We start from the raw sequence: 128,110 nt of genomic DNA, 5'->3' as shown, positions 1-128,110 counted from the left end.
CTAGCTACCTGTGGCTTCCCCACACTGACCCTCCTTTGCAAGCTGATTGGCTGTTTCTTCTGAAAGGCGGGACTTTCTCCTTGAACCGGCTGCACGATTGGTTAAGAGACACAGAGCAGTCAGCTCCCTGTCTCCTCAATAATATATATTTTTTTATTTTAATATAATACGGGAAATTTACGGGAAAATACTAATACGGGAGGACAGCGGGAAAGAGGAGTAAAATACGGTAGTTTCCCGGCCAAAACGGGAGACTTGACAGGTATGAAAGAACTGGGCAGTGTTGATCTGTTAAAGCCCAGTTGGTGTCCCGCCCTGAGAGAAAGGCTCTGCTCTGTATTCCTCAGTTCAGTTCAGACACTCGGGTGGAGGAACAGCAGCTGTGCTTTGGTGAGTTTCACACTTCAGCTAATTATTAACACAACCACAGCGAGGTGTAGTGAGACATTAATTCAACACGAACTGGATTATGTTTTCTTTTAGTTTCAGCTGTAAAAAAATAAACTAGCTCAGAGGAGAGGGCAGTTGGAGACTATCTAACGCAAGGCTAGGCCAGCATGCTAGCTAATTAGTTAGCTAACGCTAGCTAAGCTAAACAAAATAAGACATATTTAGCGACAAGCGGTTTTAGACAGTGCGTTTAAGGCTGTTTTGTTAAACTGAAACACTCAGGAGGTTAATGTCGATGTTTTAATTCCATCGCGAAACTTGTAGGTACCATAGCTTGGGCTGTTAGACTGGCTGAGGGTGTTTTAGCTTAGCTAGCTAAGCTATCTCAGCAACACTGTTTAGTTACAAGGTGTATAACTAGTTAAATAGGTTATCTATCTAAAGGACCAGTTTAGCGAATTGCGATATTACTTCGCTTCTTTTATATAACTAATATAGCTAACTAGGGTAAGTCTTAATAAGCAGCCCTGTTCAGCTTCTTTTTCTCTCTGGTCTGAATGTTCTGTTCTGTAACTTGTCATTTGAATTATGTTGACATTTCAGCTTGGCTCTGGTTTTAGAATAAACTGCTAAAAACCAGACAAACATTTGGGCCATCTTGAGAAGTAGGCGCTGGTGAAAAAGAGAAGCTTAAGGAAAAGCTAAAGGATGTCAGTTAGCTAGGTTAGTATTATAAGCGTGTTTCACTGGCTGGTGAATAACAGTGAGGGTGTGTGTTTTCATGCTGGGAGTGGTTTGAGTGTGTGTGTGTGTGGGTTGTAAGTATGTGTAGTTAGGCGTGTCCTGTAAACCCATACCCAGAGCTGGGGCGGCAGACTGGAAAAGCCTGCTGTTAAAAAGAATGAAATTCCTCAGTGCATGATTCACTCTGTGTATGGTTCATCATACTCAGCACTGCTAACTTATACTTTCCTACATTCCTTATTTAAGAGTTTAGTCACTCACATGAAGCCTGGCCTTTTTTAACCCTTTCAGACCTTAGTTATATTCCTGTGATGGAAAAATATAAAACTGTTATTTTCTGCCTGTAATGCACACAAAATAAGAATCTAATACTCTACTATAAAGTCAACCTAAACCAAGTAACTAAATGTAATCGTTTTTTTTTTCATATCCATTGTATTGGTAACCTGTAGTTAACATTTTCAGGAAATTCACTTGTCCATAAGTTCCGTCTTTGTGTAGTGAACTCCAGTGTTTTCAGTGATGAGAATAAAACTTGTTTTTTTCAGTGGAAAGAATACCCCGAAACAAAAATAAGGCACTGTTTACATTGGCAAAACTGCACACACATTACTCTGCTACAATATGACCTCGATATTGTTCATTCCTTTTTCTAAGTTTTATTTAGTAAGAATATTTGAAAAAGTTTACATTCCAAATCCAGTTTCTAAATCTTAATAATTAATAATGAATGTACTGCACTTTTTAAAGGGTGTAGGGTGTAACAGTATTTATGCCATCTTATCATTATTACAGTGGAATAAAATGACAGTCCTAAAAAAAAAAAAAAAAAAAACATGAAAACATATATATTTTATTTTATGTTTTATTCTTTCATACTGCTCTTCAATATAAAATATATGTTTTCTATTAACACTCATTTCCTGTTCCTTTTGACATAACATAAAATGTTTGTACAAGGAAACATGGAGGCGACAACACGTCTGGGTGTTGTCGTCATGCTTGGTGTTGTTCCTTGGTGTTGTGTTTCTATTGTATTTTTGTTCTGGCAGATGTTAGAAAAGGTATATTGGATATATACAAAATCCACAGATCAAAAATTAAAGTAAAGACAGACAAAAAGTAAAAAAAAAAAAAAAAAATGAAAATACTAATACACTGCTCAGTAAAGTTACTCAGAGTGGTAAAACTTGCAAGGCTGGCTGATGAGCAGATTGCAGACAGGTGTGAGGGAGAGGGAGGAGTCAGCTCTCTGAAGTCTGTAGAAGCTGATTTCTGAGTGGGTATGACTAAAATAATAATAAAATTATAATTAAATTATTTCCTTCTTTTCTTCCTAACATTTAATTTTTTTATTTTAAATAATAAAATATTTTATGTATATTTTTGACTGAAGTGTAGTCCCATTTGCTATACTTTAAAGTTTACTTCCATGATTTTCAAACACCAAAATACCACCATTATTTAGATTAATCATCAATAGGTCCGTTTAGATACTACATTTATCTTAACTAATATTATCTTAATTATGGCTTTATAAATACTTAGCTTGAAACATAAGTATTCATATTTCTGTTTGTAACTGCTCCGTTCTGTGTGTATCTTTCTGGAATAAGTAGATTGATGGCTCCATCCATATCTGTATCTGTTGTTAGCATTAAGAAGAAATGGCCCTTTAATCTTTTAGTTAAATTTAGTGTGTGTTTCTCGGCTAATTTGTTCTCAAATGAAAGTGCACTGCTGATCAGTGACCCTGAATCCGGCAGCCGTGGTGCAGCGTTCTCATAGTCAAGTCACTTACAGAACCATCTTTTGATTTTTGGGTGGATTAAGAACACGTCTGGGTGTTGTCGCCATGCTTGGTGTTGTTCCTGGTTGCTGGCATGCAGCTTGAGTAGGAGAGGTTTTAATAAGCGAGGACACCAGAATTCATGTTAAGAAAACAGCCCTCGTGTAGATTTACACAGCGTCAGTTTGTAAACTTTTAACTTTTTGGAAACTTTTACCTAATCTTTAATATTTCCCTCTACAGACTGTATTGATCCACTGGTGCCAAAGATGTTTCTGGCTAAGAAACTGATTGGAGGGCTTATTGATGTTGTCAGGTAAGTGTCTGCTCGTTAATTAAATGTATTACTATGCATAATGTACTTCTTTGGACTGTGTATTGGCAAGAACTTGACCATATGATGCGTATCACAATACAGGGGTTACAATTTAATATATCAAAGTATTTTGCATTACTGTACGGAAGGCAATATATTGCAATTGTTTGAAGCAAATGTATAGTATAAAAACACTGATTTATAGAATATGAATAAAAACCTTTTAATGTAAAATGATAAATAAAATTTATGCTGTTTTTTAAAATCTATGCAGTATTGCAAAACAAAATATTGCAATATTTCTTGTCTTAAATTTTGTCTTTGCTTTCCTAAGCAACATTTCCCAGTACAATAAATAGCATAACAGGTTTCTTGTGGGTCCGGTCCTAAAAAGTCTTAAAATGTCTTAAATTAAAATCTGGGTTATTAAGGTCTTAAATTGTCTTAAATGTACTGTAATTTTGCTGTAGGTATTAAATTTTTAGATGTTGCATTTTATGCCGGTGGGAAAAAACATACTAACATTAGCAGCACGTTTTCGGGGAGAGAACTATGGTTAGCGTAGAGCTAGCTAACATTAGCAGCGAGCTAGCTAATGTTACTAAGGAGATAACTAAGTTAAAATAGAGCTAGCTAACATTAGCGGCGACCTAGCTTACGTTACTGGGGAGAGAACTAAGGTTAGCGTAGAGCTAGCTAACATTAGCGGCGAGCTCGCTAACTTACTAATGTTCGGGGCAAGTTAGCTACATTATCAGGGAGTAAACTAGGGTTAGGGGAGAGCTAGCAAACATTAGCGTTGAGCTAGCTAACATGCTAACACATTCTGCATTAAAATGTAACAAAATGTAAAAAAAAGAAATAAGGAACGTTAAGTTATGATTACCAATACAATCAATTATTTTCTACTATTTTCTATTTATTGAGGTCTTAAAAAGGTCTTAAAAGCATGTGATGCCTTCAAACATCACATGGATTTGTTCAGTTCCATTAGTAGACCTGATTTAACCTAAAAGAAAGATTGATTAGATAAACCAGGTGTTCAGTGATAAGTGCAATAATCGCAGATCCTAGCTGATCCTGGTGATTATTAAAATCTTTTGGGAGAGGCATAACAAATGACCAAATTTTGACCACAGGTTCACAGATTTTATTTATACAACTGCACACACAATCAGCAATTTAATGTTATTGGTAATTATATTGTTTGTCTTAATGTACAAAAATCCTTATTTTACAGATTTTGTTTATTGAATTTGGTTTGATATGCGACATGTTAAGTAACAGTTTGCACATACCAAGAATACCACTTTGCGTCTCTTATCTTAAGGGAATGCTGCAAACCTGTTAAAACTTGCTTTTAACAACAAACTAAATAACTTAACTGTGAATAGTACTTACTGAAAATACCCCACCCAATTGGAAACCAGTTATTCCTGTATCAGATTCCATTTGCATGTCTGAGTGTCTGAGGGCTTGGAAAGTAAAACTATTGTGCAGGTGGCTTTTGGCTATTGTTAATTTTTTTTTTTCTTTTTGTGTACAGCAACATCGACCCTGGCCAATTTGTTCCCTCAAACCCTGTAAGTGACTGCCCAGCTTTTTATGGTTGACCTAGTGAAAGATCTAGTGACCAACAATGCTTTTTTTGTGAATACAGAACAAGTTCCTGATTACACAATAATTAAATCACATTATCATTCATTAATTCACTGTTTTCATATCATATATACATATTATTACATCACTTAAACCTGTTTTTACATAAAAAAGGAGACTTTTCAGTTGTAAAAGTCAAAAGCTTAACATGTATGTAATTTGTGTGTTTGCATGCTATAGCCTCCACCTAGCAGGCCTTATGTATATGCTGAAGCAAATGAGACTGATGAGGAGAGACAGTTCCGGAAAGTGTTTCAGCAGCTCGCTGGTGATGTGAGTGTTTTTCCCCATACACACATGCACAGCATAAAGACATGAAAATATACCAGCACAGAACCTAAATGCCTGTGTCGGTTTGTGTGTTCTAGGACATGGAAGTAAGCCCTGCTGAACTGATGAACATCCTCAACAAAATCATCTCTAAACGTAAGGATGGGCTGCACAGTGTTCTTTTGTTTTTATTTTTTTCTCATACTAAACATTTTCCAATTATCGAACAAATTTTAATATCGGACAAAGATAATCTGAGTAGATAAAAAAGGACATTTTAATTTTTTTTTTTCTTTTAATAAATGAAATTATTCAAACCAATCTAGCCCTGTGTGAAAAAAAGTATTTGACCCCTAAACCAAATAACTTGCTTATTTGTCTTTCACATCTCTATGGAGGAATTTTGTCCCACTTCTTTACGGAATTGTTTTAATTCAGCCACATTGGAGGGTTTTTGAGCATTAACTGCCTGTTTAAGATCAAGCCACAACATCTTAAGCAGACTTTGACTAGGCCACTCCAAAAACGTAATTTTTATTAAGCCATTCAGAGATGGACTTGTTTGTGTGCTTTGGATCATTGTCCTGCTGCAGAACCCAAGAACACCTACTACTACACAAATTAGGCAATTAAACATACAACCCAAAGTTAAAATGTGTTTATTGTTCTCTTTCTGCAGATGGTGACCTGAAGACAGATGGCTTCACTATTGAGTCCTGCAGGAGTATGGTGGCGGTCATGGATGTATCCTACTTTACTCAAGACAAATACACAAACACACTAATTTGGTACATTGGCTGTGTATGTCAGTGTTTCTAGCACTGGTGATTCAAACGTACAATCAAGGTTTGCAAAACATTTAAGAGACTACCCTATTTAGTATCACCTGCCATTTCTGGACAGCTGGTGTCCAACTTTGCCATTCTCTGTGAAATGTGAATGCATTCTTAAATATACAGGTATCTATAATGATCTTTGTAATAATTGACTTTATTGCCCATTTAAACAACCCTTTATTCACACTGGCAGGCGACAAGTAGTCTGTGTTGCCGCATATTTGTCTCTTGTGGGGGTGTCCAAGGCTGTTTACACTGTCGCAAGTGAGCGTGTATTGGCATGGCCGTAAGCATGCTAGCAAGCTACCTTTCGAGCTATCCAATATTTACTTTTAAGCTTTATTTTTTTATTACATTGGTGCAAAAATGCATCATAACAAACAGAAAGTCCATCTTCAGAACCACACTGCTGAGGATACAAAACGAAGTACAGTGGGAATCAAAAGTTCACGGAGCAGAAGCTGTAGCCCCATGTCTCTGGGATTGGAAAAGTTTATTTAGCCAATCAGTGTAGAATGTCGCTTCACTGAATCATACATTTTAGAGAGTTGAGAAAATCTCAACTCTGTATGTCGTTTGTTGCGTGTCGTGCTGTCGCTTTGTCACTTGTTGCCATATCGCAGCCGCACATCATGTCCTTCCACATGAAAATGAATGATTGATTGTTGCCAGTGTAAATGCAGGGTGAGGTTTCTGTGTTTTGAGTTAAAATAAAAACTAAGTAATGCATTACTTTGTAGAAATCTTGCACTACCTGCAAGAACCTAAGTATTAAACATACTGTGTTTTTAATTTTGCAAAACTACAAAGGAAATTCTAGCTGGTTAATTTGTTTAGAATTTGTAATAAAAGCCCATTTGTAAAAAAAAAAAAAAAAAAAAGATAATTTCTACAAAAACACTAAGAAAAATATATTTCCATGGGACAGTCTTAATCAAATGAGATGCCTTTTTACACCCCCTCCAGTGTACACACAATCCCTTTTTATTTACTGAATTCAACATATTGGTGGAAAAAAACCTTTTTTAATTTAATGCTCCATAGTGTTTCACACATTGCACAAGTTTCTATATTTTGTGCAGGGCGTAAGGTGTAAACTCTACATACAACCATATTTTTTTCATTAACAATAAGTCAGCTAAGGTTTTGTTTCTCTTGAATTTTAAACATGCATTTGTTTGGTCAGAATATTTCAAGACATCATTTTGAAATCACTCTAGAAGCTGCTTTTTGTTGTTGCTGTTCCTTAATGCTGTGTGTAGAGTGACAGTACAGGGAAACTGGGCTTCCATGAGTTCAAACACCTGTGGAACAATATCAAGAAATGGCAGGTGAGTTTCACTCTGTTGCACTGTTATTCTGTGTGATCTTCCTGGTTAATGTGAATTACTGTGTAACTGTGCATTTGTGCTGTTACAGGGCATCTATAAGCAGTTCGATGCAGATTGCTCTGGTGTGATTGGAGCTGACGAACTGCCCAATTCATTTAAAGCTGCAGGTAAGACACCACTCTAACAACCACACCACTGACCACACTTCACTTCAGCTCTTGAGTTTTGTCTGATGGAGTCACTATTCTTCCTGGACCTGATACGTTATGTAGCTCAATGACCTGATGTGCAGTATATGAAAATGCTGAATGAATTCATGCAGTTACTTTTTTTATAGCAAAAGTGAGAGGTGACTGGTGTATTTTATCTGTAATCTTGGACAACAAATACTTTTTGCATTTCCCTTTTGTACCCCTACCCCATGTTTTCGAGTGCAACATTGTTACATGCGAAATGGTTGAAATCCACCCCCTAAGAATTGGAACAATCCTTTAAGCACCTGATACAGATATATAGCAGTGGAGCACTGAAGTTTAGCAACCAAGCTGCAGGTTAACTAGTCTTCAGAAAAAGTGCAGGTGGTGCAGCAATTATTATTATGCACGTTATTATTGTCCATTCCTTAATTCTTCTTTGATAGGGAGCTGAAATTAGCTTTTTGTAAGCTTTCATTTATTTTTTCATTCCACATTAAATGATACTGCATCTGCTGTGTGTTGCACCACATGGTGGAGCAGCAAAGTTAGCTACTATACATTTTTTATGCTTGTTATGATGAAAATGGCCATAAAACACTAAAATTACACATTAAATGACAAATATGTTTATGTAGTGGTTATTGTAATTTTTAACAAGGAAAATGGTCGCATGTGTCCTGATGTTGCAAATGATTCTCATAACCTTCCGTTTTGAGTGTGCCTCTGAAAATTCTCCATTTAAATGGCCATGTAGCCCTAACACTTTCCCTTAACCCCTCAAGCCTAACAAGAATCGGGACACCCGACCCCCTAGATGAGCATGTGCAAATATGAGACGCGTAGGGCTTTAGGGTGGTGAAATTGAATCGGGCCCATATTACCCACTTCTTCATGTTAAATTTACAAGCTTTATTTTAGGTAAAATTGTTATCATTTTTTTTAATTGATCTAGGTGATACTTTATGTCCATTATGTGCATGAAATTTAAAAACTGCTTAGGCATATTTTATTAGAGACACTCAGGTGTGTCTGTTTGTGTGTGTTCGCAGGCTTCCCCCTGAATGATCAGCTCTTCCAGCTGATTATCCGCAGATACAGCGACGAGAAGGGAAATATGGACTTTGATAATTACATTGGCTGCCTGGTGCGCCTGGACGCCATGTGCCGTGAGTGCAGCTTCTCCATTACTGTCACTGAGACCTGAAGAGAGTATTATTATAATACACTATGCAACTGCAGGATGACCCATTTTGCTGCTCATTGTGTGCTGTTGCCTAAGCTGGATGCTGGAATCATATTTCAGATTTTATGGCCAAATATATGCAGGCTTCCATACATTTAAGCAGTCATCCACACAACATTGTACAACAGATATGCAATATAACTGATATATTTAACATATGACAATCCATCATTTAATAATGTGTTGGACTTTAGCCACACACGATATTTCCGTGCTGTGCTGGATTGCATACCCCATCTGACAGCTGTACATTTACACTGGATGGGCTCTGCCAAAATGGCCTCTGTTCTGTGCTATCACTGAAGCATCAGTGCTAGCTCTGTGTTGTGTGATCTCATAGCTCCCTCTAGTGGCTGGGAGTTAGCCTGTGTTGTTCATGTCTGCTCGTATCAGTTCAATAATATGTATGTGAGATGTGAGCCACAATTTGGTTTTATACATTGCTATGTATTATCAGAGCCTTTATATCCTAGTCAGTTATTGTTCTTAAACCACAATATAAGAAGTAGCTTTCTAGCTGTGCGGTAAAATCTGACAATACTCTACGATCTACACAGAGATACCGACAAACTATTACAACAATGCGCACTATTTGTATGCATAATACAATGTTCAATTCTAAGTTGAATATGTAATTATTTTTTATATTTTATATCAAAAATTCAATCCTGCAAAGTTTTAATTATCTACTGTACAGAATTGGGCTCCCATAAGCACCTTAAGAACGGATTAGTGCAGATTAGCTTGAAATAATTGACCTTGTATTCAAAACAACTGATAACAAAGTTATCAGCCTAATGGTGTGTTTGTATGATTTAATAACTGTTTAAATTGTTCTATTTTCTCAGGTGCCTTTAAGACACTGGATAAAGACAACAATGGCTCCATCAAAGTGAACATCCAGGAGGTGGGAAATCATTAGGGTTACTGTTACCAACTGCTAGATTTACATTTGTCTCAAAAACTAGAAAAAGCACAATATAGCACTTTTAGACAGTTAGATGTAGCAACTTTAAATTGATATGGTCGTATAACATTTGGAAAGTTAGAAGTAATGGATTGGCCAGTGGCTGCAGATTGTAGCTGATTATTTTAATACTGCATAGCAAAGATGGACCAAAGTGAGTAGCAAAATTAAATTCTATTGCAGATACACGTCTAAACTGATGCTAATGTGACACCCCTACTATACAACTTAACACATTTCATATCATTTGAAGGGGGTGGGGGTGGTGATTTTTATTTCAGAATCATTGCCACCAATTTAGTTCTGGTTAATAGATTAATATCCAATAATGCCTGGAAGTTAATAAACAATAATGACAAAACTCTGTATTAAAAATTACCAAGTGGCAGGTGCATTAACATGACAAGTTGATATAAATATAAAGGTAATTATAATTTAATTACTCATTGTTTCAGAATAGGGCTGAAACTATTTGTAAAAAAGAAATCTCAATAGTCTTCAAACATATTAGCGATTCTCGATTACAATTTAGATTTTAAGTTCTTACATAACTTCAGTTTTTATTTGTAAGTTATTGCGTAAGTTATTGTTTTCTTTTATTTCAATATTTTAATGAACAGTAAGCAGCCCCCTTCAACCTTACAAGCAAGTTATATATTAGCTTGTATTTCAGCTGTGTAAAATATAAAAAAAATCACTGCCACAGACTTTGTTACCCTTTACAAGAGTTCTTGACAAAAGCAAATGTCTCTCTACAAAGATCCCCTCTATCAGCTTCTATATGTAAAGATGTACAATCCTTATTAGCCCGTTTTGAAAATTGCATTAAAACAGTAATTTGATTATTCAAATTAATTTGATTAACCCTTCAGCCCTATTTTAGAATATATTTTAGTCTACATTTTGAACACAAGTATTTAATAAGATAAAATATTAATGACGAGTAGTACATATGATATGTAGTTCTATTTCAATACTGAGTAACATTGACCGTGCAAATATTTCTCTCTTCCTTCACAGTGGCTGCAGCTGACCATGTACTCCTGAGCATCTCGCCATGCCAGCAACCGATGTCCACTTCATCAGACTCCTCTATGCCTACCCCTGATAGCCTGTTTTAATAACTTCACACAGCACCTTCACACACACACACACACACACACTCTGTTTTAACACTAGTTTAATTTCGCTCAATCACGAGCTAGTGCTTATTTACGTTTTTAACTATATTATTCAGCGTTACTGATATAACACAGGGCACGTGTTATTAGTGTATTAGTCCAGTAGGGGGTGCCAATGCGAAACTGAAGGAAGGGACTGAACAGTGCCCAGTAACCTATTTTATATTAAATAAAGAATTTAAAAAAATTAAAAGTGTCATTTTTTTTTTTTTACTATTATTTTTCTTTGTGTTTTTATGTGTTTGACTAAAAATGACTGCAACCACACTGTATACCTAGCTAAGTGTCTACCTACCTAGCAGGTAGTTTAACCATGTTAAACCAAGTATTTAATTAAGGTGGACACCTATATCTTTCTGTTGCATATATTTAGGCAAACAAAACACCACAGAAAAGTATTTTTAGTATCGTATTTATGGTTATTTAACCCTTTATCAGCTGTTTAGCTCTAGCTAAGCTGCTCTGTTACTGATGGTTAGGTGCTCAACAGCGCCATTTTTGATCCAATGTGGCCAGAATGAGTAACTTCAGGCTGTCCGCGGAGGTGGGGGCGGCCGCACTGAGTCTGCGCAGCGCTGCTCCTCCGCTTTTCTACGAACTTTCTGGATCTCTGGGCGCAAATCTTACTCGCAGACAGGATTTAGAGGTAAATCTGGACGGCAGGCTTCACTATAGGAGCTCGGGGGGTGTGTGGAGTTTGTGAAGTGGTGTAAAAGTATCTAATTGAGCGCCTACATAGAGAAAGAGAGAGCGATAAGCTGCATACACACACAGGGAGGGTTTGTAGCTACGGTGCATGTGTAGCTATAGCTAACCTAACGTTACCTATTGTCGCAATTACAGCGCGATCGGTAAACCGGCTTCGCCCGGGACAGAATGGCTTTAGTGGGTGATGTGCAGAGAGTTTATCGGTCCTGTGGGTCAGAGCGGCGAGACTCAGCCGCTCTGTGGCTCTCTGAGGGGCTTAGCTCATCTTTCTCTAGCTAGGTTAGCATGATGGCGCTACACCGAGGGGGTGCTGTTGGTGTTCACGTAGGGAGGAAGGTAGCTAGGTTAGCTAGCTAGCTAAATAACTAACTAGCTCAGCTAGCTAAAAACAACACAGCGCGATCTGGTTCATTTAAAGTCCATTTATTTAACCACTAGCTAGCGTTATATCAGTGTGGCTGCAGTTTCTTACCGGTATCCTGTCTGTCTGTTTTGTGAATAATTGAGCCGCTGTTATTGTTTCCTCTAAATGCCGTTAAAAAGCCTCTCTTTAATCGAGAATCTCAGTGTTAATGTGTCTGAATGCTCGGATACAAATCTCCAGTTTGTTTTTCCTGTACTGAGCGTATCTCCTCTTCAGGTCTGAACTCAGAGACTGAAGTCTTGAGTCTCTCTCCTGGTGGAGTGTGTCCGGCACTGATGGTGAACTGCTGCTGCTGCTCCACATCTGAGGTGAACTTTGTGCGCCAACATTAACTAACGTTACTGATTTAAAGGGCCCATAGCATGAAACATGAAGCATGCCACAAACCTATTTTTATTTTAAAAATAAAGAGTAAAAGTTAGGTATAAAGAGTTTAATTAATACTAACAAGGGACAAGGTGTAAAAAAAGTTGTGAGCACCACTTACTAGGTGGTAAGCACCACATATTAAGTATGTGCTTAACATGTATGTGCTTAATATGTACTTAGTGTGTGGTGGTAGACACGTAGCATGTGGTGCTCACCACTTAGTATATAGAGCTAAGATCGGGCCCCTGCACTAGGGCTGCACGAGATTGAATTTTTATAGAGAGCTGAGATCGGGCCCCTGCACTAGGGCTGCACGAGATTGAATTTTTATATAGAGCTGAGATCGGGCCCCTGCACTAGGGCTGCACGAGATTGAATTTTTATATAGAGCTGAGATCGGGCCCCTGCACTAGGGCTGCACGAGATTGATTTTTTTTTTCGACAATATATTTTGTAATATTATACAATGCACCTGCACTTAAAACCCGAGGACAACATCAAAACAACAGTAAACGGCCCTTTAATCTGGCCTTTAAATGGCTTTTTAAAAGGTAAATAAGAGCGTTTTTTCTGGGATCTAAAGTGTGAATTTAGCTGTGACTGGAAATATCTGAGCAAAACTGTGCTGGACTGAGATGCACAGCTTTCGACATGTGTTTACAAGCACGTGCCCAGCCATGTGGATGGAGGCCATGCGTTTACCCCCATACTCTCCTCGTGCTTCTCAGGCAGCAGGAGCCTGTCACTTACCCAGACACAGAGACAGCACTGTGTATCTACTTCTTGTGTCAAGAATCATGACGCGATGACGGTGCTTAAACAATATATTGTGCAGTCCCACCGTGCACGTTTTGCCTGAGTCAGACCCGCCCCATAAACTGTTTTTGTAAGGCCAAGCCCGATTTAAACAAGACATTTTTATTTAGTAAGTAAAGCTTAAAAACTAAGCTTTTAAAACATTTTTGGGCTGTTTAAATAAGCGAAATCTGTTTCGAATGATGAAAATGTTTTTTAAGAACTGACCTTCCTGTCTACTCATATAGCCTTAGTACACAACGCATAAAACAGCAACAAGGCTAAGTGGAGGAGCTCACGTGCACAGTGCTCACTGCTCGGTTCCAGAGCTGCATGATTATAACATCCTAATTTTTTTTTTGAATCTTTAATTTAAAGTAACATTTATATTTATGCTCTATTAGTATGTGGTGCACACCACTTAGTATCTGGTGCTTACCACTTTTTTTTTCTTCATAAAAAAAAAATGTACCATGTCATTTCAGGGGCTCCGTAACTATTAGATCATATTCAGAAACTAACCAGCAGTTTGAGTGCATTGTTTCTTTTTGTTGTAATTATGTCAAAAGCATATGAACCTTATATTTACTGCCCTTTAGGTTGCCATGCCCCCTCACATCAGTTCTGCTTCTGAACTGCTTTACTTGGGGGACAGTAACATAAAGGGTGGGATTGTTGAGCTGTTAACAAGTGTGTTTCATGAAAAGCTTTAATACAACTTTAAATCAAAACTCACAAAAAGTGGAAATATAAACAAGTAAAAATACTAAGTAATATGGTTATGAAATGAACCCAAAACCACAGAACCTTTGAAAGCGATGTAAGCTATGCAAGTTCCTTACAACACTCTGTCCATCATTTTAACGCATAAAGCCACTGAGACATACTGAACATCCTGGAATCAGTGTGTGAATATGTGTTCGTTTATCTTACCTTATTAATTAATGGAACGTAAATAGGAATGCTGAAGATAAAACTAACTCTGTGTAAGTATGTGTTTTAGCTTCTACTGCTCTTTTTCAACTATTTAAACTATTTAAATGCTTTCACAAAAAGAAGAGAAATCTGAAGGGGAAAAGTTTATTATATTAAAACCTAGGATTAGGAATGTAATGTCAGTCAAGTTTGTATGCATGCAAACAAAACAATTATGTGAAACAGCACAAATATTGTGTCAGTAAAACAGACAAATAAAATGTAATGATTGTTCTGAATGTTTAAAGTTGCATGTCATCATTAACCATGTGGATTTTATATTTTTACACAGGTGAGCTAACAAAGAATCTGAGGAAGAACTGAAATATAAGCGCATTAATTATGTCATCTTCACTGTACCAGAGCCAGGAGAACACGGTCCGCTTCAAAAAGCGGAAAGCAAACTTTACTTTCAGTGAGGTTCACATTCTTCTGGACGAAGTGCGGAAAAATCGGCACATCGTTGTGGGTAAGTTTCTGTACAGTGTTGGTATGTGGAGAGGCCAGTTAAGCAAATTGTCTGAAAAAAACGGACATTGCTGTTTTTTCCAACACTTCCAACACTCAGTATTATATAGGAATTGGTACTTTGTCCCTATGTACTCCCCTAACATTTGGAGAGCCTAATTCACTTGTACACCACTGCCATAAAAAACAAATTATTATATGAACACCCCTTGTGTACTGCTATAAATGTGCATCTGTTGACAAGCTACGAGAGGCAGGACCAGAGTGGCAATGACTGAGACATTGTTCTCTAGTATAAAAGTCAGTGGTGCGTAAAAATCTTCATCAAAAAGCTCTGCAGACTCAAAAGATCTAATTTACAATTTTTGCTTCATCTCAAATGTAGCCAGTCTCTTGCTGCAGTGTTTGAACAGCTCCTTTTCTTATCACATGATCTGCAGCAACAGATTTTTATTGAATAGGGTTGCAGTTCTACTGTATTTTTTTGGACAGTAAGCCACAAAGGATTTAAGGTGCACTATCAATGAACGTCTATTTGTTTGTCTATTTTAATACGTAAGGTGCACTGGATTATAAGTCTCACTAGTAAGGATGTCTACATCGAATTGAGCAAGGGTGTCGCCATGCTTCCCTTTTTGGTGCAGCAGCATTAGCATTAGCTACAAACTGTGGCGCTAGCGGGACGTATATGCCACCCAATAGCGCTAGACTGAGAAACCCTAAGTGTTCCTGTAACCCAGGGTGCTTTCAGCTAGCAGTTTATACCACTTTGCTTGTTTTAGAATGGCAACCATGCAGACTACAGTTCAGTACTCACCTCAGAACGATAAAAAGGGCTAGTGCTGCGAGTAGTAATATAGCTAATATAGCTCTTATAACGGTGTACTTTAGCGAAGTGGCTTTACTGCTCCTTAATACCTGACTGTCAGATTTTAGGTGCGCCTTTTAGTCTTAAAAAATATTCATATTAAATGACTGTGTGAACTGGGTGATTCACCTTTGATTAAGCGTTTTTGTTTGTTGTGTAGGTAAGTATAACTCGGGGGTTCCATCAGACGCGAAGAGAAGAAAGTGGTCAGAGATTACGGACAGAGTTAACGAGATTGGCGAGTGTGACCGCGAGGTAGGTGAAATCATCAAGAAGTGGTCCGACCTCAAATGCGACACCAAGCGCAAAATAGCTGCATTGCATTCAGGCAACATTCCGCATGCAGCGCTTGCCCAGGCCGAGCTGTCCCCCACAGAGTGCATCGTAGAGTCCATCCTGGAACTGGACAAGAAACCGTGGGAGGCGGAGCTTCCTTCACGCTCTCGCAGCCGCAGCACGGATCAGGACGGAGGCGGCATTGATGATGATGATGACGCGGGGTTCTTGGGAATGGGTTCTATTCAAAGCTCCTCCAGCCTGGCTGCTGATACAAAGACAATGCCACCTCCAACAGGGGGCGCTACTGTTGAGGCACAGCAGGACCCTGCAAACAATGCAGGTATGACTATTACATGACAAACAGGTCTATTCTGGAATAACAAATTTTCTGTAATTTTGTATTTACTTATTAATTAATGCATTTTGAATTTAAATAGTTTATTATAGCATATTTACAGGGTTCCTGCAGGTCTTAAAATGTCTTAAATTAAAATCTGGCTAGCTAACTAACACACTAACTTTAGCAGCTAGCAAACATACTAACTTTAGCGGCAAGCTAGCTAACATATTAATTTTAGCGGAGATCTAGCTACCATGCTAACTTTAGCAGCAAGCTAGCTAACATACTAAGTTTTGCTAGCTAAAGCGAGCTAGCTAACATTACCAGGGACAGAACTAAGGTTAGCGAAAGCTAGCTAATATTAGTGGCGAGTTAGCTAACATACTAACGTTACCTGGGAGAGAACTGAAGAAATTATGACTACATTTTGGTTCTTAAATTATATTTATTAAGGTCTTAAAAATGTCTTAAAAAGCAATAAATTTCACTTTTAGAACCCTGTATTTATTTAAATATACTGCTTAGTCTACTGAGCACAAAAAACAGCACTCGCGCAGAACAGAACTCATTTTCTAAATATAAAGGTTCAGTAATAGGGGTGTAATGATGCTCTCTGCTCATGATTCGATTAACGATTCTGGATTCATGATTAAATTTTCTCACAATATTTGGAGCAAATTTTTAATGACAAAATATAATGAGACTGTTTCATTCTTATTTCTATTTCTTAAGTGTTAAAAAATGCAACTTATAGAAAGGCTCCCTATTCTGTTCTAAGCTCAGACTAACTACAGTGCTGTTTTATTTCTCAATCAGTCATTTGTTAATTTACATTATTGCCAATCTGTCTTCCTCTTGGCTTGTGAGGGAAGGGTGGAGGATCTGTCTTCTCTCCCTGCCCACCAGAGTCAAAGTCTGGTGAAAGAAAGCTTGTGCAGAGGCCATGGTGAGCCCTCCACCCTCCCCCACATAGTGGGGGGAAAAAACGCTTGTGTGATTGGCTTCAGTCAAACATGACTGACCCTTTTGCAAACCCCCTCTGGTTATTTGGCCTGCTCTAGAGGGAGTGCGACCTCTGGTGCTCAAACAATGCAATTGTATAACATTGTAAAAAAAATAAAAAAAAAATAAAAAATAATCACAAATGTTTCATAAACAGAAAATGTAATCATACGGAATTCCCATGATGAACAACCTCAATTTTTTCTTTGTGATGCATCTTGTGACAGTGCTTTGTTACACCCTTATTTAGTAATAATAAATCATACATAGTAATGAATCAGTATGGAGACTATATGAATCCATACAAATTACATATCTCAGGAGTGTAAAAATGTAGAAAACTGTATGTAAATGGTTTATCTAGCGGTAAACTGTTGTTCTTGTTCTTCTTTCAGACGCAGATTCTCGCATGTTCGACTCGGACGATGACAAAATGTTTCCTTCTTCTTCTTTATCATCTTTAAATAACTCGTTTATTGAAGACGACGGGGCTTCTTTAGGTGCCAATATGGTGCATGTCTCCTCTTCCACTAATCATGCACACAACCAACAGCAAGCCCCTCCTATATCATCGGCAGAGTCGGACAGTGCTCGCGAGCTGTTAGCTCAGAATGCTAGCCTGAGTGTGCAGGAGCAGCACACCACCAATGCACTGCTGGGTACAGTGTCGCGCTCGCTGGAGCTGCTGGCCGAGTCGGTGCAGCAGTTGGCCGAGACGCAGCAGGAGTTTGTGCGCGAGTCGCTGCAGCTGCAGCGGGAAACGGTACAGGTGCTACGGGAGTTTGCCTCAGGAGCGCTAACGCTGCTGCATGAAAAGGTCAACGGGAAACCGCCACTGTTGTAGAGAGGTTAAAGTGCTGTCGCTTATTACAACCTCATGGCAGGATGGGACTCGAGCTGGACTAGCTGTTAAATAGAGGAGCTGTGCTGCTGTAGATTAACCGCTGTGTCTTTAAAGGAGTAATTTGAGGAAGAATCAAATATACACCATCACTGCAACCCTCAACTCACATGTAGTGGTGAAGCAAAGACATTGTGGTGGTGTAATAAAAAAGTTTGCTTCTGGAGCTTCAAGATGGGCAAAATAATGATATGATGATCGCACTATGCTTTTTTTTAGCATATTGCTAGCATTGCTAGTATCTGTGGAACACTAAAAATGCATGGTTTGAAAATGGTATAGAAAGAGCATTAATTGTCCTGTTTTAATTGGATTCAGTGCAGGATTGTGTGTGTGTGTGTCTGGCTTGTCAAACCTAAGAAATGCAAAAATTGTGAAACTGCATTTGAGCAGGATATTACACTATTACATCTTCCCCACCCTTAATAATGCCAATGGTTTGAGATGTTTTCACACCTATAGTTCATTAGCTGTAGTCTGGATCAGTTAATCAGTTGGAGCATTTACACCTTGGTTTGTTTTTTGTTCTTACAAAGAAACAAAGATATTTTTCACCTAATCGTATTATGTGCACATGTTTTCATGTGCGCATGTTCTCTCTGCATATTGGTCAGAGCTGTCTGCGGTGGAAATAATAAAAAAAAAATACAGGTAGAAGGTCCTGTGTTCTGGACTTTGTGTTCAGTCTAATGTGAAGCAACAGCAGAGACATATAGTATTTATTAGTAACTGTAGTAATTAAATGAGTTATATACTAGGTGATAGCACCTGCATAGCTCATTCCACTATAAACTCCAATGTTAATTTGGCTCTGGACCCAGACCACCACCACCTCTCAATTGTTCTTGTTCAGTTGATTTGCTCTGCACCTGAAGGTGATTACTGTACCACACAAAGGAGAAAAATAAACCAGAGTCTGATTAAACCCAACTTATACTTAACTTATACATTACAATTCCATTGTGTTCAGCCATAAAGGAATTGTTCATGCGAAAAATCCGGTTTGCCCACCAGGTGCCCCAGATTTGATCAGCTAATCAGCCAACGCATGTTTGAGTGCAGATTTTGCTCCTATAGTTTTCAGCTTAATATAAGAAACCACATAAATGTTATTTTCTTATTTAACATTATTTAGCAACTCCACATCTTTTTAGAAAAGTTTTTTTGTTGGCCAGTTAGCACCATGCTATGTAATGCTAATTTTAATATCAATTTCCTCGTGGCTCCACTGCTAAAACTAAAGAACTAATCTTCTCACACCAAACACGACTCGTCTGATTAGCTACATTCAGAGTAAAAGTCTTTTCTTTCAGTCTGCCTCTATAACCCTTTAGGATCTACTCTGTTTGACAGCTCCACTTTTTTGTTTTTAGATGTTTTGGAATGGAAATTTAATGACTGGAAATCAGGACTCTAATGAGCCATATAATGTGTTCTGTACTGTTGCTAATGTTTATGGGCACTTTTATAAAAAAAAAAAAAAAAAAAAACTACTTTGTTTTCTTGTCCATAATACAAATTGTCAAATTCACTTGTTTAAATGACAGCTGTTTTGTTAATTGAGGAGAAGTGGTTCTTTTGCAAATCGCCATTTGTTTATTTTTTGTGTCATATATATATAGCTAACAAATTCACAGGCTGTAGGATTGTTAAATATGTAAATAAAATGCCACAATTTTATAATATTTAGGATGTCTCTGGTGTTTCTTGAACCTAACTTATTGAAATCTAATTTCTTTTTTTTTGGCTCTACTATTTAAAGAATTACACAGTTTTGTCATTATATAAACATTTGGTTTATTCTGGTGTAGATGTGTTTGAGGATTCACTTCTGAGTAAATAAAAAAAAAAAAAAATAAGCAAGTTAAAATGTAGGCTTAACACTGATTTATATTTGAACCGTTATTATTATAATGAACAGTAGAGGGCAGCAGAGTTCCTAGTATCTCTGCACCCTCTGCTCACTACATTAGATTGTATTAACATTGTAGTTAAACTTGCTGGCGACTTTATTAGAAACACCGTAAGCAATCAATCAACCTTTATTTTCATTCGGGAATTACATTGAGGGTGACACTCATTTCCAGTGTAGTCAAGCATTTGTAGTTCAAAAGGGATTAAAAACATACAATAAAATAAAAAAGATTTGATAGATTAGAATAAATATTTTTTTAATAAATACATTTACTATAGATGGTTCTTTAAAGGTGCTTTTTAAATATAATTGCATTGCACTAAAATGCATAAATTTTTCAATGGGCATATATGTGGCTGAAGCAGGAAGCCTAGTGCATTCCAAATTTATCAACAATAACATTTTAATGTAACATTTATAGTCAGTATAGCTATTAAAAAATGTGTTTTTGGAAAGGCTCCTGTGGCGCGGCCTAAGCTTTTCTCCTTACATAACTTTTAATACTTTGAGTCATTATGAAAACAACAGTACTTTTACACTTTTACTTGAGTAAAAAAGTACTTTAAACCCTAGTATTTATACTTCTACCTGAGTATTGAATGTAAATACTTTTCACACCTTTGTCAGGTGCTGATACTGATAACTTCAGAATTAAAACACAATATGGAACGACAGTTTAACTGATTTATAGTTGGTGATATTTGTGTGTTTTCTGTGGAATAGTGTCTTACTGTCTGCAAGAGGCACCCACAGTATTCATCAAACTTATAAATGTCCTCCTACCCACGTTTGAGGATCCTCCCCTGAGGATGAGCCTACAGACCACTAGAGGGCGATTCACATAGCCTGTAGTTGGTCCACGGCCCACTGAATTAAAAACACTGAAATAAACCATATACACCTTGTTTATTTTTTTTATAACAAATCCCACAATCCAAAAACTCCCATTCACCAGCAATCTATTCAGCTGTCAATCGGTACTGGGGCTGAGAAAATGTGTTTATGAATTAGAAGCACAAGCATTCAATAAACACGTTAAATTAGTGTGTGATAGACACAGACAGACGTACATACGGACAGACAGACATATTCCTTTGTCACTCAGACTTTGTACATGCATGTGGAGAGTGTGTGTAATTTAACTCTTCAGATATGTACTCTTCTTACGTCTGTCTGAGTGTGTGGAGGTGACTGCTCAGAGCACATTGTTCTTCAGGCCCCTTGGAGCAAACTGTGCTTAAACAGCTGCCTCTCTCTCTCTTTCTCTGTGTGTGTGTGTATGTGTGTGTGTGTGTAAGACAGCATGTGACAGGAGACTGAGGTTAAAAACACAATGAGCAGAGTGGGCTGTCCCACTAAGGTCTGTTTGTGTGTGTGTACAGTTGGTCCAGAAGTCATTATTTAGTTTTTTGGTAAATTGTGGATTTTTTAGCACCTTTAAATGATTCAAATGACTGATCACATGAAGGCATTTGCGTTGTCAGCTGCATTGTGATTCTGATCTCCTCCACTAAAACTCTTGTGGCACATTTCCTCCTTTTAAGCTGTTGAGTGTGGAATATGGAGCTACACTATTATTTATTTCCTCCATGAAAACTCTAAGTTTAACTCAGCATCAAGTTTAACAAAGCATAAAAACTACCCTGAGATATTACAGTAGAGTACAGTAGAGTAAAAAAAAAGAAATTGGTCTGCCAGGTAGAAATCACTTTACACCATTATTACTGTCCCCTTGCCAAACAAACAAACAAACAAAAAAACAGGGAAGAAAAGGCATTAAAAAAGGTAATCATGATTTTAATCATAAATAATCAAAGAATAGTGTTGTGATTAATGCTATTATTTTAAAGGTATTGGCACCAATAATGTAAATCTAAATAAATTTGACCCAGGTAATACTGATTCATTTATTTTTGTATTCTTTTTAAATATCCATTTTTAAAATCTTAGATATAATTACAAAAAAGGTGATTAATTCAATTTCTTTTTTACTTCCTTCAGAGCTCATTTTGCTACATCAATCCAAGGAAAGATGCCACACATGGCCATAAAACTGCTTTACAATTATGTTTCCAGTTATGTATGTAAAATCCAGTGTTTATATATATATATATATATATATATATATATATATATATATATATATATATATATATATATATATATATATATAATACTATTATACTATTATACACTGCCTGGCCAAAAAAAAGACACCACCTGGATTTAACACAGTAAATTATCTGAGGTTGTTGCAGTTGATCAGGTCTAAAAAAATGAATGCAACACTGGATTGAAATAAATCTTGTGACATTGCAGAAGCTTATCGAAACAATGCCACAGTGAATGCAAACGAAATATTAGAGTGTGTGACCTTTTTTTTTGGTTGTCATTTTTTTGGCCAGTGTATTTACAATAAAACATGAAACATATTAGACACTTAATGTTTCTCAAATGATAAAATGTTTCACTTTCAACATCTGACTTTTTTGTGAATAAAATATGAGTCGAATTTGTAAACCATCGCGCTCTTTTGCAGTTTTTATTTACATTACATTTTACACAGCGTCTGATTTAGGAACTATGGTTGTTATGGTAAGTTTTCACTTACGAAAAAAAAAAAATCAATGATATGTCATTTCCACATGGGCGCCTAAATTTCTGTATACAACTGTGTGTGTGTGTGTGTGTGTGTGTGTGTGTGTGTGTGGGTGCGTATCCTGATGCAGAAGCCTCTCTGGGGGATGTGTGCGTGTGCCATAGCAGCTGGCCATTCTGTCTGGTTAGAGGCCTCCTGCATTGTGTTTCAGTCTGTTCACTTCAGAGCGTGTCTGTAATACATCCACCATTTATCATCCTTTATCCTAGACATACTGCACACACACATATGCACACATACACACACTCGCCATGCTGCATGTCTGTCTGTTTGTATGTAACCAATATCTTCACCGTGCTTCGTCACAGTTTAGAGCGGTCTCTGCTGAACTCCTGACAGTGAGTGCTGATCTGAGATCAGATGTATTGCAGAGGGGTAATTAAGGGTATTTAACAGAAACAGAACACACTCTGCTCTCCCATAAAGCACCGTCTCTGAGATTATATCAGTTGTTTCTAAGCCAAATTAATCATAGATATTTACAGTGCCTGCTAAAGTGTTTGCAATGCTTATTTTTCTTATTAAAGTAGTGAACTGTGGTTTATTTTTACTGCTACTGTTTAATCCAGTAATGAAAACATGATGCAAAGATTTCACCAACTTAAAACAGACACTTTCCAACTGTAAAATAATCTGTAAACGTATCTTCTTTTTTTTTTACCCACCTCCACTATGAGTCAGTTTCACAAACAGGGATTAAGGCTAGTTATAAACTATACTTTTCTTTAAGTGTCAAATCTCAATACAAACAATTATGTAGTCCAAGACTATGCCAGGTCCCTGTCTGGGAAACTGCCCTTAATATTTTCCTGTTCTGTTTTTGTCACTATACAATTCAATCACTGTACAATACAATAAAATAATACAATACAATCAAATAATTTCAGCAATGTTCCAAAATCTAGTAGATATACCTGTATACCTGTTACTTGCACTCATTGGCCACTTTATGAAGAACACCATCCTTGTGCTGCTAAAGTGTTTCAATCCAGTGTGTCAGAGTCATTCAGCAGCGATCAAAGGACATTGCCCACTGGACACTATTGACTGTGGATATTTCTGATTGGTGGACTACTCTTAGTCAGCAGTGACACTGAGATGTTTAAAAACTCCAGCAGCACTGCTGTGTTTGATCCACTCATACCAGCACAACACACACCACTAACACACCAGCACCATTCCAGTGTTACTGCAGTGCTGAAAAACCCTGACCCACCACCCAAATAACAGCTGCTCTGTAGTGGTCCTGTGGGGAAGAAATACAGTCTTAACGATAATCTATAATAAATACAAGGTGCTCCTAAATGCTCTGTGGAGCTGGAAAGAGGGACAGACAGTTCAGAAATAAGGAGGTGGCCATAATATTCTGATATGACCCATGTATATATGGGGTTTCCAAATGTCCAAACCATCTCAAATGTCTTTTTTACAGTTTAAAGTCATCACTTTTATTGAACACCTGTGTGGAGTATGAGCAGGTTGAGAGATGTGTGTGTGTGGACAGGGACCTACTGAACACAAAACAACTTTGGATGACACTGAAAGTGATTTTCTTTTAACCAACACGTCCCCTGTTTTTTAATTATTAAACATGGCTATGCAGTTAATCTAAGAAAAAATAAGACAATTATTTTAAGTGCAAATTAATCACGTAACAAAATTGACAGTGCCTGGTGATTTATTTGCAGTTTTGTTTAGTAATATAACACAGCAACTCTTACTGTTGAGTGCAGAAGATAGATTACCTTTTATTTATCGTCGCTGTCCAATGAAAAACATCTCCAAAACAGCAACTTTACAGGTGGGAGAAAAAACCTTGTAAAGTTTCAATGGAAGTCAATGTAAAAAGAGTTTATTTCAGGTCATTTTAAAAAGTTTCAATTAGTCGATTCATCAGGAAATTTTGGCACAGTGTAAGGGACAGTTTGTTCAAATTATGTAGTAAACTAAAAATCGACAAACGTGGAGATAAGTGTTTTTCATTGGACAGCGACATTATGCTTAAGTTTAAATGCTTAAATGCTCTCTCTCTCTCTTTCTTTCTTTCTTTCTCACTCTGTCTCACACACACTCGAACACACACAGCTGATGGCACGTTTCCTCCTTTTAAGCTGTTGAATGTGGAATATGGAGCTACACTATTGTTTATTTCCTCCATAAAAACTCCAAGTTTAACTCAGCATCAAGTTTAACAAAGCATAAAAACTGCCCTGAGATATTATAGTACAGTAAAAAAAAAAGAGTCTGCCAGGTATAGATCACATTACACAATTATAACTGTACACTTGCCAAACAAACAAACAAAAAACAGGAAAGAAAAGGCATTAAAAAAGGTAATCATGATTTTAATCTCAACTAATCAAAGAATAGTGTTGCGATTAATGCTATTATTTTCTAATTTATCTAATTTAATTTGACCCATGTAATACTTCAATTCATTTATTTTTGTATTCTTTTTAAATGCCCATTATTAAAAGCTTATTAAAAGGTGATTTATTTGATTTCTTTTTTAATCACCTCAGAGCTCATCGTGCTACATCAATCCGAGGTAACATGGCCATAAAACTGCTTTACCAGTTATGTTTCCAGTTATGTATGTAAAAATGGAGATACTATTTTAAAAATAACATTTTAAACGTATAATATAAATGTGTTAAACTCTAAAACTCTAAAAACTGTAGTAGTGAGGCAAAACTATAAAAAATTGTAATTTTCCAGATACTTATGGACTCAAATTTCATGTTTACATAATAATAAAACATATTTGCACATATACACAGTACAAAACAGTGCAAAAAAGATTTCAGAGCAGAAATGTGACAAAATGCAGAAAACAACAGTGAAAGGAAGAATTACCATTTAATGATGCTTTTTATAAACAACTCATAGAAGAACATGTGGGTGTTTAATTTAGATAGGTCACCACGTTGGTGTGTGTGTGTGTGTGTGTGTGTGTGTGCACGCGTGTTTTTGACGTGTTCTTCTGTCCACTGCGACTCGCCAGCCGTCACCTGCCGTGGTGACAAAAGAGCGAGGGATTAGTGGTGGAGGAGAGGAGAAAGGGAACGGCGCTATCGATCGTTTTCCTCCCTGCACTCTGTTTCAGTGGTGACCCCCTGACCTCCCCTTTTCTTGCCCCCCTCCCCTCAGACTCCCTTCTTCTCTCTTTCATCTCACATCTGTCGCTCCGGAGAAGTGCGGCCCCTCGTCTGCGGGGGCCCCCTGCCGCACCTTCACCTTCAGCTCCTGTCCACCTCATTTTCTCCTCACTCCTGAGTCTCATTTTACTCTCAGCTGCTCAGAAATCCACAGTTACACAGATTAACCCCCTTTACTCCGCATGCAGTCAGTCAGACGAGACGGGTTTGGTGTCTAAAATTTGCTGCTCCGGTTTCACACTGGAGCTAACAGGCTAATATGGGCTAACCCTAACCCTAACAAGGTAATGGAAGCTAATACAGCAACAATTAGCATTGCTCTAAGTGCATGGCTATAGCTCTAAACTCACTAAGACTCACCCCTCTGTTTATCTTAAGCTGTCCCTACACAACACAACTTTAAAAAGACTCTGAAAAGACTTTTAACAGACTGTAGTCTGACACCCTCTCACATCTAAAGACTCGTCACAGACTTTTTACTCACAGGCTAAGACTGTTGATCACTAACTGCAAGACTGCAACAAGATTCTTTCTGAGATTATTTCCCATCATGCTTCTGGTGGAATTTACATACAATACATATTAAGTTACAAATAATGTGTTTATTAATACTGTGATTTATCAGAGACTCACAACTTTTGTCCCCATCAACAGTTTATTTTTCTGCCACACTGTCAGTTCTTGATATTTTTTAATAGAATACAATTTGTGTTTAACTCGTCCTATAAGCTTCATTACCCCCTTTTTTGCTTCAACCTTATAAAGCAAAGAATCACAGCTTCACTGCTGTACATTTGTCTTTGTTTTAGATAGAATTAATGCAATAAAGAACATTGCTAAATGTGTATTTATTAAACTTGTTTGTATTAAAAATAACACTGCACATTAAGACTGCACAATATACACTGCTCAAAAAAATAAAGGGAACACTCAAATAACACATCCTAGATCTGAATGAATGAAATATTCTCATTGAATACTTTGTTCTGTACAAAGTTGAATGTGCTGACAACAAAATCACACAAAAATCATCAATGGAAATCAAATTTATTAACCAATGGAGGCCTGGATTTGGAGCCACACACAAAATTAAAGTGAAAAAACACACTACAGGCTGATCCAACTTTAATGTAATGTCCTTAAAACAAGTCAAAATGAGGCTCAGTATTGTGTGTGGCCTCCACGTGCCTGTATGACCTCCCTACAACGCCTGGGCATGCTCCTGATGAGGTGGCGGATGGTCTCCTGAGGGATCTCCTCCCAGACCTGGACTAAAGCATCCGCCAACTCCTGGACAGTCTGTGGTGCAACGTGACGTTGGTGGATGGAGCGAGACATGATGTCCCAGATGTGCTCAATCGGATTCAGGTCTGGGGAACGGGCGGGCCAGTCCATAGCTTCAATGCCTTCATCTTGCAGGAACTGCTGACACACTCCAGCCACATGAGCTCTAGCATTGTCCTGCATTAGGAGGAACCCAGGGCCAACCGCACCAGCATATGGTCTCACAAGGGGTCTGAGGATCTCATCTCGGTACCTAATGGCAGTCAGGCTACCTCTGGTGAGCACATGGAGGGCTGTGCAGCCCTCCAAAGAAATGCCACCCCACACCATTACTGACCCACTGCCAAACCGGTCATGCTGAAGGATGTTGCAGGCAGCAGACCGCTCTCCACCGTGTCTCCAGACTCTGTCACGTCTGTCATGTGCTCAGTGTGAACCTGCTTTCATCTGTGAAGAGCACAAGGCGCCAGTGGCGAATTTGCCAATCCTGGTGTTCTCTGGCAAATGCCAAGCGTCCTGCACGATGTTGGGCTGTGAGCACAACCCCCATCTGTGGACGTCGGGCCCTCATACCATCCTCATGGAGTCGGTTTCTAACCGTTTGTGCAGACACATGCACATTTGTGGCCTGCTGGAGGTCATTTTGCAGGGCTCTGGCAGTGCTCCTCCTGTTCCTTCTTGCACAAAGGCGGAGGTAGCGGTCCTGCTGCTGGGTTGTTGCCCTCCTACGGCCTCCTCCACGTCTCCTGGTGTACTGGCCTGTCCCCTGGTAGCGCCTCCAGCCTCTGGACACTACGCTGACAGACACAGCAAACCTTCTTGCCACAGCTCGCATTGATGTGCCATCCTGGATGAGCTGCACTACCTGAGCCACTTGTGTGGGTTGTAGAGTCCGTCTCATGCTACCACGAGTGTAAAAGCACCACCAACATTCAAAACTGACCAAAACATCAGCCAGACAGCATAGGTTCTGAGAAGTGGTCTGTGGTCCCCACCTGCAGAACCACTCCTTTATTGAGTGTGTCTTGCTAATTGCCAATAATTTCCACCTGTTGTCTATTCCATTTGCACAACAGCAGGTGAAATTGATTGTCAATCAGTGTTGCTTCCTAAGTGGACAGTTTAATTTCACAGAAGTTTGATTTACTTGGAGTTATATTGTGTTATTTGAGTGTTCCCTTTATTTTTTTGAGCAGTGTATATAATGATTCAAATATGATGAATTTAAAGTGCTACCTGTGATTGAAATTCTGTACATATTAAAGTAAGAACCATATAAGACCTATTAACTGCAAAATATGTTCTTTTTTAAATTGTTTCGAAACAGTCACGTGAAATATACTATTGCCTCTTCCCATAGCTCTCCTATTGGTTGTTGATATTGTTCACGTCACTATTTGCGCGAGCCGAGTCTCAAGACTTGTGATAATATTAAACATGGCTGATTTTATCGGAGCGCAGGACGCAAACCTGACTGACTAAAATGTTCAATCGTAACCGCCTTACACTAAACGATCCAGATGACTCGACTGCGACTCGACTGCAGCTCGACTCCAGACAGACTCTTGTGATTTTATCCCGACTCTGGAAATTTGTCTTTAGGTGCTCTTATCTGGGGGCTGTTACCTTGTGGTTTCTGGTCTGCTAGCTCTGATAAACTTATCCTGTGCAACAGAGGTAACTCTTGGTCTTCCTTTCATTGGGTGGTCCTGATGAGAGCCAGTTTCATCATAATGTTTTGATAGTCTTTGCAACTGCACTTGAGGATGCTTTCAGCTTGAAACTTGAAATGTGTTAATGTGCTTATATTGAAGGGTAGTGCAGATTTTTGTTATTTATTTCACTTCTGTAACCATGCAGACCTTTACATGTTTTATAATGGTGAACATTTTTGTTATTTCAGTAATTTCTCAGTTTCTGCAAATTAATGCTTTAAATGAGATTATTTTATATGGAATTCAGAAGAAATGTTGTCCGTAGTTTATAGAATAAAACATGTTCATTTTACTCAAACATAAACCTATAAATTGCAAAATCAGAAAAAAAAAACTGATTTAGAACCAGAAGTGGCCTCTTTCATTTTCCTAGAGCTGTATTTTTAAAGTATAGCACTAATCTCTTTTAGCAAAAAAAACTTTTTTTTTTGCATTTTTGGGAAATGATGAAACAATGCTAAACCCATTAATGTTCAATCACTCAAATGTTTTATAAAGCACTTCTGTTGAGGCCTTCATAAGATAAATGTAATGATAAGGCTGATGATCTTGTTACAGTAGGGATGGCGGGAGGTTTTAGGTGACAGATAAGCACTGGCATTGTTCTTTACCTGTTACGTGACACATGACTACAGCGGTACAGCAGCAGTGATGTGCTGAAACCACTGGGAGATGAGTGTCTCATTTCAGAGGGTTCTGGTGACAATAACGGAAGCAGAAGTGGACAAAGACACACCTAATGTAGAGGTTTGCTTGGTTAAAACATTCTCTTTGTGTTGTGGTGAATGGTGAGGCCTACTGGACTTTAATGTGGACAGTAAAAGAGGTGGTGTGGTTTTACAGGAGAGGTCAGGAGTGTGAGAGTTCTGTATTGTTCTGTGGAAGTCGAGCATTTTCATTTCATCCTCTGAAGAAAGTATTGTCTTGTGTCTTTGTACACACACACACACACACACACACAGAGACACACAGAGAGACACATAAACCTGGGACTCTCAGCAGCTGCTGGGCTGAGTTCATTGAACACATACACACACACACACAGACACATGGTCTGGTTGGCCCCTGCCCTCATCTCTAAGTGGTTTGATTATGAGGTGAGGGTCAGCACTTCCCCTGAGGCTAGCAGGCTGTGTGTGTATGTCTCTATGTGTGTGTGTGTGTGTGTGGAGGAACAAGCCTGTTGCCCCTTACGAAGCTCTGGTAAGGAAGAGGCAGTTTACTCTGGGCAGATGCTGTGTGTGTGTGTGTGTGTGTGTGTGTGTGTGTGTGGTGTGCATATGTAGGATCTGTTGATTGTGGGGCATGATCGATCGTAGAACAGACAGATGGAGAGAGAGAGAGAGAAAGAGAAAGAGAGAGAGAGAGAGTGAGTGATTGTGTTCTTTAGTATACAGTGTATACTGGGTATACAGTGTGTGTGTTTGTAAGTAATGACTTTGAAAGCTCTCCATTAAGTAAGATCAGTTATTAACAAGATTAAATAGTGTTGGACACAGTCCAGCTCATTGGTGCCATTAGAGCATTTAAATAAGAATATATATGTTTTTTAAACTAAAATTACAAATCCAGCACTCATTAAGTGATAAAAGAGATATAGAGATATAAAAGATCATATAATTCTGCCTTTGTGTAAAACCTTCGGGCCTAAACTAGATTTCTTACTAACAGCAGGGAATTTTTTTCATCTCACCCTGTGCAAAAGTTCCACCTCTGATATGAACAGAAATCCAACTTTGTATTTGGAAAATGTTACAATTTTAGTATTTTTGCTAATACACAGTGTAGGCTTTTTATTTCATTAAATTTGCATTAAATATTTATATATTAAATAATTTTTATAAAGTCCCTCCATTTGGACAGGCAAACAAAAGAAATTGGACAATTGCGTGATAAGCACTTTCATGACCAAGTGTGGCCAGTTCCAGACATAAAAAAAGTTTGGAGTTGATTTCAAGTGTTATATTTAGCTGTCCAAAATAATTGGGTGCATGCCAGGAAACCAATAAATGTAATTGAACTCCACTAATACTGCCAAGAGCTGTGATCAAATATCCCACAACTCTGCCAGAGTATTGCTTATACTGATGGCAATCACTTTAATCAACTGGCTTAATCAAACATTAGATATCCTATGTATATTTTTGACCCTGTGTTGATTTCAGAAAATATGTAGACATTTTTTTTCTATTGAGGTTTGTTGGCTTTAATTGTGCCCACAGTTTAAAGCAGGGGGGGGGGGGGGGGGGGCACAACATCAGTCCTGTAAAGCAAATTTTTAGAAAGAGCAAGTTTTGTTGGTTACAGTATCAAACTTCCAGACAACCATCAAACTTGACCAATATATTGCCATGACATTCATGGTCATATACAATGGGGAAAATAATGATTTGATCCCCTTCTGATTTTGTAAGTTTTTTCTGCTCCATAGACATTGAAAAACATTAAATAAAGGTTATATATGAATCTGTATTTGATTAGGTCGGTTGGTCATTGTCATGCTGGAAGCTCACAAGCCATCTTTAGTTTTCTGGCTAAGGCCAAGATTTTCTCATTTAAGTTTCTACGTTAAATGGCCCTGTTTATCAGCTACTCAATGCATTGAAGTCTCCCTGTACCTTTAGCAGTTGATGCCAAATAAATAAATTTGGTCTCATCTGACCACATCACATTCTTACCAGCCTTCTCTGAATCATTCAAGTGTTTAATGGCAAAATTCAGGTGAGTCTGTACATAAGCCCTCATGTGCAGAGGGATATTAGGTTCTCAGTCTATTATGGCGCAGTGTGTAACTAACTGTTTTCTTGGTGACTGTACTCCTAGCTCCCTTGAGATCATTAACAAGCTCCTTCATAATTCTGGACTGACATCTAACCCACCTCAGAATCATCCTTACCCCATCCTTACATCATCCTTACATCCTTAACTTTAAGTGTAGCTCTTGTATGGAGATCCAGAATGAGGGTGATTAACTGCTATCCTGTTTTTCTTTCTTTTTTCGAATGATCACACCAACAGCAGTCTTTTTCTGACCAAGCTTCATGCGAATAGTCTCGTAACCCATTCCAGCCTTGTGCAGATCTACAATCTTATCCCTGACGTTCTTTGACAGCTCTTTGGTGTTGTTCATAGTGGTCGAGTGGTTTGAATGGAACTGTATTTTCTCCACTGTAAGTATATTATGATGTAAATCAACCAAAAGCATGTGTGTGAGTAAATGTGTAAACATGTTTGTGTGTGTTTATGGGCAAACTGTTGCTCTTTTATGGCACTAGGCCAAAGGCACTTTTAGGCTGAGTGTGTGTTTGTGTGCGTGTGTGTGTGTCCTGAGGAGGTTGGTCTTGTGTTGGTCTTCAGGGCATGCAGATGGAGTGTGTGTGTGTGTGAGTGTCGATTTTAGATTAGAGTGTTGTATAGAGGATCGTGGTGATATCTGTGTGGTGGTTTACATGTGTCTGTATGATAGTGCATGCAGGGATGTCAAGGAAGTGTGTGTGTGTGTGTGTGTGTGTGTGTCCTGAGGAACTGGTCATGCATGCATCCCTGAGGCAGGCAGATGGAGTGTGTATGCATTTCCATGTATGGAGGGGTATCCATATCCTGAGGGAGCTGCTCTGCAGGCCAGACAGATGCCATGACGTGTGTGTGTGTGTGTATGTGTGTGTGTGTGTGATTGGGCAGAAGCATGGAAACAGAATCCCTGTGCGTGTGTGAGGTCATGCCTATTGAGGATATGGAGGAGTGTGTGCACTCTGTGTTTTGTCTGTTGAAAAAGATCATGTGTGATTTCTTTGTGTGTGTGTGTGTGTGTATCTTGCAGTGTGTGTGTGTGGGGGGGGGGGGGGGTTCCACAGATGTGTGGTTAATAGTTCAGTTTAATCGGTTTATGTCGCTGTGACTTGTCAACTCAAATAAAATGTGTTTTTCTCTTCTCCTAAATTCCTGCTTCTTTTTGTTTTAATAATTCTCACATCTCTAACTTTTAAAGCAGCACTAGGTAGGATTTCCTTGATTTTTGATCTTTTTAAAGAAGTAAAATTACAGCTTGAAACTCACTGCAGCGCTGCATTGAGGTGTAATAGGAGGAATAGCGGTGCTCTTGTGTCTGTGCCGGGGTCCTCTGAGCTCAAACCAGACTCTGTAAGTTTTCCGAGGCGGCCGCTATCAACGCTCGCGAGAACTGCAACCTGCTTTCCGACCTTTAGTTCTAACAGTTCTACAAGGACTACTGGTTCATTCTTTACAAGCTAATATACAGACACTCCAGCAGAAGCTGGAAAGAGACCGAATATGTCTGTGAAAGCCGGAAAACAAGAAAGAGAAACTAATCCGCCTGAAACATTTCTGCAACTGTAGGGGGAGCCCACAAGCACAAAATCTCAATCCTACCTAGTGGAGCTTTAAGGAGGTAGAGCAAAACATTCTTAAAATACTATAGACCAAGCCAAGTCTAAGCATGAACTGTAAATAGTCAACACTGACTAAGACAAATCAAAAATCAAATACTATCATGACCAAGCCATGTCTGAAAAATAGAAAAAAAATGTCTAGACTGGACTGCATTACAGTAATAGTTCACAAAACAACAATTAACTTTCTTTTTTTGCTCGAAAACATTTATAAGAAAAGGCTTGAATATAGACATGAATGTAATCAATATTTTAAAATTTCTTCTACTTTTATAATAATACTTCCGCAGATCTGTAATAATTCTCTCATCTCTAAAATTGTAAACATTCTTAAATTCTCAAGACCAGGGCATTTCCAAAACATACTATCCAAATACAAATACTATCCATATTACCCCAAGTCTGAGTTCAAAAACTACCAAGACCAAGACAAGAGCAAAGTACAAATACTTTGAAGACCAAGACAAGTCTAAGTACAAAATCCAATCAAAAATAATTTAAACAACATTTATACTACCAAGAAATGTAATAAAATATTAAAATAAAATATAACTCCCACAAGGCTTGTAATCAACTTTCTAAGGGCCACTTAATCAAACATTTGGTGCCCAATGTATAATTTTGGCCTGTGTTGATTTTAGAAGACATGTGGACCTAATTATTGTTTTTTCTATTAATGTGTTGACACTGATTGTGCCCCAGGAAAAGCAAGTTTAAAGCAGGGCTGCACAACTTCAATCCTGGAGGCTCAGACCTTAGCAAGGTTTGATCGTTACTGTACTCGAACAACCATCAATCTAGACCTCTGGACTAAACCCAAGACCAAGACAAATCTGAGTGCAAATGCTATTAAGCACAAGCTAAGTCTGAATACAAAGGTTAAGACAAGAGCAAGTCATAGGACAAATATTCTCAAGACCAAGACAAGTTTCAGTACAAATTCTATCAAGAAAAATGCCAGTTCTAATAAAAATACTATCTAAAACAAGAAAAGTCTAAATAGAAAATTAAGATGAAGGCAAGTCCGAGTACAAAGGTTAAAAAGACCAAGATAAGTACAAATACAAATACAAATTAAGAGCAAATACTATTGAATACAAACACAATCTAGACTGAGGCAAGACTATATTACAAAAAAATATTAAGACTAAGACAAACCCTGCTGAAAAATCAGCATGACCAGCTAGACCATGCTGTTTGAACAGCATGACCAACATGGCAAAGCATGATCAAAATCAAATACAACATACACTCTACTGATCAAGAGCTGGTGAACCAGCTAGATTCCCAGCATAGGGTATGTTTTCATCTGGATTAGTTTTTCACCTCAGACCATCCAAAACCAGCTAACAGCAAAAGCTAGTTATAAATATTTAGAGATTCAATGTGTGAAGATGGAGGTAAGTTTCTGTACATACACTAACAAAGCCAGTTAACTAATTAAAAAGTTCAAGACCAATTAAATTCCAAGCTAGAATTCGATTTTCTACTTTTCTGCAATTCCATTTTAGTCCTTCATATTTATAGACACCTGCTCATTCCTCTTGCCTTGCAAGTCATGAATATATTTTATATTAAAATTATCCTCTATAAAGGCAGTCAGTGACAAGAGCATTAATGAGAAGAGAGCATTGGTTGATCATCATCCCTCCTCATCTCCTTATCTCAGCTTCTCAACTCATCCCAAAAGTAATGCATAGTGCACAATTAATCCAGGGAACACAGTGCCACTGCTCCCTCAATGCTGGTGGGCTTTATACCATTATAGCCCACATCTGGCACTAGTCATGATGGGCATGGTACCAATAGGTTTATGTTTATCTGCTCCTGAGACTCCAACTCTATCGGCAGTACTTCTCTACAGGGACTAGATAAACTCTCAGCAATGGATGCAATGGAATTAATTAAAAGGAGTGTCCACAAACATTTGGATGTGTAGTGTATCTCATACTAAGAACTAAAGTACTAAAGTACTAAAGCCTGCTTTCAAAAGTACCCCCTGGACTGCCTCTGCTGTTGCTCAGACCTCTCAGCCCTCCATGAGTGTTTTTATCTCAGGCCTCTTTACTCGTGCTGCTTTTAATGCCGGGCTACTTCTACTTCCTCTTCATTCATTATTTCACTGAACTAACGACACTCTGATTGGAGTGTGATTTTATGCTGCTTTATTTACCCCTCGCTGTATTCTTCCTAGGTGCTGGTATGCAAATGAGTGCATGGAAATGTAAAGTCATCCGTATGTGTGGATGTGTGTGTGTGTGTGGATGTAAGTGTGTGTGTGTGTGTGTGTGTGTAACGTAGGTTGCTCTATCTTTCCCATGCTCTTGCCACGCTTGTGTCACCCCTCAAGGGACCTCCACCCCCTACAGGCCAGAAATCACAGTCACTACCCATCTGCTGCTCTCTCTCACACACACACACACACACACACACACACACACACACACACACACACACACACACACACACACACACACACACACTCAGAATAATTGCTAGACACTCAGCACAATGGCAGAGGAAACACACCCAAGAAGATGACCAAGCACACAACATGCAGCACAATCATCCTGTATGGGTGGGCTAATTCACATCTCAATGGTTTCTGTATTTACAAAAACAGTAACATGATCATAATGTATACACTAAACCCCAAATTATTATTATTATTATTATTATTATTATTATTACTAAAAAATAATAATGATGATAATAATAATAATAATATTAATAGTAGTAGTAGCATTAAATTATCATTGGTGGGAGGAACACTGTGGTCATAGCTCATGTGCCAATTATACCACTACTAATATAACTACTATTACTAATACTACAACAACTTCTAATACAACGACTACTACCTTTACTACTATTACTGCTATACTCACACTACTACCACTATTATCTACTATTATCACTATAAAAATATTACACTCACTACTATCACTACTACCAACTGTACTATTACTACTACTACTACCACTACTGTTATTTCCACTGTTTACTACTACTTTCACTACAACAACTTCTAATACTAATGCTAGTACCACAACCACTACTACCACAATTACATTCGCTACTATTACTAATACCAACACTACTACAATCACTACTATGACTTACTACCATAAAAAAACTACCAAAACCTACTTATACTACCACTATTACTATCACTTCTATTATTACTACCAACACTACTACTACCACCTTTCCTACTATTAACACTTTAATAATAATCACTTTAAATATTACACCCACTACTACCACTTTACTGGCACTACTACCACCACTACTACCTTTACCACTATCACTGCTACTACGACAACAACTACTACCTCTATTATCCCTATAAATATTACACCCATTACTACCACTATTTCTATCACTACTACACTCTAAGAAATATAAGTACAGTTTTGTACTTAAAAGAGTACAAAGCTTGTCGCTGGGGCTGTACCTTATATTGAGGTACAAAAAAGTACCTTTTCTAAAGGGAAAAACATTAATTACCAAAAGCCAAACTAAACAAGTAAGTTTTCTATCTAGACTTAAAGATTGAGACTGTGTCTGAGTCCCGAACATATTCAGGGAGATTATTCCAGAGTTGAGGCGCTTTATAAGAGAAAGCTCTTCCTCCTGCAGAGCTCCTCTGAATTTTAGGAACTACTAAGAAACCAGCACCCTGAGATCTAAGTAATCTTGGTGGTTCATAATAGGAGATGAGGTCTCGTAAATACTCAGGAGCGAGCCTGTGTAGGGCTTTATACGTAACAGGAGAATTTTATAGTCTAGGCGGAATTTGACTGGAAGCCAGTGCAGTGCTGATAGGACTCAAATTTTCTAGTTTTAGTAAGGATCCTGGCTGGAGAATTTTGAACTAGCTGAAGTTTATTTAAGTTACTGCCGAACATCCAGAGAGTAGCGCATTACAATAATCTAGTTTCTTCAAAATAGCCACCCTTTGCTCTGATTACTGCTTTGCACACTCTTGGCATTCTCTCAAGGGGTAGTCACCTGAAATGGTTTTCCAACATTCTAGAAGGAGTTCCTAGAGGTGTTTAGCACTTGTTGGCCTCTTTGCCTTCACTCTGTGGTCCAGCTCACCCCAAACCATCTCGATTGGGTTCAGGTTCGGTGACTGTGGAGGCCAGGTCATCTGCACTCGATCACTCTCCTTCTTGGTCAAATAGCCCTTACACAGCCTGGAGGTGTGTTTGTGGTCATTGTCCTGTTGAAAAATAAATGATCGTCCAACTAAACGCAAACCAGATGGGATGGCATGTCGCTGCAGGATGCTGTGGTAGCCATGCTGGTTCAGTGGCATTCAACTGGTCTTTAATCTGAGCTGCTGTTAACTTGCGATTTCTGAGGCTGGTGACTTGAATAAACTTGTCCTAGGAAGCAGAGGTGACTCTTGGTCTTCCTTTCCTGGGTTGGTCCTCATATGTGCCAGTTTTGCTGTAGCGCTTGATGGTTTTTGCGACTCCACTTGGGGACACACATTTAAAGTTTTTGCAATTTTCCGGACTGACTGACCTGCATTTCTTAAAGCAATGATGGCCACTTGTTTTTCTTTAGTTAGCTGATTGGTTCTTGCCATAATATGAATTTTAACAGTTGTCCAATAGGGCTGTCGGCTGTGTAGTAACCTGAGTTCTGCACAACACAACTGATGCTCCCAACCCCATTGATAAAGCAAGAAATTCCACTATTTAAACCTGATAAGGCACAGCTGAAAACCATTTCAGGTGATTACCTCTTGAAGCTCATTGAGAGAATGCCAAGAGTGTGCAAATCAGTAATCAGAGCAAAGGGTGGCTATTTTGAAGAAACTAGAATATAAAACATGTTTTTAGTTATTTCACCTTTTATTGTTAAGAACATAACTCCACGTGTTCATTCATAGTTTTGATGCCTTCAGTGAGAATCTACAATGTAAATAGTCATGAAAATAAAGAAAACACATTGAATGAGAAGGTGTGTCCAAACTTTTGGCCTGTACTGTACTCTAGACATGCAGACGCCCACAATCCCAACTGCTACAACGACCACATTTAATGAGAAGGTGTGTCCAAACTTTTGGCCTGTACTGTACTCTAGACATAGAGACGCCCACAATCCCAACTGCTACAACGACCACTGCTACTACACGACCATCCTGTACAGATGGACAAGTTGACACTACAATAATTTCCACATTTACAAAAAATATATTACTATATGTTACTAAAAAATATTATTAGTACTACTTGTACTACTAATAATACAGTATTATCACAGTAATAATAATAATATTAATATTAATAATAATAATAATAATAATAATAATAATAATAATAATAATAATAAGATGAGGAACAATCATTACTGTTACGATAAGAATAAGTATTGTAAGTGTGTGTGTGTGTTGTTTCTGGTGTTTATGTATTTAGAGCAGTATAAAAGAGATCACAGAGGCACGCTTCACTCATTATAATAACAATGCACCACAGAGTCCAACTCAGGATAAGAACTATCTCAAACACACACAACAACAACACACACACACACACACACAGCTTATTTTTCTCTACTTGACTGACGCTGAGGCTCTTCAGATTCAGTTTGGTGTGGGGAGCTGTTAAACGTGTCTGAATGTCAGAGACCAAACTGGAGAACATACATTTCTGCACTTTTAAGCAGAATTCCTGCTTCAAAAATAAACATGTGTTTGTTGATTATTCACTATGTGTCCAAAGATTTGTAGACACTCCTTCCCCGATAAAGATTTACAATTGCACACAGACACTTGTCTAGTCCATGTAGAGAAGTACTGAATAAGACTTTTTTAAACAGATAAAAACGAAGCTAGTGGCACCATGCCTAATGCTAGGAGTGGGCTAAAAAAAGATACATTCGTTAAATATACATTTGAAACAATAAAGGATCAGGTGTCCCAATATTCACATGTTCTGCTGTATGTTTTCTTAAAGGTTAACATTGCATCTAATTAAATACTGTCTTTAGATTTTCTCATTAGCTGGCTTTTTTTCATCCATCAAGGCTGCCATCAGTACTGTATGTAGAATAGTTAATATTTTAGTAATATATGTGTTTCTAGCAGTAAGATGTTCCTGCAGATCAATTTTTTAAACAGAAAGCTGAAAATAAGGTGTTTTTTTCTCAGCAGATAATGATTAGAAATATACTACAATTCATACAATTGCAAATGTTACCATACAGCAGTGTGTCTCATTTTAGGCCAGTGATGAGTTATCAGTGTGATTCTGATATAAATTATTTCAGTGTACAAATGTACAAAGTATTGTTGTAGAAAAGAAAATGTGAGGTGGGCTACTCCCACCTCTCGTCCGGGGTACAACTCCCCTGCGTGTTCGTTTGATAGAGAGAGTCAGACAGTGGAGTGAAGTTGAAAGCAAACCAAGTATTTATTACAAGCTGAATATTCAGGAGAACCAATACATATAAGACAGTGTTACAGCCGTCTAAGTAAGAGTTCTGACCCCCCTCTGATCTGACTCCATGTTTTATACCCAAAATGACGTAAGCCTGTTGATGAGGCGTTGTTAAAATCATCTCATGTTAGCATGCACGTGTCTGACTGGACCACTAGTGTTTGACCTTGACTATATTCTTCCATCCTGGCACTATCTGTGTGTGTGCGTCACCCCCCGCTTTGAAGCAGAGGTTTTTTAGGGAGGCACTCACTCATCCAAAGGCTGCTTTGATCTAATAGCCTTTTTTGTAGCAATTTAGCCCCGTACCAGCCGAATTAATGACCGTTAGTTAGGGTCCTGCAGTAAACAAAATACTTCAAGCCTGAGCTACATCTCATATGTTATATGTTAATGTGGGTTAATTTGTCATATAATAGAGTCTGTGTTAGTCACATGCCTGATCAAACAATGTTTTACTATATATGTGCAGAATATATCGTGATTATTGATTAATCTTTTATATAAATGCGTGTAAAATACACTGAGTAATAAAAATGATCAAATATAGTGTGAGTATTGGTTAATGCAAATAAAATACAAGGTTTCACACGATGATTATGTAATTTTAGATACTAAGATAAGTAATCATGATTGTGAGATATGTGTCAATACATTCAAGGTAAAACAGGGTTTCTTCGTAAGATTTCCCACAGTATGTACAAAGTATTTTCCTTATTATGGATTATTCTCTGCAGGCTAAAAGTTTGAAATCAATAAATAAATGTTTAGCAGAGAATAGTCAGTAAAATTATTATTACCATACAGCAGTGTGTTTCATTTCAGGCCAGTGTTTGACAAGTCATCAGTGATACAAGTCATAGCAGTTGTTATGCTGAAATTAAATATGTGTGTGTGTGTGTGTGTGTGTGTGTGTGTGTGTGTGTGTGTGTGTGTGTGTGTGTGTCGTTAAGACGGCAGCGTCCAGTCGCAGGAACAGATGCTGTATGGGCAGGGCGTTCAGGAGGCGGACAATAGCTGACCATGTGCTGCCTATTATCATACAGCTGTGCGTGTGGACCCTGACAAAAGCGCGCGCGCGCACACACACACACACACACTCCCCTCAACCAACCCCCAACACAGTCTGTGCCTCTCTACCCCCCGAAAACCCACACCACAAAATACAAACCAGCACACACTACACACACACGCGCACAAAGAGCAGATGAGGCTGGAGCACGCGCCGGGGTAATTACTCCAGCCGAATTGAATGGAAAGTGGGCGGGGCCACTTACCTCAATCTTACCCACCCCCATCTCTCTCTCACCCTCTTTCTTTCTTTCTCTCTTTCTTTCTTCCTTCTTTCTTCTTCCGGTTAGAGAACAGAGAAAGACTTTAGACTTCAACTTCAGAGAACAAAGAACTTTCCGGCACAAGCCAGCCATTACTCTCACAGCCACAATTAGCATTTAGCAGTGATGCTAATTAAAACAGAAGGAAATAAGAACTGAAAAAGGCAAATTTTAACTACGACCTTTGTTAAGTTGAGCTGTAGTAGACTTTACATGCAACAACAAGTTGTGTGTTATTAATATCCCAATATTATTACACACAGTCCAGTTGCATTGTACGCTGCATTACACAACTGCATTATGGCAAATAATGTGTAATTATTTTGACAATAATAAGAAAATGACTGTAAGTGAAATCACATATCTTGTCTTTTAATTAGTCTAAATCTAGGCTCATGTAAACTAACAACATTAATTTCCTTTACAATCTTTACATGTTTAAAGGTTAACAACAATATTTTTAAATTGAAGGACGTCATACAAACATACATTTTTAATTAGCTAGCTACCTAGCTAGCTAGTTAGAGATGATGCATTTCATTTACCTCATTATTTGGATGCTAAGGCTGGAATTATTGTTGACAGCATTCTGGTTAGACATTATTAAAATTGTACACTATTCCAAAACATTTTAATGCACAATTTTGCACCAGGAAAGGCATAAAGTTATTGAAAAGCAGTGTGTAAGACTGGTGGAGGAGAACATGCCAAGATGCATAAAAAACTGTAAAACCAGGGCTATTTCACCAAATATTGATTTCTGAACTTTGTAAATATGAACTTGTTTTGCAGCTTTTTTGTTATTTTAGCCATTTCTCATTTTCTGCAAAAAAATGCTCTAAATTATGATATTTTTATTTGGAATTTGGGAGAAATGTTCTCCAGGATTTATAGAATAAAACAACAATGTTCATATTTGTTTTTATAAACCAGTAAATAAGAGGTAGATCTTTCAAAGATGTCCTGAATTCCATGCAGTTAGAGGAAAGTATTGTGATGATGAAGTAAGCACTGGTCATATTTTATTGGACAGTCATTTTATTAATGGATAAAGATACTTGGTACTGTGATATTTCTATTTCAGCTCAGAAAATGAATATGAAGCTAATTAAATTTGCCATTTTAGCCTTCACTCACATTACCCTCTCCACCTTATGTCAGTTCTTGTGTTCACTGCAGCGTGTGCCTACTCGCCCCTCCCTCACACCCCAATTGTGACATCATAGCAGGGGGCTGGGCAGTGGGGTATTTAAACTTGCCCCATTCAGTTGGCTCAAGACTAAAGAAACAAGAGCAAGGCGAAGAGGACTTCAGAGCACAGGGGGGGCTGGACTTTTGGATACTGACCACTTTGAGTTGGAGCTGCACGGATGTTTTAAAGGAGCTTTTAACTGGAACTCTGGGATTACTCATCGGATGCAGACAGCTGGAGAAGTTTTTGGCTCAGGACCTGAGGAGATATGGCTAATGCAGCTCTGTGGTGCCTCCTGCCTCTTGGTCTGCTGCACCTGGTCAGTTCAGCAGAGATGCTTGCTTCTATTCTGTTGTTTAAGAATGGCACAGGACTTCTGCACTTTGTGTTTTAGTATTTGGAGTTTAGTATCAGTACATCAAAAAGAGTTTTACTAGATTCAGACACATGTCACAGAACCTATTCTATCAGATTTTAAAGCTCTATTAACAAACTTTAAAAAATTATTTTATCTGAGCTACATACCATATTACAGGTTTACAGAATGTTTAATGCAAATTATTGCATTAAACCTCATATTGTTGTAGTTGATAGCTGACAGGTAGTTGGTTTTAATGTTTTGTCTTTTAATGATTTGAGATTTGTAACCATTTATGTTATTTATTAAGATGGTAGTGGTAGTAACTTTTTCTTTTATTCCAAGTCAGCATATGTTTAGCAGAAGAGTAAAAAGTCCTGCTTTTAAGCTAAGTTTCAGCTTAATTTAAAAAATGTTCAATTTAAACTAGGTTTCTAAACTAAAAAAGGTTTATAGACTACTTAAAAAGGTACTATTTCCATTGCTTTTACAATATTTTTTTGCGATTAAATGGCATAGTAAAAAAAAACAATTATTGCATTATGTTAAAGTATATTTATGTTATAACAAAAAAAATCTTACATATTTTTGTAATTTTTAGCTCTTTTTGTGTCTTTTCTAATGCTCTGTCTCCTCATTAGGTGGCGTCCTCAGGTGTGTTTGAGCTGAAGGTTCATGCATTTAGCACAACGCGCCGCTATTGCAGGCGGCCTCGCGACTGCAACATCTTCTTCCGTATCTGCCTGAAACACTCAGAGGATGTCATTTCCGCTGATCCTCCTTGCACCTTTGGCACAGGACAGACAGGCGTGATGAGGGCCGAGCACAGTGCCATCGCCAACAGCGCCGCCATTCGTGTGCCTTTTCACTTCAAGTGGCCGGTATGTTTGAACTAAATGCCTGTTTAAATTTCATATCAGTACTGAGATCTCACAATTAGAACTAAACACAAGTATACATGTTACACAAGTATATAGACATATTCGAGAAATACTTTAGACAAGTATATAGACATATATAGACATAGGACACACAGTGTCACTAATGTGAAGCACCACTCTTGGTGATAATAGCAACCCCCTGTGGAGAATCATCAGCCTGCTAAACTTGAGTGAGTGAGAGAGAAAGAGTTATTTTAAAACCATGTCCATGGGGTGCTTTGCATCTAAAAATAGTCTACATCATCTGGTTTAATTGATTAGCTTTGTAGTCACCATCTATTGACTGAAGAGTGCAGTTTTTATACTATACATATTAGCAAGAATGCATTTGTCTAGCACCAGAACTCAATAGTAACATGAGCTCTAAAGATTTAATTCAGTCCTTTTTTGTAAAGCATTTGTCTCTTTTTTCAGGGAACATTTTCTTTGATCATTGAAGCCTGGAATGCAGAGTCACCCAAGGAGCATCCTGACCACACAGGTAGGCCCCTCAGTTTCTCCACAGTACTTTTTTTACAGCAGAACAGGTGTGATTTCATTCACAATAAAATAATGTTGTTCCCTAAAATAACATTCACTGCTCGAAATACCCTTTTTAGGGCTGTTTTAAGGGTATGTGTATATACATTAACTTCCCTGTTGTTTTTTTTTAGAGAACCAGAATAACTTGATAAGCCGTTTGGCAACACGTCGACGGTTGGCTATTGGTGAAGACTGGTCCCAAGATGTCCATTTTGGTGAACAGAGTGAACTGCGCTACTCCTACCACGTTTTCTGTGACGAGTTTTATTACGGAGATGCCTGCTCAGACTACTGCCGGCCTCGGGATGACACACTGGGCCACTACAACTGCGACGAAAACGGGAACAAAGAGTGTCTGGAAGGCTGGCAGGGAGACTACTGCTCTGACCGTGAGTAAACACCTGCTCTGCTTTAGCCCTGGACAGGGATATGAGTCTTAAAGCTTATTGTAGCTGTAATTAGATCCATCTAATTATCCTCAGCATTGCAAAAACCAAAGAAATATTTTGGAACAAATCACTTCAGTTGATATAGACTTCATGGTGAACATGGTGTTTGTACTCTGTTGTTTACTGTTGACTGTAAACACAGTTATTACTCAAAAATGAACTGCTTAGTTCCACTGTTTTGGCCTGTGGCTGGACCTGTGGGGGCTGATTTGGGCAACTTTTACTGGTATTTTAGAGATCCTATGTCTTTGTGTGTGTGTGTGTGTGTGTGTGTGTGTTTGTCATTGTGAGTGATAGTGTGTGTCAGATGGCCATAAGTCTGCTTAGTCTCTTGGGAGCTTGTGTCTGGTCCTGTCTTTGTGAGTGTGTGTTTGTGTGAGTGAATGAGTGTGCATTTTAATGCAGGATAGTCTGAGAATGAGAAAATGTGTGTGTGTGTGTGGGTGTGTGTATGTGTATTAAAATCTGAGCTGCTGTAAATCTTATCTACCTCACACATCATAGTAGGAATTGAGACTGTGTGTATGCGTTTCATCAATTGTGTGTGTAGAGATGATGGTGTGTGGTACAATTAGTGTGTGTGTGTGTGTGTGTGTGTGTGTGTGTGCAGGAAGCTCGTTGAGTCCTTTTGTTCATCTGAACAATAGAAGCAGAGCATAGAACTCACTGAACACATGCTGGAGACTCGTTTGGCGTGTGTGTGTGTGTGTGTGTGTGCGTGTGTGTGGGATCACAGACACAAAAGCCTGCAGCTCACCAGCTGCCGGTCTCAACACTTAACACTCCCTCTTCATCTGCTCTCATTCACCAGGGGCAGGGTGTGTGTGTGTGTGTGTGTGTGTGTGTGTGTGTGTGTCTATTTGTAAGGAAGTTATTTTTTGTACATTTTTCATGTTCAGTATATTCTACATTTCTATCATCAACGAATACACACACATATTACATATGGACACTTAAACTTTATAATCTATATGTATGCGTATATTGTATATGTAAAAATATATATTTATCTACACATATATTTATATATAATACTTACATTATCACATATACTTATTTTTTCCCATTTTTGTCTTTGTGTGTATTTGTCTTTCACACAGACATAGGGACACTTAAATAAACTGTATAATTTATATATATATATATATATATATATATATATAGCTCTGGAAAAATTAAGAGACCATTTCAGTAGTGGAACAACCCTGATTTTTAATGACAGTTTTCATGCCTCTTGGCATGTTCTCCTCCACCAGTCTTACACACTGCTTTTGGATAACTTTGTGCCACTTCTGGTGCAGAAATTCAAGCAGTTCAGCTTGGTTTGATGGCTTGTGATCATCCATCTTCCTATTGATTACATTCCAGAGGTTTTTAATTTGGTAAAATCAAGGAAAAACCTCATCATTAAGTGGGCTCTTTTTTCCAGAGTTGTATATATGACTTACATTAGCACACATAGATACTTGTCCCCCACTGTGTGATTGTGTGTGTCTCTAACCCCTTTGCTTCCCTCCTTCTGCAGCCATCTGCTCAGCCGACTGCAGCGAGCGTCACGGTTACTGCGAGTCTCCTGGGGAGTGTAAGTGTCGTCTGGGCTGGCAGGGCCCTTCCTGCAGCGAGTGTGTGAGGCACCCGGGCTGTCTGCATGGCACCTGCACGCAGCCGTGGCAGTGTGTGTGTAAGGAAGGCTGGGGGGGACTCTTCTGCAACCAGGACCTGAACTACTGCACCAACCACAAGCCCTGCGCTAATGGGGCCACCTGCACCAACACCGGCCAGGGCAGCTACACCTGCACCTGCAGACCCGGCTACGGAGGCACCAACTGTGAGCTGGAGATAAACGAATGCGACTGCAACCCCTGCAAGAATGGTGGCAGCTGTAACGTGAGTCTATTAATTTACAACTACACGAATTAAAAAACTACAAAACTATTCAATTATTTTATTATTATTTTACACTCAAATTAAAATGAAAAAAAAAAAAGATTAATTTTCAAAATTTGTTTTTGGTAAATAAGTAAATGTTTAATATGCATTAATGTTCCTTAGTATAGTTACATGATTTTAAAGATATTTAACTTTACTTTTGGGTATAATAGTAATCACACCATGTCTGTTTTGTTTGTTGTAGGATTTGGAGAACGACTACTCCTGCACATGTCCTCAGGGTTTCTATGGTAAAAACTGTGAAATAGTGGCCATGACGTGCGCAGATGACCCGTGTTTTAATGGAGGAACATGTGAAGAGCGCTTCACCGGTGGCTACGTGTGCCGCTGCCCTCCGGCCTACACCGGCTCCAACTGCGAGAAGAAACTGGACCGCTGTAGCAACAAACCCTGCGCCAATGGTGAGTGTTCAGAAAAATGTCTGTACTAGTCTGTACTGGCACAAAAATCCTACTAGGGATGTGCATTTACAAGGTGTCAAAAGTATTTAGGTAAAAGTATAGAAGTAACTGTAGAAGTACCAATTGAAGCTTTTGGCTTAAGTAAAAGTGTAAAGGTACGGGTATAAAAGTGTAAAAGTAATGTAAGGGGGGGAAATGCCATTAATATATACTTCACAACACCCCCCTCCTTCCCATAACACATTTTTCTAAAAGCCATAATGAGTCTAACGTTATATTAAAATGTTGATGTTGAAAATTTTGGGGATGCACTAAGCTCCCTGTTTCAGATGCATATAGTTAGTATATTACTCTATTAGTTATTAGTCCAAATAATGCAAATAAAATAATATTAGATGGTCTGCTTTATACTGTGCTATATGGTGTGATTAAAACTGCTGTAGGCTAAATAGACAGATATGCTTAGTGTCAATGCATTGGTTTTAATGACATGACAAAAACTATGTATTCATAAAGGTTGTCTTCTTAAATGGTCTGTATGGAACAGGCATGGACGAAAAAAAGATTAGGTTCTCAGGTTAGGTTATGTAACATTTGGGGACTTTTAACTTTAACATTAGGGAGTTTAATTTCAAGGTGATTAATAATTTCTTTGCAGACTGTTCCTTTAGGGCTTGAAGGGATGTAGTGAACCCAGAATGCAGCATCATCTTAGTTTTTTTTTTATTATTGTAAACTGCTCTACTAGTCCCACCTAGTGGTAAAAAGGTGTAAATGCATAACTCCGCTGTTTTAACTGATGTTTTCTTCTCTTTACTTTCTGCAGGTGGTGAGTGTGTGGATGTGGGCTCCTCCGCCCTGTGCCGGTGTCGTCCCGGTTTTTCCGGCCCGTTCTGTGAAATGAACGTGGATGACTGCTTGCATTCACCTTGCCAGAACTCAGGCACCTGTGTGGATGGAGTTAATGATTACACTTGTTCCTGCACGCTGGGCTTTACTGGCAAAAACTGCAGTGTGAGGGCCCATGCTTGCCTCACACACCCCTGCCTGCATGGTGGAACCTGCTACACACACTTCTCCGGTCCTGTGTGTCAGTGTGTGCCAGGGTTTATGGGGCCTAGCTGTGAGTTTCCTGTCCTGGAGCGCACTGCGTCTGCTTCAGCCGCTGCTGCTGCTGCTGCTGCAGCTGCAGCCCGAAGTCCCAAGAGCTCATCCCCGTCCACTGTGGCCGCATCATGTGTGCTGGGAGTGCTAGCTGTGTGTTTGGGGGTGTGTGTGGGTCTGGTGGTGCTGAGGCGCAGGAGGCAGAGGCTCAGGAGGCGGCAGCTTTGCGATTCCGTCTTCAATGACCTGGAGACGGTCAACAACCTGGACAGGCAGCAGCAGTATCCCTATGAACGAGACTTCCTGACCAGGGCGGTCAGCCAGGCAAAGCCCAGCAACACTGAAGCCAGACTCAGCTGCCCTCTAGCCCCAGCACACACACTTCCAGCAGGAAGGGACTTCCTGTGGAGTGCAGGAGGGGTGGGGCTAAGATAAAGCACAAACATACACTCAAACTCACAAACACATACACACTCATCCAGTTTGAGAAAAATAGATACACAAAAAAGACATAATCAGTATACAAATAAAGCAGGGGGTAGTTTTATTCAAAGCAGGATTGTTGGTGTCAGAAGAGGTGAAGTTTTGAAGTTGACTAGTTAATAAGCAAACAAAAAGAGGATTGTAGCCACTCAGGTGTTAGCATGATGCAAACTGCATGCCAAAATCATCACACACTTACCTCAAATCATCTCCAACAGACTTGCTTATGTGGCGTATGTGTGACAAGTATTTAAATAAAAAATGGCTACAAAAGTCTGTTAGCTAAGCTAAAAGATATATCAGCAGTCATGTCACCACTTGTATGGATATCAGTGTTACACAGAAACAACAATAACCTTCATTATATTGTAGGTACACTAAATGTAATCAATTAGCCAAAATGAGCTTTGTGTCTGAAGAAGTTAGCTTATTCAGTTTTTTTTTTACCAAAGCTATGAGGCTAATGTAGCTAATAAACAATGAAAAGAGGTTTTCATTCCAAACTGAACAAATTACTCATAATACATTCACCGCAAACTATGTGAAGATATTCAGGAATCACTAATCACTAAAGTTTCTCATCTACACAGATAACCTAAGACCAAAGTCAGTCTTTAGTTTTGCCTCAAGTCTGTCCAGCTAAACAAATCCTGCTTTGTGCAAAACACCTCCCGCTTGGTGAAATATGCTCTAAAACACACACATACATGCATATATATACACCTACAGCCAAGAACGGACCAAGGGTTAAAAAATGTGAAATTAGCACTTCTTTTTTCCTCTCCTCGTTTCCATTTTATTACAGTGGCTGAAAGAATGAATGATGGAATGAATGGGTGAATGAATGAATTAATAAAGTGAAGATGAATAAATACAGATAAGAAAGTGCGAGAAGGAGGACTTGTTGAGTATTTTAAGTGCCCTGTCCCAACAGAGGGCTTTTAAAGGGCATGAAGGATCTTTTCCATCAGTGCTGATGGAGGGATGGAGTTTAGACTCCAAAAACCAAAAAAAAAAAAAAGAAGGTAGCGTACACATCCACATATATATACACACATAATAGTCTAAAACTACTGAAGAGAACATAAATGAAAAGTTCCTAAAAAAAAAGCCTTTAAGCCAAGCGGGAGATCAGGTCATGTTCTAGAGAACTAACATCAGGTTTTTATCTATTATATTTTGTATCTTGATAAAAAGGAGATGAATGCCATTTTTGTTGTAATTCTAAAGTTTCCTTTTGCGATGAATGTTCTTTGCTCTTTTTACCTCATTGTACCTAATGTTCACAAAGCAAAACTGTTCAGTTAGCTCAATAATTCAAGCTAACATTTCTAGAAATAACTCAATATAAAAATTGCGGGTTGGTGAAGAGATCTGCTTTTATACAGCTGTACCAATAATTTTGGGCAGATACAGTAACTCATAATTATTAACTTTTTTTATTCCGATACCAAAAAACATAACCTGTAACTTTATAGTTTCTGGAAGACCTACACTGTTAGCCTCTATTTTAAGTTATCCAGCTAACTACGTTCCTGCTTTGTGATCTTTAGCTGATATTAAACCAGGAATGTTTTTAAGTCTGCATTTACACCGACATTGAATTGTAACTAAAAAACAATTCCAAAAACCACTGGCATTTACTTAAGACTCATTTTATCCTTTCTGTAAGGATGTTTGCTGTACTTGTATGATCTAAAAAATCTACAACAATGGAATATTAAGTTTGTATTTTCATTGTTGTTGTTAAAGTCAGAAATATATTTATAATATTTTCCTAAGACATAATGGGGATATTGTTACCCCAACATTGTATTGCTATGTAGCAGTGAGCTTCTTCTCTTCTTTTAAGGAAGGGAATTGATGATTTGTGAAACTTTTTTGACTCTGTTAATTAAGCATCCTGAATATGTTTCTGACTCGTATGTTGATTTCTGTGGCCATTTCACCTCCATGTATTTAAACCTGAGTTTATGCCTAAGTTCTTATTTTGCGTTTTTGTACTTTTGCTTTCAATCATTGTGTAAAAAAATTTATGTTAATTTATTTTGTACGTGTGTTTGTTTGTCATGTCAATGAAAGAAAAAATAAATAGTATGATGAAAATTGGAAACTGTCTTTCAGAGGATGAAAATTCAAAATTCACTTAATAGATAACATGTTACCTCAGATTAATATGATGGAATATATTGAACATAATTTAATTGTGCAAATTTTGTTGGAAGCTTTGAACTGCGACCATTTATGTAAACTTTTATTTTGCATTCCAGTGTGGTTTTGCTATTTTTTTATTGAAATGTCCAAAGATGACAAAAAAAGTTAGATTATTGATACAGGATGTGTATAAAAGTATTGTGACATATGCAGACAAAATGCAGACGCATTTTAAAATTCTCTGTCAAAGACTTTTATTTATTTCTTTCTGAATGAATTGCCCTATTTCAGTAATATTCTAATTTATATTATGGCAAGAACTACTCAGCTAAGTAAAGAAAAAAAAATTAAGAAATGAAGGTCAGTCAATCTGAAAAAATTCAAGATCATTGAAAGTATCTTCAAGTGCAGAACTTAATGATGAAACTGGCTCTCATCAGAACCCCCCAGAAAAGGAATACAAAAAGTTCTCTCTATTGCACAGGATAAGTTCATCAGAGTTAACAACCTCAGAAACTTTTGAGATCAGATGTTGAATCAGATTGGTAGTGGTGGGTAACATTCCTTATGTTCGGCTTTACTGCTTTGATGTAAGTTTATTGTTAACACTGTTAACCATAGAATTTTCTAATTTTAGTGAGCTATGGTTTATTAAAGGCTGAACGATTCACTTTTTAAAATTAACACCAAATCCAACGTTAAAATGCCAGCTGGGAATTCTGAAAGCTGGGAGAATTAGGACCCAGAGAAAAGCGCGCGACTTTCTAATTATCAGTCAAGCGTCAGGGCGCGCGCTTCCCTTGGCTTACTGCGTCTCCGCGCGCGCCTTCTCTCTCTCTCTCTCTCTCTCTCTCTCTCTCTCCCCCCTCCCCCTCCCCCTCTTTCTTTATTTATGTCCTCTCACTCTCGCACCCGCACCCGAAACATGGCGGAGGAGCAGAACGGCGGGCGTCGCGAGGAGGACGGTGAGCGGTTGTTCCCGCGCGCCGCTCTGAGCGCGCAGAAGCGGCAGTCCCGCGTGACGGTGAAGTACAACCGCAAGGAGCTGCAGAAGCGGCTGGACGTGGAGACCTGGATCGAGGAGGCGCTGGAAGAGCTGTACGCGGGTTTGGTGAGTCGCGAGGGCAGCTCTGCGGGGAGAGAGAGAGCGGGGAAAGCGGGTCAATAAGCACGAGGACGCCTCTAATAAGTAACACGCGGGACAAGTGAGGGTCCGGGGATACTCCTCAGGTGTTAAACGCGGGTAAATGAGGCGCTCTGCCCTCAGGCGTTTAAACTCGGGGAAACCTCTCAAGCAGCGTTTAACTTGAATTAAAGTGATCAACAGAGTGTGCTGCGTAAAAGTGAACCACTGTTCTCACTATACACACTAAGAAAAATAAGTTCAGATTTGGAGAGTACAAAGCTTGTCTCTGTGGATGTACCTTAAATTGAGGCACAATAGAGTACCTTTCTGTGAAAGTCTTTTTTTTTGTTCCAGTTAAGATTATAAAGATTATAACCATTATCATCAACTAAATATGTGTAAAGAACTTGATGGTGCAAAATTGTCTTGTTTTCAAATGAATTAAGTATTATTAAATATAAACATATATTTTTTATTAGTACAGTGATACAGAATACTGAATGCACCTTTTGGCTGGATAAATGGTACAAATCTGTTCATTCCTGAGTTTGTACTTCAGAGAGAACACATCTGACCCTGTAAAGACCAATATTATACCTTTGAGGGTACAAATAAGTGTAACCTATATCGTATCTCTGTTTTTTAGTGTGTATGAATTAGGGGTGTCACGATTCTCTAAATCCTCGATTCGATTTCATTTTCGATTTGAGGGTCACGATTCGATTCGATTCTCGATTTTCTTGTTTTTTTTCTTGTTATTATTTTATGCCTCATAAAATTTAAATAATATATTTATTATTATTATTATTATTATTATTATTATTATTATTATAAATATTATAAATATTATTATTATTATTTATTAAGATATATATGGTAATGCCATCTAGTGACTTTTTTTGGTAGCAACAGTGTGCACTATTAAAACAAGCAGTTTATCAGAGCTGTGTGTGGATGGCTGGTGAAACTGCTCATTACATGAAGCTGCAGTTCTTCATCCAACCACTAGCAGCAGCAGCACAAGCCCCGCTCTCTTCACTCAGTCACTACTTCAGTACAGCCCAGCCACGGGCTACAGAGCTCAGCCAGTCCGTTTTTACTGTTTCTGTAAACAAATAAAGGTTTTAACCCCACTAACCGGATAATACAGCTCACTACAGTTCATCTTTCAGCCCAAGCAGCTAACAGCAGCAGGTTAGAACAGCCGACACGGAGGCACTGCTCGGATTACATTATAAACAGGTCAGTTAGCGCGCTGCTAACCTCAGGATGTTTATAACTACGGAGTTTAGTGGACACACCACGGCCGCCAGGTAAGTCTTTTAAAGGCTACTGAAGACTATTAAAGGCTATTAGAGTGTAACCCCTGGCTCCCAGGGGTTACAAGAGGTTATTGAAAGCATTATTGGGGGGCAGAAATCAGTACAGGCTGGTTAGATAAGTGATGTGGGTATTGTCTTATAAATATTTACACATAACTTATATCTCTCCTGAAAAGCTTTTATTTTAGTCAGAAACACGCTTGTGTTTACTTTATCTGAGAGAAAGATGTTTTTTTAATTCAATGGAAAGCAACAGGTGTAGTCAATTATAAGTTTAAGATTTTTAATCCACCTCACTGTGATCTATAGTCAGTGTTCTCAAGTCACACTGACACACGCATTTCAGCGAGTTCACACGCTCTCACCTGCGCGCACCCACCCCTCCGTTAGATACAGATACAAAACCTGCGCGCCCAACCCCCGCCCCCCCTCCCCCGTTGGACAGATAAAAACAGTAATCACACTCCCGCCGACTGCGCTCATGCAGTGGCTATCTCTATTTAAATGAATAGGATGCGCTGTGTTGGTGCCGCGCCATTTGCGTAGCGCGCTGCGCTATTTGCGTAGCGCGCGCGGGAGGGATCGTCGATCCTGTTTTTGTCTTCGATACTCGAGATCGTGACCTCATTTCGATTCGATTTCGATAAAATATCGAGATCGTGACACCCCTAGTATGAATCTGTTTCTGTCAGCAGTGAGACCATTGTGAAATGTTTACACGTATTTTTAAAATAATAACCTGCTCAGTCAGCTCAGTGCCTAAAAAAAGAATACATTTCTCTCTTGATTTTCACCTCAGTACCTTAAAACAATCCACATTGTCTTAATATTCAATGTAGAAAATCAAAATATTTCTTTTTTTTTTCACCAGAGTAGACCAAAATAAAGATTTACTTTCTTGATCTTCAGTGTAGTACCTCACAATAAAGGCTTACTTTCTTGTTATTTGATGTAGTAAGTAAGATTCTTTTTGATTTTACTTTAGTACCTCAAAATAATGATTCACTTGCTTGATATTTAATGTAATATCTCACAGTAAGGAAACACTTTCTTGATATTACCTCCTTATATTACTGTCACTTTCTTGACAGTACCTCCAATAATGACATACCTTTCCGAAACTCACATTACCTCAAGTTATGTCAGTTTAGTATCTTAAATTGTCATACTTTCTTGATATTCAACGTACTAAATTCATATAAGAATGCTAAATTAGTTAATTTCTCAAATTGTTAACATATTATTCTGACACTAAATCATTTCAAGATCTTAAATCAAAGAAAAGGGCAGTGTTTTTCTGTGAAATACAGAGAGGTCCAGGATTAGATTTGTTTATGGCTTCTTCAAGTGGAACACTTGCAACCTTTAGCCAGATCTATGACAACTTGTTCTGTCACAGTCTCAAAGACTTTGGTCAACGTCCCCCTTTTCTGATTGTCTGCAGAAAACAAGTGGCCTGTGTTTTCTTGTTCCAAAAATGTAGCCAGTGTCCAGCCCATGTGACCGAGCGAGATAAGGCCATTTCTCCATCTCACTGAGATCCCACATTACACAACAGCAGCAGTGCCAACCCCACCATGCACGAGTGCTGTTACACTGAACTGTTGTCCAACAATTTGGAAGGTATTTAACTAGGGTTGCAACGGTATGAGATTTTCACGGTATGATAACCGTCTCGGAAAATACCGCGGTATCACGGTTATCACGGTATCACAGTTTGTTACATATATTATTAAACTGACCCTTAAAGAAATTACAACAAAGTTTTTTTGTTCAATTAACTATTTATTGTAGAAACTACACCATCAGGTGAAGGAAACCATGTTTTCCCACTACTCTTAAGGGCATTAAGAGTGTATATATATATAAAAAAAAGTTGGTATATAACCAGATACTGCAGAAAGAGGGGATTTATTTCTGACATGATCCTCACAATAGAGATTTCTATTTTAAGGCTTTCACTACTTAAAACCTTCAACATATGAAAAACAGGCACGTCAGAATTTGAAAATTAACGCATGTAAATGAATGGCGTCTTTCACATCCAGTCCGGCCAGTACCTTTACACGGACACGTGAATCCATCGTAGCACGCACTTCACGCCTGTACCTGCGTGCCCAAATTTCGGATAACTCAGCGCTTTTGCGGGCGCTTACCGCATGGGTTGTGCACGACTACAAAGAAGTTTTATTTAGGTTATTTAGGTAAAATTATAAACTGAACACATACTTTGCGCTGCACGGCGGGGTGGTGTTCATGGAGATGGGAGAACAGGTTTGACGTATGTCCACCTTTAGCTGTGACTTTACGGCCACATTGATTACAAGCTTGTTGATTACAAGATTACAAGTCTGTTTTCAGGCTGTTTGAATGAGCGAAATATGATCAGAATTATGTTAATTAACACTAACATAGAAGCATAGAACTATTATTTAATAAAAATGATTTTTAAGAACAGCTAAACACAGTGCGGAGAAGTTCACGTGCGAGAGAGAGACACAGAGAGAGAGAGAGAGATTTGCGTGTTCTGATATGAGCTACTCACAGGTAAAGGTTCTCTTTTATCTCCTCGTGCTCATTTTAGTCCAATTCATAATTCTGCAGTTTCTCAGTGTTTTCTGTCGTATTTTGCGGCTAGCGCGAGCGCTTACAACTAACACCGCGGACCGCGAGGTGCAGCCGCGCTGCCGCTGTTATGCCGAATCCGACTCCCTGCTCAATCCGACTCCCGCTTCGCGGACAGAATCGGCACAACACCTCCCGCTGTAGAACTGCGGGAGTGAAAACAGCGCTTATAAATAAGTTAGTTAAGTTTCACTTTCAGTTTTCGTTATTTGGTTCGTTTTCATTAACAATAATAATTGGTTACTTAGCATTAACATTGTGATTATCACACCAGAGCTTTATTTAAAAATAAAATATATAATTAAAAAACAGATGCCTACATCTCAGACTATTTTCTGGAGCCCAACCCGACCCGGCCCGAGGAATGTGGTGGGAAATCTCGGCCCGAACGGACCCGATTTCGGGTCGGTCCTCGGGTCAGGTCTGGTTCGGGCAGAGAATCTAGGCTCTAGTCTGATGCACTTTCTGCCATTCTCACCGCTGTGTGCTGCGTAGCTGAAGCGGAGCAGAGTTGCGCATGCGCGGGTGACTTTCTCCGCTGGCTTGCTTTTTACCGGTAATAAGCAAACACACACGGTATGATTACCGTGCATTTTAATACCACGGTATACCGTGAAACCGGTTACCGCTGCAACCCTATATTTAACAGTGAGGATTGTCCATTAGGAACATTTCTGACCTCTTCTCCTCATTGGACAGGGCCTGACATGTGGCCTAAATTATGTGACTAAAGTTTAAAAGTCAAAGGGCTAAATGTGGCAAACTGAAAATGGTTGAATGTAGTTGTTGATCATGTAAAATTAAAAATCTGCCAAATGCTGTAATTGTAATGTAGAAATATGCATCTGTGAACATTTGGGTTTGTGTTGAAAAATCTGTAGCTCCTGTTCTTTCTCTGCTTGTGTAATGGCTGGAATATTTACACGTTCTCTATATCTAGAGTGATATATGATTGTGCGCTGCTTCCTGTTTGACCTCACTCGGTCTCAGCTAGGGCTTTATAAGGAGCTGTGCTGTGTTGGATTAGCAGGTAGACAGCAGTGTGCTGTTTGGTTGTCGAGATACCTGTTATAAACAGTAAGTGTACAGGCTACATTGTTGGAGGCAACAAATTTACAGTTCCATATACATTCCAGAATATATCACACGCTCTGATGCAGAGAACAACTTCCAACTGTGCTTTGTTTCCCACACAGTAAGTGTATCTATAGATGTTCTTTAAGTAAACACTTTTATACCCCTCTAGCCCATGCCTGGCATTAGTCATGGTCCAATTTTTTATTTGCTGTAACTTTGGGATGGAGAGGAACACAATTGCAATCCTCTGAAAAAAAAAAACAACTTTAACTAGAATAGGTCCATGTGTATCTGCTCTAGAAAGCCTTATCCTACTGGAAATCTGCATAGACTAGAAAACCTGTGTGCATCTGTTTTAGCAGTGAGTGCAACATAAAGTAGCTAAATGCATTCAATTAAATAAGGTGTAAACAAATATAATTTAGCTTTTTGGTTAATACTTGTCAAGAGGCTTTTTGCTACTAGGCTCCCCAGTTTATGCCATTGATCTCTTGAAAACTATACCACTAAATACCACACTGTAGCTAAACAGTAGCTACAATTTAAATGTAAGCTCTGCAAATGTGCAATATTCAGAAATATTATTAGTTAGACCTAAACGAGTTTTGTGTTCTTACATGGCAAAGTAATTTAACTGTAAAATAGCAAAACTTGAAAACACACTCACTTTCTCCTGTACATATACAGACTCGCACACTCTATATCTCTCTCCCACACACACACTCGCTATCCCTCTTTCTCACACATGCACACACACAGCTGACAGATGTGCTTGGGGCAGATGTGTTAGGGCCATATAAGGCCAGACATTTTGGATTCTCTGAGAGAGATAACCAACTTCCTGTCCCACACAGACTTTACCACTGCCTTACATGGGTACTGTGTGTGTGTGTGTGTGTGTGTGTGTTTATATGTGGATGCCTATTTGTTGGCATCCATATATGTTTGATTTGTGAGAAAGAGTGCATGTGTGTCTTAAAGTGTAAATATACATAGAGACCAAACATGACTTATAATAGCACAGTTTGATTATGTTTTGCTTATATTTCTGCATAAATTTGACCTAATATCAAACTTAATCAGATTTTCACATATATTGCAATTAGATATGGAGAACTAAATAAATAAATAATACAAAGTATTGTACATTTATTTATCATTTATTTATTGGGGGAAATAACCCAATATTACATATCTGTGAGTGGTATGTAAAGCATGTGAACCTTTGCTTTCAGTATCTTGTGTGATCTGCTTGTGAAGCAATAATTTAAACCTGTGTAAAAGATTCATCAACTGCTGCTACGGATCCTTCCACAACATATCTATTGGTTAAAGGTCATAACTAAGACTTGGCTATTATGTCAGTTCTTAGGTAGAATATCTTATGTGAGTCGTTGTCTTGCTGCATAACCCAAGCTCTCTTGAGATTCAGATCACAGACAGACATCCTGGCATTTTCCTAAAGATTTTGGTACTAATTAATTGTTGCATCCTGGCCCAGATGCAGCAGAACAGACTGAAACTGTGACACTACCTTTTCAGAGTTTAAACCAAAAAGCTCTAAAATGGTACATGGATATTACTGTAATGTTTAAAAGACTTTCTAACCAAAAATTGTTAGCTGGGTAATTGCTAAATGTTAAATGTAAGCAGTTGTGTACCATTTTATTGTACTCGCATGTTTTATTACATCTTCAGCAGAGGGTAAAAATGAATAAAAGGTGTTAAATCAGCACAATATTTGTCAAAAAAAACACTGAAATATGATTTAATTTGTTGTATGCAAACTGCTATTGAGGCCTGTATGTAAATTGTCCAGCTGTTTGTACAGGTTTTGTTCAGCTCTCTCAGGTCAGAGAAGACTCGTGGCTAGCGGAAGCAGTAATGGCTCTCAGGAGAGTGTGTGTGTGAGAAAGAGCAAGAGAAAGAAATACAGTGTGTCTCAGGAGACGGTGTGTGATGGGTGTGTTTCTCAGCGGATTTTGTTGTGTATGTGTGTGTTTCTCAGGGGGGTGTGCAACAGACCAAAATTATGCAATGAAAGTAATTTATGTGTACAGAACATTAACACAGCCTGTGTGTTTATAGTAGCAATGGTCAGTCCTGGCCCTGCATGGCTGGTAAACTGAATCACTGAATGTTTTAGACTTTGTGCTATTTTAAACTGTTCAGCCACACAGTATGAGCAGTTTGACCTGAATTACAAAACTTTTTGAGTAATTAGTACAAAAGTGGTAAAAAAAAATGCCCACAGGCAGAAGGGGTCCAGAATGCCAGCACCGGAGTGATGTGATATACGGTATATACACACTCACAGCTGGTCTGTTCACTGTAGGAAAGTACTGCTAATAGAATTGGCATCATACCAGGAATGGGCTAGTGCTATATCCAAAACTTTTGGGATAAGTTGGGGGGTAAGGGACGAGGGTAAGGAGGGTGGTGATCATTTTTCAATTTCCTGACCTCACTGTTACTGCGTGCAATCTAATTCTCACATCAGTGGATCAAAATCTAGTAGAAAGCTTTTCCTGGACAGTAGAGACAGTGACTCAGACAAAAGCAGGATAAACTCACTTTTAAGACTTATAAGATTTCAGAAGAAAAAAGAATGATGTGTCCTAATACTTTTGTGTGTGGTATTTTATAGAAAATTAGTATTTACATTTATGCAAAACATGTACACGATATTTAAGTCATTTATATTGGGATGTTATTAAAAATTATATGTGTATGTGTTTAGGAGGACGAAATGCCAGACGAGATTGATATTGATGAACTGTTGGTACTCCAGAGCGATGAAGAGAGAGTGCAAAAAATACAGGTATCATCATACACCTCTGCGTCACACTGCAGCTTGCCTTATCACACACTGCAAAAATAATAGGTTTACAATAACTTTACTTGGATGGGTCATTTGATGGCCTCGTTGATGCTCAACTGACATTCAACTAACATTCAACTGAATGTCTGTTAACTGCAACTTAACCATATGTTGAATGTAAATTATTCAAATTAGAACATAACCCTAACCTTAACCATAAATCAAACCTAAAACCCAAACACTTAACCCTAACTCTAACCCTAACTTTAAATCTAACCCTAAACCCAATGCTAAAATGTTAAGATTAGAGTTTGGGTTAAAGTTTGATGTAGGGTTATATTCAATAGAGAATCATTTACTTTCACCTTTTAGTTCAATTGCATTTAATATACATGCAGTTGAATGTTAGTTAAATGTCAGTTGAGCATCATCAAATGGACCATCCATGTAAAGGGTTACCAATAAAATGTCATCCTGTTATTGCTTTTACTCAGCTTTCTTCCACTAGTCAAGTTACTTGTCAAATATTTCTGCTGGATTTAATCAACACAGTTACATTTTTTGCATTTATGTTGGTTGGTTGGTTTAAACCATCATAGAAATGCTCTGATCAATAGAGTGGGACATTCTAGAGCAGCTGCACTTGCACCGATGTTTACCATGTTCAACCAAAAGTGTGATAAAGAGGTGTAAATCCCTCCAATGCATGGCTCTGGAACAATGGAACTGTGTAATGTGGAGTGATGGAGGTCTATCAAACACCTTTGGGATGAATTGGAGTGACAGAACTGATAAAACATCATCAGTGTGGCAGAATGCTGATATATCTGTTGGATCTGATGGGATAAGTGGGAAAACAGCAGTAAGTGAGAGGATTCAGTGGCAAGATGGCAAGGTAATAGACCTCATAATTATTTGAGGGGATGTCTCTGTTCTAATAATATTAAAAAGGCTCAATTCAGACAAATCAAGAATAAGTCACATTAAAAATATTGGTTGAACAGCCACAAATAAACATCTGATACATAGCCTTTTACCCAGTCTTTTTAAAACTTTTGGACATACAGTGTAGTGCACCAGCTTGGTCTACTTTGTGACACATCACAGTTCAAACTCAGGTTACGTGACGCTTGCCTCCGTGAACTGTTTATACTTGAGTGCTGAATTGTAAATTGTACCAGTTTACGACGACCAAGCTAAACACAGCAGTGGACGTTTCTGGGTTGAGTTGAATTTACAGCTGTCTAAGCTGTATGAGGTCTGCTGCACTGTGTTAACTCTGTGTTTAAATGATCCCAATATCCCACAATATTTTACCTTTATTCTTTATTCTACAGGAGTTGCTGCAGACCTGCACAAACAGCACACAGGTCAGTGTTACTCTCAGTCTCTCTATTTCTCTCTTTCCTTCTCTGCAGTGACTGACACTAGCTTGTACCGCAGACCCTACAAAGACCATTTGTTCACTGGTGTCTCTCTTTCTGTCTCTCTCTCTCTCTCTCTGTCTGTCTCTCGCTTTCTCTCTTAGATATTTACAAATTGCATATTTACTGCCTGTATACACACACACACACACACACACTCTCTATCTCTCTCGGTTTCTCAGCTACATCAGCACAAAGACAGTCTTTTTCATTAGAGTTTTGTAACACTGTTCACATTTAGCACTAATGAGAGAGAGAGAGAGAGAGAGAGAGAGAGAGAGAGAGTGTGTGTGTATGTGTATGTGTGTGTTGCTGGGTCAGCTTCTTTGGCCAGTGTTGAAGTGATGACTCATGGTACAGGTCCAGTAGAAGAGATCTCAATAGATAACACACACAGGCTGAGGGTTTTATGGATGGAGTGTTTTTAATTAATTAATTCATTTATTTATATATGCAGGTTTACCCAGTGCAGGAAAGTAATTTTAGGTATATTATAACATATACTAAAGCTAACCAAATAAAAACAAATACCTCATTCATTTATGATCACTGCATCATTTTGGATAAGTCATGATTTACATCGTATCAGTGTTGAACTTAATAATATTCAGTCAAACCAGAATCAAATTATATTACATTAGGTAGAATCAAATCATGTCAATGTTAAATAAAATCATATTGGATTAATCCTGAATTATATTGTACCAATTGTTATTAAAAGGAGATGACTTGAATCAAATCTTATCAGTGCTGAAACAAATCTTATTGAATTGGTTTTAAAACAAATCATACTGACACAAAGTTAAATCAAATGTGTTTAATTGGATAAAATATTCTAAAAACAATCTAAATGGATTGGTTGTTAATCACAGTGCATTATTCTCCTACTTGCTTTGCTCTATTAGTAAGGTCTGTGTATTGCATTATGTGTGTATTGAGATGTATGTGTATTATTGTCTGGGTGTGAGATTCACACCTTTTATAATGAGTGTATATTTAGCGTGCTCAGTTGCTGACTGTAGCAGTGAAACTGTGGGCATGTCACCATTCATTCTGTGAAAACCTGTTCTGAATGGCTTTTCTCCACTGGCTTGTTCAGATTATTAACTGCTTTGAATGGAATGCAAAACATTTTAAGTGGCAGCAGTAACTTTTCTACTGTGTGTGTGTGTGTGTCTGTTCGTGTCTGTTTGTGTGTGTTAGCAGGCATTTATCACTGAGTTACTCCAGAAGCTGCACGGCCTCCAAAAACAGGAGGAACTTCAGAACAAGGGCATCGGCCACCCCTGTCTCCACAGCTACCCCCATCACCATGGCAACGTCCATCACCACGGCAATGCCCCTCACCACCAGCAGCAGCAGCAGCGGGCACACCAGACGCTCTAGCTGGGTCCCACAGTGCACTGTGCTGGCCGGTTGAAGGGGTGCAGGCTGAGCTCCCCTAAAACACAGACTCTGAATGAACGCACACATACACACACCTGTGACTTCACTTACTTTCACTAACAGCTTAATCTGAAGACTTTATACAAACACACCAGCTTTAGAGCAACACTGTTGACTCACCAGTATGAATTTCTAATATTCTTCTAATATAACAAATGTTTGCCCTGTAATAGTACTATTTATAGCTGATCCTAGACACTCTGTACTTCTCCATAAACACTTGATTCAACTAATCACATTTCATTGAGTGTCAGTGGGTGTGTAAAAACAGGAATACACTAAAATGTGCAGGCTAGGATTAAAAAACAACGGCAGACAGTGAGATTCAATGTAACCAACCTCAAAAGCTTCCAATAGATTCGAAAGTACTGTGGATTCTATCCCCAGATATTGCAGTATGTAAGGACCTGTAAACACACAGAATCACTAACAGCTTTGCATTAAACAGAACTGCATTAGACATATAATGCTGTGATTGTGTACTATTTCAGAAGCATTTTAACAAAGGAAGAGCAAAAGTCATAAGCCATGATCATTTTCTCTGAACTCAGCTTTTGGCTGTTTTTATTAGAAATGCGTTACTTATATATTTGTAATGTATATGTTACTTTTGTAGAGTTTATTGCCACTTATTTAAATGTACGTGCTGCTGCCTCAGTAACGCTAAATGATGGTGCATGCAACAAAAAAAAAAAAAAAAAACTGTTCCCATTAAGGTTGTGTACTGAGGAATTGGATATGTGTCCAATCTAGGACCACATGCAGTATCATATGGCTCTGATCAGATTTAAAAAGTTCAAACTGGGCACACAGCCCTGGAAAACAAAATCTGATTATGTTTTTGCCAATTTAGCCTGGTAATATGAGAATAGCATTGGAAAAAAAGTAAGCATTCATGGGTTAATATGCATTCAGTGGGTTTTGTACCTATGGCTATATTGATTCTTCTTTCAAGAACTCAAGCATTTTTCAGTGGTCGTAGAGGAGAAGAATTCTTCAGCAAGAAATCTGGTTCTTCTGGTTCCTAGAGATTTGGTAAGCTAAAAACGATTGTATTTCCATGAAGAACATCATCATCATGGTTACTCCAAGAACCTAGCTGCTCCTCCAAGAACTCAGATGTTCTCCAGTGCTATTAGACATGCCTGAAAAAAGTGTTAAGATTTGCTTCATAGGCCACTATATTTTGAACAAACTTTAAGGACTGAAGAATTTATATCACTGAAATTAAATTTAGCTCCTTTAGCAAATTTAGCAAACATGTTTGTCCTTAAAAATAGTTTCTTAAAATTCTTTTTAAGCAATGTGTTTTTTCTACAGTTTTACAGTGATAACAAGCAGCTGTATGAGATTTTCAGCACATTTTCAGGGCCTTTAGACATTTGTTCTATTAGTTTTGTAAGTAGTTCAGACCACTAAAATGAATGTAAAACCATCACTGTTAACCTAAGATTGAAGTTTTTGTATCACTAAGCCACCAGCCGTAGGTCAATCCTAGCATTAATATTATATTTATGTATTATAAAGAACTAATAAAGATGTGAATGAAGTGACTTTAAATCTGTGTGCTCTGTGTGATTAGAGATTGGACTGGTTTAAAAAGTTTATAGTGTCTAACTTTAAACCTCTCCCAGTAGTCGCTCAGTGGTTAGAGCACTGGGTTGATTGACTGATTACAGAATTGTGAGTTTGATTTCTGGGTTTGACAAGCTACTATATTTGGGACCCTTATGCTTTCTGCTTTCTGTTCTCCAGGCATGGCAGTAAAGGCTTTATGTATGTGTGTGTTCAGGCGGGTTAAAGGCGGAGGCTAAATTCCATCCATGTCCGACACAAATGGTGAATGTGCTTCTCTATTTATCAGTCTTATACAAATGTTTGGTTCCCCCCTGGCCATATGAGACACTTTGTTGTTTTTGTAGTAAACACAGCATCTGTAGCTAATGAAAACACAGGGAATCATAGATACTCTGTTTTGTTCGGAAAATGTCTGGGTTGTGTATGTGCAAAAGAAACTTAGAAGTCATAAATAATAAAGAAAAGATCACCAGCAAGTTACAAAAATTGAAATATGATTGGAAGATAGAAAAGCCAATAAAAAGATAACTCGCAGTCACATTCAGCAGAATCAAGTCATAATTTGAGGATAAAAGGAATGGTCTTTCATAAAAAAAACTTGCCAACTACAAAGCATTAGGTCTGATTTATCATGCTTTGCGGTTGTGCTTCTGCCAGTGGTATTGGTAATATTGAAAAGCTGTAAGAACAGATTCCACAAAACACCAGCCAATCATGAAGAAAAATGTCACCTTGTGTCTGCGCCTTTTAAATAGCGCTCAAGCTTACGGATTTATATATATGCTGATGGGCATGGTGGCTTGGAGGTGTGGTGAGTTTAGGTAAGTTTATGGTGTATTGCTATCTTAGCACTGGAAAACACAGGTGCGCCACTGACTGTTTGGAACCCTGTCAACAGTCAGACGTTTATTGCTATCTTGGCAGCAGTGCACAAACCTAACATTTACACCAACAATAAACGGAATGCACAACAAAATACCATTACTGTTCTGTCTGTGTGCAGGTCAGTTTCCTCTGCTGAAAAGTGCAGAGTAGGGCCCTAAATTTTCAGAATGTCAACTTTTCAAGAGAAGGGGCAAAAACATGACTATCAGGGGATGTCAATTTAGACAGATTATATTTTATATAAGTTATTCTAGAGCATTTAAATTGATCCATTTAAAATTATATTAAGACACAATGTGAAAAATCGCCAGATTCACTTTAAAATGAATGTAGCTGTAATACAATTAATATAGAAATCAAAGTTAGGAAAATAATAAAAAGGACACCAAAGAAAATTTGAATAAAATGAATATCCAGATACGCTATAATAAATGTAATATCCTCTGTGTTGCCCTTTCGTTTCATAAATTCATTAGAAAACATGTCAAGATTAATGGATTCACATTCCTGCCCTATCACACCTGATCCAGTTCATCATGATTTTCAGGTATGCTGGCATTTCAGCAGCAGATGTGCTGTTAGATAAGAACTGAAAGCAGACTCTGCAGTCAGAGCTGATCTCAGTGCCTCCTAATATCATCAGCACACTCTTCAGTGCTGAATCAGCAGCAGTGAAGCTCCACCCACATTTAAACCCTGTGTTCAGGCTTCACTCAGGGGGAAGCTGGGTGAGCCTGAGAGGAGATGCCAGACTTGATTTCTTTGTTCTGTACTGAGATCAGTTACACTGGTTAGGGCACATGCTTCAGACATGACGTGACGTAACATCATCAACTGCGTTAGACAGAAATGGCATGTGGCCTCTGCCTTTGCAAACACAGCAAACACACACACAGCAAACACACACACACACACACACACACACACACACATAAACACATTGTCAACACACATCCACACAGTGATGTACAGCCATCCCTGCAGCACCTGGGAAACAAGCAGGGTGGGTTAAGAGCTCAAAAACCTCAGGTATCAAACCTTCAACTTCGTTGTGAATAACCTTGTGCTCTCACCACTGAGCCACCGAGTATATGAGGAATGCATGTGTTTATAAAAGCCAAAGATATGGGATGTGTTTGCGAAAGGGTGTGTTTGGGTGTATGTGAGACTGGAATGTGGTGTGTTTGTGTGTGTTTGTTTTTGTGTAATTACAAGACTTTTTAAAACCTTCCTGTGTAGGCCTCTTACACAAAGTATATTATCGACCTATCATACAATACACACACGGACAAAATTGTTGGTACCCTCCTGTTTAAGAAAGACAAAAGCACAAAAGTCACTGAAATGAAAGTAAAAATAAAAAAAATAAACAGCCCTAGATAAAAATGATAGTATCTCTAAAAAAGACTGAAAATACACTGACCATTAGAAGATGTCAAAGATGTCTGCCTAACTAAAGGGTGAAAGGTAGTCAGAGCGCTGTTTGGTATCATGTTCTTAGTGATCATTTTGAGTTTCTCTTTCTTTAACAGAAGGGTATCAACAATTTTGTCCAAAAGGTTATATGGACAAGACCTCAAAATTAAAAGTATTGTTTTCACTTAAACAAGAGTAAACAGTAAACAAGAAATGAGCAGCTATGTCAACTTTGACTAAACAGTGTCTTTATTTTATGTTTTCATATTAAATTAAATTGAATAAAAATATTTGTATAAATGTTTTGCTCTTTAAGATTGGGCAGTTGCATTGTAATTCCATTATATCCTTTTATAAGTGCCATAAAATTTAACAGATGTCAAAATGTCATATATTGATGTTATATCTGGGACAATATATCATCCAAACCAAAATGACAGGCCTATTTATGTGTTTAAATTATGCCACCCATATTGTTCTGGACAATTTGGCTCAGCTAAGACAATAAAAAAACTTTAATTAGTAAAAAATGTAGACCAAAACTCAGATAAATTTTATTATTATTATTATTATTATTATTATTATTATTATGTAAATTAAATGATAAATGGATTTGTGGAGTGTAGTGAAATATAATAACGAATATAAACTTTTGTGGAATAGCTCGCAAAACAGGAGGGTTAGGCCAGTTTTCTGGTGAACACCAGAGGGCAGACTAGGACCATTCTTATTATCAGCCACACACTCGGGAGTGTGACTGGACCGAAAGGTCTGGAAAAGAACCCACAGACAAACATGCAAATAAATGAATACTTATGTAATGGGGCTGTGTAAATAGCATTTTTGTTAGTGTTTGGTTTCCATAAATAGAAGATCTATCTAATGTCCTGGATTTTTTTTATTATTATTTTTTTTTACAAAGGAGAATTTTTCATTTAGGCTAGTAACTTACATCCAAAGGCATGGGCTGTCCCAATAGGATTGCTCCTTAGCTATTTTCTTATTGAACAGATGAGATAAAAAGGTTAAAGTGGAAGTAAATTCTAAAAATAAACACATTTTTGTTTTCAATTATTCTTACAAATGCACATCGGTTCATTTTGTTAAATAAAAGTGATTGAAAAGACCAGTATATACCCATAAATCAACATTTTACTGTGTGCAAATGTAGCAAATGCGCCCCCAAGTGGTTAAAATCATTTCTGCTGCATCCTTAGCTTCTAACTGACAAATTAAAAAACACAACATTTTCTCTGTTAGAGCATTGCAGTTAAATTGCTGTTGTGTACAAAGCAGTGAAGGGTCTTACTAAGCCCCACCTCTTCACACTCATTATGAACCCCTTGCATATTAACACACGTATTAGTATTTTCCGATCAGGCTGAATGGACTGAATCGGATGATACTGGTAATACTGGATGTAATCTTGAATCTTTCTGGAGTGATGCTACCCAATGTGTGATAGAACCAGTAGTTAATGTTCTTTTCCAAGCGTGTTCCAATGATGTTCTGTTAGCAGCAGTTCTAAAGGATGTGTTGGTGCTTCTTGTGTCTTAAAGGAAGGATGTACAAGCATTTACCCTTCCAGCATTGTTTTATAAGGGGGAAACAGGGAGGAACTGTGGAACTAGACAAGAACAATTTGGGTTTATGAACCAAAAACAATCATAATTTATTTCTACATGTCCAAAACTTAAAGGGTATGTGTAGCAGTCTTTACAGACGTGTTTTAAGATGTGTAATGTTTGAAAACTATTTGGTGCTCTAAAAAAAATTCCATTTTCTACCCAATTCACACAGCCAATCAGCCAATCCACTTATTAGGACCCCCCCATCACTAGTGATGCCCCAACACCAGGAAGGTGACGACTAACACATGCCTCCTCCGATACATATGAAGTCATCCTCCACCTCTTTTCCAACTGCTGCTGATGCAGCATTGCTGAGTAGCATCACAGCGCACTCGGAGGAAATCGCTGCGACTCGGTTCCAATATATCAGCTCACAGACGCCTCGTGCTGACCGACGTCACCCTTTAGAGTGATGTGGGGAGAGAGCATGGCCAATTGTGCTCTATCAGGGCTTTGGTAGATGATGGCAAGCTACATGAACAGGATTCAAACCGGCGGTGTCCTGATCATAGTGGCAGCGCTTAGCCCACTGGACCACTCAGAACTCTGAGTGTTTTATTTGATGAAAGGTTTAAATAGATCCCGAACCAGTCAACAAAAACTCAGGGTATAAAATTAAATCCTTTCTGGTGTGTCCCTTGGTTTCTCCTCAAGAGCAGAGTTTATTTAAGGATATTAGTTTTTCACTAGTAAAATAAACAAGGGGTACAATGCAATCGGCTCTATTTTCTCCTGCAAGTTCCCATCACAAATTGAATGCTTCAATTGCAAGTCTTCTTAGACTATTCCATTTGTGTGACCAGTAAACTACTACCAAGGAGCCTTCATACAACACTCCTACCAAGGATAATTTCTACCAATTATTTATAAGGTCTGTCCATACTATTTAACTGCAGAGCATAGCATAGATTGATTACATAGCATAGATTGGTGACAGCCTCAAAGGGACATATTAAGCAAGACAGTTTTTTTTCTTCATGCTTTTCGAGCCCCTATAATTACAAAAAAAAAAACATCCATCCATTTTCTGTAAATCAGTTGAAAGAGTTTGCCGTCAGGAATCATATGCTTCTATCAGCCTATGAGTTTGGATGTCTGCTCTATTGTGATGTCACAATAAGGAAACCTGCATAGAGCCACCCTGGCACCACCCCTCACCCGTCAACTAGTTGAGAACCTCAGACAGTACACAGTAGGATAAGCCAGCAGACTTCGTCTGATGGAGGAATCTGTGGCAAGTCAGCAATTCATAACAGCGAGTTTTGTGCTTCTATTGCAGTTAAACATGAACTACCTTGTTCATGTTTTGGCATTTAGCACAAGCAAACACCAACGTGTGGTAAAAGCTCAGCATGTACATGATGTGGGCAGCTACAGCTTACATTTACATTTATGGCATTTAGCTGACGCTTTTATCCAGAGCGACTTACAGTGTTATTTCTATTACAGAGGTGGGCCAATGTAGTGTTAGAAGTCTTGCCCGAGGACTCTTATTAGTGCAGCACTGCATAGTCACCCAGGCTAGGAATTGAACCTTAGTGTCCCACATGATGTGGTAGCTCACTGACAAGCAGTGGTGTTATCCACTGCGCCACACCAACCAGCTTATTTGCATAAAAGTGACAAAGCCCTTAAATGGCTCATTCTGAAAGAGACTGAAACTTGCTAGAATAAAGCTGGTGATATCTCTGTATGTAAGAGTGATTTTTTGCAAAAAAACTCATGAACATGTTATCAACATGTTTTTTTTAAAGAGGGGGTGGTGGGGCTGGGTTTGTTGGGTGCACCCCTTAATCTCTGATACTAGAATTGCTCCTGTCTTGTTTGATTGACTGCATCTTGTCTTAGTGATCAGTCCTGTTTATTTAATGTTTTTGCCCAAAGCATTAGAGACAATACAGTTGCAATGAAAAATTAAACATTAAATAATAAAACTCCAAATGTAATCAGGATGCTGGCAATGCAACTCTGAGTTTTTGCACGTTCTATACATGTGTCTATGTATATGTGTGTGTGTGTATGTGTGTGTGTGTGTGTGTATGTCTGTGTGTTTTGGGAGGGTGTCTCTGTTTCCTCAGGATAACGCATCATCATCTGGTAGCAAACTGAGCGACAGCATTTAACATTCCACCAGACCACTCTGGCACCTCTGAAGGAGAAACTCATTCTCATACACACACACACACACACACACACTCTCTCGCATGCACACACACTCTCACTCCTGTATGCCCTCACACACTGGTATGGCACTGCAGTGAGGCGCCTGTCTATCATAGCCTAAGGTAAGTGTCTAAGTGTGTATGTGTGAGTTTAATGCTGGATAAGATGCTTATGAGACAAAATCAAGTGCTGAAATGAAATTCATATGCTTAATATTTAAATTCAATATGTGTTATTAATTTAGACATAAGAAATTCAACATGTTCAGCAATATCAGGTTATCTTATAGGAGACAGAAGTTAAATGCTAATGTACAATAATTTTAGTTTTTTTTTTTATCTGGTTTTAATGGTTTGGTTTTGATTCAGTTGTGGTTTTCTGGGTGTTTTGCATTGAAAGGGTTTGCTATTAGATCAATTTTATGCTGATGTTATTAATTCAGCATTTTGTATCCTTCAGCTATTAACCTGAACTGTTTAACTGAACACTTTCAAACAAACTATATATTAACCATTTTTCCATTTTGGGAGAAATCAGTTATTATCTTTATGATTGGACATTATTTCATTTTAAGTGCCTTATGTGTTTTGATGAATAATATGAATAAAAGCTAAATCTAAATAAAGCACATTTTAGTTTTTTTTTATATTACATGTCTTTAAAAAAATAATTAATTAATTTCTTTAAACAAATGAGTTAATAATTGATATATGGTTATTATTCACTGGAAGGGCTTTTTTAAATTTGACATCTCCTCAGTTAAACAGCCAAGTAATATTTCCACATATGTCTTCACATGCCCATTTGTTTAGGTGGCAACATGAACACAAATCCCAAATAAAGGGATAAAAAAGTTGCAGATTTATATTAAAACAATGTATTCGATTATAATCTGCTTTAATACATAATACCATAAAATTAATACAAAATTAGTGCCTAGGATTCTAAATGAATCATATTTATTAATTGACTGATTGTTTGATTGATTGTAAATTGATAGTTTAAAATAGCTACTTGTAGCCTCTAAGTGTATTCATGTACTAAAAACCACATGATTTCAAACTACAGTATATCAATTTTGCAAATACATCCAAGTTAACAGAATGCGTCCTTTTAACAAGCAACACTTTGGAAACAACATACTGTAAACACCAAGAATGCCCACTACATTGTTTTAAAAAAGAAAACTTAACAAAAATCAGCTCTAACATTCAGAGGACATTAAGTGGAATTATTTGGTCCTTTAATTCCTGCAGAACACTTCAGAACCCCTATTGTTTCCAGCCTGCTTTTTTCTCAGTAGTATAACTTAGGATCAAACTAAACAAGTGTACATTGCTTTAGTTATCACACGTGTAGCATATTTTAGATGTTCTAAAGTAAGATTTGAGCTACAGAAAGGAAAAATCTTAAAAATAGAAAAATGGCACAGCAGTGTAAAAGTTTACTCTAACAGCATGAGGATGTTCCTGATAGGTTGTGAGGATGTCACAAAAGACTTCCTTTCTAACCTGTGAGACAATAAACTTTGTCTGTGGGACGGCAAGTTTCAGACTTACTCTGAGAAGTTCTAAGAACTGATCAGGTCTTTTAGGGAAACACTGAACACTTGACCTTCCCTAAAGATCTCGCCTCAACTTCATTAAAATTAAGTTTATTCCTGAACACAGAAGACACTTATATTCAAATTTACTTTACTGTTAGCACTTCCAGCAGAAATAGAGAAATGCCGACTATGCAATCACTTCACAAAGAGAGATGGAAAGAGAGAGAGAGCAAAATTCTCTTTAATAAACAAAGATGGACAGAGACAGAGATGCATAGAAAGAAGACAGAACAAGCGAGAGATGTAGAGACATGGACATAATGAGAGACAGAGATGGAGAGAAAGAAGAGAGTGACAGAGCAAGAAAGCCAGAGAGAGAGAGAGAGAGAGAGAGAGAGAGATTGAGAGATAGAGAGCGAACTTTTGGATAGAAATATATTGATAGAGATGGAGAGAAAAAAAAGCGAACAAACAAGAGACCGAGAGAAAGAGAGCGAGAGAGTGAGTTGGAAAGGGAAATAAAGAGCAAAATTCTCTGTGATTGATAAAGATGGACAGAAAGACAGAAAAAAGAGGTAGAGAGAGATGGACATAATGAGAGACATATGTGAATGGAGAAAGAAAAAGAGAGAGATGAAAAGAGAGAGAAGAGTAATTAGAGACGGACAGAAATGGATGTAAAGACAGAGATAGACAGTTTATGTTGGTGTGGTGGTGGTTGACCTCCATGCCAAAGCCCAAAACACACCAAATACTGTTTTTGCTGGAGATATGTATATAAAGTTTAATTGCTATTGACCATGTATGCTGGTTTATGCTGTTTTTATTTTGATCAATGTTTTATTTTGTGACAAATCAATCTAGAATAGAAATTTGCATGATTTCCAGTGTTGTTGGATGTTCTCAGAGGTAGAAAAAACTTATATGTATGAGTATGTACCAAATCATTACAGTATAAGGTGACGGTTCGTCGCATGCAGTTTCAAGGTGAATATATGGTTCACACAATTAGGAAAATATAATAATTTCATAAGGACATGTTCTGAAATCTTGAGCTGTAAGCCATTGGATTTACACACTATTGTGGGAACTGTAGTATTACTACTGTAACTGTAGTCTTGTTTGTCTCCCTGCCCTTCATCCTGCTTGTGTCTCGATTCGCTCCCTCTTTTTGTGGCTGATTTAGATATCTGCATTACTTTTCTTTATTCTTTGTTTCTCACTTTTCTCACCTTTGGATTCAACATAACCAAAAATTAAATTAAAATATTTCACCAGGGAGGGAGTCCTGAATACAGTGATATTGATTAAGCATGCTTATTTATTTATTTATTTTTTAATTTAAACTTTGCTGGCTGTTTAATAAAACATTTTAAAACTTTAGAACGTTAAGTGACCTGGATTTAATGTGCAAGGGCAGGAAAAACCACACTACACCCTGCAGTACAGTCCATCTCCTCTCCAACTCAACAAACACACTGACCCATCACCTCTTACCTCATTTTATGTGGAACACACACGTTATCGAGGAGTGCCCTGTCTTTTTATGTAACTGCCTGTCTAGATTTACAACTGTTCTGAGCCCTGTGGTTCCTGAAATCCCTGCGTTTACTAACTCACACTCTATACCCCCTCACACACCATAAAGCTCTCTGTGTATGTGGAGGGGGTGAGAACATGTTGAAATATGAATGAATGAACCAATGCTGACTACAGGACACACACTTTCAACTGGTAGAGAGAGATCTTCCTGCAGTGTCAGCAGGTGTGTGTGTGTGTGTGTACATACATGTATGTCTGAGTGTGTCAGTAGGTGTTAACAACATATATAACATCCGTTCCAGTTGATTACCCCAAACACCTGCAACAAGTGAGGATGTTCCATTTCACTAAAAATGGAACCGATAAAAATAAAATAAATAAATAAATAAAATAATAATTAATAATATGATTAAAACATAAAAGTTAGCCATTTGCCGGAATGTAGCCAGTCACATTAAACATGTTTGGAACTTTAGATTGAATAAATCATTGATTGACCAATTAGAATGCAAAGTTTTTGTCCAATCTCAACTAGAGCTGCTTATAATAGATCATAGTTACTGTTGTCTGTACACGTTTGGACACCCCTAATTAAATGACCAAAATGCAAATAAGGGAACAAATCCAGAGAACACTTCTATATAATGTAATTAGCAATAATATTTTATTTGCTATATTTCATATACAGTAGTATGGCATATTCATTTATGCAAATAGAAAAAGGGTGCCCAAACTTTTGAACTTTCCACTCTCCAACGTTCCAGATCAGTAACAGGAATCAACCCAAAATTCTGCATGTTTGTATTCAGCAAAATATTGATTTCAAAATGAAGTTCAGAAAAAGCCATTTTTATTACAATTACAATTATGCTTTTCACATTTCTTATCAAACATAAAAGCTTTTTATGTAATTGACATAAATCCTGGTCTGATAAGGTGTTAAACCAGTACCCATTAATGGTATTTAGTTGTACTTTCTTGTAAGTCCCCACAAATGTAGCATGTTTTAATGTATGCATACCCACTCTGCTTTTTAACACATTGATTTTAACACTTGAATCTATGCAATGACACTGTTAAAGAACCAGAACTGAGATTTTCTGATTGCACCAAATTTCTGATTGGTTATTTATGTGTAACAATAGATTTCTCCTTAATACACTGGAATTTACGAAATGTCATGGAACACAAGACTAGTATGCATAGTAAGCATGGTGTTTTATGACTTTTCCCACGTACCATTGAGGCTTAGCAGTGCTGCACTGACTTGTGGGATACACAAACATTTCTAGTCCTACACCACCAGTCACTGGACTGTCCACTGTGGGTAGTAAGGTTTTCTACAATGTGTTCCTTCCTGGATCATGGAATGATAAATGCCTACATAACTTCGTAAATGTAATGTCCCGTTAATCTGTCACCCACTATCAGGCCTCACTCACACTGATGTTGTCTTGCAATGAGCATGCTGGCCACAAGATAACACCTCACAACTTACACAGAGTTGGGCATTCCCAAGCAGCCCCCTGAGGTAATAATTTTAGTCAGTAGATGTAGTAGACTTGTGCAGTGTGTACAGTATAGTGAAAGGTTTTCTGAATTGACCCAATGGTACCTAATGTTGTGTAGGCCTCCTTTGATGGCACCAAAGCAAGACCTCTAACAGTGTCCTGTATTATCTGGCACCAAGACATTGGCAGCAGATACTTTGGCCCAATCCCATTTTTCTTTTGTACACCTACCCCTTGTTATCGATTGTAACCTTTCCCTTGGAAACGAGTTACAAGAGGAAGAGGTGAAATCATCCCCTTTAAGATTTGGGACAATGCTTCATGCACTTGATACAGATATAGCTAAGCAGTGGCATGCTAAAGTAAAGTAAATTAAAGCAACCTAGCTGCTGCTTAACTTGTTAGCTTTAGGCCACCATATATTCTTCCAAAATGTGGTTAGTTTTTTAATTAGCTTTTTTCCATTCCACCTTAAAAGCTGCAGCCTCTGTTGTCTTTCGCACTATTTAAGGTAAGGTAAGGTAAGGTAAGGTATTAAGGGAAAGTTAGCTAGCTGGCTAGCTAGCTATTGAGATGAAGTACTAGCAATTTTCTATGCTTGTTAGGAAGAAAATGGCCATAGAAAATAGAAATGACACATTAAACTATGATCATATAGTACTTATCGTAAATTTAACAAGGAATATACTTCATTTGTGTGTTTTTTTTAGTTACTTGTGCTACCATCTTGCCAGTGATTTTCACAACCCTCTGTTTTGAGTGTGCCTCTGTTTAAAGGGCCATATAGCCCTAACATTTCCCCCTAGCCTTCCAGCCTAACAAGAATCGCTATACCCTCCCCCTAGGTGAGCACACACAAAACAGAGGGGTAGGGCAAAGGGATGAAATAGGATTGGGCCAATAAATAGCCTAAAAGTCCTAGAAGTTGCAAGATGGAGCCTTGATGACTTAAATCAATAAGCCTTTAGTGTCCATTACCCTGTTACCAGTTTTCTTCTTCTTGTTTTTCTAAGTCAGATGTTTATACTGGTTAATTTTTTCTGCTGTCCTCACTTGCTGCCTAATATATCCCACCGCTTGTCAGGGGCCATTGTGCTTTTAAAATGTTTTTCATGGTGGAGAGAACCCCCAATGGACAACATAGGGCCTGCACATTCTAAAGGTGCCATGGAAATGGATGGAATTCAAGTAAGGAATGAGCTTTTTGTAATGTTAAGTGTGTTTAAAACACCACATCACATTTGATGATGGTCTGGCAACTTTAGGAAACTCCTATATAGCACTGCATCCTATTTCCACTAGTGGAAGAGGCACCCTATAGGACACTTTCTAGTAGGGAGCCTTAGAAGGCGCTTTATAGCATCAACCAATAGTGGGCACTAGCGTTGCTTTTTCAACCATGAGGGCACCGAGGGTTCACTGGTTGCAGCCCACCCCCCACACACCCCATTGAGTCTGCTTGTGGTCCTTTGTAGCTGAGCCTCGTGTCCTGCCACATGTTCCAGAGATTATTGTAAGCTGCAATATACAAGTATTTTGGCATCGCTGGCATGGAAGTCTCTTTAAAATCTGATTGCAGATGTCCCTGTTTGTAATTTGTCAGTCGAACTGAATCATTTGTGCGGCAGAGTGCCGGGCCAAACCCGGGAATTCTCTAGCGAATCACCAGTGTTTAGTTAGAACTGTCCTTAACACATACATATTACCAGGGAAATAAACAGAGCTTTCCTCTCATGACTGTAATATTTATGAGGCGGGTTTCCTGCGGCACTGCTGCGTTAACAACAGATAAAAATATTGGAAGAGGACGCAGCTCCAGCATTCGACAAACACAGTCAAAATTTAAACAAGTTACACAAACCGAGACCCAAGGGGATCCAGGATGGACACACAAATACATAGATCTAATCAATCTTCCTCCCTCTGGCTCCAAAGCATGCAATGCATATATAACGTTCTATAATGTTATGGTATCTAATACACTTATATTGTGTGTAACATTAATCTTAACTACACTAGTCATAGATCTAAAATCAGGAATTTACAGATTGTTGGAGACAATAATATATTAATTGTTTCTTGATTGTTTGTCCTGCTTTTGTTGAGGTAACTGTCTGTTCTGTCCAAGGATGATTTTCTACTATATTTTGAATGAATGAACATTGATGTACAAAAATGATACATCTAGCAACATATCCTTAATGAAAATACATGCTGGACTAATCTATCGCTGGATTATGTTAATAGCTAATAGCCAGTGACAGTTTTCTTTTACTGGTCAAATTAACTTCTTCATCTACTAAACTTTGCTTAAAATCTTAATTAATATTTAAGGTCCTTCTCAGCTTGCCAAAGATGATAAGCCACCTTTGTTTTTACCTACATAGAGAAAATAAAGACTGAATAAAGATAGAACATGCACATTAACAGATAGACAAGCATATGAAACATGTTGCAGTGTCATATTTATAAGGTATATTCTAATCCAGTTAGCAGTAGAATAATGTAATTAGATTGAATATAATAGAACTATTATAGAGATGATGTTAATACTTGTTTAGACTAATGTCCACAAATTTTGTCTAAAATAATATGTGCAGACTGCCAGTGGAAATACACAGAGGCTAAATTGGGATTTTCCAGGTGGGGGAACCCTAAAATCCGGTGTAATGTTACAGCAGGAAAAATGACTCCAAAACTGATTTGTACTGTGAGCTGCTGTAGATTTGCACTGTGCGGATGCTCTGATTCTGGGCTGTGCTCTTGCTGCACTTCTGCTACTCTGGGCAGTGCTGCTCTGGTTTTAGCTGTGTTGACCAGCGTGGTCTTGCTGGTTATGCTGGTTAAACAGCTTTGGGATTCTGGTTAAGCCATACATTTAGCTTAGTCAGACAGGTTGACCAGCCTTGCATTGATAGTCAACCAAGTGTGTTTAAATCCAGTGAAAGAATAGACATTTTGGTACCATAGTCTGCATTAAGATTCATGCATACATCTAGGAAAACACTAGCAATTGAGATTTTTAATTTATTTTTGAAGACCATAACCTTGATCTTAACCTTGTTAATAATGGGTAATAATGGCAGATCTTCACATATTCAGCCTGTTCAGCGTTGCTTTATTATCTGTGTCCTTTTTCCGATGATCTCCACTAACCCTGTTTTTATACGTACCAGGTGCGTGCTCACTCTCAGCAAGTCAGGAGAACTCTCCATAGAGAGTGATGTTGAAAGGAAGCTGTTATCGCACTTTAGCCACTGTCCAAGACAACACACGCTAACACTGCTAATGTGCTTAGCACGAGCACACACACCGGAACACTGGGAACAATGAGACACTGTGGCAGGATACAGAACACTTAACATGGACCAGATTGAGGCGGTTAGGACAGGTTTTAATTATAAAAATTAAATAATACTTACAAATCAATTCTATACTGATAATAATGAAATGTTTAGATTTAAAACATTGCACTGTCAAAAAATATAAATTCTTTAGAATGTATTTAATTCCTTAAATGGGCAACTATTGCCAATTCTGGTGTTCCAAGTCAAGTGCACATAGCTAGTTTAATAGATAATCTACATAGAAAATCACTAGAATGGGATTCTCTTAGCCTTAGACTATAGGATATAAAACCCTCAGCACTTGATGTGATAGTTTTGAAATGAGCATAAGATCCAGAATCCGATATTTAGTATCTGTACCGGACCCCACTGAAGCTCCAATAGCTAAACACAATCAAATCCTCACAGACAAGTAAGTGACTGTTAAGTAGGTCTCCTCTCATGTTTGAATCTTTAGTTTAGGATCCACATGCTAACTGCAAAGCAACTTTGTGCCTATGTGAATAAAACATAATGAATTTAGTTTAACTGACTAAAATTCATTTAAATCATAACCAAGTTCAACAGATCAATCATTAAGATCAACAGTTTAAGTTTGGATTCAGACAAATTAAATATATAATTGAGTTATGCTGCACTAAGCCTCCAACAGCAGTCTAGGTATGCTGTTGTACAAAAATGAGGAAATGCTGCAAGGCTCAGAATGGGCTAAAAATACACGTGGGAATGTGAGGCTGCTTAGAGTTGGCCCAATTAGAGAGTTATGGGCTTTCTGGAATGTGCTTCCCCCTCACCTTTTTTATTAACAGTTAATGAATACCCTCTCTGCTTAAGCCTGAGGTCTTTGCACTTTCAGTAGTACAACTCTGAGGGTCATGATTTCTGTAATGCAGATTTCCTACATCATAAAGTCATTTTAATCCTCCCACTAATTCTTTTTAATCATAAATTAAGTGACCAAATAATGTCTGAATATTTGTTGTTATTGTAGGATTATGCACCTAAAAGCAATATTTTTATGTGACTTTATTTATATGCCAGCCTCTCTTTGTTTTTCTTGTTAGTCTGCTTTTAGGACTGTTAGTTAATGTACTGGTAATCAAGTTGTGTTGTGATTGACCACCATATATTTTGCTGTGTTGAAAAAAAAAACAGTCTTGGATGAAAAAGACTTACCTTTGTATAAGCTAAATAAATGGATGTATGAAATAAGAAGAGGAGAGAAGAGCTAGAGAGAGAGAGTTAGTTATGAGACTTAATCCATATTTCAACATAAACGAAAAGTAATATACCTTCTGAATGTATTTGTGTATTATTGGATGAAGTTGGGGCCAAACTTGGTAAAAGGATTGATTTGCATAAAAAAATAATAATGCATGGGTGCAGTGTAGAGTGCAGCTCTCTAAAGCACTGCAACTATGATCGCTGATTTGAATCCCGGTCATGTTGCTTGCCATCAGCTGCCGGAGCCCTGAGAGAGCACAATTGGCCTTGCTCTCTCTTAGTGGGTAGATGGCACCCTTTCCCCTTATTACTCCTAGGGTGATGTCAATCAGCACACGGCGTCTGTGAGCTGATGTATCAAAACCGAGTTGCTGCGCTTTCCTCCAAATGCTCGGCAATGCTGCATCAGCATCAGTTACAAAAGAGGAGGTGGCTGACTTCACATGTATCGGATGAGGCATGTGCTAGCCTTCACCCTCCTGATGTTGAGCATCACTTGTGATGGGGTATATACAGCTGAGTAGCACCTGGGACAATTGGTCTAGCTAAAATGGGAGAATAGTAATAAATACAGACCCTTTCATTGTTTATCTACTAATTTAACTGACTCTACTGTTTTGTTTTTCAGTGATCATCCTTTCAGAGCCAAAAATGCCTATTCTAAAGAAGCTCCCTGGCAGGTCCAGGAGTTACAATGGCACAGACGAGATGATGCTGAAAAGTAACCTCAGCAATGTTGAGACTAACCTGCAGAATAACCACGGAAATGGGGAGCTCATCCTGCCCCCATCCAGCCTCAACCCCTTTGAAGATGCAGAGTCGGACATGGGCTTCAGTGAGGTGATGTCATCACGAGAAGGCGAGGCACTAGAGAACGAGGTCAACGCTGAACTTCACGGAGGATCAAAGGTCACGGAGAGGACAAAGGGCGGCCTTCCCCTGAGAGGGACCTTAGAACGTATCTGCAGTTCCTCCACGGTGAGGACGCTGGGCAAACTCAGCAAAGGCCTGCGCATCACGGGGCGGAACCTGCGCAGCTCCACCCTCCCGGCCACACCCGCTACTGCAAAGGAGAAGAAGAAAAAGAAAAATCACCGGCGAGCATCCGAGGAAATCATGACCCTGCTCAGGCAAGTTACAGTGTGTATGGGTGGGTGAGAGTGCCCCATATTGATAAGGCCATGTTGGTAAAAAAAAGTCCATACAGGCAAAATCTTTCTAATAGTTTGTCATTACAGTTACATTGTGAAGATATGATAGGGTTATAGAGAGGGATTTTTATTTTTTTTTTTAGTAGATATGCAGAACAAAACACTGATACTACCACATTCTAGTATGGCCATATATGAAAATAAGACTGCACAAATGCTAAAAAAAATAAAATAATAATAATAAAAAACCTTAAAATAAATACCTTAAATAATAGAAGAAAGAAATCAACATTTGGTGGAATAACCCTGTTTTTAATCACAGTTTTCATGCATCTTGGCATGTTCTCCTCCACCAGTCTTACACACTGCTTTTAGATAACTTTATGCCACTCCTTGTGCAAACATTCAAGCAGTTCAGCTTGGTTTGAAGGCTTGTGGTCATCCATCTTCCTCTTGGGGTATATTCCAGAGGTTTTCAATTTGGTAAAATCAAAGAAACTCATCATTTTTAAGTGGTTTCTTATTTTTTTCCATAGCTGTATGTGTTAATATAGATTGTTGTAGTATTACAAACCTCGACAAACTAAACTTTTACTAATGATTTTCCTTAAACTCAAGGATGAAATGTTTTGTCAGTGTGAACTTGTGCTACACTGGGGTTGGGCATGACCATGCTTACCTTTCATAGCTTCCTTTCAGCACGTGGAGAAATGTCAGTTCCACCAGCACACACTAGACCACTGGGAACCATATAGGCCCTGTCTGTTTATGTCTGCAATATAAGCAGTATGTGGAGTGCATGTGTGTATGTGTGTTTATGTGGGTATGTGTGTGCTGTATCACACAGTGGAAAGAGTGGGGCTATTAATACTAGGTTCATTGTTCCTCGCAGTCTGCAGGTTTAAGGGGTGAATAGCTGGTGGGCAGAGTCACCGTCTCCCTCACATCATAAACACACAAACACACATCCGTTTGTTTATTTATAATACACAGAAAACCGCTTCACGGGATGGACACAATGAAAACGCTCAGGTCAAGTCCGGCAACCCCTGCGGGAGTTTAATTAATTCTTATAGAGTCATTCAGGACATGGCTAAAGAAGACACACCTCTGGAGCAACTCCAGAGCCAAGAAGAACCATAAAGAACTGAACCTACCTACAGTTAGTGCGGGGGAGGGTAATAGGTTTTGGGCTACTTCCAATGCAGCTCTGCATGCAGTAATATATTAAATTAGTCGTATGAAAATACATTTTCACACCTAAAAATCTGGACTTTATTTTACTGATAATGTTTATGCTTTGAATCTGTCATTCACACTTGCAGATCTTTTTGTTGGCTGTTATCTAGAAGTCACTTTTTCCCAGCAATGTCTGCCAGCTGCTCCTTACACATTAGTCCCCTGATAATTGCTGTTAGGTGGTTCATTTCCTGCAGGAAAATTGCATGGTCAGTTTCTGGGATTTTAGCTTGCGCACATTCTGAAATGATTCCCATTAAATTCCTATTAAAGTCTTACGTAAAAAAAAATCCCCTTCACTGCAGATGACTGCTACTAGCCAAGACTTTGCCAAGTTTCAGAGGTCTGCTTTAGTTTGGTACTGGAGTTCAAAGCTAATAGAGCTAATAAATATCCTCTAACAGACCTGCTCATGTAGTTTTTGATACTAATTTACAGTGTTATCTGTTCACATATAGAAAATCTAAAAACAACAAAAAAAAAATCTTTTTTGAGTTTGAGTTGATGAGACACTGATTATTTATTTATTTAACAAAATTTTACTTCTATTCTAGGAGCAAATTTTAGGAGTCTTGGCTTCATGGGAAGAAAATGTAATACAACTACAGTCTCTAAGCAGAAATTTGGTTAATTACAGCCAGTTTACCAGTACTGTTAACACATTTGGACTGTGTTTTGGTCCTTGAAAAGGAAGAAGCCTGAATAAACCCTCGTGATGTGAATAAGATGTTATCTGTATTAAAATATTACAATGCTGGAGTAAATTGTTAACAGATGATTATTGTAAAAAAAAGGCCCTGACATTGTGACTCCTCCCTTTTGTCTGTCTCCTCAGTTGTATTGCTTCAGATGTTAAGTGTTAAGAGTAACGTAATTTAGTTTATAGAAGGTCTACTGCACTGCTCACAGTCACAATGCCTTAAACATGGCACTTTAGTTATAGTAAACACACGTGGCTGCCACCGACCAGTTGAACAGTTTTAAGTGTGAAGCCTATGCATGCAGCAGTTCGTAAAATGCATAAAGCTTGCTAGCTTTGGAGCTTACTGCTGCAAACATATTTTTTGTTTTCTTTTTCTGTATATTCTTAGCATGTTCTTTCCTGTGATGAGGCTTGTACCTCTAAAATTACCCTCTTCCTCTCTTTCTCTCTCTGCTCTCTCTCTCTCTTTACCCCTCCTCACTTTCATTTATGCCAAAGCTATATTCAACATTATTCTAACAAAATAGAACATGAGATAACCATACAGGTACGTTTAAACACAAGTTTAGGTAAACAATTGAATTTAAATTTCTTTGCTCTCTCTATATAGAACACTCTCTCCCCCTTCTCTCTCTCTCTGGTCTCTTTCTCTCCCCATTCCCTCTCTCTCTCTCTGACTCTCTATTTCTCCTTTCTGGTTCTCTCTGACTCTCTCTCTCTGACTCTACAGGCTGGCGGGTAGGAGGAAGAAGAGCGAGAGGAGGGAGAGTCTACCTGTGGGAGATCTGAACGGTGAGGATGACGAGGATGCTCACCGGAGGCCCTCGTTTCTGCGCAGCCTCAGTAAACTCCGCGGAGACTCGCTGAGTAACCGCGACTCGCAGGAGGCGGAGCGGGAGAGCCCGGAAGAGGAGCCGCCGGTCAAACGCAGAGAACCGCTTTCAGGTGAGACACAATTAAAACACAGTGAAAAACAGACATAACTAAAACAGTCTGAGTCTGAAACCCTCACTGTCTTACTTATCTTACTTATTAGAAGACTGTGTAGTAATAAATCTCCTCTGTGTATCAGAAACTGTATTTATTAGTAATCGATCTAACTACAGCTCACTGCTGAATATGAGCGGTTAGCTGGTTTGGCATTAGCTATTATCATTTAGCACAATAAAACAAAAGTCTATATTATTTAAAAAAACTGCAACAGAGCTTAAGCATAAACACAATCAACTTTGAAGCTGAAACAGTAAGTTAAAAGGAGACATGGTGATTTAGGGATGCATTATTTATCACTTATTCAGCCACACAGTGTAAAACTAGCAAACACCAAACAATGTACTTGGTACTTGGATAAAGTAATACAAATGATAAAATATCACTCCAGAAAAAAGCAGATATACTCCTTTCAGATCTCCACTTGAGTAAAAGTACGATAGTATTTGCCGTCAAATATACTTATATATCAAATATACTATATATATATATATATATATATATATATAATTTACCATGAATTATTATGGCTCTAGATTGGCTCTTGTGCTCTAGTCAGTTACAATTTTGTAACTGGTATCTAATCAGCTCATTTTAGGTAAAAAAACTCCAGTGTCACTCTTGGACCAACAATCTTTTAATAGAATATAATAAATTACTCAGACACTGATGTCTAATCAAATGACTTGCTTTAAACACAGGTTTACAAAAATGTTTAATGTGCTGGCATTGGACCATTCACTTGCACTGGGTAGCTTTGTCAACAGTTTAAAACAAAGTGCACCCTGTACTCTGAATAGTGAGCTTGCTTTGTGTTAAAAACAAAACAGCTTAAGAACAGTAACAAAATACTGGTATACTCAGGATTTTTACTGAATATTTGTTGGAACGTGAAGGAGAATGAGAGAGGAGAAACATGAAAGAACTGAAAGAGAGAAAAGTGCTGCTGTGCGTCATCACTAATGATTGTTCTCTGTAGTGACCGTGCATTGGGACTGATCCATGTGTTTGACCTGACCCAAGCCTTCCTCAGTCTGTTTACCCGCCTCTTAAGGAACAGTCTGTAGTCTGTGTCTTGACCTAGCTGCTGTTGTTCTGAACTGTTGATCCGAACACCTTGTTAGTCTTAATTTGCCTGTGTTGCAATGTTCTCCGCCAGACAACTGCTCTGAACCTGAATTATTGGAAGGCCATCATTATCTTCATGTGTGCGTGTGTAACCTTAATGAGGCGGAAGTAAGTTCCATTGGCAGTTAGAGACTTCCGAAAGTTTAAAGGTGATACGGCCAGCCAGAATTCCCATTGAGTCATCAACCAATCAGACGCCAGCACACATACAGGAAATGACATACATATGCAGCACTGCAGATTCATTTAGATAACAGATATGCTAAAAAGCTGTGTCAACACAGAACATGCTTTGAACAAAATAATTCAACTTAATGAGAAAACTTCATTTAAATCTCTGAGCACATTATACACTCAAGAGGAGATTATGATCACTCATAAAGCAGTGGAGGGTCTACACCTTATATATGATGACAAGTGAAATTTTGTTTTAAATTCTAGATAAGGTCCTGACTACAGAGGAAGCTGTGGCATCACTAAGGAATAAACTTCTTTATCATGTTAATTTGATCACAGAGCATTCACTTTGACATTTGTGTCACATGGCACATGAACACTTTGCTATGCTATTAAAAAAGGATTAAAAACAGTTACTTAGCTGTAGTTAATTACATAATAATCAATATTCAAAATAATGAAAAAGTGTAGTAAAAATTAAAACAATGTGAACCATTGGCAATGGTTACACTGAATTGGTTCAGTAAGCAATTTCTTCTCCCACCAATCATTTTCAAATAATCGGTTTTCTTTATTAAAATATGTATTTTTGAACTCTTACACATTGCTTTATTTGGACTATATGTGTTATTCATTCTCACAGTCCTAGAAATTCTGCAGCTGGTCAATCAGCGGGACCTCCTCCTGGCTGACACCCACATCCAAGAGCTGGAGAGAGAGTGTGCTTTGGACCCCAACATCTTTGCCCAAACTCCACCCATTGCAAGTACACCCACTGCCATAACCCCTCCACCTCTCTCCTCTCCTCTCCGGCTCCCCCTGGTGGCGGGGCTGTGCGAGGAGGAGCCCCCCAGCCCATGGGACGCGAGGCTACGCAAGATCAAAGATGTGGAGCTTCTGTACGAAGCACTGCAAAGGGAAATGTGGGACGTGGTGCGTGAGTCGCTGCGCCAACCATGTGCCGGACCACAGCTGGGACTGGTGGTCCTCGTCATTCAGCAGGAGGAGCATGCTGATCATGTGTGGGCCCTGCGCCAAGAGGCCCAGGCCAACCTTTGCGAGGAGGACCAGCAGCTCAAAGAAGTGGACAATTTTGACCAGCGTGAGGGAGCCCAGTCTGACCTGTTTGAGGGGACCCGTCCGAACAAACGCCCTCGGAAGCTTAGGCAGAAGTGGGCGGAGGCAGTGGGCGAAGCTGCCGATTGGTCGCTGCCACAGCCAGGGGGTCTGGCCGCAGGGCAGATGGCTGTGTTCCTGGAGCGTCTGAGGGGCCGTGTGGTGGAGGACATGGATGCAGCCAGGAGAAACGTGGTGGCGGTGTATCCGACAGATTTCAAAGTGTTACAGGTTTACATGCAGAGTTACCACAGAGCTGTGGCCAGACGCCTGAAGACCATCACTTCTGGACCTGTGCAAATCACTGATATCTATTCACTGCTGGACTGGATCTACAACATCTACAACAGGTATATACCCAATTACACATACCAACTACTGTTTTTACAAACATATTATAAACCTGTTCTAATATTCCTACAGGATACTATACATTTGAACAATTCCTTGTCTAAAATACACTCATAGTTAAAAAACAGTTTCACCCAGAAAGGAGTTTTTCGACAGGATTGGAACGTGGGTAGTTGTGCCAGACTGTCAGGGAGTGACACAGAATAGCAAAGGATCATCTTCAGCAATTCAGTCCTGGTGAAGGCGACACAATGCAAGTTTAGCCTGATAGTTTTCATTACAGGCTCAACATTATCCTATCTTTTCTTAAAGCACATTCTTGTGCAGTGTAAATAGAACAAAGCGTGTCTATATACTGCTGACATCTCATGGTCAAACTATGCCTTTGCCAGGCCTGTCCCCAATTGAAAATGTGTTTGATGCTATTTGACCTGCTATCAACACTCAACCCTACTGCAAAATCAAAATCCCATTTTGCATTGGATGGATTATCACAGAACACAATTAGGATCCTTTAAAAAAAAAAAAAATAATCATTGTTTGTTCCTGGTAACCTTTACCTTCATCCCTAATAACATTTCTGAAGCCAAATATTTTTTCAATATTTTTCAATATTCAATTTCAATATTTTCTTTTATGTAACTAACCTGTTGTTGTAACCACTGTGGCACCATTGCCTGAGCTGACAGTACAATTGTGTGTTGCAGGGACGTGTTGGCCACAGTCAGATCAATGGGCTCTATAGACTGCTCTTCTCTGGAGCCACTGTTACCCCCAGAAGTCATCGACAGGCTGGAAGAGGAGTGTCTCAACACCGTCTGGGTAAACACACCAAAAGAAACAGTTAATCTTAGTAATATTAAGAAATAAGTTAATAAGATGCTAATAACCTGCTAATGCTTTTCACTATTTCTATGTTTAATAAGGAATTTACCCTTGTTTTAAGTATTTGCCAAAAAAAACACAATGTACCAGTTTCTCTCACACTAAAAAGTCCCAGAACAGATCAGAAAAGCTTTTGAGTTCAGCACCATGGACAGTGCACATGTTCAGAAAGCATGGTATAAAATATACTGGTCTGAACTAAGGAAGCAGTAGCACTAAGGCTGTACTTTAATTCTACATTAATTATAGCAATTATGTTGAGGCCGCAGTTAATTACAATAAACACCAGCTTGTAATATGGCCCTGAGTATTGTAATGTGTGTGCAGGATAAGGTAACAACAGAGCTGTCTCGGGTTCTGGAGGACGAGGAGAAGAGGTGGGCTCAGACGCTGCACATCGAAGAATACCAGTCTGGTCTCGCACGTTCAATCATACAGGTAAAACCCACAGTCAGTCACTTAAGCTTGCAAAAAGAAAAGTTTGACAAGTTTGACTTGGTATATAGTGACAATTGTTTTTTGCCATACTTAATATTTACTTCACATTATGCTACACAAGTTTAATGTAATTTTGTAATTACATACGGAATTGCATAATCATCAGTCGTATTCATTAGACATAATTATATACAAATTCCTGTTGTTCATATCAACACATTGTAGTTACTTACAAACAAGTAAACAATTAGTTTGAAACTTTTTGTGAGACAGAAGCACAGCACAACAGTGCTCCAAAATCTAGAAAAAGACCTTCCGTGGACATTAGGCACAGTTACTTCAACAAAGATTGATTTACCTTGTTTCTCTGTTCATTAGTTTATGTTAATCTGTGTGTGTGTGTGTGCTTTCAGAGGTTGAAGGTTGACCTGGACAGATCCACAGGTGTTAGCCAGCTGTTGGGGGCTCGAGTTGCCAGATGCACTCTTAATGGACTGGCTGACTTCCTGCACAGGTGTGGAAAATAATGATAAAAAAATAATGGTCAGCTGGGGATCATACTTGGCCTCTTTACTGAGCACTGTGTGTGTGTGTGTGTGTATTTAGTTTCCAGAGAAAAGTAGAGATGTTCCATGAGACGCAGGCAGAGTTTGGAGATTGGGGTGATGGTTACCTGTCCCGGACAATCGCACTGGCTAACTGTGTTCCTCCATTCAGGTACAGAAAAAACAGAATTTCCCTTTTTGTGTATAGACTAGACTAGAGTACATAATTACTGGCTTTCTTGTGATACAGATATACAAAGAATAGACTATTTTTTTTTATATTTGTAACGTTTTTTGGTATTATATATCAAACATTAAAACTACATTAAAACTATGCTACAAAACTAAACTGTGCTTATTTACACTTAGCATAAAAGGAAATTTGTGCTCGGTAGATTATCCTTTGTTGTAACAATGCTTCTTGGCAACAAATCTCAACAAATACTGTTGGAAAGCCTGTTAAAAAGGAACATGCATTTGTGGGATAGGCAGCAAAACTGAGTATGTGGGATGCACCCATGAAAAATTTTCCAAACCTTCTCCTCCAATGCCAATAAGCTTTTGCAAATGAAACTATTGTTTTAGCGTCTGGTACCCCTGATTGGCAGCACCTGTGAGCATGGTTCCTGCTACAGTGGTCAGTAGGTGTCCAGGGCTCCAAGAATCAGCATGCCATGTTTGACTGATCTGCATAAATGTGTGATAGGGCAACTTCAAGCTGGTAATTCACAAAATCGAGTTGCAGTACTATTTGAAGTGAGCCTCAGTGCCATCTCCAAATTGAAGGTCAAGTTCCACATAACGAGGGATGTCAGAGACACACCATGAAGCGGGCATCCTAAAAAGACGACACTCCAAGAAGATTGTCACCAAACACCAAACGAGTCAAAGACAGAATGAGCTGTTTGACATTGGCACAGAGGATTTCGCTAATTTTTCATGGGCACAACCCACATACTCAGCTCTGCTGCTCATCCTACAAATGCATGTTCCTTACACATAAGGAACCATTTTTTAAAAAATGAACAGGTTTTACAACAAAGAAATATTCTAACAAACACAAGTTGCCTTACTTTTTGTGCTGTTTATTTCTTTACTGATGAAGGCTCTAAAAATAAAAGAATTTAAAAAAGATTTTTTTTTCCAATAGTGAGATTTTTACCAATAGTGATTGGTTAAATGGGATCACTTAACAATTATTTTTTTTTGGATAAAGTCATAGTTTATATGTAGTTTATTATATTATATGTATTATAATATATATCTGTGTGTGTTTGTGTGTTTCTGTAGGAGTTTTGTGGGGCGCTGTAGGCAGTGTGACCCTCTAGGTAGTGAAGACTCATCTCAGAGAGCACACGCATCCCTCGAACGTATCATCAACCAGTCTGTACGAGTTCTATCGGACCAACTATTCGAAAACATCAGGGTAAGATGAACTTATGAAGAAGTGACTATGGAAGAAGTCCAGTAAATATCACAGACGACTACACAAAATAATAAAAAAATATATACAAAAATAATACAAAATATATATAATAACTTGTAACTTAGGCCTACTGTACAGTACCTGAGTAAAAGTAAAAGCATTGCCATTTAAGTGAAATAATGAGTGGTACAATTTTGATGAGTACAGATAACCAAATGGTAATGTCTTTAATTTTAAAGTGTATTAATTTTCTCCCTTATACATTATCAGTCAAAAGTTTTGACACACCTTCTCATTCATTTGTATTATTTGTATTATTTACTACATTGCAGATTCATATTAAATAAATAAAAATCTATAACCAGATTCAACCCATCTGATCCCACCACATAAAATATGAGCTATATCAGACCATTAGGCATTCTTAAAAGTTACATGAACCTAATGAAGTGGTTATTGGGAATTTAGACAGACAAACACACACACACACACACACACACACACACACACACAAACTTAAGAAGTGTGTTTGCTCTGTCCTGCAGCCCTTCTTTGATAAGCTGCTGAGGAAGAAATGGCTGAATAACACTGAGGCCTATGAGAGCATTGAGGCCTCCATTAAACAGCACTTTAAAAAATTCCGCAGAATGGACTGTCCACCTTATCAGGTACACACATACATGCACACACACACGGACACATGATGTATATTATGTAAATAGATATATACATAGATGAGATGAATAAGCAAAACAGCTAAAAGCATTCTGTATTGAATTTATTTTTGTTGTAATGTCATACAAACCAGCTAATTTATTTTGATCCACGTAAGACTACAGAAGCGTAATGCCACACATCTGTGTTGAGCAGTGTATTATGGAGTGTATTGTGTGGTGTTTGATTGCAGGGAGAATCTAAAACATTCTCTCCTCGTTCACTTTAGTTTATTTGATTTCTTGGTTCTTTTTCTATACATTCTAGGACACCAGCAAATGTCTGTATTTTAGTTTTATTTGTATTTGTCTGGTTGGTATACTCTGCCATTAAAGATAAAGGAAGGTTGGTCAGTATGGAAATCTAGGCTATTACACAGACAGCATAAGTGGAAAAAAATAGTTAAATTGCATTATTTAATTAAGACATTTTATCCAATAAAGTAAAATGCTTCTAAAATGTACTTATTAGGAAAAATAAATGTATTATAGTTTATCACCTTTATTTATTGATTGACTTATGGCGTGGTCACTGCTGTGATTGCTAGACGCTGGTGAATGAGGTGCACAGGCGGGTGATGGTGGAGTACGTTCGTGCCATCATGAGAGGGAGGGTCATCTGCACGTCACTCAAAATGAGGAAGAAGCTGGCATTCCGACTGCAGGACGAAGCAAAACAGCTCAAAGCACTCTTCAAAGACCTGGTACTAACACACACACACACACAAATACACACACTGTATACTGCATGGATAGCTGGACCTGTCACCTGTCATATCTTCTAAAGTCATATCTTTTGCCAGTTGTTCTTCACCTGTTGTGTGGAGTTTGATAGTAGCTTAATTTAATTAACATGAAACACTAGGAAAATTACAGGTGGAAGATTTCAGTTCTTAATATTTTAATGAAATCATTTTTTTTTCTGAGCTCATCCAGTGTACCACCTTGGGATTCTTCAAGTACCACCAGTGGTACCCGTACCATAATTTGAGAACCACTGCTTTAAGTGATCAACTTTTTTTTTTAACTAGGCTGTTGGAAATTATTATTATTATTATTATAAATGAAATAAAATATGTACAGATGGTTGTAGCATTACAGTGATTGAATCAGTAAATATTTAATGATAGGATCAATGCATAGATGGCTTCAGCCCTTGGAAAAAGATATTTAATATGCTGCTTTGCTAACTATTGGGACATCACTACAGTATGGTTTAAACTTTTGTACATTGTGATTTTTGTTACGCCAACTTTAATTCAGCCCCTGTCAACAGCAGTGACTTTGTTTAAGTCTGGCCACAGCTTGCTACAGTTGGACAAGTTTTACAGGGTCGACTGCACGGCTACAATTGGGGCAGTTGCAATAACTGGCTCAAAAGCACTTTGCTGTGTGTGACCCTGAATTGTCTACTACTTGGCTAAACACTCGGAGAACCCTGCTTAACAACAACTGCTGTTTGACTGTAATCATCTCAGATACACCTGAGATCAGGGAAAGTCACTCCCTAACACAGCATTTCCATATCCTGATAGAGGTTCTCAGCTGTTTTATGAGTCTCTCTGTGTATGTGTGGTGTTGTTGTTATCTGTCCACTGTTCCACTTTAATACCCATCCATCATCTTAACTGAAAACAGGAAGTCAGTTGCTCGGCTACTTCCTGCCTGCTGTCTTTGAAGGCTTTCCCTCGCGCTGACCGTTTCCGTGGAAATGAAGAAAACGAGCTTTTAATTCCTAAGAGGATATTAAGGGAGGATATTTATAGTTATATCTGGTGTGAAACTCCTCTGTCCAGCTGAAAGAGTTTATGCTGGAGGTCAGTATCAGACACTGACCCTCAGGGTAGAATAACAGCTTGTTCCAAATCCAACTAGGAGAAATATCTGTAGAAAAATGCCACTGTTGCAAACTTTTCATTTTTCCAAACATACTATTCACTCCTCCAATCTAAAACCAGAGTATGGGACTAAAATAGTAGGTGTGAAAAGTGCTGGAAATCACAGTCTGGACCAAAGGACAAAAGAGATCAACTGAACTATGGTTTGGTTTATTTGCAGTGTGAAAACTTTGGTTTAGACTTATACTATAGAAAAAAAAACACAGTGCATCCAACAGGAACAAAAACAAAAGAACACCCAGAACAAAAGCATCTCTCTATCTTATTTCATTTTCTCAGGAGTCTACCTGTTCGTGGCTGGATAATGTGATTGGTCACTTGGCTGACATCATCCTCCTGGAGGACACGCCCTCTATTCAGATGGAAGTGGGAGTGTTGGTCAAAGAGTTCCCAGATATACGGTACAAAACTCATACACACACACATACATACTTATTGTCGCATTCATGCAAAAATATTGTGCAGTATCTCAAAAAAAAAAAAATGTAAATGTAAAGAACAGCTGACAAAAATGAAGACGGAAGGTTTTTGCATGACAGTGGTGATATGCAAGTACACATACTATAAATATGCTAGGACTTATATAATATATTCCCCTAAAAGTGTCAATGGGTCACCAATATAGAACAGTTCTTCTCAAGCCAGCTATCACAGCCAAATCAGACACATAGACTTTTTCTCTATACAGGTAATGTCAAAGTTTTATGCAAAAATAAAACTCAAGACTGTGTTACACTGCATATTAAGACCAATATTAAGACCACTATTCTACTGTACATGTAAAAAAAAGCTCTGAAACTTCTGCTTTTTACACACTGACAAGTCATACGGCTTTCTGTTCAACACCTCAGGGATTAGTTTATTCTTGCCTTTTTTTGATTTTGATGAAAAATGGTTTCATTTAATGCAATATGGCAGTCAAACCTCAGTATGACACTTAAAATTAGACATGGTTTGAATAAAGCATTCTTCAGTTAGTGTAGGCAGTGTTTGTTGTGGGAACATCTTAGGTTTCTCTTTGTTGATCATTCTCATCCCTTGCTATCCCTTGTTATCTGTTGCTAGTTGTTTTAGACAGGCTTGTTGATTAATTTTCAACTTGGCTGTTTGCACCACCATGAATAACTTACGTTTAGAAACAACTTGCTTTTTGCTTTTTACTCCACATGATTTCAGTAATAGGTCAGGACTACTAATATACACCAGCGAGCCAAAACATTATGTCCATCTTTTGTAATATGCCGTGATTCTTCCACTTGCTGCCAAAACTGCTCTCTCTACAGTAACTCTAATAAAAGTGACATCTGTGTATATGGCACCAAAGCATTCCAATAGATTCTTTGGAGACACCATGAATAAGGCTTGTTGTTCTTGTGCATCGTGCAGTAAAACTACACACATATAATCAGCTTTAAATCTAATCAAGTCATGTCCCAAACCTTGTAAACACTTTTAAACCAAATTCCTATTTAAGGAGGATTCAAATCACTCACTTCTGTGTTTAGTATTTGTCTTATTCTGTAAATCTGACACCAATAAATATATAATTTTTAGTATTTGCTAATTTCTGGGTTATAATTATAATTTTGGATATCGGCATTGGAACAGAATTCCATAAATCAATGCACCCCTAATTGTATTGTCAGACGCCCTGTGATTTCCCACCCTAATCCTGAATGACACACAAATGTCTTCGGTAAATCTAAGTAAATTTAGACTAAATTCTGAACTTCTTGAACTCATAAATGCGTGCACACACATAATGGCTATTGTACAAACATATGCACACACTTGCACTTTCCACAAATATATGCCTGCACACACACACACACACACACACACCGAGACAGGATGTCAGACATAAAATAAAACAGGAAAGGGGGGGTCACTCATTTTTCAGGTGTTATCTCCACTTCACCTCTAGAACACCCAGCATTTCATCATTTTACATAACGTCTATCTGAAACACGGAGCTGCTGGACGGAAGCACACAGGTCAGAACTCTGTCACTCACAGACACTCTTCATTCATGAATAAGTAAACCTCCTGACCCTGCCCTTTCCTGCCTCCGCACACACAGACGCTATTTTTCAAAACACTTCACCTTCCTGAACTCTTAAGAATGTCAGAATGTCTCGCTGAAAATAGTTCCCCTGCACTCAGACCTGAGTGGAAAGTCTCCATGCCAGCTTCCCCTGTGTGAAAGAGTGTGTGTGTGTGAGAGAGAGCTTTGGGTGGAACAACAGGGTCAGCACAGGCTTACATGGGTGCTGAGCTAGTCTTGTGTTTTTATTGAGTTGGTTTATTTAGTACATAAAGAGTTCAGAAAAGTAATAAAAATATTTAAAATAGATGGGAACACTCAAAAACAACTAAAAAAAAGAATAAACAAGCAAACATAACAGGAAAACAGTTCATTAAATGCTAAAGTAAATAAATCAGAGAGGAACAATGAGGGTACAGATAGTTATAGTTATTTGAATATACGGATATCCGAACTCATATCAGTGTTTGTTTACTTTTAGTTAAAGAAATATTTTTATTTCTCGAATGAAAGGGGTGTAATCTGGAATAAAAAAGTGAAATAAATCTCAAAGTTTGAATGACTGTCTATGTGTAGATGTAAGGATTGTAAGAACACAAGCAGCTGATTCTGACTAATTTAAATCACACAGGCACAAAACACAAGCTATGTCACTAAATCTGTGTAAAACACAATTGTACATCACTAAATTAGCCTAAAACACAAACATCCATCACTAAATTTGCGTAAAACACAAACATACATCATTAAATTTGCGTAAAACACAAAGTTACTAAAGCCAACTAAACAAGACAAGACCAGATATTTTATTAAGACATCCTGACACTGCTATGGTATGGACAGCTCGCTGCTAGATATGAGCATTTAGCTGTGTACCATTATCCTTTACAATTTTAATTCAATAAATTTGAATGCTAGATTTCCATCTAACTAAATAAGATTCAGACATGCCTGGATGCCTTTCTGTCTCAGAATCTGTCTGAATAAGAAGCTTATCTTACATTTTAGACACAGACACACTATTCTCACTTTTATTTTCAATAGTAAAAAAAAATCCCCAATCTTTATTGTAGATACGATGGAAGGTTTAGAGGTTTGATTGACTGGTCATATATCTGTCGAACAGGCGTTTCTGATAGTGTGTGTATGTGAGTGAGTGTGTGTGTGTGTGTATATGTCTGTGTATCTGTGTATTCTCTGGCTGGCAGTGCTCCTGGCTGCTGACGCACAACCCAGCTCAGCAGACAGGAAGTAGCTGTGGACTACTTCCTGTTCTTGCATGGTCGCAGGAAACTAACTGGTGCCACACTCCTAACGCGCACACACACAGAGAGACAAGAGAATACTGGTGAACACACTCTCTTTGCTGTCAGTTCAGATTAAAGAGATCAAACTCATCCCTAGACCCCAACGCTGCTGCAGTTTCCTGTTGTTGACGGACTGGGTCAGCTGAACTCTGTCATCAAACAACTCGCAACCCCCCCTGTTCTTACATCCAACTGGCATATACAGATAGAACATTTGACATGCAGTGACATATAAAATCGAAATTTCTAAACTAAGTTGGTAAAATAATATTAGAGCAAAATTACATGTTTATTGGGGTAAACTGCACAACTAAAAGAGCAGGCTTAGATATTATTATATCGTTATTTCTCTGAATTAGATGAAGTTGAAAAGGTTGTTCATGGAAGCATATGGGTCCTGTATGGAATTCTGCAGCACATTTACCCACACATGTTGCAGCTGGGCCTGTAGATCCTCCACACTTGTAGGTTGTGCAAAGCTGATGTCCCAGCTTGTCTCAGAAATACTCAATACATCTGGCAAACCCTTTAGGTTAAGGAAGTGTAGCAGGAATCTGGCAGACACATTCTTGGGAAAGCCTAGCTGCTCTGGCAAGCATTATCCTGCTACAAAGGCCAGTTGGAAGCCCTGCAATGAGAGGCAACTTAAAGTCAGCTATATAGCACATGTAGATGGATTCATTGGTGATTTTCTTACCTTCAAATGTTTCTTTAAACTTGAGAGGAGTCTTTTGAAGCTGAGAGGATTTTTACTGCAAGAAAGTCAACATTTACATTGGAGAGTAAAGCCCAATTTATACTTCTGCGTCAAAAGCGCCTATGTGTCGCCACGTACCCTACGCCGTAGCTTGACGCGTACCTCATTGGTAATGTAAATCCACATTACATGACACAGGCGGTCGCAGCTGTGATTGGTGCACAAGGAAATCTGCATTTACTTAATACATTTTAACTGTATGTCATGCAGGAAAGGAATATTATGATTAACTAGCTCAAATTACAGTTACAGTTTTTTCCTATTTCTTTCCTGTATTCCAATACTCCCAACCCTACTTATTAGCTACATTAGCCCCATAGCGAAAAAAGCTTTTTTATTTTGAAAAAAAAAAAGCAAAACTAAAGGCGACATCAACATCTTGGCTGATGGACTTTATTTTTGACTAAGGAGGAAACTGTTAACAATCGTGTTTTTGGCTGTACATCACATTTCAACTAGGGAAAGCACTAAACACCACTGTTGCCTCCTGGAATGCAGTAGGACACCACTGGCTTGTGTAATGAAACTGATAAAAACAATTGAGAAGATCTTTCTTTGACTTCGATCAACAAAAACAGGAAGTCAGCACTGCTTCTGCTAAGACACATGGTGGAGTGGTATCCTCACTCTGTTTACAGGATCCACATATTAACAATTGAAATTTGTTTAGTCTCTCGTCTCTTCTATAAATCAGTCTGTTTCTGTCTCAGTTTCTCTCTAATATGTTTTTTTCCTCTCCCCATTCTTTGTCTCCATCTTTCTCTCTCTCTCTCTCATTCCCAGGAGGAAGCATGTTTCTGCTGTGTTGAATGTGAGGGGCATGGTCCAGCAGTCTGAGCGTCAGGAGATACTTGCCGTCGTCCGGGACTTTGAGACCAACACTGATATGCCCAGAGACCACGCTCTGTTCTCTGAAATTGTAGTGGCAACAGATATGCCCTGTCTTGGACTTGTTCTGATCCGTTTTGCACTGACAGTGTCATCGTGGGTGTCCAGCGCTCGACCCCACAGGAGACACACTACAAGGAGCACAAACCACAAAGAAGATGATGCCAATCAACATGTTGTACAAGTCAACCAGTAACCAGTTAACAAGTCAACATATTACACAACTGCTCAAGACACACACATCAGTCCATAATCAGTCAATCAGTTTATGTAAGTTAGCCAGTAACAAGTAAAATGTAATGCAAGATAACTTGTAACCAATCACCACATTGCACAGTCCACCAGTGATCAGTAAACAGGTTACACAATGTACTCAGTAACCTCAGTAAGCATGCAACAACAATCAACCAAAAAACAGTCAATGAATTGTACAGCTCTGGAAAAAAATAATTAAGTTCATTTCACTTTAGTTTCTAAATCAGTTTCTCTGATTTTGCTATTTATAGGTATATGTTTGAGTAAAATGAACATTGTTGTTTTATTCTATAATCTACAGACAACAGTTCTCTCATATTCCAAATAAAAATATTGTCATTTAGAGCATTTATTTGCAGAAAATGAGAAATGGCTCAAATAACAAAAAAGACACAGAGCTTTCACACCTTAAATAATGCAAATAAATCAAGTTCATATTCATAAAGTTTTAAGAGTTCAGAAATCAATATTTGGTGGAATACCCCTGGTTTTTAATCACAGTTTTAATACATCTTGGCATGTTCTCCTCCACCCGTCTTACACACTGCTTTTGGATAAATTTATGCCACTGATGGTGCAAAAATTCAAGCAGTTCAGCTTGGTTTGATGGCTTGTGATCATCGATCTTCCTCTTGAGGTTTTCAATTTGGTAAAATGTTTAAGTGGTCTCTTTTTTTGCAGAGCTGTACAAGTCAACCTGTAACAAATGAACAAGTAACACAAGTCAACTAGTAACAAGTCAACAGATTTCATCAGTAGGTTAAAGTTAAGTCACCTTGTTACACAAGTCAGCAAGTAACAATTCAACAAGTTACACAAATCAATAAGAAAGCAGTTTATGCAATAAACACATCAGCCAGTAACAAATAAACCAATCAGACATTCTTGAACCAGTCACAAGTCATCATGCTACAAGTCAATAAAGTAACAAGTTAACACATTACATAATTTATCTAGTAACCAGTCAACATATTACAACTAGGGAGCCAGTTCACACATCAGACACATCAGTTTTTATATGAGCAATAACATGCAGTGTATTTCTGCAAGCATTAACATCCAAGCAACCTCTGGAGAAATGCGCCGTCAAGGAATGTGACGGAAGACAGAAAATCTGGCGAAGCAAAAAAGAAGAAAACAGACACAAGCGTGTCCTGCACTTTTTTTTGAGACATGCAGAACTCAAACAGGAAGTACTCTCCATTATTAACACAGCTAACAGGAAGTAGACTTACTGACTGCCAAGTCATCAGTCCCTGTGACTGTCACAACTAATGGAGACAGAGCACCACCCCAAGTCCATCTAAACAATGGGGTGCGCTTTTGAAAAGAGACAGGGTCTCATCTCAGTTAACCTTATCAGCACCCCCGCACCTATTGTATTGTTAAACTGCTGGAAAATAATATCTAAAAAGTAAACGCTTACTTTGATAAAAGTGTTTATGGGTTCCTGCTATGATCAAGTATCAGCCTGTTTGAGACAAGAACAAGTCCCTCCCTTGCACAGCGAGCTGATGGCTTGGTGCTGTGGTTCACAGGCTGATTAGCAATGAGCAATTATCATTTTAATGTTATATGTCATGTTATGCTAATTTTTGTGAGCATGTATGTAAGGAAAACAGCACAAGGTACTGCTCATTCCCAATTCCACTGATATGTTTCACCAACATTGTACGCTTATTTTAACGGTTATGTGTTTGGAAGATTTTTGTCATTTTGTCAAGTTTAAACCGAGTTCCGGTAAAACGAGTGTATGGAGTTGATAACTTAAATGTCCAAAAGACTGGAATGGAGCAACAGTAGAGGGCAGTCGTGGGAGAAATGGAGTTTTGTTGTTATGGAGTGGCATCTTGCTGTGACTTTATGGCAACACCTCCTTCTTCTGGTCTCCAGAAAGAATGAAAAGGTGGAAGTAATCAGTGTTTGGGAAGGAGGGAGGTTTCAGGAAAGAACAGTCAGTACAAGTTAGCAGTAGCAGATTCAAGGAAAGGTAGATGTAAGTGCATTATGTTCACTATATTCAGAGGTTTTGAATCTCAGTATCATAAACTAGATGCTAGAAGTTAATTTAAAATGTTTTAAAATATCTTATATATTTGAGTTTGTTTTGGTAAAATGACAAAGAAAATGATATTATGTAAATAATACAGCACAATTGTGTATTTATATAGTACAGTACTTTACATATTATATATATTGTTGTGTAATCGGCCTCAGGATTTCATCAAAAGGCACTGTGGATTTTAATTTGATTATAACTTCATGCTACAAGTTTTAGTCATTTCAACTATTCTTAATTTTTTTTGTTTTCATTTATTTTTAGTTTCAGATTCAATACAAAATATACTTCTAATTAAACATAAAATAAAAAAACAATAGATACATATACTTGTAAATTATCAACCATATTTGTTCTGCATTTTTTAGACATGGAATAAAATTTGAAGCAGACATTTGAAATCAGATTCAAAAGCAAATTTGAATTCAGATGTTAAAGTGAGATGTAAAACTGAATTTGAAATCAGATTTAAAATAAAATAAAATATCATATCTGAAGCAACATTTGAAGATTTAAGTTTGACTACATTTTAATTCAGAAAAAAAACAGGTTCAATTCAGTGTGAAATGACATTTCAAGCAAAAATGATTCTGAAAATGTCACACTTAATTGAAAAACAAAATTTAATACATGTCTAATTGAGTTAAATATGTGTCTAAAGCAACAAAAAAAAGAAGAAAATTTAAAATCGGATTAATTTAAAATCAGATTTGAATACAATTTCAGACCACAATCTGCAATATAGTGATTCTAAGCTTATGACTGGTAGTGTGTGTGGGTGGGTTGCTAAAGGTAAAAGAGGATAAAAGTTTTCCGGCAGGGTCTTCCAAACTTCAGTCATAGCGTAACCTTAATCATCATTCATGATCATCATCATTCTACGAAGTGAAGATGTCACTTTCATATCGGCTCTGGAGAAAATGCTGTGAAGTGGAACAGTTGAAGTGGATCTTCAAATAAATGCACAAATATTATTTAGAATGGAGATAAAGAAGCTGAGCACTTCAGGAATTCTTATATAAGAGCAATTTAGCATTAAATACTTATTTTATGAACATTTTAGTCATATTAGTATACATATTCTTGCTGGTCTTGAAATGCAATATCTTTTCAATTCTTTTGCCTTTTACAGTATCTATGTACATTTCTTTACAGTGACAGTTGAATGAAAGATGGACTGAAGTGGTTTGAGATAAATGTGATCGTCTTTAATAAAAATCCCATTGAGTGGGTGATAAACTGAAGAACAGGACTCATGCTTATGTCTTTATTTTGTATTTGTTTGCTGAAGACGTCTGTGTTTATTTATTGTGTTATTATTGGGGAAATGATTGTTTTGTGTGAACGGCGTGTCTCGTATTGATTATTTAATATGTGAGGTAATGGCATTCTTTGGATGAACTGTGTTTGGAGAGGAGGGGATGTTTTGAACGAGAGGGATGTTTTGAAAGAGTTGGGCTTCTAGGATAAACAAGGCTTTTTGGGTGAAAGGGCCTGTGTAGGGGTCTTTGGTGGGCCGGCCTCTTTTCGGGGTGAAAGGGTTTTTGGGGGTGAAAGGGTTTTTTTGGGGAGTAAATGGGCGTTTCCTGTTGTGTAGTGAGGTGCCAAACGGATCCTTCGATTAGAGCCAAGTTTACAAACCAGCGCAGGCGGCCATTTCCTCTCTCACACAGCATCCCGCTTTCATCTCCAACAAAGCACGCTGTCTGAGAATAGCACACACACACACACACACACACACTCTTAAAACAATCCTACACACATATTCACAAGACTTTTACTTTAAGCGTGACATCAAGTTACCTAAAAAAAATAAAATTCACTTATCATTCTGTTTCCATTATTCCTAACTAACACTGAGCTGAAATGGACACTGTAAAAAATCATATTCAGAAATATTGAAGAAAAAATGTGTTGTATCATTACCTCTGCAGTGTCCTCACTCTTTTTTGGGCTATGACAGCTTTTTCTGGTTACCTGAGCAACCATTGTGCTGCTAATGGTGTTGATACAAGAGCTACTGCAAACATGGAGATATCAGAAATGCAGATGTACTTTTTATCTGCTTATTCACATTTTCAACCTATAGAAACGTATACTAAGACCTGAAGAGGTCTTAGCCTGCTCAGTGTAGTTACACATTTTTAACAAAAACATATGGACTGTCTCTTTAAACTTATATTTAAAACATAATGTGAAATGAAATTTGTATTAGCCGAGCGATACGTTTTTGCTTTAATGAAACGCAAGTTGAGTTTCCTTGCTTATGAAGAATAAAGTTTAAATTCTACATGCTACATTTTTACCAACTATTAGCAAAATAGCATTCCACTAAACTGTAACCGAACCCAATATGAAATTCTAATTTTAATCTGTCATTGCTTGTATGTCCTGGCCGACAGAGGACATACTGTATAAGCCTGGTGTTTTCTTTAGGTTTGCTTTGGCCCCCTGTTCTTAAACATCTACCCCGCCATCTTGTACAGCCTTCCGCCACTGGAAGCACCGTAGGTAATTGATTCATCAGACGCTCCAATCAGTACAGCCTGGCCGAACAGGGGAAATTGGGAAATCTCGGAAGGCCGAAATGGAATTCCCAGAAGCGAATTCCAGGCTTCCTCTCATTACTAAACGCTGTGGGGGAAACATCAGCACCTCCACACAGGGAACGTCTAGGAAGAAAATTCAACATCTGGTGCTCTTCATTAGCCCTCTCTCACTTACTCACTCACTCACTCTCTCTTTCTCTTTCTTTTTGGCCTTTAATGTGCTGATCTTTTGTTCCCTAAAACGCTGATTGGTTTCCCAGACACACACAGCTAGCTTATCTTGTATTGCTGTTTACATCATCTTTTTTCTTAATACAGTATATTTTCACTTGATGTGTTTATAATGACTCGACTACAGTGCATTTTTACACCTCATGGTATCTTGTGCCACTATATAAAATCAAATACGACTTTCTTTCACATAGTAAAGTAAGCAAAAGTAGTTCTGCACTGCTATCAGAGACCCTAAAAGAGAGTGGTGGTGGAACTGAACGGATTCATTTCCTGCAATAAGCTGCAGTTGGACAAACTTTTGGATTCTCTGTGCTTTTTAGCCAATCTGTTCAATCAACCTGGCAGACTCTATATGTAAATAAACACAGTATCATATTTACGATTGTATATCCTTTCCTTCATCCAAATTGGCACACAGTGGCCCAACAATGACACTGCAAAATCTTTTCCATCCATTGCACGCAACATATCATCCAATATCAGAATCTTTTATTTCTATTGGAATATCTTCAGGATGGATGCCTGGCTCTATAGTCCATTAATATATTTTCACATTACCAGGCTGACTTCTTTACTTTTATCAAAAAATGTGCTTCCGAATTCCTTCAAGGCATAGGATATTATGTCATCTGTAAATGCTTCTACTGTACTATCATTATTAGGTCTATATTTTCAGCTTTTTAGATTGTATACATTTAGTCTGGTGAGTTTAGTTTTCACACTACAGTTAAGGGAGCATACTAAAGAACTTTGCTATGATCTGTTGCATTGGCATCTTCTCTCTATACTTTACACTGATTGGTTTGTAGAATGTAGTCAGTTTGTCAAGATGCCTTTCCAGGTGTACAGAATTCAGTTCCCTTTGTGTGTACATACATCACGCAACAGAATGAGTGTTACAGATTCCCTTAATTTCTGTTTATAAATAAGGCTTAATCTACAGTTACAGTAGATACAGGAGTCACAAGCATAAGCATTTGCATCCATACTGACACATGATGCATGTGCATGCAAAGGAAATTCTTATTTCACACAACACCAGTTATTTTTTACTTCTTCTGTTGTCCAATAGTTTATTATAGATTACACCTCGAGTCTCATTTAGATCAGCCTGGACTTGGTTTGAATCCTTGTCTAATTCTGACATTTGGTCCGAAAATGTAAACCATCTAGAAAAGTGCTTTTACACTGGAGGCAAACAAAATTGGATCCAGATCGAAACCACCACTTTTAGACTAATCAAATGTTGGTTCTTTGGTCTGGACTATGGTTCATGGTAGCTTTCATAGCTGCTATTTTGATTCAGAACAAACTGAAAAGTCAGAAGATCCAGACCAAACAAGGCAGGTGTGAAATGACCAAACCAAAAAATGTTTTGCTTAAGTTTTAATCTTTAATGTATCAGGAGATGTAGGTGTGATTCTTACTTAGATTTTATTTAAAGATCAACTTTGTCACAAATGTTTCTCATAAAATGGCTTAGAAATTTAGCTTTAGACAAAATGAGACATGATATACTTCAGAGGTTAAAGGAGTAAAAACTGAGATTTTACATTTAGACACATGAGAGCTGGGGAGATGACGACGGCCTACCAAGCCATGGTATCAGACAAACAACCTGGTTATTAATGGCTCAGTGCTCTAACCACTGAACCAACCCTGCCAGCAAAATCATTCAGAAGTTAAGAACTAACATTTTGTTGTATTTGTTGTATTTTGCTGTGTCACTGCAGGGCCACTGAACGCCAAGATATAAAAGGCATCAGGTCTGCATCCAAGTTCCAACAAGATATTAGAAAGATATTTGGCCATACAGCTAATCTTTAAAATGTGTCAAAACATCAGAACAGTCTCTAAATATCCTCATGATATTAAGACCATTTTCATGTTCTATCAATATATTTATCTTTAAGATGCTAACCATCGTAGATCTACATAAGCTACATAAGAAGATCCACATTACATTATGCTTGTATGACATACTGTTTTATAGCCCGGCTTTGCATTGTGTTTCTGAGTCACAGAATATTGGTGTGTTTATGCGCTTTGCTCCACTTTGTAACCTTACATGGTCTGTCATTCTGTGGATTGTTGTTAATGTTTTTAATATTTATAAGGGAAGAAATATCAGACGCTGATTTGTTGCTACAGCATCCTGTTACAACACTGCCCAGGAATTCACCGAGCTCTTAAGAACCACCCATTCTTTCACTAATGTCTGTTAAGGCCGCCTGCATGGCTAGATATCACTAATTGTGATAACAGGCGTGTCCATTTCTGTTTTAAAAATGTCAACATCTTTATTGCAAAACATGAAAAATGTAAAGGAAAACTTCACTGAAAGCAGCAATGCATGTGTGTTTGTGTATGAGTGAGTGTGTGTGACTGAGTGAGAGAGAGACAGAGAGAGATAGAAGGTATGGCAGAGAGTATCTATATTTAATTCATATGTCAATATACAGTATAAGTACAAATTATGGGCACACCTTCCTATTCAAAGTTTTTATTTTGTATATATAGTAATCCCGACTTTGAAGAAACACGTTAGGAATCATGTGGTAACTTACGAGCTTTAAACAAACCAAAATACTCTGTGAAGCATTTAAGTGGTTTTTGAGGTTGGTAACTCTGATGAATTTATCCTGTGCAACAGAGGAACCCTTGGTCTTCCTTTCCTTTGACGTTCCTGATGAAGGCCAATTTCATCATAACATTTTAGATTGACTGATCTTCATTTCTTAGAGTATATTTTTTTCTCTACTTAGTTGAGTAGTTCTTTCCATAATATGGATTAGAACATTACTCAAATAGAGCTACTCACTGTGTACCAACTCCACCTCTTCACAACACAACTGATGCCCTCAAACACATTAAGATAAAAATAGAAAAAAAAAAACACTGAATTTAAGGCGTGTCTGAACTTTTGACTATTATTATAAATAAAATCTACCTTCTTAATCTCTGTGTATTAGTGACACTGTGTTTACATAATTAAATACAGATAAAACTCATTAATACAAACAAAAAATGCTAATGTGTCACCGGCCTCTGTAGAAAAAGAGTGAAATACGGCTGAAAAGGCAACAACTGATGAAATTATTAATTTGCATACAAAATAAATGCATTAAAGTTTCCAGATTGTGTAAATTAACACATTAACATTAACCAGCACTTACATATTATATAACATTTACATAACTACTAAATTAATTGCCACTGACAAGCGTGAATAACTCCATGTGTGTGATGGAGGTTTGGAGAACTTGGACGATGAACCCTTTCCTCCTGATCTTTTTAAAATGTGTTTCCTGGAGGTGAAACATGCAGGAAAGTGAGCAGCCACTGATTCAACCCTTTGCTTTCCTAGTGGATATTAATCACTCGGTGCATCCCAGCGAGAGCGAGATATTTGTGCGATTGTGTAAATATTTTTTTTGTCTGTAGTTAAGTAATAATCATATCCGTTTATTTTCCATTGTGTGTGATAAGGAGAGGAATCGTACCTGTCTTCCTCCGGCTTCAGGACACTGGCAGCGGTTATAAATACGTCTGATGATGTCACAGACTTTGTAAACAGTCATAGGGGCGACTGACAGGGTCTTTCCTGTAGGTAAACAATTTTGACGTTTCAATAGTCGTGAGAACAACACACACACAGAGTTTATGTCTCTAAGCGTGAATAAACAAAGTGTTTTATTTATGACCGTACATCCCGCACTTTAGCCAACCTGGCAGACAGTAGCTCAACACTGACACACACACACACTAAATATAATCTCAACAATACACGCTTTCCCGTGACGTACATTTAAGATACCACAATGACAATGACTGCACTACTGACTTTTTATTCCACGAGAATAAAAAGTAAAGCTGACACATGCAAAAATAAAAGTTTCCACAACCAAAAGTTAGCATTTTTACTGTATTTTTCTAATCAGGTAAACCTGTGCTTTACTTTTTTCAGGCCTGTTACTGGTTCCTCATGCCAAGTATGCATTAAGTCAAATGTGGGGAGTGTAATACTTATCTTCGAAAACAGAAGCTAGTTTGTTTTATTTGACACATTTGTGGAAGAATAATAAAGTATGTGTGTCCAAACTCTTAATACTGCACTGATTCAACATGGGATAATTGACTTCTTGCTTCAATAGTAAGTTCACATTAAGTGTTTTCTTTAGCAGACAGATTTTATCTGCTGGCAGTGATTTAGTTCCTCTGTTATACATACAGAAATGTCCTGCTGAGTGGAGAAACAGCCCATATTAACCCCCTACAGAGAGCAGATTCTGACTACACAGACTATCCCCCCCCCACACACACACATATCTCACACACACATCTCACTTCATTAACAGCTTTCAGGAGAATGGAAAAAAACATAGCAACTTTCAATCGAAGTTAATATAAAAATATTTTTATTTAAATATATTTTAGAATTATTTATATTGGTCATGAACTTTTGACATAATATAAAGACCTGACTGTCTTAATTTGTCAAAGTGTTTTCCATGTACACTGTCAACAAAGTATAAAACTACACTAGATATACAGTACATCTGTGTTTGCTTTACAATAAGGACTTCCAGGTTTGAGTGCCAAATATAAAAATGACACAATTACAAATGTTAATCTAGTTTCTGTTGTTTATGTTAAGATTTACAACCACAGGTCTGTAGTGCCTTTACTGGCAGGTCGCAGCATAATATGTACCTCCACCCATAGCCATATGACAGAAATTTACATTTTTTGTTTCATTTCTGTCCTCTAATTTGTCTTTCCATCTCCAGTGTTGTATACTAATACTGACGTTTTTTTTTCTCTCAGAATTTTTCTAAAATCTTATTCTGCTACATCGTAAGAAGGCGAGACATAAAGTGACTGACAGCCTTGGCTGGAAAAGACCTTTTGTAGGGCCTGCATTATTACCTTTTTTCCTCACTGGTCCAGATGTTTTAAACGTAGATTTAAACGTAGATAAGGGCATCTGCAGGTGAGTGGCTATTTTCTTGTAGAAATACCTGATTTATGAAGGTCAACACACATCTGCTTTACTTGAAAAGTGTGTTCTATTGTCTTTCTCATGTGTAACAGCGAGTACGAAAAAACAGGCCTCTGTGTAACACCATATATATACCCCACGGAAACAGGAAGTGATGAATTACTAATTAAAGGTTCCTAGACACTTTGGTTTACTTTATAAACTACAGTAAAAACGACAAAAATAGTTTAAATACTTTTATTTCCAAGAAAATGTTAAGGGTGCCAATAATTATGGAACAGGTAATTTTATGAAAAATCATTATTTGTGTGTGTGTGTGTGTTTTTTTTTTTTCACTTAAATTGAAGGTTGCTTTTTTCATTTTTTTTTTCTAAATTTTCTTCAGCAATAAAAATACATTTATTTTAAGGATTTTAACACATTTAACAAGGGGTGCCATTAATTATGGAGGGCACTGTATTTAGTCTGGTAGAAGGGGCAACAGGTCTACTAAATGAGGAGGTGTGTCTGGCTCCACCTGTGGTCTTTCCTTGCTAATTTAACAGCAGTGCAAAATGTTTTGTTTAATTTTGATAAAATGACGGGGAAAGGACGCATATTGTTCATTTCTTTTATAGTTAATAACATAAATATAATTACACATATAATGCTGCTGTTACACTCCGTTAGGTGTCATTCCTCTGAAAATCAAACCATTTTCACACAATAAAATCATATTTTGGAATTAGATAAAAAAATTAGAAAATGGTCAAATTTTATATCTCCGAATAAACCTTTCAAATACATCAATATTTATGATATATTGCTCAGACCTAGGTCATATATGTTTTGACACACCCACAGGACCACATAGAAGTTGTTTTCATTCCTTATCTTATAAGATCAAGCCCACTAGCATTACCAAACCCTGGTGTTTTCCTTTTCCGATGCTTTTCCTGGCCTTTCCTGCTGTTTCTTCCACTTGTTTGTTTTTCTGTGGTTTCTGAATTTAGGGAAGAGTTGAGTCAAGGTATGGAGATTGATGTAGCCAGTCTGAAACGTTCCACCTTGTAAACATGATGCATTTCTTTCTTGTGTTGGCAGTGGGTTGATTTGTTACATAGGTGGCCTCCTATGGTCCATTCATGGTACAACACTAGTATTCACTGTGCTCCGAGAGCCATTTATTCTTTCACTAATGTTTGTAGAAGCAGTCTGCATGTCTAGGTCTTTGGTTTTATACACCTGTGGCCACGGAAGTGATTGGAACCTGAATTCAATGATTTGAATGTGTAAGTGAACAGGATGATCTGAGGTTGATGCTGCAGTTGGTCAGGTTTAGGTTCGGCAGCAGTATGTGCTAAAAGAATGAGGTCCGCTGACTACCTAAATATTCTGAATATAGACCAGGTTTTTCCATCAATGGATTTTTTCTTTCCTGATAATACAGGCATATTCCAAAATAACAATGCCAGGATTCATGGGGCTGGAATTGTGATAGAGTGATTCAGGGAGCATGATATCATCATTTTCACACATGGATTGTTCACCACAGAGTCCAGACCTTAACCTCATTGAGAATCTTTGGGATGTGCTGGAGAAGACTTTGTGCAGTGCTCAGACTCTACCATCATCAATGCTGCAAGATATTGGTGAAACATTTAATGCAACACTGGACTGAAATAAATCTTGTGACATTGCAGAAGCTTATTAAAACAATGCCACAGTGAATGCTTGCTGCAATCAATGCTAAAGGTGGTCCAACCAAATATCAGAGTGTGTGATTCTTTTTTTGGTGGCGACTTTTTTGGGGGGCGAAATTCAATACATAACAATATATTTTTATTTTGACAAATACAATTATGTATTTTATAGCTTTGGGTTTATACTGTACAAAATCAAATACAAGTCAGAGGAATTAAAAGAGACACTTTGATTTATACCCTGCCCACTTCTGATTTGGGGTTATATTAGTATTCATAACACATACTGTACATATTTCTGCCATCTTTTCTTCAGGTTTCATGATAAAATCAGGACATTGTTGCCTATAAATGTACAAAAACAATATCACACCCACATGACTACACGTAGCCACTCTTGTCGTTCATTATATTTCAAACAAAAACAAAAACATCTCCACATCGGCCTCCTGCAAACCAGGAAAAAAGGAAAGTACCTCAATCTTAAGGCGAATTCCCTCATACACAAACACACACACACACACACACACACACACACTTCCAAACAGAGAGCAGAGATAGATTTCCCATGCTCTGGGTGAGGTGGGAGTTTTTTTAAGTTTGTTTTTCATAATAGCCCTGACGATTATAAATAGGCCTCTACACACTCGCATACTCAGAAACCGCTCAGCTCAGGAAAAAATACTCTAAAATACACAACACACCTATTCACTCAGCCACGGAGAGAGTGGCTTGTGTGGGCTTGTGTGTGTGTGTGTGTGTGTGTGTGTGTGTGTGTGTGTGTGGTACATCTGATATGTTCAGGGTGGACAAGCGGACATCCTTAATAAGAGAACACACACAAACACTGAGGCATTTACACACATATACCTACATACACATACAAAAAGTATATACACTCACACATAAACACAGAAATCCATATTTCAGGCTACACTTTCTGTCCAACTATCCAGAGTTTGGTTAGTCTGTCTTCACTGCAGCCTCAGCTTTCTGTTCTTGGCTGATAGAAATGGAACCCTATGTGTTCTTCTGATGTTTGACGTGCTTATACAGGTGCTGGTCAACGAATTAGAATAATTTGAAATAGTGCAATCATGAAATTCTTTGAATGCATTTTTTGTGCAGAAAGCAAATCAGGTGTTCACCGCACCTGTCCTACTCGTTAGACTAATCACAGAACTAGTTACCTGGAAAAAAAAAAAAAAATTGCTCAGCTGAGCTTTCCAAAAGGCCCATTTAGGCCATTTAACTGTGACACTGTTGTTTTATTGAATTAGAATAATGGAGAAACCGTTTCATTGAATTAGAATAAATGCTCGAATTTTTGTTTTCTGTGAAGAGTGTTCACTGTGCAGTATAAAGTCAGGGTTGAGTAGAATTTCTAAGTTGTAAAATCAATCATGGGTAAGCAGCGCAACCTCTCAACCGGAATAGTGGCTCAAATTCAAGCCCTTCGCCAACAAGGCTTGACCCAAACTAAAATTGCTGAGCAGCTCGGCATCAGCCAGTCTTCCGTCTGCAAAGCTCTCAAGAAAAACTGCAGCAAGCGCACCAACTGTTCCGGCGTCCGAAAAACTTCTGCTCGCGACAACAAGTAGCTGAGAAAGATCGCAGTCAGAAACCGGTTCAAGTCCACTTCCGAGCTCACCGACTTGTGGAACAAGCAGACCGGCATGACGTCTCCAGATCAACCACTTACCGTCGTCTGCGCGAACTCGGCTTCAAATCTCGCGTTCCAGCAGTAAAACCGATGCTGAACAAGAAACAAATGGAGAAACGGCTGAAGTGGGCCAAAGAACACGGCGAGTGGACTGCTGAAGACTGGCAGAAAGTGGTCTTCAGTGACGAATCACGCTTCTGCATCTCCTTCGGTGACCAAGGTCCTCGTGTCTGGCGTCGTGGTGGCGAAACCTACAACCACGAGTGCGTGAAAAGATGCGTCAAGTTTCCCCAGAGCGTTATGGTCTGGGGATGCATGTCCGCTTGAGGTGTAGGGAAACTCTGCTTCCTCAAGAAGACTGTCAATGCTGCCGTATATTAAGATGTTCTGGAAACGTTCCTGATTCCGACTGTTGAGGAACAGTTCGGCGAAGAAGACTTCATATTTCAACAGGATCTTGCACCGGCTCATGCGGCAAAATTGACCAAAGATTGGTTCACTAAAAAACAGCTTGAAGTTTTGGCATGGTCGGCCAACTCGCCTGACCTCAATGTCATTGAAAACCTTTGGGCCATCGTCAAGCGGAAAATTCGCGACAGAAAGCCTACTACGCTGGACCAACTGAAGCAGAACATCGCCACTGCCTGGGAAGCTGTGAGTGCGGAAACTTGCGACAAGCTGGTCAAATCGATGCCGCGGAGACTTCAGGCAGTCATACAAGCCAAGGGGGCAGCCACAAAATACTGAGAAAGTGATGATTGTAATTATAATAAAAATTATTCCAATTCAATGAAACGGTTTCTCCATTATTCTAATTCAATAAAACAACAGTGTCACAGTTAAATGGCCTAAATGGGCCTTTTGGAAAGCTCAGCTGAGCAAATTTTTTTCCAGGTAACGAGTTCTGTGATTAGTCTAACGAGTAGGACAGGTGCGGTGAACACCTGATTTGCTTTCTGCACAAAAAATGCATTCAAAGAATTTCATGATTGCACTATTTCAAATTATTCTAATTCGTTGACCAGCACCTGTAGGCACAAACAAGGAGACACTTCACAGCACAACCAATCAGAATCTCTATTTTAACTGGAGGTGAGATGGAGAGAAGGTTAATCTATTATTTCACTTGGTAACTATGGATATTCTTGTCTAAAGAGCGTAGAATTTACTAAATATAAATCACAGTATTTATTTTTCTGCTATCTCACAAATATAAAACCTGATGTTCTCCAGAAACATGGCCTGTGTCTGCATGTTTTTAAGAACCGCACTGCTGGCAAAAATGGATACTTAAATTTTGCTGCACACATAAAAGTGTCCAAAAACTGTGAACCTTTTCAGATTTCATGACTTTTAATTAAATGTGATCTCATTTACATCCAAGTCAAGGACATTGACTAATATAATGCGCCTAAAATAATAAAACAAAAAAATATATATCATTCATGTCTTCAGTCAGAATACCCATGAAAAAAGAACTCATAGTGCTAGTAGAAAAAGTATGTGAGCCCTTGTGTAAATTTTCTTAGCATACCTGGAGTGATACCTAGTGAGGAGGGCCCAATCCCATTTCACCCGGTGTGCACACCAAGGGGTAGGGGTGATCTTGTTAGGTTGAAGGAGTAGAGGGAAGGGATTGGGGTTAATAGCCTTTTATATGAAGATTTTTCAGACGCACACTTCAAACTGAAATTAGAAATTAGCCCTATATTACCTACGTTTAATGTATAGTTTCAATATTTTATGCCCGAATTCTTTATACCAAGCATAAAAAAGATTGTTAGTAGTTCTAGCTAACTTTTCCATTCCACCTTAAATGGTGCAACAGATGGTAGAGGCTGCAGCATTTAAGGAGGTATGGAAAAATAAAATCAAGGATAAATTCAGCTCCCCATCACAGAGGAATTAAGGAGTGGACAGTAATAATTCATTTTTGCACCATCTCCCCTCTTTATGAAGACATATAATAAAGCCCTAAAGTTAAATAGTTAACCAGCAGCTAGATTACTTAACTTTAGCACTCCACTGCTATCACATCTGCCCAGCAGGGTTACTTAAGCACCACCGCTAGTAGCCTGGTAATAAAGCAGTGTTATATATTTATTGTTCATTAACAAACATCATTGTGATATACTAGTGGTTCTCAACTCTGTCACTGAGGACCCACATTATTGTACATTTTAATTGTTTCTTGTAACACATTTCCTGCTCCAGGACCAGTGTTGTGAACCAGTGTGATATACAATTTCTGTTATATTATGGAGGCTATTTTCAAAAAGATTCACCTTTCCTGTCTTGATCAACAAATTTAGCATACTTGTTATTTGAATTACTCATTTTGTCACCCTAATAACTGCAAGAAACTGGTTCTTAGGGGTAAGATTTCATCCTTTCCCCTTATAACTGTTCCAAGGGAAAAGGTTACACTCGAAAAGAAGGGGTAGGGGTAAGTGGTGGGGCCAAGGGGTGAAATGGGATTGGGCCGAAGTGTGTGCTAGAGCTACAGATAAAAAACATTCAAACTTTTCCCTGCACAAGAATGATACGCGTATGTGAGTCATACTGCTCCAAAAGGAGCGATTAATGATTAAAATAGTTGGAAAGCGTTAAAAAGTGATTTCAAAGACTTTCAAATGTCTACAAATGGAGACAATCTGGCACTGTGGCTACTCTGCCAAAAAGTGGGTACCAATTCAAAAAGACCCCAAGAGCACAAAAGAGGCCCATCAATAAGGTAAAGAAATAACCCAGAGTGAAATGTTTAAAGGAATCAATGTGTTGAACAAGCAGGACACAATGAATGAAGTCTCTGCCTACTAAAAAAACGTTGCTGCACGCCTGAAGTACATTTACACTCCACAATGATACTGGCAAAACGTACTGTGGACAGATGACACTAAGATTGAACGATAGTTACACTACATAAAAAAATGCACTGCACATAATCATGAAAACATCATCCCAGCCATAAAATAAGGTTGAGGGAACAGCATGAGGAAAGGAAGAATTCTCAAGTCTATCTAAACAATCTACAGGAAAATGTGTGTCTGTATATCAACTGAAACTCTGTAGAAGTTAGGTGATGCAACAGGACAATGACCCAAAACACCGGAAAAGGTCTACAACAGAATGGCTTAAGAAAAACAAAATCTATGTAAAAAGCCTTATGGATGACTTGAGGAGAGATGTACACATGAGATTGTGAGTTAAAGCAGTTCTGCCATTGAAAATGGGCTAAAACTCCTCCTGAACGACGTGCAGGTCTGAATCACAGCTACAGAAAGTGCCTGCTTGGTGTTATTGCTGGCAGGGGGGTTCAAACAACTATTGATTTTAAGGGTTCACATATTTTCCCCCCTACCACTTTGACTGTGACCTGTAATATCACATATTTTGTGTTATTATTTAAGGCAAATTATATTTATCAATACCCTTGATTTGGATAAAGATCATATCATATACTATGACACATTTATGTACACATGTACATATACAGCATTTGCACGAACATACATGGACAAAGACACACACACACACACACACACACAGCCTTTGACCTTAAACCCATAACACACACAGTCCCTCACCACACACTGCTAAGTGTGCTCTATTGAGCTCCATTGTTTTAATGTCAACAGGCAATCACATTAATCTGAGATGTCACCCCTCCCTCCCCCCTCCCCAGGGCACTGAGGACAGTGGCTCCATTTTTCAAACACACACACACACACTTGCACACTTCATCTCTCCACTCTTTTTTCTGTAAATCTGTGTTTCCTTTCCTCCTCTTGCGGCTCTGTACAGAGCGCAAGAAAAACACCAGTGTTTGTGTGAAGCGTTTGGCCCCCAAACCATCGTTCTATAGGCGGAAGCTCGGCACGCGTCATCAGCGCATTTCAAACGTCCTGGAAAACATCCCATCATCATTATCCAGTGCAGTCTTCACACAGAACAGGCCATGACCCAGCAGGTGTCACAAATACATGTGAAGTGCATTAATAGGACACCTTAGCAAAATATTGCATTTCTTCGGTGCCCCTACACATACACCCTGCATGCAGCTGATATATGCAGCCAAGAAACTCCAATTTAGGAAATATAGAATGGCCTATAGGATAATGTAGTTTATTAGTATATTGGCCACTATATTGGATAACCTGACTTGTGTTTCCGCTTATTGTCAACTTTATTAGAAACACCTGCCCTGTACTTTCACTTAGGGGCCACTTTATTAGAAACACCTGCTTTGTGCCTCAACTCACTGGCCACTTTGTTAGAAACACCTACCTTTCACTTTAACTCATTGGCCTTAACTTCTTTCAAAACTCCACACTTATGCTTTCACTCATCGGCCACTTTATTAGAAACATCTACCTGTACTCTGACTCATTATTAATTTCTTTAGAAATTCCACACCTACTATTCCCTTGCAATCACTGGCCACTTTATTAGAAACACCTACCTTGTGTGCTTTCACATACAAATCTATCTTGTGTTTCTAATCCACTCACTGGTCACTTTATTAGAAACATCTACCTTTTACTCTGACTCATTATTAAATCCTTTAGAAACTCCACACCTATGCTTCCACTCATCGAGCCCTTATTAGAAATGCTTATCTCTTCTACTGCCACTCACTGGCCACTTTATTAGAAACACCTACCTTTTGTGCTTCAACTCACGGGTTGCTTTAGAAACACTTGCACCTCCACTTACAGCCTCTGAGCAGTTTTGGGAAGTAACGGATTACATGTAATGGCGTTACGTAATCAGATTACAAATTATGAGTAACTGTAATCCGTTACAGTTACTGCTTCAGTAAGTTAAATGGTAATCAGATTACAGTTACTCTGCTAAAATAAATGGATTACATTGCGGTACTTTTCTATTTTTGGTCTTCCAATCCAACACTGACAAAACGCAATCACATTCACATAAATCACGACATCAAAATATTCTATGATTCACAACCTTCGATCAGAATGTTTTCACTGCAGAAGCGCCCCCTAGCCCGTCGGCGGGCCCGTTCTGACTATGTAAAGTAGAATGCTTATAAGCGTCAAATATTCTAAACACACCGACCAAATAACCGACTCATATTCTTCAGTACTACTTTAACTACCTGCATGCAAAATTACAACCATCTACATGAAACCAGTCGCCAGAAATCGCCAACTGAAAACAGCCTGTTTTTTCACATTGTTTACATGGGGAACACGCCTCCCCAACAAAATAGCCTTATAAAATATTATTAGTATATAAAATAACATCATATTACATTATAGAAAATTCACTTACTATCACAGCATCCACAATACAGCACTGAACCGCAGATAAAATATCCATAAAGTCCTTTTTTCCCCTGCTCACTGCTCCTCACACACATGCGTTTATTTTCAGCGCAGCTGAAACTTAATATTCTCAAGCTCCTAGCGACCACACAATGTAATATTTTCACGTAAAGTTGTACGTGAATACAAAGCTAAGGATGTCCTCTTCTAGATTCTGTGTTTTTTATTGGTCCACAAACCACTATTTCTCTTGAGTGATCGTCTTTTGAACCAATAACGTGAGCGCTGGATCAATCCAATCCAATCAAATCAGGTCATAGCCTTTCTCCAGCGTCACAAAAGTGATTGACACCTATTTCAACCAATAGTCCACCCTTAGACGAAAACATTGGTACGTAATTTGCCCTGATTGGTCTCCTAATGGCTGGGGGAGGGGCATGCCTAACCGCTGTCACCAAATTCCCTCTGCTAAACATAAGTGCGCCCACAGCGCGCATACGTGTGATTTTGTTTGTCATTTCATCAAAAAGTATTAATATTACTCTGAAATAGACTTACATTCATTTATTTTATCACAAACAAACAAAAATATTACAAACTCTGGCTGTATAGAGACAGATTTACTGGAGAGGTTTTGAACACTTTGGAGACGCCTGGTGGACACCTAATATAATGCAGTGTAATTCTTCAATGCATTGTGATATAAATTACAAATTTTGTAATTTGTTTGTCAAGACCCTACTGAATCAGGAAATGTAGAGAATGATTGACTATTCATCACCAACATCCATACACACATTGTAAACTCTAAATGTAACAGGCGCTTTTTTTTTTTTTTTTACTTCTGCATTTGATGTTCTCAAATGGAACTTAAATAATGGAAATTAAAGTGTTGAAGTGAATTATTGTTTACTGTTTATGATTACACTGCATTTGACATTTAATAATAAAACATTCAAATTATATTTTGTTTGCATTTGTGAGTTCTTAGAAAAGGAACAGATTGTAATCGCATTAAATCCTATTGGACCGAATTGTATCGTATAAAGACATAATTTGAGGTATCGTACATTATCGTATCGCTGACTAAAATAATCGTATTGTATCGTATCGTAATGAATCTTGTGATTTACACCCCTAGATAATCCTGGCAAAAAATCCACCTGCAGAAAGTGCCAAACCTGCAAATAGTTAGCTTACAGTTGTTGTTACATTGTTTGGTTTTTAATGATTTTATCATCAATTTATAGAAGTGTTTTATAAAATTGTTTGATTAAATGGTTTCATAAGTATTTTTATAGGGTGATTGAAAAGGCTGTTTTATTTGTCTATCTATTAACTGGAAGGAAAAATAAAACAATAATATGCAAGATGTGGTTGCTACATTCATTCAGGCTTAAAAAAACGACAATATTGTAAGTAATCCAAAGTAATCAGATTACGTTACTCACTTGAAGTAATGTAACTGATTACGTTACAAATTACATTTTGAGTGATGTAATCAGTAATCTGTAAGGGATTATATTTTAAAAGTAACCTTCCCAACACTGCCTCTGAGTAACTGATCAACTTGGCAGTGATTTCTAATAAACTGTGCAGTGATAAATTATCCTAAGGAATATGATATATGTCTTTAAGATAGGTGTAAAATCCTCCTGTCAATCATGCAAATGCACTGTGTGTATCTTTTGTTGTGGTCTGCCTTTTGTTTTGGTCATTCAGCTTGGGTCAGAACATCCGCAGATGAGCTGGCCTGTGATGTTTATGGCTTTTGACGGTCTCGTGCCGGTTAGTCGGGCTTTTCCGACTTCTTTCCAGCTCGTTTGATGTGTGTTTATGATCCCCATGACACAACGCTGTGACTTCAGAAGGTCACATCACGTCAGTGAGGATGTGGCCGAGTTTCCTTGCACACACTGACAGAATAACGCTCCAGCGTTTGCTCTGTCCATCCTGCATTCAGACAGATGATAGAAACTTGTCATCTGTCCACTTCATCTGTCTTGGGTCTGTTTAAGTTTTTGTAAAGGTCTTGATACACCAAAGACTATTGGGTTAGTGGAGCATCATTGAGCATCTCTGACTGACGGCATTCAAATAACTCTTTGAGTTGCCCAAATTTTAACTCAGAGACCCAAACTTTAACTCAAGTAACCACTCTGTACAATTGTGGTGAGCAGAAGAGCTTCTTCAAATGCAGAACATTTAGCTGGATAACAGTCTAACCTTAAAGCGAATAGTCTAAAACAACAGAAGTCTATGTCAGGTTCCACTTCTGTCAGTCAGGAACAGAAAGCTGAGGCTACAGGGGACAGGCTCAACAAATCTAGACGGTTATAGACTGGAAAAAACATTAAGTCTTGCGCGATAAATCTGGGATTGTGCTGAAGGAGCAGAACCAATAGCTCAATTCCATGGGAAAAACTGCCATGAGTTTAAAGTCCAGGCTGGTGGACTTTCAATGGAAATAAAAGATAGACTGCAACTTTTTGAGATTGAAAATACACACAGTGTATTGTGTGTATGTGAGTTTTGGGACTCACACACTTTGTGTGTGTAACGTGTGCGTCTTTCAGCAAACAAACAAGCACATGTGCCACGAAATGTACCTTCTGTTCACTCAGCCCGGGCCAAGAACATGTCTGTTGCGCAGAAGATCTGATAATTTACATCTCCTGGGCAATGTGAGGAGGGAAGCGCTTTAGCCTGAGTGCTGATGGGAGGATTCGGAGAATGAGCGAGATAGAGAGTAAGAGAGAGAGAGTGAGGGAAACAATAGAGCAGGGGGCTGACGCACAGCAGCGGGAGGCGTGACCTGTGACCCTCCGCAATGCCCAGCGCCGCCTGTTTACGCAAACGGAGGCCCGCTCCTCTGGACAGGCCAATCAGGAAGAGGCGTCGCAGGAAAAGGCAAGGGGCGGTAAAGGTCTGACACGGGGCAAACTCAAGACAACAGTCCCACCTATACGCACACACCCACACACACACCATCCAAACACAAACAGGCACAGACACACAAGAAGGTCCCGGCCTAACGGAGGCGTTCTAACCCGCCACACACATGTACCCATGATGCCTCTGGGTGCTGTATGTCACTGTGCGTGCTGGAGAGCATGGCGTGAGTCGATGCCACAGCAAGCACGGATTTACCACACCCAACTTATTTACACAATCTGTTCCTTATACCAAATATATTTCAATCTGTTTAGTTTTTGGCAGTTTATGTTTCTCACAACTAGAAACGGGACTTGGCTAAATGGCTTATGCACTCCTTCATTCATGTTCAGCATTTGGCTTGAACTGAAACATTTCCTAAGAGATTTGATTCAAAACTCCAATATTTATAAACAGTAACAATTACTTGAATGTCCTGCCAGCTTTATGTCCATGTTTTGAGGTAGATCTTCAGACATTCAGCAATTTTATTAATCAGGCCTTAGAGGTGATACATTTCTTTTTTGAAATAATACAAAAAATGACAGAACAGGAGTGTGTCATGTCAAAAGAAGTAGAATAAAATATGCCAATCAAACATTATGATCACCTCCTTGTTTCTACACCCATTACCTTTTTTCAGATCCATTGAGCAAATAGAAAAAAGCTCTATAATTACGAATTTCCATTGCCCTGCTGTTTCTCAGCATACTTTACTATCCTCCTTTCACTCTGTTCTTTAATGCTTAGGACCCCCAGGACCACCACAGAGCACTCAATTAGACAGTCCTTCATAGCTGCTTCTTCTAAATGTAAAGTCCGAGATCCTCTACTCCTTCATCCGTGCCCACAAGACTCTGGCCACACCACTGTGGGTGGACTATTCTCAGTCCAGTGACACTGAGGTGTTCAAAAACTCCAGCAGCACTTCTGTCTAAACCACTCATACCAGTACAACACACACTATCACACCATCACCATGTCAGCATCAGTGCAGTGCTGAGAATGACCAACCACCCAAACAATTCCTGGTCTGTGGTGGTCCTGTAGGGTCCTGACTATTGAAGAACATGGTGAAAAGAGGATAATAAAGTATACAGAAAAACAGAGAGTCTGTAATTATATTGTATAACTACATAGTGCTCCAATATGCTCAGTGGAGCTAGGAAAAAAAGATTAATGTGTGTTGAACGGAAGAATGGGAGATGTAATGTTATTGTTGATGTAGGTTCACACTGATACTTATGATCTATTATCAATAATCTGCAGAATACTTACTGTGTTAAGGGATATGACCGAGACATACAAACTCTTGCACACAGGTGTGTAAGATATTTTTAGCAGATTAGAAGTTAGTTGTGCTGTATTTATGTTGTCAAAAATATGTTTAGTCATATATCTTCTTTGGTTTCCATTTTTAACTTATTAATAACAAACTTTAGTTTATTAAGAACAAGACAACACCTTTGCATGTCTCAAAAAAACACATCATTTACATATCATACAATGTATGGACAAGAGCTCGACCACTTTTGCTTACCTCAAAATCCTGTGGTAAAAAAACTGTGTTTACTTCGTGAGGAGAACCCCTTATGTGAAAGTGTATGTCACATGTCAGTTTAGCAATAGCAATTTTATTTGATAGATTTATTAATTAATACTTTTTAATCCTTTTTTCCAATATCTGACTATTCTAAAACTAATTAAAGGTTGGGTTTACCTGCATAGTTCTGCTTTTTTATGGGTTCTTGAGCACCACCCCTGTAAAGGGGCTAGAACCCAAACTGACTCTGTACTCCCTAGTGCACTATCAGAGTTATGAGATTTTATCTCCTCCACCAAAATAGTGCATTATGTCCAACAGGGAACATGTGCATGAATCTGACATGACCTTTAGTGAAGGAGCCAAAGGGAGTAAAGAGACGTTTTAAGGTCTAACCCAGTGTGGGAAAAAAGGACATAAGCAAAACTGTTAGTTTGATGTTAACAAAACACTTTGCATAAGAAAAACATAGACATGTTAATAGGAATTAAGATTGCTGTGGTGCTAAATTTGTAACCTACTTCTAATAAAGAAAACATTTCTTCAAATAATGCTATAGTTTGGTATAAAGAAAAAATCACTATGCTTTATGCAAATTGTACAGTAAAAACAAGAGAGTCTTGCTTTGGTTGGTGCAAATCATACATTTTCACCTATTTTATAGTACAGTTTTGCTAGTGTTTTGGATTACACGGGACTGCTTGCCCATCCATCCACATATTTATTTATTTTTCTTTCCCCTTATCCATTTTTTCTTAATCAGAGTTGTGCTGGGTCAAAAGCCTACTCACAATCATCGCACCATGCCATATCAGGTTTTAATACATGAGCATCCACTCACACAGTCACACCTACAGGCAATTTAGCATAGCTAATTCACCTGCCAATGCACTGTGTGTATTTTTGAAAGGCCTGAGGAAACAGGTGCACCCATAAGAAAACCTAAGTGGACATTGTAACTCAAGGATTTATGAAGATCCTACCTTAGTTGGATTTGATGGTGTAGATATGGGTTAGATCCAAAATCTACAGGAGGGTAGCTCTCCAGAAGTTGGGTTGAAGACCTCTGATAACACTGACCTACCCACTTTTTCACAGGCAAAAAAGATTTTTGAATAGGTTTGTTAAGATGTGGGAAAAAGTCAGATGAACTTCTACATAAGGTAACTTATTACTCAGTACTGTTTTGATGGTTTTGATCAAACCTCCACACATTTTAATAAGTCATTTTTATAAACAATTATATAGTGCTTAAAACTAAGATTCAATGTGTTTTAGAGATGGGGAGGCTGTTACACATACAATAGATAAACATATTTATAACATTCAGCTCAAATAACATATTAAGCTCTGTAAAAATTAAGATACCACTTCAGTTTCTGAATCGTTTTCTCTGATTTTGCTATTTAAAGGTATATGTCTGAGTAACATGAACATTGTTGTTTTATTCTATAAACAACGGACATTTCGCTCAAATTCCAAATACAAATATTGTCATTTAGAGCATTTACTCGAAAAAATGAGAAATGGCTGAAATAACAAAAAATTCTGATCCTCTTGATTATATTTCAGAGGTTTTCAATTTGTTAAATTAAAGAAACTCATCATTTTTAAGTGGTCTCATTTTTTTTCCAGAGCCGTATGTCATGCTCTCATATTAGAGCAGAAAAAAAACACAAAAACAATATGTACAGAGTACAGGAGATGATTAATTAACTATTCATTTTAAGTAAATATATAATAAAATTATTAAAATGTGTAAATTTACATGTTTAGAGATATAACTGTATGAGGTTCTTTTACCTTCAGCTGAATCCCTGGTCTCTGGGACTGGAAATCCCCAGGTGCTTTCGAGAGTCACTCACTGAAACTCTGGTTCACTGAGTCCATCTAGCGGCGGTCAGTGGGAATACACCATCAGCTCCTCCACGGTTAACTGTGTTTCTTTCTAAATGAAATAACAAAATAACATTTCAACTGACTTAATATGAACGATTTGTAAAAAATATGTGTATACATAAAGGATAAACACATTTTATACACATTTAATACAGTCTAAATTATGATTTAAACTGGAATTAGGGAGCCTGTGAGTCAATTTTTTTTCACTCACCAGGTTCACTGTTTAGGTAATTTATCCTAGCTAGGTTAAATAGTTAGCTAAAGCTAGCTAGTTTAACTCATTTTTAGTGTCCTGTGGAAAAATTGCCTTCCAAATAAATAAAATTGCTACTGCAATGTTTTAAATATTTTGGTAAATCTAAAGAATTTATGTTAGCTTCAAAATAATTAGCTTAGTTAACTAATGATAACAAACATGTTTTATCTAAATGTAGGTTAGTAATGCTGCATTCACGTGCTTGTCACGTGCCTTTGTTGCATGTGGGCATGTCAAAGCTCAACAGTGTATCATGGTCCAGCTTCTAGGGGCTCACATCAGTGTCAAAAGTCTGGGGCACAAAAATACCAGTTGATAAAAATTAACCTTCGGGTTTTAACATTTTGCGTGTGTGCATTTACTTCTTGCGAGCGCAAATTGTGTGCGTTTTAAACAAAATATTGCTCCCAAGAGTCAGAGAAAGCTATGCTAAAATTCAAACAACCAGCTTTTTACACAGGTTCAGTGCCTAGAACAACCTGCTTTCCACCGTTTTTTACCCAGGTTCAGCGCCATGGAACAAGCCATTCAGAACAATAAAAATGATCAATGAATTTGTAAAGCTTCTGTTTTTGTTAGTTTGCTAACATGACAAAGTCTGACTAGAAAGGTAAGGCATTAGAACAGTTAAGCAGTTAAACTAATTCCCACTGGTTTATAAAGGACAGTTTATGCTTCTGTGTCAAATCTAAGCTGCTGACTCTGTATTGACTCCACAGTCTTTAGGTGTTGGAAGGCGTTGCAAAGATGTTGCTATAATTAAGTTGTTGCTTGATTAGGTGTTGCTACACTGTAGCTGTTGGTAGTGTTAATGTTATGTTGTGTGGTTGCAATGGTAATGGGTTGGTTGGTAAAGAATTACCATTAGTGATGGGAATTCTGGCTCTTTCAGCTCCCAAATGGCTCCTCAGATTTTTGGTTGCTACAGTGATAACAGGATAACAGTGTTTAAGCTCATGTAGTTTTATCAATCTACACTAAGTACAATACAGCATGGTATTATAGAGCCCGTCAGATCAATACACACCAAAAACAACTCAACTAATTAAACACAAAAATATGAAATATTCCCATTTCTATTTCCCATGCCAATTAACACTTAGGATTGAGTGATTAACAAAATGTGTTGTGGCTTTATAAGAGAAAAGCTGAATGAAGGTGTTCAGATTCTCACATGGAGTGTGCACTACTGTTACACAATTCATGCTGGTTTGCATGGCAAACTAAGGTTAAATAGAGCTCAAGTTAGTGTAATAAAAAAAGGAAAAATCAACCTAAAAAAAAAATCACAATGTATGTCTCCAAGAACTTTAAAAACACAAAAAAAGGCAAAAAGTGTTAAAATATTTGTTCATTTCTAAGTCAAAAATATATCTGCTTCCTATTGATATTTTAGCACCTTGTTCACATTTGGTCTTGTAAAGCAGCACACAGCTTTAAGGAGTGAAGAGTGGTTACAGAACATGGTTGAATAAAAAGGAATATGCTGGGCACACTTCTCTGCAGGGAAGTGTATGGAGGAATAAGGGTGATACGAACTTTAGTCTTAAGTCGAGAAACAATAGCAATTTCAAGAGGCATTAAAAAATTGATAACTATGGTACTGGAACGTGGTACTCAGTGGGAGGTGTAATATGGTGGCATAGGTACACAAGTGTTGAGAAAGGATTAGTAGGGTGGCAGAACATGTCAGTAGTGTTGAATGAGTAAACACGAGTGTTTATAACAAATACTGTGTTCTATTTGAGAGCAAATATCAGGAGCACCTAGGAGCAGGAGCACTTATAGGTCAGATTCCTTACTGGAAAAGGAGAGCCTCACCAACAGAGTACAAACTCAAAGATGGCTGCACTACACAACAACGCACAAAGATACCCACAATTAACAATATTTAACATGAGTTGGTAACTACTTAATGTCCAACTATGCTTATAGAATAGTTTGTTAATTTTACATTTTAGCCATAAAATGCTTTAGAACCATTTAGCCATTATTGCCTGATTTTAAGATCTCCCTCAAGTCACTAAAAAAAATTATTTCCCTGTTCAATGAACCATGAGACCCTTTAAAAGTTCATATAAAAAGTATGAAATAGTTAAAATAGACACTTTCAGTGGTTTACAGTAACATTTTAAATGTTCAAGTGCTAGGAGTACACACTAGTAAAGAAAGAGTCAGACCATACAATAGGACAGTTTTAACATTTTTATTAAGCTCAACCAACAGTCTTCACTTCCTTTGTTTGGTACACAGGAGCCATGTCTGTAGCACAGATCAGTGGATAGAAATATTAAACTGAGTGCAAACTTACTGAGCATGTCTTTATAGGGATGCTAGGCATTCTGGGTAATGGAATGTACTACCTGGTACCTTTCTCGGGGGGAACAAGGAATCTTCACAAGAGAGCTAAGTGGGTGAATGCCATAATTTCTAGTTTATATTCAGTCTTAAATGTTGTTTACAGAATTGTTTGTACTGATTGTAGAACATAAAGAAGTATTGTCCAGTTAAATGTGATTCTTTGAACTAAATGTTAATGATGACTTTACACTGCTATTTAAAATAGTCTGACCCAGTCTTTTAAAAGAGCACTGTTTGCTAATGTTGGCCGTTACAAAACATTAACACAGTGGAGCTGATTGTACTGGAAAATTATTCAGTGTTGTGAAGCATTTGTCACCACTCTCCACACTGCCGCCTATTGCCCAGTTTAATTTCCTACAAGGACTGATTTATTCTGATTATCAAATTTTCATTAATGCTTATTTGCACAAATAACCCTTTGTTACAACACAAGTAGATCAGTTTGATATAAACATACAGCTGACATGATCCTTCCTTTTATGTAAAACATTTGATCGGGACTAAAATGTTTTTATTTATATTATTGAAGCAAAATTAATTCTGTTGTGTTTGGTCCTGTTTTAAATAAAACCTTTGAAATACGACAAATAAAAACAAACAAAACACATTTTTGTGATCTCTGGTTTCACTTTATGTACTTGGTACAATTGACACAGTGTTAACCTTTACAGATGTAAATTTAACACTGGACCATATATATTTATTTAATTTTTTGTATGTATTATTTCCTGTTTTTTTTTAACTTACATTCTGCCACTTTCCACTATATATATATATATATATATATATATATATATATATATATATATATATATATATATATATATATATATATATATAATATTATATATTTATATTAGCAGATAACTTTTTTGCCAAGACAGCCAATCAAGCAGGGATTTTCTCTTAATTAAACAACTTTTCAGTGGAGATCCTTATCCAACTTGGAACCCAACACAAAGAGGGTAAATAACACTTTAACAGTGGATCCACAATTAATAACATTAGCTGCAGAGCATGCTGGGAGAGTCTTTGAGACAGGGAACACTGTGGGAAATTTTCAACTATAACACCACTCTGAGAATGATTGAACACTGAGGGTTATTAGGATAACACATAGGAAATCAAAATGATAACAATGTGATTTTAACACTGAATTTTACTGTGCAGTATCTCTGCATTCACGTGCTTTTTTCTCTTAGATGAAAGTCTTTTACCCAACTTGGTCGTGTTCGTGTTGTTTATGTTTATGTCTGTATGTCTGTATATTTTAAAACCTGCCTCACTCACAATATAAGACCTTAAAACTATTAAAGGTGTTTTTTTTTTTTCATGTCTTTTTTTCTGGGATAACAGTTCATGATCAATTTACATACTGCTATTCCGTGAATATTGGAATGTCAGTGTTGACCAACAAAGCTGGGTCGCACACCATCAGGTCATAAGTTTAGCTCAAATTCATTAAAAATTAAATCCAATACAATTAGGGATATGCATTCTAGGGGTGCACAATATGGGCAAAAAATGTGATGTGAAATGCAATATATTTGGATATTGCATTTCTAAATGAGTTAGAAATAGCTTGACTGGACCCATTTTTTCCAGGCTAACCCTGCATGCACACCACAAGTGATAAAATCGATCTCTGTCGCAAGTGCAGCCGGCGATGAGTTTCTGATAGGCGCAATTAATCAGCTTGTAGGCAAGCTTCACGCTGGACCAATGACTGCCATTGTGCTGGACTAAACAATAGATTTTTATAGGTTTTTATATATTCACTAGAGGTTTACAACCCGGCCAAAAGCTTTTACATACTTTGAAAAAATATAGCTACATGTTAATTTACTCATAAACTGCATATATAGTTTAGTGAATAAGCAGCAGAGGAAACATCCTCCAAAAATGTGACTAAAATATAGAACAAATAGTAAAATAATTATTGCATTTTAGATATGTGACAGATTGAGATGGCTGTTTCTGTACTTTACAAGCAGTATGCCATGAAATCTTCAGAAAAAAACATTTTTGATTGGTAAACACCACTGCGCATCACTGTTCATTTGAATAAAGTTAAGCAGTGTTGCTGAATTTGTACACTTCATTTCACACTCGGACGTGTTGCTGCCTGCTGCTGGGTGTTGCTGTCTTTTATGTGAAATAAACAACGTCCGGCCCCTGTGTTGCTTTTGAAGTATAAAGTAATTTGGTATGTGTGTGCCCTGTGTACCTCTACCTTGCTCTACTTCCAGCCTCATTATATCATGTGAGCACAATCTGCTGCGTGACGAGCTCCCTCTGTCATACGTATGGACAATGAAATTTTAAGTTTGTTGGTTTGCTGCTTTCAAGTCATGTCGAAAATATTGTTTGTAGAAGATTAAAATCATTGAACACAGATTCATAAAACCAGGTTTGATAAAACCACCCCCCTGCCCATGCAGGCTGCTACTACAAACACTAGTAAAAGAGTGGGTCCCTCTTAGAATCTCAGTTAATTCCAGTGTGGTACTGTAATAGGATGCAGTACCTGTGCAACAAGTCCAGTCATGAAATGTCCTCACTAATAAAAATTCCACAGTCAACTGTCAGTGCTTTTATAATAAAGAGGAAGAACCGGGGAATGACAGCAACTCGCACTGTCCATGTAAAATGACTTGGCGGGCTCAGCGGACGCTGAGGTGCATAGAGCACAGAGGTCACCAACTTTAGAGTGAATCACAACAGATGTCCAAACTTCATTTGGCATCAGATTAGCTGGAATATAAAAGCGTACAGATCTTCATGAAATGGGTTTCAATGGCTAAGCAGCTCCATTTAATCCTCACATGAGTCACATCACCAAACACAAGACAGACCGGTAAGGCTGCAATTATTAGTCGATATAATTGACAATGTCGATTACTTAAATTTGTCGACTACAAATTTTATTTGTTGACTAATCATGATTTTGTAACAGTATCACAAAGTGATGGGGACAGAAACAGTTTACAGTCAATTTGATCTGGGTGCTCAAAACACAACAGATTACATATTTACTCACTAAATATCTAGTTATTTAAATAGCTTTTAAATCTCATGTTCAGCTGTTTCTGTCCTATTTAGTGATGGAGAACATGGCAGAAATTATCGACTGCTCGAAAAAATAATTAGCAGATTAGTCGATTACTAAAATAATCAATAGTAGCAGCCCAGAACAGTGGATATTTTTGGCAATATAGTGTAAGTACACATGACATCCACCATAAACTTTTATTAACCTGGTTTATTTACCAGTAAGAAACTGTTTTTATCCACATGTGGAAAAAGATCAGACACTTGCTATGCATACTAGAAACAGGATTTCTTGTACAGCCATAATGGGCTTTTCAGTATCACACCTGTGTTACAGTCAGGTATTAATG

General features: G+C 38.1%; 5 protein-coding genes across 7 annotated transcripts; all 5 read left to right on the top strand.

Annotated features, from left to right (window-relative positions):
* The first annotated feature begins 249 nt into the window (after positions 1 to 249).
* capns1a (calpain, small subunit 1 a) lies at positions 250 to 11,116 on the top strand. The gene is made up of 11 exons (XM_007257467.4): positions 250 to 390; positions 3,167 to 3,239; positions 4,786 to 4,822; positions 5,079 to 5,171; positions 5,267 to 5,324; positions 5,848 to 5,912; positions 7,267 to 7,335; positions 7,424 to 7,502; positions 8,582 to 8,698; positions 9,624 to 9,682; positions 10,763 to 11,116. Exons 2-11 carry the CDS (start codon positions 3,193 to 3,195, stop codon positions 10,787 to 10,789), a joined length of 651 nt encoding a protein of 216 aa, XP_007257529.3. The 5' UTR covers positions 250 to 390; positions 3,167 to 3,192; the 3' UTR covers positions 10,790 to 11,116.
* A 70-nt stretch (positions 11,117 to 11,186) lies between these two features.
* zgc:153990 (Myb_DNA-bind_5 domain-containing protein) lies at positions 11,187 to 19,737 on the top strand. Of its 2 annotated transcripts, XM_015607934.3 has the most exons (5): positions 11,187 to 11,569; positions 12,272 to 12,363; positions 14,487 to 14,663; positions 15,691 to 16,149; positions 17,547 to 19,737. In XM_015607934.3, the coding sequence occupies exons 3-5, from the start codon at positions 14,537 to 14,539 to the stop codon at positions 17,993 to 17,995; spliced, it is 1,035 nt and encodes a 344-aa protein (XP_015463420.1). In that variant the 5' UTR covers positions 11,187 to 11,569; positions 12,272 to 12,363; positions 14,487 to 14,536; the 3' UTR covers positions 17,996 to 19,737. The 2 variants fall into 2 exon arrangements, with proteins under 2 accessions (XP_015463420.1, XP_049322637.1); XM_049466680.1 differs by lacking the exon at positions 12,272 to 12,363.
* A 22,510-nt stretch (positions 19,738 to 42,247) lies between these two features.
* Positions 42,248 to 49,405, top strand: dlb (deltaB). The gene is made up of 7 exons (XM_007257466.4): positions 42,248 to 42,492; positions 43,173 to 43,412; positions 43,887 to 43,953; positions 44,126 to 44,383; positions 45,969 to 46,330; positions 46,578 to 46,794; positions 47,621 to 49,405. The coding sequence occupies exons 1-7, from the start codon at positions 42,442 to 42,444 to the stop codon at positions 48,331 to 48,333; spliced, it is 1,908 nt and encodes a 635-aa protein (XP_007257528.3). The 5' UTR covers positions 42,248 to 42,441; the 3' UTR covers positions 48,334 to 49,405.
* A 1,977-nt stretch (positions 49,406 to 51,382) lies between these two features.
* Positions 51,383 to 63,936, top strand: ppp1r14aa (protein phosphatase 1, regulatory (inhibitor) subunit 14Aa). Of its 2 annotated transcripts, none has more exons than XM_015607938.3 (4): positions 51,383 to 51,646; positions 59,426 to 59,506; positions 60,844 to 60,876; positions 62,134 to 63,936. In XM_015607938.3, exons 1-4 carry the CDS (start codon positions 51,428 to 51,430, stop codon positions 62,314 to 62,316), a joined length of 516 nt encoding a protein of 171 aa, XP_015463424.1. In that variant the 5' UTR covers positions 51,383 to 51,427; the 3' UTR covers positions 62,317 to 63,936. The 2 variants fall into 2 exon arrangements, with proteins under 2 accessions (XP_015463424.1, XP_007257527.1); XM_007257465.4 differs by having other exon boundaries at positions 51,390 to 51,646; positions 62,137 to 63,936.
* A 6,069-nt stretch (positions 63,937 to 70,005) lies between these two features.
* exoc3l2a (exocyst complex component 3-like 2a) lies at positions 70,006 to 100,456 on the top strand. Its single transcript, XM_007257464.4, has 13 exons — positions 70,006 to 70,171; positions 79,848 to 80,349; positions 83,043 to 83,257; positions 85,251 to 86,073; positions 86,782 to 86,896; positions 87,287 to 87,397; positions 87,811 to 87,911; positions 88,004 to 88,114; positions 89,233 to 89,368; positions 89,914 to 90,036; positions 90,630 to 90,785; positions 92,259 to 92,380; positions 96,871 to 100,456. The coding sequence occupies exons 2-13, from the start codon at positions 79,871 to 79,873 to the stop codon at positions 97,169 to 97,171; spliced, it is 2,793 nt and encodes a 930-aa protein (XP_007257526.2). The 5' UTR covers positions 70,006 to 70,171; positions 79,848 to 79,870; the 3' UTR covers positions 97,172 to 100,456.
* Positions 100,457 to 128,110: the final 27,654 nt, after the last annotated feature.

Source organism: Astyanax mexicanus, chromosome 1 (assembly GCF_023375975.1).
Source record: "Astyanax mexicanus isolate ESR-SI-001 chromosome 1, AstMex3_surface, whole genome shotgun sequence".
NCBI classification, from domain to species: Eukaryota; Metazoa; Chordata; class Actinopteri; order Characiformes; family Acestrorhamphidae; genus Astyanax; species Astyanax mexicanus.
The sequence above is the reverse complement of the archived record's forward strand: the minus strand, read 5'-3'. Positions and strand labels throughout refer to the sequence as shown.

Bases quoted from the DNA above. Each gene is read 5' to 3' on its own strand.
- capns1a (XM_007257467.4), top strand. From the start codon at position 3,193: ATGTTTCTGGCTAAGAAACTGATTGGAGGGCTTATTGATGTTGTCAG. The intron at 7,503-8,581 runs GTAAGACACCAC...GTGTGTTCGCAG, and splicing joins CAATTCATTTAAAGCTGCAG to GCTTCCCCCTGAATGATCAG. The intron at 9,683-10,762 runs GTGGGAAATCAT...CTTCCTTCACAG, and splicing joins TCAAAGTGAACATCCAGGAG to TGGCTGCAGCTGACCATGTA.
- zgc:153990 (XM_049466680.1), top strand. From the start codon at position 14,537: ATGTCATCTTCACTGTACCAGAGCCAGGAGAACACGGTCCGCTTCAAA. The intron at 14,664-15,690 runs GTAAGTTTCTGT...TTTGTTGTGTAG, and splicing joins AAATCGGCACATCGTTGTGG to GTAAGTATAACTCGGGGGTT. The intron at 16,150-17,546 runs GTATGACTATTA...TTCTTCTTTCAG, and splicing joins GGACCCTGCAAACAATGCAG to ACGCAGATTCTCGCATGTTC.
- dlb (XM_007257466.4), top strand. From the start codon at position 42,442: ATGGCTAATGCAGCTCTGTGGTGCCTCCTGCCTCTTGGTCTGCTGCAC. The intron at 42,493-43,172 runs GTCAGTTCAGCA...TCTCCTCATTAG, and splicing joins CTCTTGGTCTGCTGCACCTG to GTGGCGTCCTCAGGTGTGTT. The intron at 46,795-47,620 runs GTGAGTGTTCAG...TACTTTCTGCAG, and splicing joins CAACAAACCCTGCGCCAATG to GTGGTGAGTGTGTGGATGTG.
- ppp1r14aa (XM_015607938.3), top strand. From the start codon at position 51,428: ATGTCCTCTCACTCTCGCACCCGCACCCGAAACATGGCGGAGGAGCAG. The intron at 51,647-59,425 runs GTGAGTCGCGAG...GTATGTGTTTAG, and splicing joins AAGAGCTGTACGCGGGTTTG to GAGGACGAAATGCCAGACGA. The intron at 60,877-62,133 runs GTCAGTGTTACT...TGTGTGTGTTAG, and splicing joins CCTGCACAAACAGCACACAG to CAGGCATTTATCACTGAGTT.
- exoc3l2a (XM_007257464.4), top strand. From the start codon at position 79,871: ATGCCTATTCTAAAGAAGCTCCCTGGCAGGTCCAGGAGTTACAATGGC. The intron at 87,912-88,003 runs GTGTGGAAAATA...GTGTGTATTTAG, and splicing joins CTGGCTGACTTCCTGCACAG to TTTCCAGAGAAAAGTAGAGA. The intron at 88,115-89,232 runs GTACAGAAAAAA...GTGTTTCTGTAG, and splicing joins AACTGTGTTCCTCCATTCAG to GAGTTTTGTGGGGCGCTGTA.